Source organism: Meriones unguiculatus, chromosome 17 (genome assembly GCF_030254825.1).
Source record: "Meriones unguiculatus strain TT.TT164.6M chromosome 17, Bangor_MerUng_6.1, whole genome shotgun sequence".
NCBI lineage: Eukaryota > Metazoa > Chordata > Mammalia > Rodentia > Muridae > Meriones > Meriones unguiculatus.
This window is the reverse complement of record NC_083364.1, coordinates 31312827-31457005: the sequence shown is the minus strand read 5'-3', so window position 1 is coordinate 31457005 and position 144179 is coordinate 31312827. Positions and strand designations below refer to the sequence as shown.

The window sequence follows — 144179 nt, the reverse complement described above, 5'->3', positions numbered from 1 at the left end:
TCTGACTTAGGTCCTCTGCATATATGCTATGATTGGGTAGCTTGGTGTTCTTGTGCAGCTCCTAACCGTGGGATCAAGGGCTGTCTCTGACTCTTGCCTGCTTTGGGGACCATTTTCCTCACACTGGGTCACATCATCCAGCCTTAATATAAGGGGAGGCACCTAGTCTTATTCCAACTTGATGTGCCATGTTTTTGATATTCCTGGGATGGATGCTCCCTTCTGAAGGCATGGGTGCGTGAGTCCACTTCTCTAAGCACTGGGGGGAGGGGGAGACCCATTCTGAGCCAGACTCATGCACTCATGCAGGTGCGGTATATGCTGCCTCAGTCGCTGTGAGTTCATACATGCTTTTATCCTGTTGTATTTAGAACTCCTTGCTTCCTTGCTGTTCTCCATCCCCTCTCGCTCTTGTATTCTTTCTACGTTGTCTTCTACTGCTAAGCCCTGAGGGCTGGGAAGACATTGCATTTAGAGCTAAGTGTGCCCATGTCTCACTCTCTACATATTGACTGGCTGTGAATCCCTGTATTTATTCCATTCTAAATAGGAAGAAGCTTCTCTGATGATGTGTGAGCAAAACACTGATCTATGATATCATTATAGATCACAGATATCATTAGCAGTCACTGTGTTACAATATTCCTTTGGTAGAAATGTAGTGTTTGGTTTCATCCTGAGTCTCGGTCAGGTTCTTGGTCACCCAGGCAGCATCAGGCATGGGTTCAGTCTGATGGAGTGGGCCCTGAGTGACATCAGATATTGGTTGATTACTCCCATAAGCTTTTCATTACCATATTTTGCAGGCAGGACACTACTGCAGATTGAAGGTCGGTGTTTATGTTTCTCCTTTCGTAGCATGCAGAGTACATTTCTGTACCCAAAACACTAGGCTGGAGGAGTGAGGGCTCTGTGTAGGCACCAACCAGACTAGTCAGTGTTTAATGAGTTGTATAGATTGAGTTGTCTTCACCAACAGAGCCTGGAAGTCAGTTTGTGGATAGCAGCCTAAAACAGCCTAAGCAACATTGGGTCGTTTGGGGGTTCCCATAGAACCCCTTTAGCCATCAACTCAATTACATGTAACCAATTCTTGATACTGCAAGCTTCATTTGGTGATGAGAGATGTACAACTAGGGCTCCATCTCTCCATCATTTGGCAATTCCATTTAGATTGCCTTTATGTATGCATGTATTTTAGGAAGTTTCCTCTGTATTAGGCTTCCAAACCCTTCCTCAGATCATCCTTAATTTTAGCTGTCTCTCCCGGTATTCCCTTATCCCTTCAGGATCTGCCCATTCCTGTACTGCACAGGCCTGTCCGGTGTACTCCATTTCCCCTTCCTAAGGAGATCTCTGTCTAATTCCTTACTTTAACCTAACCTCTGTGATTCTATGGATCGTAGCTTGCTTATCATTGACTTAACAGCTAATATCTACATATAAATGAATACATTTATTTATATTTCTGAGTCTGGGTTACCTCACTTAGAATGATGTTTTTAGTTCTATCCATTTACTTGTTGACACTGGCACTTTTTTTTTATATTCATAGCAGCTTTATTTGTTTTTTTTTTATTCTTTATTAATTACACTTTATTTACTTTGTATCCCCCTGTGGTTCCCTTCCTCCTCCCTTCCCAATTCCTCCCTTCCTCCACCCTCTGTATGCATGCCCCTCCCCAAGTCCACTGATAGGGGAGGACTTCTTTTCCTTCCTTCTGATCCTAGTCAATTAGGTCTCATCAGGACTGGCTGCCTTGTCTTCTTCTGTGGCATGGTAATGCTGCTTCCCCCTCGGGGGGGGGGGTGATTAAAGAACAGGCCAATCAGTTCATGTTAGAGACAGTCCCTGTTCCTATCACAATGGAACCCACTTGGATACTGAACTGCCATGGGCTACATCTGTGCAGGGGTCTTGGGTTATCTCCATGCATAGTCCTTGGTTGGAGTATCAGTCTCAGGAAAGACCCCTGTGCTCAGACTTTTTGGTTCTGTTGCTCTCCTTGTGGAATTCCTGTCCTCTCCAGATCTTACTGTTTCCCACTTCTTTCCTAAGATTCCCTGCACTCTGCCCAAAGGTTGCCCATAAGTCTCAACATCTGCATTAATAGTCTGCAGGGCAGAGCCTTTCAGAGGTCCTCTGTGTCAGGCTCCTGACTTGTTCCCTTTTTTCTCCTTCTTCCTATGTCCATCCTCTTTGCCTTTATAGACAGAGATTGAGCATTTTAGCAAGAGTCCTCCCTCTTGATTAGTTTCTTTAGGTGTACAGATTTTAGTAGGTTTATCCTATATTATATATCTATATGAGTGAGTATATACCGTGTCCATCTTTCTGCTTCTGGAATAGCTCACTCAGGATGATCTTTTCCAGATCCAACCATTTACCTGCAAATTTCATGATTTCCTTGTTTTTTATTGCTGAATAATATTCCATTGTGTAGATGTACCACAATTTGTGTATCCATTCCTCCACTGAGGGGCATCTGGGCTGTTTCCAGCTTCTGGCTATTACAAATAAAGCTGCTACAAACATGGTTGAGCAAATGTCCTTATTGTGTACTTGAACCTCTTTTGGGTATATGCCTAGGAGTGATATAGCTGGATCTTGAGGAAGTGCTATTCCTAGTTGTCTGAGGAAACACCAGATTGCTTTCCAGAATGGTTGTACAAGTTTACATTCCCACCAGCAGTGGAGGAGGGTTCCCCTTTCTCTACAACCTCTCCAGCATGTGTTGTCACTTGAGTTTTTGATCTTAGCCATTCTGATGGGTGTAAGGTGAAATCTTAGGGTCATTTTGATTTGCATTTCTCTCATGACTAAGGACGTTGAACATTTCTTTAAGTGTTTTTCTGCCATTCAATATTCCTCTGCAGAGAATTCTCTGTTTAGCTCTGTTCCCCATTTTTTAATTGGATTACTTGATTTGTTGCTGTTTAACTTCTTAAGTTATTTATATATACTGGATATTAATCCTCTGTTAGAGTTGGTGAAGATCCTTTCCCAATTTGTAGGTAGTCATTTTGTTCTGATGACAGTGTCTTTGCTTTACAGAAACTTTTCAGTTTCATGAGGTCCCATTTATTGATTGTTGCTCTTAGAGCCTGTGTTGTTGGTGTTCTGTTCAGGAAGTTGTCTCCTGTGCCATGAGTTCAAGGCTCTTCCCCACTTTTGACACTGACACTTTTGCTATTGTTTATAATTTTATCCACAATTGTAAACAACAAGAACAAAATCTGTGACAGATATAGAAAAAAACATTAGCTTTATGACCTCTTTCATAACTAATGTTTATTACTAATGTTTATCAGTCCTTCCTCATTCCATAGCATTTTTCTTCTTTGTTGTCCTTTCTACATGTTATACTGTACCTGTTTATTCATTTGTTTACATACGTACAAAGATTGGCTAGGTTCAATACAAGAGTGAACATACACAGAATCCTTTACAGATCATAAAAATTATACAAGTAACATATTTGTTAATTAGCCTGACAGAAATTTCATACAATAACGTATATCAAAACATTATGTTTATAAATGTATACTCATACATATGTAAAATATAGATGGATATTATTTTAATATTTATTTATTTATTTATTTGTTCACTTTACATCCAGATCACAGCCCTTTCCCTCCTCTCCTCCTGGTCCCAACCTCCCACCTTCTTTCTCCTTTCTTCTCCTCTCTCCCTCCTCAGAAAAAGGGAACATCTCCACCAACCCACCCTAGCACATCAAGTCCAAACAGGACTGAGCGCATCCTCTTCTACTGAGGCCAGACAAGGCAGCATAGCTAGAGGAAAATGATACAAAAGTGGGCAACAGAGACGGCCCCCACTCCACTTGCTAGGAGACCCAAATGAATACTAAGCTGCCCATCAGCTACATATGCGTAGGGGACTTAGGTCCAGTCCATGCATGCTCTTTGGTTGGTGCTTCAGTCTCTGTAAGGCCGCATGGACCTAGGTTATTGACTCTGTTGGTCTTCTTGTGGGGTTCTTTTTTCCTTCTGGTGTCCCTATTCTCCTCCCATATTCTTTCATAAGACTCCCCAACCTCCACCTAATGTTTGGCTGTGGGTCTCAGCATCTGTTTCAATCCTTTATTGGATGGAGCCTCTCAGAGGAAAGGTATGCAAGACTCCTGTCTGCAAGCACAGCAGAGCATCATTAATAGTGTCAAGGTTTGGCTGTCTTCCATGGGTGGATCTCCATTTGGGCTAGTCCTTGGTTGGCCATCCTGAGTAAAGTAAGCCAGACCCAGAAAGACACACATGGTATGTATTCACTTAGAAGTGGATATTAGCCATACAGTACAGAATAACCATACTAAAATCCATATACCCAAAGAAATTAAGTAACAAGGAGAGGCCAAGGATGGATGTTTGAATCTCAGAAGAGGAATTAGAATTGACATTTGAAGTGGATGAAGAAAGGGAACTGGGTGGGAGAGCATTTTGGGAGCAGAATGAGGGTGAGGATCAGATGTGGGGAGAGTTGGAGTAGGAGGTAAGAGGCCTAGGAGAGGGAAGGGAAACCAATGTGGGAGAGGCATCTCTTTGACAAGCTGGAGACCTGCGTTAGGGTAGGCTCCTGGGAGGATAAGGGGATGACTCTAGTGGACATTCCTGGCAGTGGAGACAGGAAGACTGAAGTGGCATCCTCATAGCCAGCAGGACTTCCAGGGGAAGGAAGAGAACACCAACCCACCCAAAAAACTTTTGACCCAAGATTTACCCTGCCTACAAGATGTGCAGGAAATAAGATGGAGCAGAGACTGAGGGAATGAATATTGTTTTTAGATAAAAATAAAGTTGTAAAAATATTCCTTCTTCAGATGCTACAAACCATAACCTAACTGGGTATGATAGGATGCCTAACCAATGGATCATCATCATACCCCTGTTATATTATCCTGTTATATTATACCCCTGTTATATTATATTATAAACATAGGTTTACTTATACTATAAATAGACTCAAAATGAATTAGTCTTTATTTCCACTCAACTAGCATGTTATTAAGTAAATGAACAAACTCTTTGAACAGTCCTTTTTCTTCTGTTTCTGTTCTGCACAGAACTGAAAATAAATCATTTTTTTTTCAATCCAAGAAAGAACATTTCTAGATTATTCCTCTCAGAGACACTGGGGCACCGAGTTCTGCAATCCAAATTTAAACGATTATTGATGAGACTCAGTTTCTGGGTGAAGAAAAGCTCAAATGTCTGTCACAGTAACATAAAATAATAATTAAAATCCTCATATGGATGCCATTTAAATTTAAGAGACCCTCAAACATCAGTGTGCTAATAAAACATCAGAAAATTTCAGAAATACCTGCATTGCCTCGGGCTGTTTCTTTCACAAAGGGAACGTCTCTGGGTCATCACTCGGTTGCCTGATTGTTCCCCACCACTGTGTGTCAATCAAGAGCTGCATCTCTGGCTCTTATCATCGCTCTCCAGTCTCATCGAAGGCTTATCTGCTATCACGTATGAGCATAATCCTTCAAACTGTGCCCCAAATCTTACTCCCCTCAGCAACATTACAGCATCCTTTCTGTCAGTGGCTGTAACAGCCTCTGCTGATTTAGTTTTGTTCACACACACACACTCTCTCTCTCCTCTTATTTTTCAAAACTAGAACGTTCACAATCTCTGGAGTTCGATTTTTTTATAAAAAGTCCATATGTTTTCCTTCCCGCTCCGCCATCACCTGAATGCCATGATATAGATTTTTATACTTTCTCTCTCCATGGCAATTTTTCTTACTAAGCATTTTCTTTATTATTTCTGATAAAATGAACACGTCAGCCTTATCATTTCTTTCTGGGATGTGTGGAAGTTTAGGCAAACTTTTGGTGAAATCATCTCCTAGAAGGCACTCAAAATACAATTTTGGTCCATTTTTCTAATTGTTTGTGGATAGTTCACAACTCTGCACGGTAATATCTTTCAGGAAGCCTTTTAAAAGGGTGTTCTCAGAGCCCTGCCTTTGTCACTCTGTTCTGCTCATTGGTTTGGTCTCATTTGGAAATCAAACTGATAATCTGACCACTTAGTCAGATTATTTCAGTTAAAGTGATGCCAATAAGGCACAGATATACTTTAGACTCTAAACAGCTCTGGTGGTACCTTCCTCACAGAAGGACATTGGGAATTTTCATTCTGGAGCAGCCTTTGTCTTAGATAGTCCTTAGTGATTTTTCCATCAGTAAATCCAAAACCATGTCTCCTTCCTTTTCTGCAATTTATCCAACTTTATCATGCTGAACACAGGACTATATCTAAGTCTTTCTTCCCCTTACTCTTCACGGTTTCACCAAGTGCTAGGACATCAGTCCACAAAAGTCCCTTTGTTCCGTTGAATTGCTCTCACCTGTGCACTTCTGACTTTGGAACCTTCCTGTTTACTTTAAATACTCAGTTCTGTTCCTTGCCCCTGGCTTTCCCATCATTAAGACATCCCCTGACACATTATCAATGTCCACTTTTTGAAACGCATTTCTATCTCCCCAGCTTCAAAATAACTAATTGGCTTCTTACAGTCTCCAAAATCAAAGAGCTCTGAGCACAACCCACCAGTGCAGCACCACGAGTCTTGGCAGTCTCCTGTCTCATTACACTTGCCCTGCAGTGTGGGCTTTACTCAGACTGAAACACACCAGACAAATGCTGACATTTCATCCCTACTGAAATGAAGGCTCTGAGTCTCTGAGAACTCATGCTCTTCTAAACTTTGGTATCTCTGCACATCCTTCTCACTTGATTCAGGAAGAGCAGCACCCTGTGCAAAGACTAAGCACGCCCACCTGATGTTCATCCTCAATGCTCATAAAGCCAACCTTAGATACTGGAGCCTGTTTTCTTGTGATTGTTACTTTGTTTACTTGTGTGTCTTCTAGTAGCAGGAGGCAGCTAGTCATATTTCATTTGAAAGCACGAAGTATGGATCAAGGTTGGTGTTCAGTATTCTTTGTCCTTTGCATTCAGTCCTGTGCTCCAACCCATGGAACCATACCCTGTACATTTAGGGTAGGTCTTCCAAACCCAATTAACTCATTCTAGAAACTCATCACAGACTTGCCCAGAGGTCCCTTAGGCGACTGTATATCCTGTCAAGTTGACAATTCAAATTAACCATTTCAATACCAGCATAACCTAAAAATAAATCAGGAGTTTTCCCTTGTTACAAACACTAACATTTTGTTCATAATTTTACAGGCTCACTTTATAATTTTGCATACTCAAATTCATATGCAAAAGTTTCTCATTGTGTAAAAAAACACAAAACACTGTCTTGGTAAATATCAATTTTGAATTTCTAAAAATGTTTTTGTGAGTATGAAAGATTGATATAATTAGGCATATATAACAGATATTATATTTAAAAAGTATTCTAGTTATATTTTTCCTTTTAATTAATTTATTTTTATTTATTACAATTTATTCACTTTGTATCCTAGCTGTAGCCCTCTCCCTCATGCCCTCCCAGTCCCACCTCCTCTCCCTCTTCTCCTCCCAGACCCCTCCCTAAGTCCACTGATAGGAGAGGTCCTCTTCCCCTTCTATCTGACTCTAGCCTGTAAGGTCTCATCAAGACTGACTGCATTTTTTTTAAAGATTTATTTATTCATTATGTATACAATGTTCTGTCTGTATGTATATCTGCACGACAGAATAGGCCCCCATATCTCATTATATGGTTGTGAGCCACTATATGGTTCCTGGGAATTGAACTCATGACCTCTGGAAGAGCCAACTCACCAGCCCCTACTGGCTGCATTGTCTAACTCTATGGCTTAGTAAGGCTGTCCCCCATTTCCTGCCTCAGAGGAAGGTGATCAAAGAGACAGCCACTGATTTCATGTCAAAGACAGCCCCTGTTCCATTTACTAGGGAACCCACTTGGTCATTGAGCTGCCATGGGCTACATCAGTGCAGGGGTTCTAGGTTATCTCCATGCATGGTCCTTGGTTGGAGTCTCAGTCTCAGAAAAGACCCCTTTGCCCAGGTTTTTTGGTCTGATGCTCTCCTTGTGGAGCTCCTGTTCTTTCAAGGACTGACTGTCTCCCCCTTGTTTCATAAGATTCCCTACACTCTGTCCAAAGTTTGGCTATGGGTCTCAGCATCTGCTTCAATATACTGCTTCACAGAGTCTTTTTCTTTGTGTGGTAGGCTCGTGTCCTGTTCCCTGTTCATTTGAGGAATTACATTTCTTTGGTAAATACTGTTCTTTGGGGACAAGGATTACGGCACCCAAGTAGAATGTATAATTAACCTGTACAGGGCACTTAGTTCAATACTCAGGCCAAACTGAATAAAAAGACAGACAAATGATTACATAGATACATACATAGATAATGAATGAAGTTATTTAAAACAAAAACAATCATGTATGAATGTCATTAAAACAGTATTTTTGATAAATCAAATGCATCTTAGAGATCGAAGTATATTTAAAATGCATAGCTCAAACTTTTCATATTATGAAGGAAGAAACTGAGCCTCCCAGTTAAATTATGTATCTTGTAATCCAGGAGCAATGCCTCACACCTGTAATCCCAGCACTTGGAGAGGAAGAGACAGGCAGGTCTCTGTGAGCTTTGAGGCCAGCCTGCTCTAAGAAGCGAGTCCAGGATAGCCAAAGGCTACACGGAAAAATGGTGTCTCAAAAACCAAAACAAACAAACAAAAAACCCAAAATTATGTCTTATTACTGGAAACCTCAAAAGGTTTGGAATTTTAAAAATTAAATAGGTTTCATTCCTTTATTGTAAATGAAGGGTTTAATTTTCAACTTTGTGGCCTCTGGGGTCTTTCATGGGATTAAAAAAAAATTTAGATTTCAAAGATAACAATCAAGAGTAGCCAATCCCTGTGGTACCACTTGCTCATGATTAGACTCTCTTGGGAAAATGCAAGGGGCACTTCAAGGGCAGTCCTGGAAACCCCTGCTCTCAAATTAGTCTCCTGACACCAGAGACACCTGGAATCTAACCTAGGTAGGGAAGCAACGTAGAGTGAGTTACTGCAAGCTAGCTTTAAGTATCTGGAGGCATCCTACAGCAGTGGGTCACAAAAAAAGGTACTCAGAGTAACAAAGTTTTGTAGACTTAGCAGTCATAAGCTCTTTGGCCCCAGGATCATACTCATGACATTTAACATACAGAATCTAGTCTGAAAGTTGTTAAGAATCCAACCAAGCTGTGTCTACCATAGAGTATTTAAACTTCCTCTTTACTGCTGATCTATGAACCGTATTAATTCAGTTTCCCAAGGCAGATGAATTTCGTATTTTGCTTTGAATTATTTTGAGGGAATTGGTTTTTGGTTTTGTTTTGTTGTTTTGTGGTCTTTCAATACAGGGTTTCTCTGTTTAACAAGAGCCCAAGCTGTCCTAGAACTCACACTGTAGACCAGGCTGACCTCAAAACTCACAGGGATCTGCCTGCCTCTGCCTCCTGAGAGCTGGGACTAAATGTATGTACCGCCATGCCCAGCTGCTTTTGAAATTTTTAATAAGAAAATACACAATGATCAACAAATAAGAAATGTTGTATAGATTTTCCTGGGCCAGGTCTTCAAACACTTTTCTTCTTTCCTTCCCTGAAATACTAGATATCCTAGGACATTTTGAGATTCATATTTAAATATGGTCTTAAGTTATAAGGACTTCTATTCATTAAGAATATATCAATAACTTTTACAAGTTAACTAATGCTAAGTTAACAAAATATATGCATATAGATGTTGTATGATATCTACAATCAAACCAGTACTTGTATTGTGGTAGGTGGTGGTAGGTTAAGAGATATTAATTTGCATTATATATATATTCACATATATATCAGGTGCAAAACCTTAAATTAACCCTGTGTCTTTGAGCACCAATGATGTGGGTTATTAATATTTATTATTAATTTATCTTTTAGTTGAGCAGCGGTTATTTCTAAACCAGCTGTTTACCCAAATCACCACACAGAGACTAGGATGTATTTAGTTAACCTAGAGCACAATGCTGGGCAATGGTTACTCCATCTTAAACCTCCAAGCCCGCATAGTTTCCTACCATTCAGATTTCACCCATTATACTTGCTTTTAGCCATTTCTTAGGTCCAGTGCTTCTCTCCTCCTTATGATTCCAAGTCTCTCCCTGTGGATCTCTCTTTCTCCTACTCCTCCTACTCACTCCCTTCTCCTCCCCTCTGGACCAGGATGGTCCACCCTATTCTCTCCATTGCACAACATTGGCTGGTCTTTTAATGAAAAATACGTAGAACAAAAGGTGTCATGTTTACACAAACTTGAGACATGTGATCACAGTGCAATGTCTAGACTGAAACCAGATTGTGGGGTAGAGAAATCAGCATTTGAATGAACAAGGGTAAATTGTATACATCCCATAAGAACATTATTTCCACTGCTTAATTTTACAATGATGTTAAACAAGTGAAGAGATAATTCAGTTTTGCTTCAACTAAGTTACTCAGAGTAAGTAAATTGATAACAATGTATAATGTCAATTGTCTTCATCTATCAAGATATGTACTTATTTCAAGAAAATAATGTCCATATTTAGGTGTTTAAAAACAAACTACCTGGGAAAAGGAAAAATAAGCTTAAAGCTAAAAAATGAAAAAAAAAAAAAAGAGAAGAGGAGGGTGGGAAGGAAAAGGATAGAGGAAAAAGAAGGGAAAAAAATTAAAAATGTAGATCTATGAAAACCTCAGGCTCAATTTCAGGGTATTCTAATGTAAAATTCTCCGAATGTAGTATGTATGGTTTTCAGAGATTCATGTAAGACTGTCACCCACAGTACTACACAACAGTATCTTTGAAGGAACTTACCTCTGAAGTAAAGGATTATAGATATAGGAAGCATAGATAAAGGAAAAAGACAGAAAATAATGAAAAATAATGAAAAATTCTAGGAGTAACAGAATCTGGGAAGAGGTTGTGAACCTTCAGAAACTTGAACTGTCTTGAAAGAGACTCAGATTTCACCAGGAGGAGAAAGGAAGCAAAGGTGTTTCATGCTGAGAGGAAATGGGTGGCAATGACCCAGCAAGAAGAGGAAGAGCACATCTTTCACCACTGAGTCAGGGACTTGTGAGGTGAGTAGAAATGGAAAATGAGGGCTGGTTAGGACCCCACCCAATCATGGGACAGTAAAGCAAAACCTCTAAACTACAGAGTGTTGTTTGGGACCTGTAGGTTTTGTTTGTTGTTTGTTTGTTTGTTTGTTTGTTAATTACAGATTATTTGTATCATAGATGTAGCCCCCTCCTTCATCCACTCCCAATCTCATCCTTCCTCCTTCATTTCTTCATATGCCCCTACCTCAGTCCACTGAGAGGGGAGTTTCTGCTCCCCTTCTTTCTGATTCCAGTCTATCAGGTCTCATCAGGATTGGCTGCATTGTCTTCATCTGCAGCCAGATAGGGCTGCTCCCCCCTCAGGGGGAGGTGATCAAAGAGCAGGCCACTAAGTTCATGTCAGAGACAGTCCCTGTTCCCCTTACTAGAGAACCCACTTGGACACTGAGCTGCCATGGACTACATCTGTACAGGGGTTCTAGGTTATCTCCATGCATGGTCCTTGGTTGGAGTATCAGTCTCAGAAAAGACTCCTATGCCAGATTTTTCTGGTTCTGTTGCTCTCCTTGTGGAGCTCCTTTCCCCTCCAGGGCTTTCTATCTCTCACTTCTTTCATAACATACTCTGAACTCCTCCCAAAGAGAAGAAACTTGATCATACTGCTAGCTTCAACTTTCTTCCTCCTGGCTCTTTCCTGGAGAAGACAGACTACAGTCATACTTTCTCACCTAATGTTACTTAACAGTATATGAATCTGTGTGTACTTCTGGCCTCACTGCCATAAACTATTTGATAATTCCTCTGTTGAAGAATAGGAACAGGGACTGTCACTGACATGAACTGATTGGCCTGCTCTTTAATTACCTCCCCCTGAGGGGGAAGCAGCGTTACCAGGCCACAGAAGAAGACAATGCAGCCACTCCTGATGAGACCTAATTGACTAGGATCAGAAGGAAGGAAAAGAAGTCCTCCCCTATCAGTGGACTTGGGGAGGGGCATGCATGCAGTGGGTGGAGGAAGGGAGGGATTGGGACTGGAGGAGGGAGGGAACCACAGGGGGGACACAAAGTGAATAAAGTGTAATTAACAAAGAAAAAATAAGAATTAAAACATTTTCCTCCAAGTACAAAGGAGACACCTCAAATATAATTATGCAGACATGCAGACAAAATTAATACTAGTTTTTAATCTAGTTCATATTATAATTATAACTTTTAAAATATTTTTGAGATTCTATTCATTTTTATTTAATGTGTATGGTGTTATGCCTGCAAATATGACTGTTTACCACATACATGCAGTGCCAGGAGGCTAGGGGAAAGCATTAGATCCTTGGAAGTGGAGTTACAGATGGTGACCTTCCACATGGATCATGGGAATCAAACCCAGGTCTTCTGGAAGAGTACTAAGTGCTCCTAATTGCTTGACCCATCTCTCTAGCTCCCAGTAATAATTATGGTGGCGTTCCACTTCAGCCCACTGTTTTCCTTGTTGGGGACCTTTTACTCATTCTTATCCTTCTAACAGGACAGGGAAACTGGGTTCAAAGTCATGTGTGTAACTAGCAAACCTCTCTTCATCATTTCCAATATTGTCTCAGGATAGTATTAAATTCTTTAAGGAAAGAATTGACTAGAGGAAGAAAATGACTAAAACCTTAAGGTACATCCACTAGATAAGCTGTAAGATCCTCTGCAGATCTTTATAGTATACAGCGAAGACTCCCTTAACAAGGAGGAAATAATTTGTCATATATTTTTATTTTTGAATTGATTATATTTTACGTTTTCTCTATTATTAAATCAAGTATAGTTACACCTTATATAAAGAATCAGTTCTAAGGGGAGGGGCAAGATGGCGGCACCGGGAGGACTCTCATTCTGAGGAGCAGCAGCAGGATCAGCACAGTGACCAGTAATCAGAACTCGCGGCCATAAAACACAGTCAGTGTGTTTCCCAGGTGAGAGGATACCCCACGGTGGGGGATTCAATCAGCTTTTAACTCACCCGCTAAACTGCGGAAGAGATCCCGGTTCCACCAGACGCTTGGCTGCTGGCCACCAGCCCCAGCCCCAGCCCCAGCCCAGAGCCACAAGCCAGTGTCTCTAGTCACGGTCCCAGACTGAACCTTGCGCACCACACTATCAGAGACTGGAATTTTCAGTCGAGAGATAACCCCAGGGTACAGGAAACGATTGGGACCGGCCTTAGGTCACCCAGACATCCCCTGGAAAAGACTTGGGATCCACAGGCACCCCAGGAGCCAGCCCGAAGCCAGAGCCGGGGACCCAGGCTCCAGCACCACAGCGCTCTGCCTGCCTGCGCGCCTGATTCGCCGCCTGAGATAGAACTGTGGGCACCGGGGCACCAGCAAATGAGTTTCACTGTCCGGTGCAAACACACAGGGAGGGAAACGGCTGTTCTGATCTCAGAGCACTCAGCCGACACCCCCAGCCTGAAAAGGTCCCCGGAAAATTACCCAGCTTAGGGAGGCACCCAGGCTCCCAAAGGACGCAAAGGCAGACACAGGTAGTTTCTGCGCACCAGACAGCTGGCGGAGACTGAGCCGCCATCACTCAGCTGTGCTCCAGGCACAGGCAGTTTCTGCGGCCAGCCAGCTGGCGGACACTGAGCAGTGTGCACCAGGGCAAAAAAAGACACTGGGAGTTCGTGTCTCCAGAGAATCCACAGGGAAGAAAGGAAACTGTACTGACTTAAATCACCCAATCCTCCCCTAGAAAAAGTCTAGCAGACCAGTGGGGCCGAGGCGCGATCACTCAGCTTTGCTCCAGACAAGGGCACAAACAGTTGCTGCGTGCCTGATGTCCAACTGGGTCACAGCAGCTGATCATTAAATTTACAACAAGAAACCCAGAAACAGGGCAGCTGCCCTCAGGACTTCCCTGGGTGAGAGGAGAACCCTCTCGACTAACAAAGACCACAATTACAACTCAGGTCTATATCCCTGAGGTGAGCAACTCCTGAAAAAACACCAGCCACCCAGGGACTATACCCAAAAAGATGAGAAGACATCCTTCAGGAAAAAACAGGTTTCTGCAAATGGGATTCTCTCCACCACAGGATCCCCAGGAACCACCAGAAAATAACCCCAAACACCTAAGATAGCACAATGGGTAGAGGCCAGCGTAAAAGCTCAAGCAACAAAAGACAGAGCAATATGGCATCTCCAGAACCCAGTTACCCAGGGGCAAGTAGCCCTGCACACCCCAGCATAACTGAAATCCAAGAAGATGACCTAACAATTATGCTCATGAAGATGATAACAGAGGAAACAAATAAGATACAAAAAGACTTAGAGGAAGATAAACTCAAACAGAATATTGCCATCCGTAAAGAAATGAAGGAAGCTGCAGCCAAACAGTTTATGGCCTTTAGAAAGGAAATGCTTAAAGCACTGAATGAAATTAAAGAAACTGAGTTGTAGGAACTAAAAGAAAAACAGGAAAGTACAATCAGACAGGTGAAGGAAGTAAACAAAACAACTCAAGACCTGAAGATAGAATTGGAAAAATTAAAAAAAACACAAATGGAAGAAATAATGGAAAGGAAAGAAAACAGGAACTACAGAGGTAAGCATAACCAACAGACTACAAGAGATGGAAGAAAGAATCTCAGGTGTAGAAGATACAATGGAAGAAATCGATGTATCTGTCAAAGAAAATGTTAAATCCAAAAAATTCATGACACAGACCGTCCAAGAAATCCAAGACAATATGAAAAGACAAAACCTAAGCATAATAGGTATAGAGGAAAAAGAAGACTCCCTTCTCCAAGGCCCAGAAAAATATTTTCAACAAAATCATTGAAGAAAATTTCCCCAAGCTAAAGGAGAGGCCAATTAGAATACATGAGGCCTACTGAACACCCAACAAATTTGACCAGAAAATAAAACCCTCCCACCACATAATAATCAAAACTGTAAGTATACAGGACAAAAGAAAAATACTAAAAGCTGCAAGGGAAAAAGGCCAAGTAACATATAATGGCAAACCCATTAGAATCACACCTGACTTTTCAACAGAGACTATGAAAGCCAGAAGGGCCTGGACGGATATCATGCAGACCCTAAGAGAACACAGATGTCAGCCCAGGCTACTATACCCCGCAAAACTCTCAGTCCTCATAGATGGAGAAAACAAGATATTCAATGACAAAAACAAATTTCAACAATACCTACAAACAAATCCAGCATTACAGAAGACACTAGAAGGGAAAATACAACCCAGGAAAACTAGCCACATTCAAGAAAACACAGGAAAAAAATAACCTCACTTCAGTAAAACAAAAAGCAACCAAGCACACAACCTGATGACCACAGCCAACATCAAAATCAAGGGATCTAACAGCCACTGGTCATTAATCTCTCTCAACATCAATGGACTCAACTCTCCAATAAAAAGACACAGATTAACAGAATGGGTACATAAACTAAACCCAGCAATCTGTTGCATACAAGAAACACACCTAAGACACAAAGATAGACATTACCTGAGGGTAAAGGGATGGAAGACGACTTTCCAAGCAAACAGACCCAAGAAACAAGCAGGAGTAGCCATTCTAATATCTGATAAAATAGACTTTCAACCAAAATTAATCAAAAGAGATGGGGAAGGACACTTCATACTCATCAAGGGAAAATTCCACCAGGAAGACATCACAATCCTGAACATCTATGCCCCAAATACAAGGGCACCCACATTTGTGAAAGAAACATTGATAAAATGTAAAGCACATATAGATCCACACACATTAATAGTGGGAGACTTCAACACCCCACTCTCAACAAAGGTCAACAAAACAGAAATTAAACAAAGAAACAATGTCTCTGACAGAGGTCATGAATCAAATGGACCTAACAGACATTTACAGAACTTCACACCCAAACACAAAAGAATTTACCTTCTTCTCAGCACCTCATGGAACCTTCTCCAAAATAGACCATATAGTGGGTCACAAACCAAGCCTCAACAGATACAAGAAGATTGAAATAATCCCTTGTATCCTGTCTGATCACCATGGAATAAAGCTGGACCTCAACAATAACAGAAATAGCAAAAAGCCTACACACACATGGAAACTGAACAACTTGTTACTAAATGACAGCTGGGTCAGGGAAGAAAGAAAGAAAGAAATTAAAGTCTTTCTAGAAATCAATGAAAATGAAGACACAACATACCCAAATTTGTGAGACACAATGAAAGCAGTGCTAAGAGGAATGTTCATAGCACTAAGTGCCTTCAAGAAGAAATTCGAGACAGCTCATTCAAGCACCTTAATGGCTCACTTAAAAATCCTAGAAAAACAAGAAGCAGACACACCAAGAAGGAGTAGATGGCTGGAAATAATCAAACTCAGGGCTGAAATCAATCAATTGGAAACAAATAAAACAATTCAAAGAATCAATGAAACCAAGAGCTGGTTCTTTGAGAAAATCAACAAGATAGACAAACACTTAGCCAAGCTAACTAAAAGGCAGAGAGACACCACCCAAATCAACAAAATCAGAAATGAAAAGGGGGACATAACTACAGACACTGAGAAAATCCAAACAATCATTAAGACTTACTTCAGAAGTTTATATGCCACAAAATTTGAAAATCTAACTGAAATGGACAATTTTCTTGATCGATTTAACTTACCAAAGGTGAATCAGGACCAGGTAAATCAACTAAATAGACCTATATCGACAAAGAAAGAAGCGGTCATCAAAAGTCTCCCATCCAAAAAAAAAAACCCAGGACCAGATGGCTTCAGCACAGAATTCTACCAGACCTTCAAAGAAGAGCTAACACCAATTCTCTTCAAACTATTCCACTAAATAGAAACAGAAGGAACATTACCAAACTCATTCTATGAAGCCACAGTCACCTTGGTACCCAAACCTCACAAAGACTCAAGAAAGAAAGAGAATTTCAGGCCAATCTCCCTTATGAACATTGATGCAAAAATACTTAATAAAATACTTGCAAACCGAATCCAAGAACACATCAAAGATATTATCCACTATGACCAAGTAGGCTTCATCCCAGGTATGCATGGGTGGTTCAATATACGGAAATCCATCAATGTGATCCACCATATTAACAAACTGATAGAAAAAAAAAACACATGATAATCTCCCTAGATGCTGAAAAAGCCTTTGACAAAATCCAACATCCATTCATGTTTAAAGTATTGGAGAGATCAGGGATACAAGGCACATATCTAAACATAGTAAAGGCGATATACAGCAAACCTATAGCCAACATCAAAATAAACGGAGAGAAACTTAAAGCAATCCCACTAAAATCAGGGACAAGACAAGGCTGCCCACTCTCTCCATATCTCTTCAACATAGTGCTGGAAGTCCTTGCTAGAGCAATAAGACAGTTGAAGGAGATCAAGGGGATACAATTTGGAAAGGAAGAAGTCAAATTATCACTATTTGCAGATGATATGATAGTATACGTGAGTGACCCCAAAAACTCTACCAGGGAACTCCTACAGCTGATAAACACCTTCAGCAAAGTGGCCGGATACAAAATTAACTCAAAAAAATCAGTAGCCCTCCTGTATACAAAAGACAAAAGGGCTGAGAAAGAAATTAGGGAAACAACACCCTTCACAATAGCCACAAATGACATAAGGTACCTCGGAGTAACCCTAACCAAGGAAGTCAAAGACTTGTATGAAAAAAATTTCAAATCTCTGAAGAAAGAATTAGAAGAAGATATGAGAAGATGGAAAGATCTCCCATGCTCATGGCTTGGCAAGATTAACGTAGTAAAAATGGCCATCTTACCAAAAGCAATCTACAGATTCAATGCAATGCCCATCAAATTACCAACACAATTCTTTACAGACCTGGAAAGAAAAATTCTCAACTTCATATGGAATAACAAGAAACCCAGAATTGCTAAAACAATCCTCTACAATAAAAGATCTTCTGGAGGTATCTCCATCCCTGATCTTAAGCTGTACTATAGAGCAACAGTTTTAAAAACTGCATGGCACTGGCATAGAAACAGAATGGTGGATCAATGGAACTGAACAGAGGATCCAGAAATAAACCGACACACTTATGGACACCTGATCTTTGACAAAGACGCCAAAACCATTCAATGGAAAAAAGATAACATCTTCAACAAATGGTGCTGGTCCAACTGGATGTCTACATGTAGAAAAATGAAAATAGATCCATACTTATCACCCTGCACGAAACTGAAGTCCAAGTGGATCAAAGACCTCAACATAAAACCAGACACATAAAATCGGCTGGAAAAAAAGTGGGAAATACCCTAGAACTCATTGGTACAGGAGAAAACTTCCTGAACAGAACACCAACAGCACAGGCTCTAAGAACAACAATCAATAAATGGGACCTCATGAAACTGAAGAGCTTCTGCAAAGCAAAGGACACTGTCATCAAAACAAAGCGACTGCCTACAGATTGGGAAAGAATCTTCACCAACCCTTTATCTGACAGAGGACTCATATCCATATATATAAAGAACTAAAGAAGCTGAAAAGCAGCAAACCAAGTAATCCACTTAAAAAATGGGGAACAGAGCTAAACAGAGAATTCTCTGTAGAGGAATACCGAATGGCAGAGAAGCACTTGAAGAAATGCTCAACCTCACTAGCCATTAGGGAAATGCAAATCAAAACAACCCTGAGATTTCACCTTACACCCATGAGAATGGCTAAGATCAAAAACTCAAGTGACAACACATGCTGGAGAGGTTGTGGAGAAAGGGGAACCCTTCTCCACTGCTGGTGGGAATGTAAACTTGTACAACCACTCTGGAAATCAATCTGGCGCTTTCTCAGACAACTAGGAATAGCGCTTCCTCAAGATCCAGCCATACCACTCCTGGGCATATATCCAAAAGAGGCTCAAGTACACAATAAGGACATTTGCTCAACCATGTTTGTAGCAGCTTTATTTGTAATAGCCAGAGGCTGGAAACAACCCAGATGCCCCTCAACTGAAGAATGGATGCAGAAATTGTGGTACATCTACACAATGGAATATTACTCAGCAATGAAAAATAAGGAAATCATGAAATTTGCAGGTAAATGGTGGCATCTGGAAAGGATCATCCTGAGTGAGTTGTCCCAGAAGCAAAAAGACACACATGGTATATACTCACTCATGTAGACATACAACATAGGACAAACCCACTAAAACCTGTGCATCTAAAGAAACTAAGCAAGAGAGAGGACCCTAATTAAAATGTCCAATCCCCATCCGGAAAGGCAAAGACGATGGACATCAGAAGAAGAAGAAAACAGGAAACAGCCTAGGAACCTCCCACAGAGGGCCTCTGAAAGCCTCTGCCCTACAGACTATCAATGCAGATGCTGAGCCTGATGGGCAACTGTTGGGCAGAGTGAAGGGAATTTTTTGTAAGAACTGGGAAATATTAAGAGCTGGAGAGGACAGGGTCTCCACAAGGAGATCAACAGAACCAGAAAATTTGAACACAGGGAACTTCCCAGAGACTCATACTCCAACCAAAGACTATTCATAGAAATAACCCAGAACCCCTGCACAGATGTAGCCCAGGGCAGTTCAGAGTCCAATTGGGTTACATAGTAATGGGAAGAGGGACTGCCTCTGACATAATCTGATTGGCCTGCTCTTAGATCACCTCCCACTGTGGGGGAGCAGCCTTACCAGGCCATAGTAGAGGACAATGCAGCCACTTTTGATGTGAACTGATAGACTAAGATCAGAAAGGAGAGGAGAACCTCCCCTATTAGTGGACTTGGGGAGTGGCATGCACGCAGAGGGAGGAGGGAGGGTGGGATTGGGAGGGGAGGAGGCAGGGGCTTATGGGGGGATGCAGAATGAATAAAGTGTAATTGATGAAAAATTAAAAAAAAAGAAAAAATCTTTGATTTAAAGAAATAATTTTGAGAATTATCAATATACTTATAAAGCAGTATTTTATGTGAATTAAATAACATTTTGGTTAAAAAAAAAGAATCAGTTCTAGATAACACAAGGAATTTTAAATATCCTCTACTTTTGAATGTTAACATAAAATATTTTGTAACCAAAACAGAAGAAACTAATGAATTACAGAGCATAGTGTCTCCATTAGTAATAATAATAATAGTAGTAGAAATAACAAGTTTGACAATTTTTTTTCTCTAAATTGGCCTTTTGTTTATTTTTTATTTTATTTATTTTTTCAAATTTAATTTTATTCATGTATTTATTTATTACAATTTATTCACTTTGTATCCCTGCTACAGCATAATTATTTACATAGAAAGCCTAGCAATGATGAAACCATATAAAATACAGTGAAATTTATCCTCTTTGTATTTGAACTATTATAACTACGTAGATCACTATTTTATCTGTCCTCTACATTTCTTTCACTCTGAGATGATAGGATTCATAGCAAACTACATTTCCTTATTTCTTTGTCAGGGAATAACTGATTGTTTTTTTTAACAGACAGAATTACAGGGAACTATGGGAAAGTAGTGAGAGAAGGAAAATGCTGTCTGTGTGCCTTGCCTTTTTCCCTTGAGCTACTTTATCAGCGATACTTCCTTCCGTGGTTCTCAAGCCAACCACAGAAGGTCCCTCGTTGTCACCCTTTACTCTTTCTCCCAGGCTAGGCGGTAACTATTATTCTAGTCCACTGGTGTTCCATTTCTTCTCTTTTTTATCTCACCAGCTTCTGTGTAACAACATCCCAAAGCAATACACTGTATTTTAAATAAGTGTGGTTTCCCTTTTCCCAAGTGGGTTCTGGCTGACACTGCATGATTTTCAAACGAATGGCAATCTGCCAGTCTTTGCCATCTCCTCTGATGAGGATAAATTGGGCATGATGGGAGGATTCAGAGAAAGCTAATGACAGTGCCGGGCCCTCTGGAGCCAGAAAGTGGTGCAGACACAAATATGTGCTGAACCCAGTGTGCTAAGGCTGTATTCCCTAAAGTCACCCAAGGCAAAGCCGACCTCACATCAGTCACTCAGGGGAGAGGAGACCAGTATGATAAAATAGCTTTCAACTCAAAACTAGGACAGAAGTGGGGGGGTGGGGTGTCAGAGAGGTAAGGAGTGATTTTTCTCTCCTTCACTTTGAAAGCTTCAACATTATGCCATGCTTTTCAACTTTGAAAATTGCCTTGTTCATGAAAGTTTTATGGGTAATTTAGGTATTTCTTTATAAAAAGAAAATACAGAATGCACCATGAATTTCTGAGATCAGAGCTTTTATACATCAACAATCAATTTCTGATTACTGAAAAAGTCACTTCAGAAATGCTGTTCTCTGTAGTTGTTCATACTATTATTAGTGAAGAAACACAGGAAAGCAGTACCTTCACACTGACCTTTGGGAATAAAGACAATGTTCTTTCCAATGTTCAATATTTTAGTCTCAGAAAAGAGAAAGGTGCTTGAAATTTATTTTAGAATGAGAAAATAAATAGAACTAATTGTTCACCCATTAAAGTCCATCTGAGACATAGTTTTACAGATTCAGGCAACTTGAGCAAGAGTTCAAGGATTTCAACTTCTGTTCTCTGAAAACTCTACTGAGTGCTGCCAAACCAAGAAGATGTATCAGCAAATGAAGCCAGCAACACCTGGACGCCGAAACACACAAAGACCACAGATGCAAGGGATATCCAGAGCCTTCCTAGTGATCTTCAAATATCTACACAGATGGAATAGTTGATTATATAACTATATCTAGAGACAGATTCCCTATGTACAATCATATTGCTCCTACTTGCCCCTATTTGACTTTTTCAAATAAACTAGTTTCATGGTTTCAGAAAATTGTTCATATAATTTTTCCATCTCATCTGCCATGATCAAGACAATACTCTGACTTAACAAATGAAAAAGTTAATACTTATCAGAAGTGGTACCTTAGGCATGATCATAGAGCACACAAATATTGTACAGGGGATGGACCAGGAGAGAATCAGCAGAAAGCTCTGAAAGGTGGTCCCCCATCTTCCCAAGAAGAAAAGGATAGTCAGGATACACACCAGTGGCATATTTTTCTTTAAAATAATTTTTACAGGAAGGTGAGATTTTTACTAAGAATTTATTCCAGAGATGTCAGAGGAAAAAATGTTTCAGTTAGATCCATGCAAAGTTTTGTCCTATATTCACAGGGAAATAAAACCAAATTATTGAGTTATATACCTCCCTAAAGACCTAAAGTTTTCTTTTCAGAGAACAAAGTACAGGACTAAAAACTTTATCTAGAACTACCCTGGGTTATTCAGATATTATATTGTATATAACAATATGCATAGTGTAGAAGATAGTCTAAATTAAAAGGCAATCTAACTATAAAAAAATTGCATTTTCCTGATTCCAGGAGAGTCTGTGGAGAATTCACCCCTCTGCATCAATAACACCAGTGTCTTGGTTCATAAGAGCATGTTGTGTGTTGGTCATACAAGTCAGAGGTTTGTTCCTCACACTTTGGAGGCTGAGAAGTCTAAAGTCAAGGTAGCTGATGGCAAACTGAATATCCAGTGAGCATTTTCTGTCTTGTTCTTAGATAACTTGCTACTAGGTACAACTATGGAAGGGTCTCTCTGGGGGTTTCTTAGATGAGCACTAAATCCCACTGATAAGGGCAAGGCCCTCATTACCTGATCTTCTAAACACTATCACATTATTTAGCATTAGGCATTAGAATTCAACATACGGATAAGGGGAGGAGGATTCCTCAACCATGAGGAATCACTTAGAAGCGTGTTGGAAAGGTGAGATTTTTATTACATTGAGTCACATACTCCAGGAATGGCATCCAGAATACCATATTTTACAAATCCCTTCAGGTAAGTCTGGCATGTGCCAATGTTTCAAAACCTCTGGGCTAATGAATGGCAGAATCCAGCATAAGCTCTGATATGGATGTTGTAAGTAGACTCAAACCGTTTACTGTGAAATCTTGAACAGGTCAGAAGGCAAACGTACTCAGAGAACTGAGTGCAGTCATATTCTCTCTGTATTACTCTCAAAGTTTTAATAAACAAAAGCCGCTACTTTGATGCAGAAACCTTAGCTCACATCTACCCTAGAGAAAGAAGAGCCTCAAACACCATTTCACACAAAACTTAAGTACTGAAATAAACTCCCACACACAACCAATTCAGCTTGAGAGATGCCTAGGCCATAAAGATTTAAAAAGCACAGAGCAGTCTAAAAGACTCCACATGGGGAAGACCATTCTGTAAGAATGTGAACCATGGTTCATACCCTGAGAGCAGCTTCATTCATATTGCATCACTCCCTTAGAGACAGAATGTACAAGATTCCAGGCAGTAAATAATTTACACGGACACCCGCGAATCCTCTAAGTACCGGGGCTGCCCTCTTAAATAAGCCAAGACCTGTGAAAATTTGCCAAAGATAGTCAGCCATGCCCACAAGCAAAAGCTGTTCTTTAGTGAATCCTAGGGCAGGCAAAAGGATTGCAGGGGATTCCAGAATGAATGTCATTTATGGGAAGTAGGGCTTTTCTTGGGCTTTTCTCATGAAGTGTGGAGTGGCCCCCAAATATCTCCTTGTGTCCTCCCCATGGTTCTATAACAGATAATATGTAGCCAGTAGAGAGCCAGTGTTCTGGAACTTTGTATACATGGTGACAACTGGTTGCTTGAGCCCATAGGCTGGGTTGAGTGTTTCCTTTTAGCAGAATGGAAGAGTATGACTCAGATTCTTGAAGGAGGGAGATCCAAGGCTTCTACCTCTTCTAAAATAGTTCTAGTAGAGAGGTGTATAGTTGTGTGTGTGTGTTTGCACATATATGTGTGTATTAACTGCTATTAATTTTTATAATAAATACAGTTTCTTAGGTTAACTTGTATGAGATTTAAGGGGAATCCTGGTCCTTCTATTTCAGTCTCAGTATCTTAGTGTTAGTGATTTATAATATAAAATAAAAATACAAACAGTTGACAATAAGTGTTCAAAGGCCACTGTGTTTGGTCTCCAGATAAGTTTCTACACAAATTGCACACAATAGATTATTTATGTGCCCTAACATTCATATGATGAAAAATGTGTGAGTATTGGCACACTATTGGAGTCATTAGGTCATGGAGGTTAACTAACATAAATGGGTCATAAATGAAATTAGTGCACCTACAATATGGATGCCAGAGAGCTCTCACCTTCTACGATGTGAGGTTAGTTAGCCATATGCAACACACAGAGCCCTCGCTGGGTCCAGGCCATGCCAGTACCTTGATCCTGTATGTTCAGCCTCCAAAACCATAATAAAAATACATTCTTGTTATTTGTAATCCTCCCAGTCTGCCACACTTTGCTATGGCATCCCACAGTGACCAAGACAACACAGGAAGTCCCTCAGCATAAAAGGTCTCTAGTAAGGTCCAAATGTTTTCTAGGGACCCAAGAATCCACTGAGCCACACACTCCTGTAGGCTATTGTGTTTGTGTCAAATTTTACATGACCAGAAGCCTGTCCTCTTGATAAATGCCTTCCAGACCCACTATTTTTATATGCTTTGATAAACCCAAAATATTATATGTTTACTAGAGCAAATCAAAAATACATTTATAAAATAAATCTGTTTCTTGTTTGTTACTCATTTTTATATTCATGTACATTATGCATATACATATATATTTATGTTTGTATGCAATATATTTATACACATGTACATTTCACTAACGCACAGTTGCATAATAATTTATGTAAATGATGTTATACAACGTAAACACTCATAGAAATTTCCATCTTGTTTTTTAAATCAGTGTTTAATAAGCATTTTAATATCATTTCAACTTTCTCTTTCTCCACTTGTACTTTTGGTTAATTGCTTTGTTTCTCTCTCATTAAAAAGTCAAATAATAATCAGAAAGACATTCTATAGCAACCCTCCGGCCCGCAGTTTTGTGGACATTCTCTCCTGCTCCTAGGACACCTTGGAGGACATTATCTGAAAGTGATTCCTTACTTTCAAGGAAGTCACTTATTCTCAAGGATACTTCTCATTCCTCCTCATGTCCTCATGTTGGACCTTAGATTTCATCTTTCTTTAGAGTCACCATCTAATGCTTATGTCCATCAAGGAACTACCCCCACACTGATATCTCGCAATGTCTGTCTCTAATCCAAAATATTTCCCAAATTTAAATTGGTAGATCTAGCTGTCTACACCATGTCTTCCCTTATAGGACTCTCAAACTCACCATGTCTGATGTCCAGCTGTCTTCATCACAGCAGCATTATAGTAATGTTTAGAATCCAGAATTCGGATGCTATGTCATTATTGAATAAAATTTTCGAGTTCTATTAAATAACGGGCATTGGGTTAATAGAATATAATCTACATCTTTCAGAATGCACTTGAAAATTAGATCAGTTGTTCTCAGTGTCTTCCAGGGCAGCTCATGAACATACATTCTAGATTTCAGTTTCTGCTTTGTATACCCACAGATTTTGCATAATTGATCTCAACCTCAGTTGTATTTTTAATAGAATACTACCACATTTCACACGGTAGGTAGATACTGCCTATCTGCCATGTGTAACCAGGAGGTGAGGTTAGGGTAGGAGCAGATCTCTTGTTTTCAGCCTGTCATTCACATAGAAATGTGAGTCATTAGTCTATTTAATGGGGGGAATGAACTAGATATTTTCTTTTACTGTATTTCTTAGGACACTCTCATACACATGCACTTCCTTTGGGAGACAATTAGGAAGACAGAATGCAAGCCTTTGCCCCAGACTTGACATTTTAGCCGGACCTCTGGTGATTTGTGAGACTCGTGAGGATGAGACACTGTTTCCATTGGCAGTGTAAATTCATAGCCCTGGACCTCCTGCAGACTGAGAGCCCTCATCACAATCCCAGTTCTCTTACCTCTTCTTAGCCTTGCTACTGAGTTATTTCTAGAAACACACTCTAGGTCTACAATTCCCCTATAGACTCAGCCACCTGGAGAGGACAATGGTGTGCACCTGTTTTGGTTTCTGTCTCTCCTGTGCATCTGCCCATTCTAAATACATTCTCCTCCATCAAAATCTACTCGGAGATACTCAGGCCCCATTGATTTCTTTTCATCTGAATCCTTGGATTCTCACTCATCTCTTTATTGTCTCTGATTACAAAAGTAATCCTATCAAAGCCATCCTTTGATAGGCAATCCCTATAAATATGTTATCAAATTCCTCATAGGAAAATAAAAACCTTAAATGCCTGATTAAATTCCTCAGTCCTCATATCAGATGTCTGTCACCCTAACCTGCCTTCAGCAAGAATCCTGTCAAATCATCTTAGTTTCTCACAATCCCTGTTAGCCTCAATCCCCCACCACCATCCCATGCTCTAGCTGTCAGTTTCCAGTTTGTGTTAGGTCCATGTTGGACCTGATTCTCTTCCTGCTACAAGCTGTGCTTTTAGCACTGTGTCACTAGCCTTCCTTATTGGTCTCCACGTACTCTTTTAGCCTTCTTTCTTTCTTCTTTCCTCACTTTTTGTGCAAATTTATCCTCAACACTTTATCACTTTTTCTTCTTCTGATCCTAAGGGTTTTCCCTCAACATCTGCGTATGCTTTATTCAATGTAGAGGGTTCTTTCTAAGACTCTGCTGAAACTGTACTCTAGTCTAAAAACATAGACAAAAAGAGAGGAACTCATCCATGTTGACTATTTGCATAATTTAGCATCTTATCAGTGGTTAATAATGGAAGACAAGCTATAGAAGAAGCATTCATAAAGGTTACTTAAAAGGTTACTTTTTCTACTAAACAGTAAAAGGCATCTTTTGTTTGTTTTGTTTTTTAATTTATGTTTTATTAATTACAGTTCAATCACTTTGTATCCCAGCAGTAGCCTTCGCTCTCAACCCCACCATACCTCTCTCATCTCTTCCCATGCCCCTCCCAAAGTCTACTGATAGGGGAGGTTCTCCTCCCCTTCCATCGGACCCTAGCCTATCAGGTTTCATCAGGACTGGCTGCATTGTTCTCCTCCTTAGCCTGTTAAGGCTGCTTCTCCATCAGGGGGAGGCAATCAAAGAGCCAGCCACTGAGTTCATGTCAGAGACAGTCCCTGTTCCCTTTACTAGGAAACCCACTTGGACACTGAACTGCCCTGGGCTACATCTGTGCAGGGGGTTTAGGTTATCTTTATGCATGGTCCTTGGTTGGAATATCAGTCTCAGAAAATACCCCTGTGACCAGATTTTTTTTTGTTGTTGTTGTTCTGTTGCTCTCCTTATGGAGCTCTAGTCCCCTCCAGGTCTTTCTTTCTCCCCCTTCTTTCATCTGATTCCCTGCACTCTGCCCAAAGTTTGGCTATGAGTCTCAGAATCTGCTTTGATACCTTTCTGAGTAGAGTCTTTCAAAGGTCCTCTGTGGTAGATTCCTGTCCTGTTCCCTATTCTCTCCATTTTACAATGTCCGAAATATATAAAGAAATCAAGAAGTTAAAAAACAACAAATCAAGTAATCCAATTAAAAAGTGGGAAACGGAGTTAAACAGAGAATTCTCAATAGAGGAATACCGAATGGCAGAGAAACACTTAAAGAAATGCTCAGGGTCCTTAATGATCAGGGAAATGCAAATCAAAATGACCCTGAGATTTCACCTTACACCTATCAAAATGGCTAGGATCAAAACCTCAAGTGATGATACATGCTGGAGAGGATGTGGAGAAAGGGGAACCCTCCTCCATTGCTGGTGGGAATGTCAACTTGTACAACCACCTTGGAAATCAAGCTGGCACCTTCTCAGAAAATTAGGAATATTGCTACCTGTAGATCCAGCTAGGTATATATCCAAAATAGGCTCATGTATACAACAAGGACATTTGCTCAACCATGTTTTTAGCAGCATTATTCATAATAGCCAGAATCTGGAAACAATCCAGATGTCCCTCAATTATTGATACAGAAATTATGGTACATTTACACAATGTAAAATTAAAACAAGCAATGAAAAACAAGAAAATCATGAAATTTGAAGGCAAATGGTGGAAACTAGAAAAGATCATCCTGAGTGAGGTATCCCAGAAGTAGAATGACACACATGATATATACTCACTTGTAAGTGGATATTAGACATATACTAAAATCTGCACACCTAAAGAAGCTAAGCAAGAAGGAGGACCCTGTGTAAGATGATCAGTCCTCACTCAGAAAAGCAAACGGACAGACATCGGAAGTAAAAGGTTTCTTACAAGATGATATTAAGCTCTCAAGTTGACAACTAAAAATAATAATATCCAGAGTTCTACGGGATATGTGTCTTTCAATACATATAGTGCTTACTCTATTTTATTTATCCAACTTAGTTTTTTATTTGTTTCTTTTGATTTGACGTTTTTGAGTTTTTAGTTATTTATATCTAAGTGTCTAAAACAAAGCAATTGTTGATTTGAGTGTCTGGAAACTGTGTTTGGGTACTTGTGGAGGCCAGAAAAAAAGGAACTAAATTTATAAGCAATTGAGAGCTTCCTGCTGTAAGTGCTCGGAGCCAAAATCAAGTCCTCTGAAAGAGAGGCAAGTGCTTGTAAGATGCTGAGCTATCTCTTTAGCCCTTTGTAAACCTGCATAATTGTTAGTGCTCATCTTTTTAGGGCTTTTTCCTAAGAAAAATATTTATGAATGCACACGGGTAGTTAGCTTTAGGGATAGTCACAAATGTATTTCCATTAGCAGAATAAAAAGAAGAGGTATCACGTAAATGTGAATTAGTATCCACTGCTTATAAAACTTTGCTTCACCAGTATGTTCAAGGCAAATGGATGGATAACTATTCAAACCATTTACTTTGCCTACTTTTATTAGTGACAAAGAAATTTTAAATGTCAAAGTAGATGAAAGTTATTAATTAAAGTTTAGAAATGAATGAAAAGATTTTTTGTCTTCTTTTTTTCTATGCAACAACAACTAAGCAAAGGCAAATATAAAAGAAACACTTGAATAACTGAAATCAGCAAGGTTAAGACATGTACTTATTTGTAAACTAACATGCAAAGTAAATCTATTAACTGTAATCTTAATTTCCAAGCATTTGATCCAAGCAGTGGAACAAGTGAAAAATTTGCAAGTATAATACATTTATTCTTTTCATTTAACAAATAATACAGTCACTTGAATAAATTAAAAGTAGATAAGCAATTTTAAAAAAAAGTAGATAAGCAAAAAGAAAAATACATTAAAATCACCCATGAAAGCCACTGACAAGGACTAACCCTTCTCACCATTCATTAGCTTACCATCTCTAATGGTTTTCTATTCCAGAGAGATATGTGCATAGAGTTTATATCACTTGAATAATGGTATGCCTATTACTTCAGATGCTGCATTTTGTTAAATGCATGTTTTCTCTTATATGTGGAAAAAAATCTACCTGAAAAGAGACTAAGAGGTATGAGAGGTAGAAGAGAGAGTAGAGGAAAGCAGTTGGATTTTAACATCACTTGAATAAGCAATGTGAGTTAATTAAAACAGTCATGCCGCATATAGTAGCATACATCTGTAGTTCCAGGAGGCTGAGAAAGGACTATTGCAATTAGAGGCCAACCTAGGCCTGATGGGGAGAACCTATTGCTAAAACAAAAGACGAAATTAGTCATGAATATATTTCACGGAGATTACTATATTTTAATGAAAATGAAGGGCTTAAGGGTGGTCGATGTAAAAATCTGATAAGATGTTAAGCTACTTTTCCTTTTCATTTGGAAAGTTAGACTCACAGAATAGCTGCATATAAATAACACAAGGAAATCCTAAACTTCTTCTACCCATGCTCAAGTGCCCACATTCTATGGTGTTCGTTCCCATCCATGCTTTCTTATCCATGTTCTGTCGTTAGTCCCTTTCGTGATGCTAACACCAGCATGCTTAAAACACCTGGGCAATTTTATGAAATGGGTCAGCCCTGAAAACATACTTGCAGTAACATTATAAGGTTGAGCAGGTTACATTTAGGAATATACGTACATACGTATACACATATGAATATATTCATCCTGTATAATGTTACTTGTATGTATCAAGTGGGCTGAACCACTTGATAGAATTGTCCATGTGTTTTATATGTAACATATATTACATTAGGAATAAATATGTACACACACTCACACATATCCATTTACTATGCAATTGAATGCTGTATTTAAGTCATTTCTACCATTTCCTTTCTCCCTCTTACTTCTCCTGTGTGACCATAAATACTCACTCACAAACTTATGACCTCTTCTTTAAGCACACACACAAAACCTAGTGTGTTCATTTAGCATTGCTCATAGGTACATGTGTTTAGGGATGAAAACTTGTCATTGAACAACCTATTGGGAGGTTTGTTCCCAGAGAAGACAAGTCCTCGCTCATACAGAAACCATTTGACTGCCTGTAGCTCTTCCTCTGGGGGTGAGACCTTGTGAAATTTCCTTCGTCCACACTGGCAAGTCAACTGGTATTGTCATCATGCAGGCTTTGTTTTGTAACCATATTATTGCGACCTCATGGGTAGAATCCCTGCCATGTCTAGCTGGCACAGTGTCACTGAAGTCATCTATGAATTGCCTTTGAAAATTGCATTCTTTCTATGTATAGTCACCTGAATACAGAAGGCTTGATAACTAACAATGGAAAGAAGTTTATTGGTTCATAATTGTAGAAACTGACATATTTACGATAGCACAGAGAACGCTGGTATATCACAGCATGGTGGAACAGCTGACAGTCAAGTGGGTTTCCATCATAGAGTGTTGGAAAAATAGAACACAGAATATACAAGACAGAACTGCAGGGTTGATTTATTACAAACTTTTCACAAGAACAAACCCACCCCTCCAAGAAAGATATGAAACCAGCTTAATTTTCTAATTGCTGTGTAATAGCACCACTTCTCTGCGTCATCTCTGTGGCAATCAAATTTAGAGTGATCAGAAGAGAGAAACCAGATTCTAACTCTAGCACCACTCAAAGGCCTAATTGCCCAATCACCCCTCAAGATCCCACCTGGCATATGGCAATCAAATTTCAATAAATATGGTAGAAAGTACAAACCTTCAAAGCACAGCATGACTTTTTATGCAATACTTTCATTGAGTCCCAGAAGCTCTACACATCTTAACTCTTTTTAACATCCACTTAACTCTTGGCATTGAATAAACCTTATGTTTCAAAACACAGCGGTGAGAACAAACATCTGCTAGGGTTTCCCATTACCTGTTCTCAGAACAGGCATCCTTACCTGTTCTCAGAACACACTTTGAATGACAAAAACTTTGAAGGGAATGAAAGGAGGAATGACGGGTCCCAAATATGTCTAAATCAACAATAACACCAAAGTATTTTAGACTGTCGGCCTTGAGAATCATCTTAGACTCCACATCCTCAAGTCCAGACATGTGAGGTTGAGGACTGGCTTCATCCTCAAGGCTTTGCTGATCAGAGTTTTCACTGCTGTCGTTTCCTGGAGTGAGATGCTTGTATTTCTCCTGATGGCAATATGCCATTTTGCCTCTGCATTTCTGAGGTCCCAAGAGCTGTAGTTCCTCCAGGGCTTCACTAACAGATGTTGTGTCTGGCGGCTGCACATCCGCAATAGTTATCTGCCTGACTCTGAGGATCTCTGTGGCATCCTTGAAATCCGGATGGATGAAGCCATGGGTCTACCATGCGCTGAACTAGGAGCCTGAGGAAACTGCATAAATTTACTGTTTGGGGTCTCCAATATGCCCCTATCCTTACATCCTACAGTGGGAACAACATAGTTCTTAAATTTGCATCATCAGACCTGCCCTTAATGCTGGGAAAACTGACAAAGCGGCATGGGAGGTGTTCCTGGCCATCTGCCTGTTTACAGAGGATGTTTTCAGACCAAGTTTATAATAAACTAGTTAGATTTCAGAGGAAGATATTCTATTTATTATTTCTTCATTTTACTTCCAAAAAAATTGTTTTAAAACTTTCACAACCTCTTATTAGTACACATCAAATTGAGACAGACCTTGGATAGGAGCCACAGAAGACTGGACTTTATTCACAGTCAGTGTGGTCATTTCAAGATCTGTGGCTATGTAAGGTCATCATCTACATAGAACAAACCTCTGCTCCCAAACATTTGTCCTGACAAAAGTCGGTGAAATGGAGAAATGTTTGATGTGCTAATTTACAATTTTCTAAGACCTGAAAAACACGACCTAATGAAATACCAGTCAATTAAACTTAAAAGCCTTACTTGAGAGCTTTGTGTGCCAAGTACTTCAGTGTGTACAAGTACATTCTGGTGACTGAGCAAAATTCAAAATCTACAGCCACAGGTTAAAGACAGGTGCTAAGATTCTGCCTGGGGCATCCTTACCTGTTCTCAGAACACACTTTGAATGACAAAAACTTTGAAGTCTTTTATTGATTATCACCAGATACTAGATTTTTTCACTGCTTCAAATTATATATCTTGTATTTTTTTTATATTTAATTACATTTTAGAAAAATATAAAATTTCTCAAGTTTTTAAGTGCATAACCAACAAAATTGCCAGCATTATTTTTAACATCTATCATTTTAACCTATTAATTTTTTTGTTATTTGATTTTATTTTCTTGCTGTTTGTTCTTTTGGTTTATTATTATTATTTATTACAATTTATTCACATTGTATTCCAGCTGTGGACCCTCCCTTGTCTCCTCCCAACCCCACATTCCGCCCTCTTCTCCCCTCTATGCCCCTCCCCTAGTCCCCTTCTATCCGACCCTAGCCTATCAGGTCTCATCAGAACTGGCTGCATTGTCTTCCTCTGTGGCCTGGCAAAGCTGCAACTCCCAGAGGTGATCAGAAAGCCTGCCACTGAGATAATGCCAGAGACAGCCCCTGTTCCCCTTATGAGGGAACCCATTTGGAGACTGAGCTGCCATGGGCTACATCTGAGCAGGGATTCTAGGTTATCTCCATGCATTATCAGTCTCTGCAGGCTGCAGGGCACCAGGGCCCAATTTTGTTTTTTGTTGTTGTTGTTTTTTTTTTTGTTTATTTGTTTGTTTTTTGTTTTTTTTTTGGTCTCTGTTCATCTCCTTTTGGAGCTCCTGTCCCATACATGTCTTTCTATCTCCCTCTTTTTTCATAAATCCTGCATTCTGCCTGAAGTTTGGCTATGAGTCTCAGCCTCTGCTTTGATACCTCAATCAGTAGAGTCTCTTCAAAGGCTGTCTGTGGTAGGCTCCTGTCCTGTTCCTTGTCTTCTCCTGCTTCCTATCTCTAATCCTTTTGCCCTTCTGCATGAGGATTGAGCATCTTCCCTAGGGTCTTCCTTGATGCTTAGCTTCTTTGGGAGTATATATTTCAGTATGTTTATACTATGTTGTATGTCTAATAACCACTTATGTACTTATACAAACACCTTGGAAATCAATCTATTGCCCTCTCAGAAAATTAGGAATAGTGCTACCTCAAGATCCAGCTATACCACTCCTAGGCATATATACAAATTATGTTCAACTATACAAGAACTTCTGCTCATCCAGGCTCATAGCAGCTCTATTTGTAATAGCCAGAATCTGGAAACACCCAAGATGTCCCTCAATTGAGGAATGGATACAGAAATTGTGGTACATTTACACAATAGAATACTACTTGACTGTTAAAAACAAGGAAATCATGAAATTTTCAGGCAAAAGGTGGGAACTAGAAAAGACCATCCTGAGTGAGGTAAACCAGAAGCAGATAATGGATTTTTATTTGAAAATGGAGATGTGGCAGCAGTTTTAAAAGAGGAGGACAGTGCAAGTCAAGGGGAAGGAATTCAAGGCCCCTCTTAGCTCTGAACGATGTGGGTGACCTGGCAGAGCCATGACATTAAGAAACACGGTCCTCAATGTGTCCTTTTCAATAAAACAATGAGTTGGTGTTCTAGGCAATCAAGTACTCTTTTAGTAAATACTGTTTTGAATGTGTTATTAATGAACAATCATTTTACAGTTGCTTTAATTACAGTAAGTGTATTTATTTTTAAAGGTTAACTTTCCTATTTGATTAGAAAGAAAATGGAAAATTAAATTATCTTCCTGAGAAAGTGACCTCTTCTCTTTACAGAGCCGCAGACCTAAAGAAACATCCAGTGCAGAATGTGACCAAAGAATGTGACCAACGAAGCAGAGGTAGGATGTGCCTTCTCCTACAAACAGTTTTTCATTTCATCTCAACATCTGGCTTTTAATTAACTGACAGGAAGCAAGGGAGTCTCTGGTGTGTTCAACAGAGTAATAGATTTTTCCCAAGAAATAACTGGGGTATAACTGGAAGAGACAAAATCCACAATTAACATAGTCTGCCTTGATAACCTATAAGTAGTATGTCATGAAGGATAAACTTTAAAAAGGAGAAAAAGAAAGGGGGAGCAAGAAGCAGCCCGCAGATGACATTTGTCTTTACAGAGCCTGCTGTGAGTGAGCTCACGCATTTTCTAGGTCTTTGGGATCAGCTCTATTTGGAAGCATCCAAGCATCCAAAGGTCACCTTTCCCCGGCTTCCTGAGCCCTGTTGTTTTTGATCACCTTCTCTGGCAGATGTGATGTGATTCTTTTTGCCAGCCTCCTCTTCCCACCCAGCTACTTGGTGCACAGGCTCTTACCTCAGAAGTCTCTCTGCCTCTAGGACTTCCTTCTGGCAGAGGGCAACCAACTCAGTAGGGCAGGGCCCTGTCATCTCCTGACGCCCCGGCTCCTACTTCAGATGCAGATATTCTCCTGGCCCTTCTGCCCTGGTGTCACATTAAGAAGCCTGGCCAGCCTACTTCTGCAGAAGCTGTCTCTTTATTGTGACAGATCCTAACTGCCGGGCATGCCAATTAAAACACAGCAAGAGAGTACAGAGGAAGAGAGAGAAAGATCTGCCTTTTACCGAGAAGCCTGTTTCTCATGCGTAGGTGGCTTTTAGTGCTCATCATGACACTCTCTGATTATTGGGTTGGTTTTTTCCCACCCACACCACCGTGAGTACACTGCCCTTTTTAAGTTGGTCTTATTTACCCTGATTGTCACTGACTTCTTTTCCTTTTCATAATTACTTTTCTTCTTTAGCAAGGGATTTGTCTACATTTGAAATTTGCTGGAAATACCTCATTATTTCCCTTCAGCTCCCACACGTGGATCAGAACATACAAACTCACTTCTTTTCTGGTTAATCTATTTTGTTGCTGTTATTGTTGTTGATATTATTGTTGTTTTGTTCCCCACTGCATTTCACCTACTAACAACTTAATTCTATAAAGCTGAAATAGAGATTCATGCAGCAAAGCCAAATGGATGAGTAAACTGAGCTAGAAGAGTCAAACTGGCTTACCCATGGCCACACAGAAGTACAGACAATGGCCCTGCTTCCTATTTGACTGACACACATGAATGCTAGTCATATTTTCAGTTTCCTGGTGTAATACATAGAAAACTCATAAAATAAATTTGTTAAAAGGTACATCCATTTTGCCACTTTGGCCTTGCCACTCCAAGGCTTCCTCTTTAAGCATGGCAACCTCAAAGAGCAATTGAGCAATTGTGAATTCAGATTATTAAGACTTGTTATACCTTGAGCTTATTTGGAGGTTCTAGCAGGGGAGCGCAGCTACTTGTATACCCTTGACCGAAGACCGGTCCTCCTCTATTCGGGGAAGGTCATCCTCTTCGACCTAGCACACACGGTGAGGGAGGAAGGGGACACCCGCCTAGCCAGCCAGATCAGCCGAATCAACCCTGGCGATCAATAGGGTGACAGATGCCGCAGCCAGATCGCCCTCACATCCAGCAGAAGAAGGAGAAAAGAGGGAACAAGTCAAGAGCCTGACACAGAAGACCTCTGAAAAGCTCTGCCCTGCAGACTATCAATGTAGATGCTGAGACTTACGGGCAACCTTTGGGCAGAGTGCAGAGAATCTTAGGAAAGAAGTATCAAACAGTAAGATCTGGAGAGGACAGGAACTCCATAAGGAGAGCAACAGAACCAAAAAATCTGAGCACAGGGGTCTTTTCTGAGACTGATATTCCAACCAAGGACTATGCATGGAGATAACCTAAGACCCCTGCACAGATGTAGCCCATGGCAGTTCAGTATCCAAGTGGGTTCCATTGTAATAGGAACAGGAACTGTCTCTGACATGAACTGATTGGCCTGCTCTTTTACCTCCCCCTGAAGGGGAAGCAGAATTACCAGGCCACAGAAGAAGATAATGCAGCCACTCCTGATGAGACCTAGTTGACTAGGATCAGAAGGAAGGAAAAGAAGTCCTCCCCTATCAGTGGACTTGGGGAGAGGCATGCATGCAGAGGGTGGAGGAAGGGAGGGATTGGAACAGGAGTGGGGAGGGAACTATGGGGGGGGGGAATACAAAGTGAATAAAGTGTAATTAATAAAGAAAAAACTAAAAAGAAAAAAAAAAAGACTTGTTATACTTTCAAGTCCTGACACACGATGTTAGGTTTAACTTTTGATTGCTTTGCAAGTACAAATTAGTAGTCATTAACAATAAAGCATTAATAGTTCAATCAAATTATGGTGCATCTACGAAACAAGTCGAAGACCAATGCTGTCAAACAATAGATTTTTAAAATACTTCTCTGTTTAGCAGATCAACAGATTGACATATTTTACCTTTCCAACTGAGAAAAACAAAAGTATCCCCCAGTCATTAGCATATATGCCTTTTAAACCAAAAAGGTTAATTTCAAAATATTATTTGAGAACAATTTGGTCAGGAAGTAATCGTTCCCATAAAAACAACCCATTAGTTCTGAAAAAAAAAATGCTCTCATGGTGCAGGCTCGGGACACACAATGGTGTTTGCAAACTGTTAGCTCTAGCTCCTCCCAAGCAATAAAGAAGTGAAACGCTGTATGAAGCCTCCTTCCTACTAGCTTGCAGCATGTGCAGAAAGATTCCAGGCTCTGGTGCTTTAAAAGACCAGAGTACTAAAAGTCCAGAGTACTAAATGAGGCGGCTGTTGGACACCCAAGCTTAAGCCAGTGTTCATTAAAGCAGCACAGAAGTCCAAGTTTTCAGAATCAAGTTCCACAAAAGAAATACATGAAAATTTCATCAAATGCAGACTGCAAACAAGTCTCAAAAAATTATCCTGAAAAAAGAGGAAGCTATGCCCCACATTGAGCCAAAACTCTTTAAGAGTAGTGTGGTGTGTGAGCAAGTTGAGTAAAAGCTTAGGGTACATCTAAGTTGTTACTTAATGTAGGCTGTCAGTCAGTGTAGGTTGTCAATGACGAGACTGGGAAAAATAGTCTTCCCCAGGGGAAAAAACACTGACCAGTTACGCAATACCAAATGGTCAGCCTTGAAAACACACATACAAGTGACATTATTAAGACTTAGTAGTTTACTAATGTTTAGGAATATACATGTATGTTCATACATACATCCATACGTACGTACATACACACATACGTGTGTGTGTGTGTATGTAACATCAAAATGAAAAAGAGTCCATGAATTTGAAAGAGAACAAGGATGGGTATATTGGAGAGATTGGAGGGAGAAAAGAAAAGTGACCAATGGTGTAATTATATTATAATCTCAAATATAAAATAAAATACTCATAAAAATAAGTATAATGAAAAAAAAGAAAAGAAAACAAATGACACTAAGCTTCCCCTCTAGAGAATTGGAAATTCATGAAAGTTATCTTCAAAATGCCTAAAGAGCTGTCACTGAAAAAAAAAAATAGAAAACAAATTTACTGCAATGAAAAAGACTCACGTCTTATAGGTGTGTCTGCCCTACTTTCTGCCCCCCACACACACACACAGAAAATAAAAAGCCAAGCAAAGAGCAGGACAGAGTAGTTTTCTTGAATAGTGATGAGCTTTCTATCTTGCAGTATGTTCAAAGAAAGTGAGATAAAGTTCCATTCATAAGTGTTAGTCATTCTTAAGGTGTGGGCAGGCCAAAGGGTTTAACAAGGACACAATAGATCCTCCAGGTTCTGGCTAGGTCCTATCATACAGCTTTGACCATCACTCAACCTATATTCTTCATCTCACTGCACTCAACTTAGGCTCCAGGGTGGGTATGCTCTAGTGCTGATCAACAAATACACGGGTGTTTTGTTGTTTTTTTTTTTTTTTATCTTTGTTTTGCTTATGGCAACTACCATTTGTTAAATAATTTCCTTGAAAATATCACTGTAGACTTCCGGAATAGGTCAGTCATACTTTTACCCCCATTTTACATATAAGGAAATGGTGTGATGGTAAATTGTTGTTATCAAATGGACTGAATTTGTAATTACCATGGAAATTACCTCTGAGTTTATCTATGAAGGTGTTTCCAAAAGAAGTTTAGCTGAGGAGGGAAGAACTGCCTTAAATATGAGCTGACCTGTCCTATGGGCTGAGGTCCTGGGCTTAATAGGAGAGAGAAAGGAGGATGAGAAGCAGGCAGGATAGACTTGACCAGGTGCCCTACACCCTGCCGTCATTCATCTATGAACCCTGTGGACTAAACCTTCAAACTGTAAACCATAGAAACCCCACTCTCCTTAGGTTGTGCTTTCTCACGGCAATAACAAAGGTAGCTAATCTATTACACTTAAGAGTTTACATGTAATTTGATGAACTCAGTTCTAACCTAAATCTGTTTATATTCCCATATCTCACAGTGCATGGCTCGATAGCAGCTAAAATTCATTAACCTGAAAGGATTCTCATTTTTCTTTAACGGTGTCTTTTCACTGCCAAGTAGCAGGCCTAGAAAGTTATACAAATTGCCTCAGGATTTAGCTGAAAGTTCATCATCAAGAAATCATTGCTTCCCCTAGATCTATTCTCCTATATTAATGCAAATTCCATGATGGTGCCTCCTTCCATGTTCCAGAGTTCAGTGCTTATAGAAATGGTACTTTTACCAGCAGCCTTGAGCTATGCAAACCCTGTTTGTGATTATTTTTCTTCTCTGTAGTTATCACTCCTTCACCTTCAAGCCTATTTCATATCCAAAATCCCTATTTTTGACCATAATATTTCATTCTTTAGACTAAGCCCTTTATTTCCTGGTACATGCATTCATCCATTGCTAGAGTTTTCTATCCTCTGACAATATTATTCGCTCTCCCTGCCCCATGGCACGTCTCCTTCATTTCTTTCCTCACATATGCCCCTGCACCTCTCTGATGCTCAGTTCTACCTCAACCTCGGTGATGGGTCACTTTCATCCATTTATTTCTACTTGTGCATACGGGATGCTGATGCAGCTGCTAGAACCAAGCAGCCATGAAGATTGATGCCACCATAAATGCATGGAATCTGATCACAGCTGCTCTCTAGATCCTCAGTACTCAGCAATTCATAGTCCAGGTCCTCCATCATTCCCTCAGCCATTTTTCTATCATGTCACCATTTTCCGCAAGCTCCTAAGTGCCACCAGCCTAGTTCAGACTATAACTTACTCTCTCAGGTTGAATTCCTCACTCTAACAAAATGTCTCCTTCATTCTCCGCACAGGAATGTTCTCCACCTTGCAGAAGCTTTAAGGGAAGACACACAGCACTTTCTTCCACCCCCATTTTTCATATGATTATCTTGCGGCTCATATACAGCTGATTCTTTCTTCATATACAGATTCATATATGCCATGTTATCCTAAGTATTTCTAGTTTTTGTTACCAGGAATTTTGTTCTATTGTTAACACATTTTTCAGGTTTTTCAAGTCTTTTTCTTTCTTGTTGATCATTCCCAATATTGATGAAACCTTCAATATTTCAATAACTTCAATAACTTACCTTCACTTCAAATCTCTCTTAGTGTAACTAAAACTATATGTAATTACTGAACAGAGCTTGGGACAAAACATAGTGACACGTTTAACTGCATTTCAGTGGGCCAGTAAATGATGCTTTAGTTAGTTTATTTTATATTGATTGATATTCTCAAGTTATTTTAATCATAAGCATTTGATGCTTTTGTAGGTTAACTAGCACTTTGTAAACATACGGATTTTTTTTTCTATTTTTTTTTCTCCAGCAAAATCAGTTCATTGCCTTCGAGTTAAAGATAAGGCTATCTTGCCATCTCTGAGCACCCTCTGCTGGCTCTATTAAAGAGTAGCACACAAACAGAACTTACAGCCCCAAACGTTGTCACCATAGGTAGGCCTGGTGATACACACCTAATCTCAGCACTTAGGAGGCACAGATAAGAGGAGCAGAAGAGTACATGGCAAGCCTCATCTACATAATTAGGTTAAGCCAGCCTGAGATGCGCACTGTTGGAGATAGCTTGGTAGTCTGGCTGGTTTTTTGTTGTAGCTCATAGGCTTTACAGCCGATTAAAACTATTGACTCTGGAAGCTTGCATCCTACCTTTGCATACCAAAAGAGCTAATCCTCAAGGAGGGAGTTTCCAATTCAGCCCCATATAAAATCCTTCGTGTATGAAGTACATGATGCTTTCGGCAATCAGTTTCTACTTTGAAGTTCAGGGAGGAAACCAAGGCAAAGCCAATACTGGCTTTGAAGTCTCTTGGACTCTGCTAACCAACAGCTTAAAGAGAGAACTTCCACACCTCGCACTGGAGCGTTTGTTTGATGGTCAGCGGCTCTTGGTATTCTCACCAGGGAGCCCGAGGTTGGGAGAAGGTGGGTTTGGAATGACTGCAGCGGAGTCTGCCTGATGTGCAGCCTGTACACGTAGCTTTGACTGGAAGAAACGTGCATTTTTCTCATTTTGACAAGGAGCTCCTGGTGGGATTAAGTTTTTACCTTCAGAGTCTGTTCCTCTATTTCTCTAATAATATATATTTTTGTATAATATATTATTATACATATATTGTGTTAGTATATATGAAACTTTCTAACATTTGACCTTAATTATTTCTGTACTGAATGTTTCAAGTAGTTCTTAAAAAGAATCAGCTGGATGGAGTTTAGCATCCAGGTAGTCTTGTCTCTTTCAGTAGAAATGTTGAGCCCCCAAACATTTTGAATAGCTCCTGGGTCTCCCTTTGGTCCACTTTTCTGTGTTACTGCTAGATGACTGTGGTCCTCTAAGGGTCCAGGATTACAGAAGAAGGATCAAGGACCTAAAGTTTCCTTTACTTTTCTATTATGACAAACACCTCACCCTATCAAGACAAATAAACAGCAACAACAAAACTCAGATTAGGGAAATGTGTACTACTTTAAAAGCCATGCAATAAGATTCACCAAAAGGCAAGCCTCCTCGTTTTAGGGGGAAGTTCTTAAGATAAATGTATAGGCCCATGGGAGAGCTTTACAGCCTGATTCATGAACTAAAATCACTTGCCTCACCCTGCAAAAAGACACCCAAGAAGAAAAACACAAACCAAACAAACAAACAAACAAACAAAACTTCTCCCCATTTCCTGTCTATCATACTGTTGTCCAACAATGCTAGCACCTGTTAGAATGCGACCTGCCCCTGACTCTGCATTCCCTCAGTCAGTGGGTTCTGAGAATCTAGGTCCTAAGAATGCCTTGTTCCAGTACTCAGAGCCCTTAAACAGGAACTCAAAGCCATGTACCTCCACTACCCCTTTATGTCATCCAGTCACAAGCTCTTGTACACCAATGAGCCAGCTCACAGCTTCCTCCCAGGAGGCACTCAAGAAGGCTGCACTCTCTAGGATCCCAGCAAGAAAATGAAGGAAATGCCACATAACCTCTTGGCTCCCCACCCTTCACCAATCAACCTTGTAATCTCCTTGATTTCATTATGGAGGTTTCAGAGGAAACCCCACTTAACTTTCAGGCTAATTCTGCCTGCACTCTTGCTGCCAACAAATTTCATGACTGCCACTCACCCAGAATTTCCAGTCCTTCCCAGTCAATATTCACCCCAGGGAGCTAAATTGCTCAACCTGTAGGTGCCCCTATCAAGCTACAGATTTAAAAGAGCTCAGGCAAGCAGCCAAGGACAGTGCCCACGCCCCTTGGACTACATCCCCCACACACCTCTTTAAACATGTCCAGGATTGCTGAGACATCTGACAGTCCTTTCTAGTAGGTTTGCTTTTTCTCTAGTTCAGGCCCCTCAATGGGACAGGTGCCTCCAGCAACCAAGGCAAAATCAAGGCCAAGACCATATAATATGGGGATATGCAGAACTTTTCGAATGAGCCCAGCAAGCAGCTCAGCCATCAGGTTATTATGACCAGGTGCACCTCTGTGCACTTCAGGCCTAGGGTAGAATCACCCCACTGTCTTCTGGATCATAACATCTTGCCTGATTCCTGCTCTTCATCCTCAAAAGCCAGAAGATACTTTCTCCGACTTTATCCTTAGAACTAAAATGAGCTTAGAAAGAAAAATTCCCAACCCTATAGCCAGCCACCTACTTCTTAAAAACATCATTTGGAAGCTATGAACTCTGAATACAAGCTCACCTTCCAAAAACTCAAAGATGGACACTATAGCAGATGGCTTGTGGTCACTCAGGATATCATCGGGACAAAATCACATCAGGCTGTTTTCATTGTGCAAGCCTTTGCAGCAACAATAAAAGCAGAAGGGGCTTGCATTAAGTGTGGCAAAAAGGGACACTGGGAAGGGGAATACTCTAAAATGGTTCTCTGCACTAAAAATGTTCTCAACCTCATGATGCTGCAAGGGCATCCACTGGAGAAAAGATGGTGTCTCCCACCATTATAAAGATAGCAAACATCCAGAGCCTTTAAACTCAAAATGGGGATGCCTTCAACCCTGACAGCAAGAGGGAAAATGGCTCCCTTAAGAGGCTTTATGGGTGTACAGCATCTCAGAAGGCTCACACCCCAAAATCAACATAAAAATAGATGGCAAGCCATTCAAATGCCTTATTGCTCCTTGGACAGACAAGGCAAATTTGAGATAACAAGAGATCTCACAGGACTGGCAGATAATTCCTGAGCCCAGCTTCTAGGCATAGGTAGCTGCTTTCATGAGCATTTATTACTAAACATGCCTACAGATGGGAAGACTTTGAAAGAGTTATTGGTCTAATGTGCAGTCTAATAGCCAACATCTCCATCAGTCTTCTGGGGAGACATATCTTAGAAACCCTAAAAGTGGTGGTTGCCAGCCAACCAGAAAGGAATTGCATTAGGGTAGATGATTATACCCATAAAGAGAACTAACTGTACCCCCAAAAAGGCTTTAACAACTCTCCTTTAAATCATATCCAATCCTAGGAGCCACTGTTAAGTTTGCTGCTTCCTGTCTTGACTGGCTTTCTATGGAGCCCGTCTGGATTGAGCAATGGCCTCTATCGAGGGAGAAAGTTAGAGCCATCACATATTTAGTAAAAGAGCAGCTTCTATTCCAGCGTAGTTGCTCTTCCCACAATGGAACACCCCTGTATTCGCTATAACAAAGAACTCAAGGGGATGGAGACTACACAAGATTTGGTGGCAACTAATAAAAACCATTCCTGTCCAGCGTTCTCTCTAAAGGGGGATGCCCCATGTCTCAGCCATCCCTGCCAACACTCCTCTATTATCAATAGAAACTGGTTTTTGTTTTGTTTTGTTTTGTTGTTTTTGTTTTTGTTTTTGTTTTTTTTTTCTATTTTCTATTCCTCTCCATTCTCAAGACTGTGAACTCTTTGCATTTTCAATATTCCCTCCCTCCCATTAACATCTCTGGCTCAGCCTCGGGATATATATGGACAGTTCTTCCTCAGGAAATGGATAACAGTCACACTACCTGCCCAGAGGCTGTGGCTGTCACATTAAAACCTTACTTGGACAAAAGACTCAATATTTACCATGACATGGATGACATCCTGGTATGGGGAAATCCTTCCCCTTCCCCTCCCAACTTCAGGTTCAATTAACACCTTCCCTATTATCCCTAAGATTCAAGTTAAGGTTACCCATAAAGCTCTGGAGGAAGGCTACAGTTAAGTTCTTCAGGAAGGAAAGGATAGGTTTAAGAGGCCGTATGGAGGTGAGAGAAATCTCCATTCCTAAGAATTCGATGTGTGGAGTAAGCTGTATTTTTGGAGAGCCTATTTGACTTCAGAGAGTTGCCCCATAACTCTCCTCAATATATGGAACTATATGTTATCTATTTAGCCCTCAAAGAAGTCAACAGGCCTTTTAATCTTTTTTTTTTTTTAAGACAGGGTATATGTTGTTAATTTGCTTCCCTGGTTATCAAGATCTTTTGTCAAGTTAGATGCCAACCCGCTTTCTTCTCTGCTGGTTTATGTTTCCACCCTCTGACAGGGAAGAGCCAATCCCCTCTACATCCAGCATGTCAGATCTCACTGTCCCCTGCCAGAGCTGCCAGGTGTAATATCAGAGGAAAATGCCCTGGCAGATCAGACTGCCTCTACAGGAGCATTCACAGCCTCCACAGGTGGAGCAAGCAGACTCGTTCCATTTCACACACACAAATATGAAAGAGCTTCACTCCCATTTCCCCCACATGCCTATTACTCCACTTCAGAATAATAAAAACACACTCCTCTTGTGCATCCTTTATTATCACTCCAGCTTTACCAACTATGGGCACTAACCCCTGAGGTTTCAAATGGCAAACTGATGTCACCCACATTCCCTGAATTTGGCAAAGAAAAAAAAAATATGTCTTTGTTACTGTTGACACAGACTCGCATTTTATATGGGCTACAGCCCAAACTAGAGAAAACTCAAAAAGGTTAATTCACCTTAGTCTCTCCACCTTTGTCATCATGGGCATTTCTCAACAAATAAAAGCTGATAATGTCCCTGCATTAACTGAATCCCAATTCAAAAGGGATTCTTCTGCTCACAACAGGAAATTGACCGCTACACAGGAATTCTTCACAACCCCCCTAGGGCCAATCGATAATAGAAAGAATACATCAAACCAAATTAAAAAAAAAGCTAAATGTTTATCCCCCAATATACAATTAATGACAGCTCTGAATACTCTAAATATATTTAATATTTACAAGAGTTCCAAACTTCCTCCCATCTCCCTCCATGGACTCTCAGGAGGGGTAACATCTCCCATCCTGGTAGCGTGGATGGTACAACCCCTTGGAAGGAATTTGGAAGGGAACAGACCCCCTCCTTACAGCAGGAGAAGGCTTGTTTGTGTCTTTCCACAGGGCCAGCCTAAGCATATTTGGGTCCCAGCCAGAAATGTCTGACACCACCCCACCAACAAAGAAGATGGTCTGCCTCCTACTGACTCTAGAGAACTAAGGATGTGAATGAAACACCACAACAAGATCTTCTGGAAGGACATCCTGACCTTTTGGGTTTTTGTTTTTTGCCTTGTGTTTTTTAATTTGGTTTGATGTATTCTTTCTATTATCTCTTGGCCCTAGGGCTTGCTGCCAGATCATGTGCCCTCCTCAAGCTTCCCCTTCCTCTATTCTTATGGCTGTTTTTGTTACTCTTCATTCTAACTCTCCTACTACCCAGTATTTTCCTATCCCTCCCAATACCCACCACTGGAGTTTTCTTTTCCCCCTACGGAGAACTACAATGGATATAACAAAATCATGGGGACCCAGGACTGTCCACTTGAAAAATGTTGGGCCAGGGTTGAGATTCCTCTACATCCCGATTTCTTTTCCACTATCCCCAGACCTTTCCTCTGCCCTCGTTACTACAATACAGGTGACTGCCTCCAGGAAGCCTCAATATATGGTCGTTGTAGACATTGGGAATGCCAAATTGAATCCACCAGTTGTGGTGGCACCATGCTTGCCAAACCTAATACTCATTCTCAAATTTCTATCAATGATCCCTGGGACAAACAATGGTGAATCGTAGTTGTGGGTAAGCTCCACTCTAGTGGCTATGCCAAATACCCCATATCTGACCTACACATCTCCCACCAACTTCTCCCTGCCTCCAAGTCTGTCTTTACCCAATTTAACATTCTACCGTAGGAGGAGCAAATTAAAATAAAAAAAAAAGGTGCAAGCCACCCTCTTCTGGCTATAATAACCACCCACCCTAACTCCCCTCAAAGCTTCTTCTGTGCTTCCCTTTCCCAGCCACTGCTGGCAAGCTATTCCCATTAACATCTTTCTTCATGAACCTACCCCGCAGGCCCTTACCCACATGAAAGTTACAACACGTTTCCCCCTTTAATATATCCTTCCATGCTTGCCTCCCAGAGCCCTCTTCAAAGTCCCATTCCACATGTTCCAGTACCATCACTAACACCAAGCCCGTAGGTGTCACATATGTCCCTTTCTGGTGCAATGACATTACCAGTTCCCATATTAATGCCCACTTGATTGTTCCTCAGGTTAGCCTGAAGAACTTGCTGTACAGCTGGGAGGGGCCTGAAGAAAAGGGAGGTTTTCATCTCTCTGATCATCAGACTGGCTCTCCCCAACTCACCAGGTGTCACAGGAGCCATTGGAGCAGCACTTGTCCAAACACACCGTCTGGCCAGAGACTTCCAGGACAAGTTTGACCAAGCCATGGCTTCCACCGTGGACTGTCTCAAGTCCCCTCAACTACAGATTACCTTTCTATCAGGAGTTGCCTTATAAAACAGGAGAACTCTGGATTTACTGACTGCTGAACTTGTGATGTGTTGGGAGAATCTTGCTCCTGTGTCAGTGAATCTGGACTGGTGGAACATGAAAATCAAAGGCTTGAAGATCTCCAGTGAGATCTCTGAGCACACTATCCACCCCACTGCCCTACCCTATGGCATTCAAACCCTCCGGTAGCTTGGTTTCTTCCTTTCCTTGGTCTTGTACAAGCTATTGGAGGCCTCCTTCTCCTGGCACCCTGTTTCATCCAATTTCTAAAGCAACAAGTAAGCAACATTGCCAATGTCACTACCAGTGAGGTTCTGGTTCAATACCAATTCATTCCCAATGTAGTCTATGATTATATTGCTCCTTTATAAAACAAAAGAGAGGGACTGTGATGGGCCACAATTATGGAGGAAAGTTGGGAGGACAGCTTCAACCCCAGATACCTCAGATGAGAATGGCCGGAGTTAGCTCACTTCCCACTCCCAACCTGGAACCCTAAAATCACCTGCTCTCCCATAAACTCCAGTAAGAATTTATTACCTTGGCAGTTATCAGGCGTCATTCCTTGTCCGACCTTATAAAGTTCCTCTCCCCTCCCCCAGCCGCTGAGTATGCAGATGAAGTATCTTCCAACACCCTGTTCTGGATAATTGTACGTGGCCACACAAACCTTGCCCCATAGACGCCGGCCAACTCCCCAGGGGCATAAATATCCTTCCGCCCCAGTAAATGAACCAGTTCTCTGAAGCTGTTCCTGGGCATGTGTTCTTTGCCTACATACTAACTGCGCCAACCAAGATGTGCCTGTATCCACCTGCCCTGGCCAAATTTCACTCCCTCCAGTCCAGCCCAGTGTGCAATGAGTCTGGATAGCCTGAGGGCAGAAGCAGAAATGGGGCAGCAAATGACAATCTACTGTCTTATTTCCCCCACTACTTACTTGCTGGGCAAGAGAATTGCTGACCCAACCCTTTCCCTTTCTATTGTGTACTTCTCATTAAAGATTGAAAACAGTTCTAACTCAGACCGGGATAGAAATGAATGAGTGGAAAATTCTGGGCTCTGTTATTGTCTTGTGCAAACAAGGCACTGCCGATACATTGGCTCAATGATCACATCTCTCTAGAGTGTAACCTCTGGGTAGGCTGACGTTCAGGGACTCTTGATGGCAGTGCTTGGGACATTTGCAGATGAAGCTTCCTCTATCCTGACAGCTTTCCTGAGCCTTGGAGCACCGGCTTGGAATAAACCTTTGGTTTCTGTTGTCCCTTTATGTCTATCTGAAAGATGTGGATCTGTTTCATATACAATGTGCCTGGAAGTGTGTTGTCTCAATAGAAGTTTGTAACCAGATTCTTGGATATTTTGTATTCTCTCCAGTTCTCTTTGTTGTTATAATTAATTATAATTATGCAAAACTATATATCGGAGCACAATAGTACTTTTGATTCTTTCAAGACACTAAAGAAACTTTCTCTTCCTCCTAAAAGTGTGTTCTCAGATAAGAAACATAAAAATATCCCTGGAAGCTTGTTAGCCCTACAAAATATGAGAACCAACTTCTGTTCTTCTAATACACATCTCCAATTTCACAAACTATTTAGTTACTTATGAAGGAAAAATGTTCAGAAATATTATTACCTTGGTACAATTTACCATCATTCTTTTATCATTTATGTACCTTTGTCATATACTTTAACTTGTATTTTATTCATCCACAAAGTGCCATTGTTTAAAAAGTCAGTATTCACTTGCCATTATCAACAAATATATAATTTTGAATTATATTTACTGAAAAAACTCTACCCTTTCATTCAAGAATTTTTTGTTGCCTGAACCACACATATGCACATTTATGTTAGAATGGTTTTTGCATTGCAGTTTTATCTTAAAAGTGTACTTCCATTTCACATTTAAAAACTTTATTGGAATCCTTTCAAATAAACTATATGAGAAAATAGACTGAAGAATCAGACTACCGCCCATCTTCAGAGGTTGGAATATTATTGCTATCTCCTATCCTTCAGTCACTTCCTATCCACTAGGATCTGTGCTCACACGGAAACATTTCGCTGCTTCTGAAATACAACTTTATACTTTTAAACTTTTTATTTATTTTTATTAAAAGTGTGCGGGTACTTTCCTTGAATGTACAAATGTGCGCGATGCACAGTGTTGCTAGCAACCAGAAGAGGGCATCGTAGCCCCAGGAATTAGAGTTACACACACCAGTCCTCTGGAAGAGCAATCTAACTACTCTGCAGTGTCTCCACGCCCTGGAACGTACCCTTAGGTTATGATCTAATCTTGACATCCTGATTTCAACTAAATTATTAACACTGGATTCTTAATAGCATTGACTATCCAAAGTGTTTATACTTCTCCAGTTATCATAGATTTTTCTTTTCAATTGGCTTGTAAGTAAAATACCATTGGTATTTCTCTCTTTTCTCCATTTATATGCAGTTTTGAAGCTTTTTTTTTTTGCCATTTGTTTTGTAAAGTTTTCTGGATTTTACAAAGTGCAAATTTATCTTGCTTTTAAAGTGTTTTTCAGGGAATGGAAAGTGATGCCTCAATGGGCAAAGCACATCCTGAAAGAATGTAAGTACCTAAGTTAGACCTCAGCAACCATGTGAAAAACTATGTTGGTACCATACCTGTAATCACAATGCTAGGGAGTTAGAAAGAGGAGGATGGCTGAGGCTTGCCAATCTAGCCTAATTGAGAAACAGAATGTCTAGTTCACCTTTATTTTATACAAACAATATTTCTGAAAGTTATCATATCACTTTCATTTAGGAATTAATTAATTAAAATAGTGCCATCAAGGGCAATTAACCTTTGTTTCCTGTTATTATATTGAGGTACAAATATTATTTTTCATAAACCAAGGTAACTATTCAATTATCTACATAGATTGCAAGTTTTCAAAGCAGTGAGTTGGTCTACAGCCCATGCTGTAGGGGATTGGTTACAGGGACACAACTTTTATGTGTGTCTGGGAGGGGAGTGAAATGTGGGTGGGCACATGACATGTGAGCATGTGGGGGCAAAGAATGAGCTCAGATGCTGGTCCACATCTTCTACCTTGTTTAGACGTGTTTATTTTTCATTTATATTGTTATTGAAAAATGTTTTTATACAATATCATTTGATCTCCCCCAGTTCCTCCAGGATCCTCTCTATCTTTCTAACCCACAATTTGCTCTTTTTATCTTTCTAAAAAACAACAAACAAAAAGAAACACTCCCCCCCCCCCCCCGGGTGTGGGCCTACCGTGATGTGTGTAGTGTGCCCAGAGAGAATTCAGGGACACTTTTCCTCTGCCAGTGGCTGTCAGCTGCACATAGCTTCTCAGTTAGGAGTGGGAGTCCATATCTGCTTTCCATTCTCAGTGTTGCAATCCATTCTGGATAGGCATAATGTGTTGCTACAGTCTGAGTTCATCTATACATCCGTTCTGCTGTGTATAAAGATACTGTTTCCTTGTACTCATCCATCCCTTCTTCACAGAACCCTGAGACTTGAGTGCAGAGGTTTGATAAAGATAGGCTATTGGGGAACAAGTGCTCCACAATCTCTCATTCTCTGCACATTGTCTAGTTGTGGGTCTCTGTGTTAGTTCCCATATATTGTAAAAAGCAACTTTGCTGAAGATGGCTGAGTGATACTGCTCTATGGGCATAGTAGGATATCATTAGAAGTCACTGTATTGCTCTATTCCTTTGGCAAAACAATAGTATTTGGTTTTCGCTCAGCCCATAGCCTATCTAGTCTTAGGATCTTGAACAGTTTAGCAGTGTTTAGCAGGAACAGTTTCCACCTTGTGAAGTCATACTAAAATTCAAACAGAGAGAGGTTGTTTACTGCCATAATGTTTGTGCAACTTTTGTACCATGTATCTTGCAGACAGGTCACTGTTGAAGGTCAATATGGTTTGGATTTGTAGCTGGATGCCTTTCTCTGGTAGCTTGCAGAGTGCCTTCTTGTAGCACAAATGCAAGTTAGTAGGGAGTGAAGCTCCTAATTAGGCACCGTTTTGATTTCTCCATGTTTGAAATCTTTGCATAAGACGGGCACTTCTCTATGGCCTACACCAAGACAGTTCACCTGAAGACTTCCAGCTATTTTCTTCACTTCCCTTTTTCAGGTAGGCAATACGGGATTGTAAAGACTTGACCTACTGCTTCCTACTCTCACATTGGTTCTTCAGATCAAAACTGAAGTTTTCAAGCTTGCAAGGCAAGTGCAGTAACTACTGAGAAATCTTCCCAATCTCCCTAGTTGTTTTTAAGATGTGTAATATTTCTTGGCTTTATCTTGTACATTTAATACCCTAAAGTGACTTGCTAATTTTTGGTGAAGAGTTGTTGCTTGTTTGTAGGGAGTATTATATAAAAATCACAATATTATCATCAGTGGTAGTTATTTATACTGAATCATTTATTGTTTCTTGGCATCATCAGTGAAGTGATATTGTTGAATATACTTTAAAATATCTGAGTTTATGGATGGAGAAAGAGAGAAATGGCAGCTATGAGAGATAATACAAAGAGAGGCAGAGAAATTGGGGGTCTATAAATTCATTGGTGTATAGAAACAGAAAAGGAGGATGTGGTTAAACAGGTACACAAATATTGGCAAAAAAGGGACAAAGAATCCTACAGTTACATGGACACAGAAATAAAAGTGGGGGGGGACATAGATACACAGATAAATATGAGAAGAGATACCTAACATGCAGATGCAGAGAAAGAGAGGGGTGTAATATACATAGGTACACAGATATAGGCAGAAATATAAGCGAGGCAATACAACATAGTTACAAAGATACTTGCAGAGAAATTTAGAGCCAATATATAGGCTCATAGATATGGACAGCTGGGACAGTTTACTGTACATTTGCTCAACCATGTTTGTAGCAGCCTTATTTGTAATAGCCAGAAGCTGGAAACAGCCCAGATGCCCCTCACCTGAAGAATGGATACAGAAACTGTGGTACATCTACACAATGGAATATTACTCAACATAAAAAACAAAGAAATCATGACATTTACAGGTAAATGGTAGGAACTGGAAAAGATCATCCTGAGTGAGCTATCCCAGAAGCAGAAAGACACATACAGTATATACTCACTCATATAGACATATAATATAGGATAAACCTACCAAAATCTGTACCCTAAAGAAACTGATCAAGAGGGAGGACTCTTGCTAAAATGCTCAACCCCCATCCTGAAAGACAAAGAGGATGGACATCAGAAGGAGAAAACAGGGAGCAAGTTAGGAGCCTGCCACAGAGGGCCTTTGAAAGGCTCTGCTGAGACTTATGGCCAACCTTTGGGCAGAGTGCATGGAATCTCATGAAAGAAGTGGGAAACAGTAAGATCTGGAGAGGACAGGAACTCCTCAAGGAGAGCAACAGAACCAGAAAATTTGAACAGAGAGGTCTTTCCAGAGACTCAAACTCCAACCAAGTACCATGCATGGAAATAACCTAGAACCCTTGCGCAGATGTAGCCCATGGCAGTTCAGTGTCCAAGTGGGTTCCATAGTAATGGGAAGAGGGACTGCCTCTGACATGAACTGATTGGCCTGCTCTTTGATCACCTCACCCTGATGGGGGAGCAGCCTTACCAGGCCACAGAGGAAGACAATACAGCCACTCCTGATGAAATCTGATAGACTAGGATCAGAAGGAAGGAAAGGAAGACATCCCTTATCAGTGGACTTCGGGAGGGGCATGCGTGGAGACGGGGGAGGGAAGGTGGGATTGGGAGGGGAGGAGAGAGGGGTTTATGGGGGGATACAAAGTGCATAAAGTATAATTAATAAAAATTAAAATAAAAATATTAAAAATAACTGAAGAAAAAAGTTGCATCAGTTATTTAGAACACCTAATTCTAACAGAATTTTCATAATCAAAACTATTTTGTGTGTAGCTACTATACCTCCTACACACAATTTATTCCTTCTCTACAGCTAACTTGAAATTTTCATTATCCACTTTTCTTACTTTAAGCAATGATATGTCTTTAGTAGCATCATCCTTCTATGCGGCTTTCAGATCCATGGTAACAAGTCCTTTTATTTTTCCAGTATGTCCTGCAGACCCAATCTGCTGCTAAGGTATTCCTCATTAGTTTTAATGGCTAAAGAGTATTTGACATATTATTTCCCTAGGGATTTTTTATGTAAAGAAAGAAAATCAATTTTCAGCCATGAATACATATTTATTTGAAAACAAATTAACAAGAATAGTGGCAGCATTAAGACAGCTGACTTCTGGTCCTCAAAGAGAGACAGAAAACCATGTGTCCATCAAAATTAGCAGCAGAACTCTAAAAACTACCAAATGAGATTGAGCCCGATCGGTTAAACGATATCAAATGGCCGACCCTAGAGTCAGATATGGAGCAACACTAAACAGATTGAGGGGTTGTACATTTCTGTAGTATACTGCTTTTGCTTGAATGTTAAAGCATTAGACCCAGAATCAATGTGGAGAGGAAATAACTACGGTGTCAGCCCATGAAGGCACAGTAATTTCAAAATCTAAATCCTTGTTTGAAAGTTCAGTTCTGCAAATGCCCCACATGTGGGTCAACACAATACATAAATAGAGTTGCTTTTATAACTTACATTTAGATGACTTATTTAAAGCTTCACTGCATGTAATATCTGTTTAACCAAAAAACATGGAAGCGATAAAATTCTACTAGTATTTTTTTCATTTTATTTTTAAAATTTTTATTAATTACACTTTTTTATTCACTTTGTATCTCCCCTGTAGCTCCCTCCTCCCCTCCCAATCCCTTCCTCCCCCTTCTCCTTGCATGCCCCTCCCCAAGTCCACTGATAGGGGAGGTCTTCCTCTCCTTCCTTCTGATCGTAGTCTGTTAGGTCTCATCAGGAGTGGCTGCACTGTCTTCCTCTGTGGCCTGGTAAGGTTGCTCACCCCCTCAGGGTGAGGGGATCAAAGAGCAGGCCAATCAGTTCCTGTCAGAGACAGTCCCTGTTCCCATTACTATGGAACCCACTTGGTATACTAGTATTTAAACAAACAAACTAAATCTATTGGTGCTGTTTTATCCAAAAGGAAAACAAATACTGCTGTGTTCTCAGTCATTTAGTAAAGAAAACATGAGGCCATCTCTGATTTGGATGACTTTAAAAAAAGACTGATTAGGAGAGTGCCTTCTTATTCAGCCCAAGAGCACCTGCTGATGGATGGCAATGCCCACTGGGCCCTCCCACAGCCACCATCAAACAAGAAAATGCCCCAGGGCCAGGCATGTCTGTAATCCCAGCACTCAGGGAGGCAGAGACAGCCATATCCCTGTCAATTAAGAACAGCCTGGTCTACAAATAGAGTCCAGGATAGCCAAGGCTACATAGAGAAACCCTGTCTTGAAAAAAGACAAAACAAGAAAAAGCCTCAGTCAGTGACCTACCTGCAAGATAATCTGATAGGGACATTTCCTCAACTGAAATCTCTCTTTTTAGCTGAGTGTAGTAGTTTGTATCAAGTTGACAAAAAGTTACCCAATAAAATTTCCTATTACATATATTGGAGAAGAAACTGAACTCTAGAGGATCTGCTTCATGGGCATATAGCAGTAAGCAGTAGTAACTGAAAATAGCATTATATTTTTAAGAGATTGATTTCTGCAGGATGTTTATACATCAGTTATTAGAACATAAGACCAAAGAACAATCCTTATAAAGATAAAATCAGTAGATGTTGATGAGCCCATTTGCACTTTCTCTGTCTAACAGACCATGAGTTGTACTAATACTGGTTTTGTCATGACGGCTAGTGTGTGAACTACAGTCTACATTTTTGTCCCACCCCCTCACAAAATGTATCAGTTCTATCAACAAACATCACACACAAAATGAGGGTTTTTTTTATGATTTACATTTTAGAGTATTTACTAAAAATTTCCCTGTACAGTTACTAAGTTCAACCAAAGAACATGAAGGTGGTAAAATTTTACTAGTATTTAAAAAAGACCTACGGGAGTGTTTTATAAAAGAGTAAGATATACATACATACATACATATATAATTGTGTATATGTATGTATGTATATGTTACTCTTTTATATATAATTGTGTGTATGTATGTATGTATGTATGTACTGTAACTTTCTCAGACTTCATACTGAGTATAGCAACAGAAACAGGAGGCAATCACTGACTTAATAAACAGATGACTTTATTAAGAGAAGACAAGATAGGTATTTACCTCAAACTATCCACAAAAACAGAGTACACAGACTTACTCATACAATACTTTGGTTTAAAAATTATTTATAACACCAATGTTAAACCTGATGGTCAGGTGTGAAATACAAACCACGAAAACACAAGCTTGCATAGATGAACTGATGTAGGTGTATGAGAGGTGTTGAGGGAAGGCTTGAGCACTGGACAGTGTCTTAATGATGTTAACCTGTCAGCCTCCCAAGACACATGAAAGTAACCAGCACCATATTTCTCATCTTCCTCAACAAGACCATGGACAGGAGCAACCTGGGCTGTAGGAGATGACCCGAAACACTGTTTCCGGCAGCTAACCGGGATGGGTGCATCCCTGCCCACCAGCACCATCACCAGTCACCTTAAGGCATTCACACAGTGGACCCTCACAGTTTTACTCAATCTCTAGATAGGCATGTGGTTTGAGGTGGTCTCTCCTCGGACAAGAGACAATATTCTATTGAGGTTCTGTTCAGCTCCATGAAATATGTATTTCACAGATCCCTTCCTGGGGTGCATGGGTGCATGTGTGTATGTGTGTGTGTGGGGGGGGGGGTGCTTGACAAATTGACCAGCACTTGGGATTCCATCTCATCTATTTTTATAAGCATAACTATATCACTGCACCTAAAGGGTTCTTATCAAATGAAGTGTGTGACTCCTGAATAGCTTAACTAAAGAAATTATCTTTCCAAATTATAAGACAAATGACAGTATCACCTCAAATCTCCTGAGAAACTTGATTTATGTAACAAACTCTTATATTTTCAAATCCAGCACTTTTCAAATGTTTCACAGGGATAGATTGTTCTCAGCAAACAACCAGGATTAGAGACTTGTCATTTTGGAATGTCACTTTTACATGCCATTTCCTGATTTTACTTTCTAATATTTCATGAAATAAACATCTAGATGTTCATTAAAAGACACATGAAAAATACAGCTATCTTTGAAAAAGGACACCTGACTTTCAGATTACAGCAAGGGCTATCACCTGTGGGAATTTAGAGAAAAGTCATTCATAAGAATAAAATTTCCAATACCCAAATCTCTTAACAAATGTTTAGCTGAGTCAATTTCAGCAATTACAATCTGAATTCAGTGTAGCAGAATATATTCAAAATATGTAACTCATGACTATATCCTCTCAATGCCTACTCCACTGTTTGCAATCTTTGCTGATTTGTTAACTCAACCCTTTTAATTTTTTTTCTCTTCTTCCTATTTGAACCTCACCAGTAATAAGCAGAGCTTGCTGATTTGTTAACTCAAAACACTTGATTTTTTTTCTCTTTTTCGTATTTAAAAAAAAAAAAGAGCAGAACAATAGTTACATAATTCTGCCCTGATCTAAAATGCTGACATCAGCATACCATGAAAAGCAAGTTAAAAAGAGAAAAACACTTTACATTTTACTTAAACACACAAAAGCACATTAAGTCTACGATGAACACGTTAGTAGCAGTGCTTGGACTCATATGGGGAAAAAAGCGGCTTACAGTGGCAAACACTTATATGAACCAGCGTGATTACCTGCATGACTGTGTTCATCTAAACACAGCCTGGAAAAGCTGTTCTTCTCTCTTCTCTACCATGCCCAAATGTTTCCTGCTTAATGCTCTTTTAAAAATAATAAACTACAGCACTCTTCCCATCACCATTTCAAGTAAATATCTCCACTTCTTTTCTTTTGGTTTTCTCCTATATTTGTTAATAGTAAATAATCATTTCTATACACAAAGGTAATTGTTAAAATTCTTAGAAATCATTTGAGTACTGTCACTGAATCCTAGAAGCCTTAGAATGTCTTCTGCAGCCACCATTAAATAAAAAGAGAACAGAACAGGAAGCTCTCGACTTCTGAAAGCTATCACTGTGTGTGAATATTCCAGCCAGGGAATTCTCCTCCTATCCATGAAACAGAGAAAACACAACTGTTAAAAGTACAAATCACTGGAGCACAGTGGGAGAAGTTCAAAGCTCCAGATGATGATGTCTGAGGTTCTTCTATGAATTTTATGCCAATGAAGAGTTGACAAGAGTTCATAATGGCCTTTGCTGCACTCAATTTAAGGCAAACTCATCTTCATAAACACTGCTGACATAAAGTGCAGGGCTTGTCAGAGAAGTGACTATTACTAAGGTTATCCTTGCTTATTCTTGCCTTCTTGGAGACTTTACAACTAAATTTGAACATTTCTGATGACTTACATAGCACAAGCAACAGCAGCTGTTGATTCTTCCCTTTAACTACCTTATATGTCATCATGATTAAAACCAACTAAATAAAAAAGCTCCCAGTATGTATTTGGATAATACTGCTCAATGTAGCATTAACAGGACACTCCATAGTAGGCCACTCTCTGCCTGTATTGCACTATCACAGGGAAGGAATAAATATGCATCCTGTCACCAGTCAGATACACAGATATGGCTCAAAAGCACACAGGCACCAACAGGGAGAGAGATGGGGTGACTCTCTAGCATCACTTCTGCCTGTGAGACAGGAAGAGAGAATGATGACCCCAGAGTCACTTCTCTGCTATAAGCAGCATATCACAGACACCGTGCATACTTGGAAAAACTTTTTTTTTTCTGAAAGATCAGATTTTGAAGTTTTTAGGGATTGTTTTTAAAAAGCCTGCCACAAGAACATGGCACATCATCCACAGTGAAATCACGGTGAACAATGTTTCCTTTCAGTGTCAGTGCTCCTTCCACAAACACTTCCCTTCCCAAGTGGAAGAAGCCATTTACTGTAAGCTCTATTCTATCCCAGTCCTTTGAGTTATTTGTACATGGGCTTCATCCCTTCATTAAGCTGATGATCTCGGCCAATCAGACATTATCTTTTAAAAGTACCAAAGAATAACATCTTCATAGCTCCCAAAGAGAGTTTTATACAAAGGCATTACTCATTAAAGATCAAGGCTGTAAAATGTTAACCACTTATGTGGTAAACAGAATGCACCATATTACAGTAGTTTTTGTGGTTTTTTCCCCCCAATTTGGCACAAACAGATTTAGAGAACTATGACAGTATTAAAGAGTTAAATGAAACACAAGCTACATATTTGAGAATGGTTACATAGGTCCATGTGACCAAGGCCAAGATGAAAGACTTTCCCTGTGTGCATATCTATGCATATCTCTCTTCTTAATTTAGATGTTTCGTAAAGACCAGAAATCTACAGTTTGATTGTTGTTGTTTTGGTTTTGAGCTCATTACTACATTGCAATTTTTCATAAAATAACTTGACCCATAGTATTTCAATGGCATGCAAAGTCACTTCCAAAACTTTTCAATATTCTTTGAGAACAAAGAAGCAATTTTTCCATTCTCCCAACAAATCAATTATGACTAATGGTAGCTTGAATACTGTTAATTAACTTTCTTTCAAGTTAGCATATTTAATCTGATGTATATCTAGCCTCTTTTCTAAGCAATAGTTAAAAAATTTTAGGACAGGAAGGGAGAAAACAACAGGTAGTCTCATTCAGTAATACTGCTGGTAACAGGTGATGGTGTGCAGAGAAAGCACATTTACATCCAAAGAGTTCTCAGGGCTACAAGAATCCAGCTGTATATTGACGGCAAAACATAATACATTATTATGTATGTAATAACTAAACTGTATGTTAATTATTACAGAAGGAACAAAACAATGCTTTCATTTTATAAAAAATGAATAATTAAAAAGCAGAAAACACAGTGAAGAGTGGCAGTTCATTAAGAGCTGTTAGGTGCTTCTATCATCTCAAAGATATACTATTTAAGAGATAGTAAAAATTTGAGCACATTAAGAGAGTATAATTATGAACATTTTCTATCTTCTTATTCATAAGTAAATAATTACTGATACTCTTAAAAACTTTCACTTTATAAAAAATAAAATAAAACAAACAAAATATTTTAAAATTCTACTTTAAAAAAACATAAAAAGTAAACCATTTTCCAATCCTGTTGTTGAGTTGGCTATCCAGTGGACAGCACCACCTTTGGCCATCTCCCACAACAGTTAAGACTCCAGCATTCTGGTTAAGTCGCTTGGTAGTTTTAAAACTAAAACATGTCTATTTTACAATAATAAATATGATTAAATGAAGTCCGTGAAAAGCAAAAGAAATGCAGTTTTTAAAGTAAAATCGATCATTTCATGAGATAGAAAAATAAATGTTTATAAAACAAAAATATGGCAAAAGATGCTGCCTGCTTTCCTAATTATCAAATAAAATGCACCTATATATATATATATATATATATATTTTTTTTTTTTAAAGTTACCATTTCAAAATACGTTTAAAAAACATGAAGCAAAATCACAGGGCAGATAAAGAAAAATACAGCAATACAGTAAGTCAATGAGACTAAGCTCCCACACTGAAACCATTCTGTAGAGTTAAGGCTAGGCTCTTCACCTTGTCTCCTTCTCTGAAGGAGGCCATCCCTTATGTATCTCATAGCAGACACCAGGCCTGTAATTCCCCTCTCCTCCACTTCCCCAACCGACCGTGCTGCTTCATTTGTGTCTTTCCAGATTACTGTTTGCCCACAGCTTCACTCTTAGACACGTATCACTTACATTTCTGTCATATGTAATACGTTAACATTATGAAACAAAAGATTATTCTCAAAATCAGAGATCAACATCTGTTGGGAACAGTTTCCAGAATCCCCCACCCACCACCACATGGTTAAGAGAGTTGGGAAAGACAAGGCAAATGGAAGGCAGGCAGTCTGTACCTTGTTTCTCTCTCAGCAACCTACTTTTCTTTCATAAGCAAACAGCACATTGAAATAACAGCAAAAAAAAAAAAATCAGAATCATACAGTGAAAAGTACAGTGAAGAGAACAGCAAGTCAAGCTGGGGAAATGTCACTAGATGAACCTTGGCTGCCACTTATAGTAAGTAAGTGGTATGGGCAAATACATATTTCCATAAATTAGCACCTAGATAAAAACTGAAGTTTTGAAGAGGAGTTTAAAGGTCTTGCAGAAAGGACTACAATGACCATCAAATGACTCACTTCATCAAATTCAACTTTTTGTTGAATTAGTTTAATTATTACAGGTGCACAAAACATCACTGTGAGGTTGCCAACAAAACCTGCTATATCCTGGGAACAAGAGGCTTGATCTACACTGCAAGTAACACTGATGGCATCAACTCTCAGGAAAATTATTCTATTTCCTTTTGTTCCATAATTAAATGACAAAATCCGGTTATGAAAGGCTATTTTTTTCTTTAATATTCAGCTAATTCTTCATGGACCTGAGTGAAGGTATCAGACAATTAAGGTTTTTCAAATAAATATTAGCACTTGCTGCATTGTCTAGGGCCTTCAGAAAAACTCAATGCTGAGGAAACAGCAGTACAGTGCTAAAGAATGAGGGTTATATAGCCATCCAGAGCCTCTACCAATACATATATTCAGAATAACAGACTTCCACTGTTCTTTGTATTTCTCCCTACATTTTATTGTTGTGATTTTACTTTTTCTGAAGAGGATAAAATGAAAGGCAGTATCCTTCAAAATATCATAGTAATAAACAGCAAAGTGGCTATTTCATATACTTTCCTATACTTCATTGCATCCAAATGTTATGCTATATTTGATAATGAATCTCTGTAGACTTCTAATTGCTAAATAAAGTCTAGTCCCTAGTTGCCAATATCCTATAATTAGCAAGTACTGTTTCACGGAGTTCTTATTATATCCCAGGAAATATATTCAGAGAAGAGGTGGCCAATATTCAGAAGCTAAATTTTCTTACACTGCCCAAGTGACCAAAATAACCAAAACATTTGAAATGAAGTGAAGTTTTTTATAGTTAAGAAAACACTTGAAAGTAACTCCCAGGAATGGCACACAGAAGGAGAACAGCCAACGCGGAATGCATTTTGTATCATTCAGTAATATGTGCTACAACAAGTCCATTTTCAAGGCAGATTCCTCTTCTCGTTTGTTTTTGTTTTACTGCTTATTATGGAAACCTGGGGAAAGGAGAAAAAAGAAAAACAATTAAAATACAGGTAATGGGAACTTGAGTCAGAAAAGAGAATATAAAGCTAACTGTCTTTGCAGTTTTAATTTTTGTCACAGATTTTTCTTCCTTTCTTTCGATGGTGCAAAAATGAGAAATAAATACTTGACAGTCAAAACGTAAACTCCAATATGGAGCTGTACATCTTTTGAATGGCTTTCTAACTCTATACTATTTCACTCAGATGTATATACCTTGGATCTGGTTAATTTTGCTGTGTAATGGTTTTTCATTTGCAAGTTCTTTATACTAAAATTTTAATGAATTAAAAAAAGATGAAAATTTTTAAATTCACTGTCTCCTGCTCAAGATTTATCTTCATTTCTATGCACTCCAAGTGGTTCCTCCTTGTATCTTTAAAAACCTCTTGCTTATAAAATACTCATGTACAAAATCAACTTGTCATTTTAGTATGTTGCAGAAAATGTACGTTGAAGACTGACAACCTTGTCCTCAAATGATACACACTCAGCTTGAGAAGAAGCAAACCCATAAGCAACTTCTAGCTACATCAGAGATGTTAAAAATCAGTAAAAGAAAAGGAATGCTAAAAATATTACCTAAGAAATCTTCCAAGATGTTCAACCCAATATTAAGATGCAACGTTTGCAACTTGTTCTGCAGTCATGCTTCATTTACTCCCCGCACCTCTCATCTGTGAGGTGCTATGGGGTATGTACGTGTACACACTGTAAATCTAATTCCTAGCTTCTGGGATGGCTGTACACCGTGCGACATGCTTGAAGCAAAACTTCTCTAGGATTGGAAACTTTTCTTTGAAACATATGCATAGAGAATTAGAAACTAATTCTCACTCCTAATCACTATGAATGACAGAATCGCAGCCGAGGTACCCATATTCTGCAAAGTCTACATCTGAAATGCTCCCCAAAAAATCTGAAACCGAGGAAAGTGTTGGTCCTGAAAAACTTGAGCCTCCAGATTTCAGCAGTTTAAACTGTACAGATAAAGCAGTCCAATCTAAGCAGGGGCTGCAATTCCCTCCTAAAATGTGATGAAAGAGCAATAGCTTCTCTTTGGAGAAAAGTGCAAATATGTAGAAAACCTAGCATTAAGTTTAAAGTCACTTACTTTTGGCTTTCCTGTGTTTTTATAACTGCATGGGAAGGACAGCTTATTTTTCACACTCCCATAATGAGAAGACAGTATTTCATTTCCTGTTATAACACAAGGCTTATAAGGAAGATCTCAGCTTGCTCATACTCCTTACCTTTGTGTGAGGACTCTGACTTTGAGAAATGGCGTGTGGCACTATGCTGGTTTGTAAAGTGGATGGGATCCAGATCCTCAGGGTCCATCACTGTCGGTGGCGGTGGCCTGCAGGGAGACAGAATTTCAAGAATCGAAAATGTTTACTGCAGTTCTAGCTCTTGCTGAGAAACACTGCAACAGCTTTTTTGTAGAATGAGTGCCACAGTGCTTCAGAATTCTCAGTTTAGTTCCTGACCATCTACATGTCCTTGAATAAGTTCTTTTATCTTACTGTTCTTGATGCCTATAACTCTCCAAACATTTTCCCCAATAGCCAATATGTGTAGGCACTGTGTTATAGCCTGTCATGACTTTACTTCATCTTGCCAGAATTTAACCAAGAAAAAAAAAAGAAATGAATAAATTAATAAAGCTAAATAAAAAAGAAAACAAGAAGTCAGAGAGGGCAGAGGCCACCAAGAATGGAAGAACTTTCATGAACAATGGCTAAGTAGCCTCTTTATCCACTAGGTGGCAGAGTCCATCATAAAACATGAGCAGAGTGCAGGGAATCTTAGGAAAGAAATGGGAAACAGTAAGATCTGGGGAGGACAGGAACTCCACAAGCAGAGCAACAGAACCAAAAAATCTGAGCACAGGGGTCTTTCCTGAGACTGCTATTCCAACCAAGAACTATGCATGGAGATAACCTAAGACCCCTGCACAGATGTAGCCCATGGCAGTTCAGTATCCAAGTGGGTTCCATTGTAATAGGAACAGGGACTGTCTCTGACATGAACTGATTGGCCTGCTCTTTAATTTCCTCCCCCTGAGAGGGAAACAGCATTACCAGGCCACAGAAGAAGACAATATTATATATTTAATATATAATAGCCTTATCTGGCTCCACATTGTAATATGAAGTGTTTATCAGCAGGAAGAATAGTGCCTGGACATGTGACATGTGTGTCTTAAGATTTTCAAATGAAAGCAGTGAAGTCAGAAGCTGTGCTCTGAGCAGTAGTCCCAAACCAAACACAACACAGTATGAGAACTAGGGGCCTGCTAGAATGATTGTTTACCCTTGTAGCTCCACATTCAAATGTCATTCGGAAATACACTTTCAATTTTATGTTTTCATATTTTTTCATGCTACACACATAAAAACACTTTAAGCACAACAAGTATGGCAATACTTTTACCCCAGATTACATGCCTACAAATATTAACTCTTTGCTTGTTTTCTCAATGTTGACTGACATTCTAACACTTCAGAGAGTTAACATAAGACTTGCTAGGAAGAGGGTGGGAGGATATGGACCTAAACCTGGAGAAGAGGAAAAGAGCGGCTGCAATTACGATGCAAAGTAAATAAATAAGTAAATAAGTAAATAAATAAATAAATAAATAAATAAATAAATTTAATGAAAAAATACAAAGAAGGAAAAAAAAGAGACTTGTTAGGAAAAACTGATACAAAACAAGTGACTTTAGAAATTAGTTTCATAAGGTGGCTAAAGATGAGAGGCAAGTCCAAGACAAGGATATGTTTATTGTTGTAGCCAAGAGTTCTCTTTACCTTCTCATAAATCTTACCAGGGACCCAAATCTGAAGACAAAAGTATTGGACATCCATGCAGGGACAAGAAATTCACTCTAAGATACACTCAGTTCTCCCACTATGTCGCTCTGTTCAGTTGTTTTCAAATATTATATATTTTATTTTTAATTGAAAAAGAATTGTATCACCTTTACCTTCTCTTTCATTCCTTCAGCCCCTGGCATGGCCCTCCCTACTCTCAAGTTGATAGTCATTTTTCTTTGATTATGTTTATTACATACATATGTAACATGTTTGTGCATGCACAAATACACATACACACACACATAAACTACAACATGCTGAGTTCTTTGTGTTTTGTTTATATATGGTTTCAAGTGAGTACTCTGCATTGGACAACCAACAATGAGGCTCATTCTTGGCCTAGGCTAATTCTTCTTTTACCAGCAGTCAATAGTTGCCTACAGTTCTTTGTTTATGGGTGGAACCTAGTAAAATTTCCCCCTTCCACATTAACATAGCCATTGATGTTGCCATTGGTCAGATCCTGTTTATGCAGCCACTTTCAGAAGAGACAGCTTCACAGCTGATTTCCTTGGACTGTATGGAAACACAGCTAGACTTACTGCTTCCTACACAATTATGTCGCAATGGAGATCACTGTTTCAAATGTAGGGATATCTATGGTTAAGGATGGGAAAACTTACTAATCAACAGTTTATTCTGTAGTTTTGTATTACAACTACCTGCTTCCTACTCTTCTCACAAATTATATATATATTTATTTTTTTCTTCTTTATGTTTATAGTTCATTCACTTTGCCTACCACCTGTAGCCCTTTCCCTAATTCCCTCCCTATCCCACCTTTCATCCCTCATCTCCTCCCATACCAGTCTCCAAGTCCACTGACAGGGTAGGTCCTCCTCCCCTTCCATCTGACTCTAGCCTATCAGGTCTCATCAGGACTGTCTGCATTGTCTTCCTCTGTGGGCTGGTATTGCTGCTTCCGCCTTCAGGGGGAAGTGATCAAAGAGCAAGCCACTGAGTTCATATCAGAGACAGTCCCTGTTACCCTTTCTAGGGTACCCACTAGGAGACTGAGCTGCTATGGGCTACATGTGAGCAGGGGTTCTAGGTTATATCCATGAATAGTACATGGTTGGAGTATCAGTCTCAGAAAAGACCCCTGGACCCAGATATTTCGGTTCTATTGCTCTCCTTGTGGAGCTCCTGTCCTCTCCAGGTCTTACTATCTCTCCCTTCCTTCATAAGATTACCTGTACTCTGCCCAAAGTTTGGTTATGAGCCTCAGCATCTGCTTTGATACTCCGCTGGGTAGAGTCTTTCATAGGCCCTCCTTGGTAGGCTCCTTTGTCCTGTTCCCATTTTCTCCCTCTTCTGATTTCCATCCTGTTTGCCTTTCTGAGTGAGAATTGTTCATATTACCCAAGGTCCTCCTTCTTAATTAGCTTCTTTTCCTGTAGAGATTTTAGTATGTTTATCCTATATTCTATGGCTAATATCCACTTATAAGTGAGTATATATCATGTGTGTCTTTCTGCTTCTGGGATACCTCACTGAGGATGATCTTTTCTAGATCCTACCATTTGCCTACAAATGTCATGATTTCTGTGTTTATAATTGCTGAGTAGTATTCCACTGTGTAAATGTACCACAATTTCTGTATCCATTCCTCAGTTGTGGAAGATCTGGGGTTTTTTCCAGGTTCTTACTATTACAACTATTTTTAATTAGTAAGATTGCTAAATGTTCTTGAGAGTTCACTTCAAAAATCACCTGGTTGCCTGCACCTCTGCCAGGCTAAGCAGCACCTTAAAGCTCCTCATTCCGAGTGTTTTCACCCATGCTCACTTAACAAAAACATCACAGTGATCTGGATAATTGCATAGTAGACTATCAACTTCTTAACAGGGAAGAAGTATTTGTTCTTAGAAATGATGCTTATCCCTCTTTTCTCCTTCTTCTGACATCCAGACTCTTTGCCTTTCTGGATAGGAATTGAGCATTTTAGCAAGAGTCCTCCCTCTTGATTAGCTTCTTTAGGTGTACAGATTTTAGTAGGTTTATCCTATATTATATGTTACATGAGTGAGTATACACCGTGTGCATCTTTTTGCTTCTGGGATAGCTCACTCAGGATCTTTTCCAGATCCCACCATTTACCTGCAAATTTCATGATTTCCTTGTTTTTTATTGCTGAGTAATATTCCATTGTGTAGATATACCACAATTTGTGCATCCATTCCTCCACTGAGGGGCATCTGGGCAGTTTCCAGCTTCTGGCTATTACAAATAAGGCTGCTACAAACATGGTTGAGCAAATGTCCTTATTTTGTACTTGAGCTTCTTTTGGATATATGCCTAGGAGTGGTATAGCTGGATCTTGAGGAAGCACTATTCCTAGCTGTCTGAGAAAGCACCAGATTGCTTTTCAGAGTAGTTGTAAAAGTTTACATTCCCACCAGCAGTGGAGGAGGGTTCCCCTTTCTCCACAACCTCTCCAGCATGTGTTGTCACTTGAGTTTTTGATCTTAGCCATTCTGATGGGTGTAAGGTAAAATCTCAGGGTCGTTTTGATTTGCATTTCCCTGATGGCTAATGAGGTTGAGCATTTCTTTAAGTGTTTCTCTGGAACAAGTCAGGAGCCTGATAAAGAGGACCTCTGAAAAGCTCTGCCCTGCAGACTATCAATGTAGATGCTGAGACTTATGGGCAACCTTTGGGCAGAGTGCAGGGAATCTTAGGCACAAAGTGGGAAAGAGTAAGATCTGGAGAGGACAGGAACACCACAAGGAGAGCAACAGAACCAAAAAATCTGAGCACAGGGGTCTTTCCTGGGATTGATACTTCAACGAAGGACTATGCATGGAGATAACCTAAGACCCCTGCACAGATGTAGCCCATGGCAGTTCAGTCTCCAAGTGGGTTCCATTGTAATAGGAACAGGGACTGTCTCTGACATGAACTGATTGGCCTGCTCTTTAATTACCTCCCCGAGGGGGGAAGCAGCATTACCAGGCCACAGAAGAGGACAATGCAGCCACTCCTGATGAGACCTAATTGACTAGGATCAAAAGGAAGGAAAAGAAGTCCTCCCCTATCAGTGGACTTGGGGAGAGGCATGCATGCAGAGGGTGGAGAAAGGTAGGGATTGGGATGGGAGGAGGGAGAGAACCACAGGGGGGAATACAAAGTGAATAAAGTGTAATTAATAAAGAAAAAAAATAAAACAAAATGATGCTTATCTTAGCTCTAATTATTAGGATGATCAAGTGAAGATAAATGAAATTGCTATTCATATGAACATGACAGAAAGTGAAAGAAACTTGTCAAAGTTTTAGACTTTTCTAAAATACAAACTAAAATAGCAACTGACATTTACAGTATAAGACCATGGAGTTGAAACTGTTTTGTTTTGATTTCCTAGACAAGTTTTCTTCCCCAGAGGCTTGGAACACAGCTCCCCCAGCCTCAGCCTCACTGGGCTGTAAGTGCACACAGGCATGGTCCCTTTGAAGTTTCTGACTTAACAATTAATCCACACTACTGGATGATTTTTATAGCTCATAAGCAAGATAAAAATAAACTTGGAATAAAATAAGTCATTGGAACTTTGACAGTGAATATTCTAAGCTCTACATGAGTTGGGTTTGGGTTTTTTTGTTTATTTGTTTTATTGTCTTCTTTATTTGTGATGGTGCCACTGCTAAGGTGAAGTATTTCACAGAATGACTGTGGAAACTCATGTTCTGCCATCCTTTATGCTAACTCTATGCAAATAGTTACCCAACCTTTGCATCATGATTCAATGTGAAAGAGGAAACAGACTTTAGGCAACAAGTACACATGCACAAATCTGTTAAGTATGGAAGGGTTTAAACTATCAAATAGTGTTTTATAACATCCTTCTTCTCATAGACACAACTGTTCGCAGATAATACTTAGACCAAATGACCCTTTGAGCATAAAGATGACACACCGTTCTGTCTGAGCCACACTCCTAACAGGCTCTTTAAAAGAACACTGGACTGTTCCCTTTCAATCTGACCAGATTCAGAGGACCTGCCGATAGTCTGCCCCCCCAGAGTGCTCTTTTCTCTTCTGTCAAATATACTAGTATTCAAGAGAGCCAGAGGACTTGAGGCTGAAGAAAAACACCCTACAAATGATCTGAACTCATCTGACTAAATAAAAACCAGGTCTTTACCTTCCAGGAACCGGCTGTCTCTTCCTTTGCTAGGGTACTATAGGAATGTGCATAATTATATATGCTTAGCAAAAGCTAAAGAGCAACAGATTTAATACACATTATGCTACTACTGTCCTCAAACCAATACAAACCCAGTATTGAAAGGTACTTATCTTTTGAAATCATGTAAGCTTAAACTTATATTTTAAAATTATCTATCTATCTATCTATCTATCTATCTATCTATCTATCTATCTATCTGTTGTTCATACATGTATTCAGACTTGTACTGGTGCATGTGTGCTTGATGGTAATGTGGGATGTCTTCCTCAATAGCTTTCTGCTTTCTTTATTGAGACAGTGTCTCACTGAACCCAGGGCCTGTCACTGTTAGCTGGTCTAGCTAAGCAGCTTGCACTGAGGATGCCATCCTTGCCTCCCAAGTGCGAGGATTACAAGTATCAAGCAAGCATGTCCAATTTTGCATTACGTTGGGGATCAGAGCTCTAGCTCATGCCTGTGAGGCAGGCCATCTCCAAAGACCGCAATTTTAATATCAGTTACAGTTTAAAACCATGGCTTACTAATTTAGAGCTTTTGAAATATTACATTTAGTGTATTTTCTTTCTTTCCTCTTTGGTCTTTCCTTTCGACCTGGCTTCTTGTATCCTGGCCTGTACAGCCAAGTGGACGTGGCTTTCTGATCTTCTCACACTCACCTACTGCTGGAATCAACACACATGCAGCACCATGCCCAGTGTACAGAGTGCTGGGATCAAACCCAGAGCTTCTCTCATGCCAGGTAACACTTCTACAAACTGAGCTATCCCTCCAGCCCCTATTTGTTCACTTAAACTAATTTTAAGGGACATATAAAAACGTAAAAGTACAACACATTTACAAGGTTCAAAGACTCAAATCTGATTAAACATGCCTACCTTCTCCCTCTTTTATCATTTCTTTTTATTGTATTTTAATTTTGTGTACATGAGTGTTTTGTCTCATGTACGTCTGTGAAAAACATGTGCAGTACCTCTGGAGGCCAACAGGGCCCCTGAGACTGGAGTTACACATGGTTAAGCTGCCATGTGGGTGCTGGGGAATCAAACCTCAGTGCTCTGAGCTGCCAATGTTCTTTACTGCTGAGTCACTGTTTCAGCCCCATCATTTCTTTTTTAAAAGGTGTATTTCTTTTTATCTATGTGTATGAGTATTTGCCTACAAGTGTGTATGTAGTGATTATTGTATATTTTTTTTTGTTTCTTAAAAAAACACAGAAATGTTTAAAAATATGGTGTTGTTTTAGTCCCAGGTGTTGCTTCACAATAGGTGACTATGATTTGTCTCGTGCTCTTGCAGGGGTGTTATTTTGCCAGCTGCAGATAGTTTCTGTGAGTGTGTGACCGTTGGAATTCTGGAAACTTTTCAGAAGGTATATATATGCTAAGGGTCCAAAAGGAGGTGTGGCTATTGTTGGCTGGTTGGTGGTTAGATGCTGTTGGTTGCAGTTCATCAAGTAGTCGTGCACAAAGAAATGAGAAGAAGAAACTAGATATCCTGATGGCGAAGATCAAACTTGCCCCAAGGAACTGGATGACCCTAATCAGTAGGAAGTAGTCTAAAGATTAACTTTACCCCCTTTCCCTTCTATAATTTTTATCTCCAATCTAGTGTTAGGGAGTTAATGAGGGTAGAAAAGGGTGGAAGAGGAAAAAGGAAGCCACAGTGTAGCAAAATGCTGGCCACAATGTATGTGCTCCACTTCCATACTAGATGCCCATAGAGGACAGAAAAGGGCATCAGGTCCCCTGGACATGATAGGTGGTAGTGAGACACCGTGTAGGTGATGGGGAACTGAAGTCAGATCATCTGTGAGCCATCTCTCTAGCCCCTGTCCATTCTTTATAGTGAAAGCTTTCAATATACTTTCATCTAGGAGGGTGATGACTATTATTTATAGTCTTCCTTCTGCTAAATACCAAAGCTTCCTGCTCCTGTTTAACTATAAGTTTCCATGGATTGAACGTCCTCTGTTCTTCTCCCTATTTTCTCCACACTATGCTTCTGTATCTAAAGTTTCTCCTCATATCTTAATCAAACATTTAAAAAGTCAGTATAAACTAATAAAGAAAAATGAACTGCTTCTCCAGACTTAACTGTTGACTAGTAAAGGTTAAAAAAAAAAAAAAAAAGGCAGTTTCTCAGCGTTGGGACTGTGTGAGTTAGGAAGAACATTGAGCACAGTCAACTGAGCACAGTGATACTGAAGCTTCAACAAGGCAATTAACTGCACAACCACACAGACATTCACACACAATAGACACAAAACATTTTACATAGGAAGCTATGTTCTCAGCCCCAACAAAAGTTTAAAATCTGAGAGTTTAATTAAAAATTGGTTACTCTCATGTCTCTCTACCTGGAAAAACAAACTCCTTAGGCCAAAAAGCACTCATAACAACAACAAAAGAGTCTCTCTATATGAGTGAGTATATACCGTGTGCATCCCTCTGCTTCTGGGATAGCTCACTCAGGATGATCTTTTCCAGATCCCACCATTTACCTGCAAATTTCATCATTTCCTTGTTTTTTATTGCTGAGTAATATTCCATTGTGTAGATATACCACAATTTGTGCACTCCTCCACTGAGGGGCATCTGGGTTGTTTCTAGCTTCTGGCTATTAAAAATAAGGCTGCTACAAACATGGTTGAGCAAATGTCCTTATACTCACTCATATAGACATATAATATAGGATAAACCTAATAAAATCTGTACACCTAAAGAAACTAATCAAGAGGGAGGACTCTTGCTAAAATGCTCAATTCCTATCCAGAAAGGCAAAGAGGCTAGACATCAGAAGAAGGAGAAAAGAGGGAACAAGTCAGGAGCCTGACACAGAGGACCTCTGAAAAGCTCTGCCCTGCAGACTATCAATGTAGATGCTGAGACTTATGGGCAACCTTTGGGCAGAGTGCAGGGAATCTTAGGCACAAAGTGGGAAAGAGTAAGATCTGGAGAGGACAGGAACACCACAAGGAGAGCAACAGAACCAAAAAATCTGAGCACAGGGGTCTTTCCTGGGATTGATACTTCAACGAAGGACTATGCATGGAGATAACCTAAGACCCCTGCACAGATGTAGCCCATGGCAGTTCAGTATCCAAGTGGGTTCCATTGTAATAGGAACAGGGACTGTCTCTGACATGAACTGATTAGCCTGCTCTTTAATTACTCTCCCTGAGGGGGAAGCAGTATTACCAGGCCACAGAAGAGGACAAGGCAGCCACTCCTGATGAGACCTAATTGACTAGGATCAGAAGGAAGGAAAAGAAGTCCTCCCCTATCAGTGGACTTGGGGAGGGGCATGCATGCAGAGGGTGGAGAAAGGTAGGGATTGGGATGGGAGGAGGGAGGGAACCACGGGGGGGTACAAAGTGAGTAAAGTGTAATTAATAAAGAAAAAAAAAGAAAAAAAGAAAAAAAAACAATATTTGAAAGCAATAAACATAAAAAGAGTCTCTCCATTGTATTATCCCAGTACCTATTATAAACGCTCCTTACAGGAGTTACACAATCCAACGTAGGATTTGGAATAAGGTTTGAGAATAACCGTGCGACACTCAAAACAACTTCACAATTTGCAGATTTTTGAAGGACAGTCTTCTCAGACAACTGAATTATCCTTCTAAACCCAAAGCTAACTTCCTCATTCCCCTTTTCAAGTGTCATCTTACCGTGATGGCCTGTCAATCTTGGAACGCTGTGTGTCATCACTCTCTTTAGACTTTGAATGTGCTGACCGTGCTTTTGACTGTGGATAGAAAAACAAAACACCAAACAAAAGGAAAGATGGTTAGAAAAAATCTATACCTCAACAAGATTTCCTTTAGAAATCTCTGGCTACATTTAGCCGAATAACAGAAAGTATTTATATAGCTGTTCAAGTCAAAACTTGATAGATACAATGGACTTGTGCAATCTGCCTGGGTAATCACATGAGTGGGCACACATGGCATATGTATGTACTGGCATGCACATATACACACAACTGCACAGACACACACAAACCTACTCCCACACAAACAGCCCTGCACACAGACACATACAAATACACACAGAGACATGCATGCACACATGCATGTACACATATCCTCAGGAAGTCACAAATGTATGCACCCAAATGTGAATGAACACAGACACGCACGCACATGGGCACGCCTGGGCGCACACACACACACCCTGTGATCCTCACAGACATGAGCAGCCACAGTCAGTATCAAAGGAGCTGCACTGCTGATCTGATCTAGCAGACACTCTGGATATGAGCTCTTATGCTCGTTGTGTATCTGACTTAGTGTAAAGGTTTTCAGACATCTGAAGCACATTTCAAGTCAATTTTTCTAAGAAAGTATCTATAAAAGTAGCAGTTACAGAATGTAACTGCAAAATGTAAGATACTTGCCTGCAAGGTGGCAATTGTGCTAACTTAAAATTCATAAAAAGTAAAATTGTTTTTTTCTTTGTTAAAGAATCTGAGCTTCCCTGCTTCTTTTATGTAACAGAAACATTTGGGGATGCTTTACTAAAATGAAATACCTTAGGACATGTACTGAACTTCTAAAGATGGGTGGGCTAAAGAGACATACTAACATGCAAATAATACTTCCCTTTATTTTAAGACTGAATCTTAGTAACTAAGAAAAGAGAAAGGATTAAGCGACATTATCAGTACAGTTTCAAGATATTTTGCTGCACAATAATTACTGAAACTATGAAGCAGGACCAGAGATGAAGAAGAGGAATATGGAGAGAACAGTGCAGAGATTAGGTGTACCATGAGCACATATTCTAGGCTGCAAGGTCCCAAGCTAGTACAAACTCTGCTTCCCAAAGCCTTACTTCATGGATTCTCCTTTTTCTGTGTGCTGTTCTCCACTACTTGGCTTTGTATCTGTTATCTGTCTGTCATCTTTCTTTCTAGTGACCCTCCTGCCTCTGCCTCTTCAGCACATCAGACACCAACACAACTGGCAATCCCTGTCAAGTAAAGATTTCTTGGTGTTTACACACTGGTATAAATGGACCCTTGCACACAAATATTGATAGTCAAATTTAACTTGAAACCAGTGTACACAACAATTAGATTAATTCATAATAGAATGATGACATGCAACTGCTTCTGATTAATGGGGGAAAGATAACAGTTCCAGGTCCTGCTAACATGTTCTTGTAATGAGACATAAGCAATAGGTGCTAGGGATACGCATTTACTTGTCAGTCCTCTATGAACTATGAAAAACCAAAAGAAAGCTGTGTGTATGGGAAGAAGGACTACGCAGGGAAAGCACACTGGGAAAACAGAGGAAATGCAGGTAACTAGGACAGGTTTGAAAGCAGGTGAAAATACTGCATTGTTTTGCAATGTGAGTATATAAAAATAGACCCTTGAATCTGAGTTTCAGCCTGAAAATGACCAAAATGGGCTTTGCAATATTAGCAGGATAAAATCAGTGATGTTTTTCATTGTGAAACAACCATGATACAATGCAGGTATTTTACATATTCAAAATGGATTTTCAGAGCATTTTAAAAGCAGCATGTTGCTTTCATCTCTCATTTTATTGCTTATCTAAAAACAAAGCAAAACAAAAGACACCCCAACTACCTTGCATTCAGAGTCATGTTTCCTTTTGTCCAAAGATGACTTTTCCCGCTCCCTGGCTTTCTTGTAAGCTTTTTTTTCTTCAGCCATCAGAAGTCGAGCAATTTCCTAAGTAAGGCATGAGCAATATCATTAATTACAGACTTGAGGTTGTTTCTCACAATCTAGGGAAATCTCTTGAACATGGACTGACCTCATCCTGGGCAACCTGAGCTGCTCTCATGTCCACTTGAGTAGCCTATGAATCGGAAACACAACAAGTAACTGGAATCTGTGCTGTCCATTTAAAATATCTTACATAAAATAAACTGAAAATTGAAACTAGTTCTCACTGAATACATGAAGTTGGCAGCCAGTAGGTATACTTTTACCAGACAGAAAGGAAGGACTTTCAAACCCACTCAACACAATATTTTAGAGAATCACCAAACTTATTGCTGCAGAAATCAGGATATGAAATTCTGTTGCTAATGCTTATCAATCCACAGAGCTAGATATAAAAGGTCTACTTATCCAATAAGATACATTCCTATAACCTAACTGAATGTCTAAAACTGCTGAACCCTACGAAGATTATTTTTCCAATGCATACAAACTCAAAATGGTTTAATTTACAAATCAGCCACAGGAAAAGATTAATAACCCCAATAATGGAAGGCACCACTTTTAATAATAATGCACTCAAAGTGTTTACTTTTAATCACAAACAACCAAAACTACAGAAAGTAAACCATGAGTAAGTGGGAATATATTCTAATCTATGTCCACTGTCTTGATTTTCCCCACCCCTATAAAAGGCACCAGTTTTTTAACTGATGGAATCATAATGCCAACAATGGAACTTTATGTTTAATTACATAACTGAATTATGATTCAGCTTGCACATACAGCCCTACTACTTTGCTTGAATTTATACCTTAAACGTACTCACCAAAAGTTCTTCCTCTTGCAATTTTCGGGCAATTTCAGCATCATACCATTCCTGATCCCTGTGGCTCACTTGTGCTGAAGTAGAAACAGTTTCTTTTATTCCTCTTGGTTTCATTCCTAGAAAAAATTCAATTCAATGAGGGAACTAGGGCTGTTTTCTGAAAAGATGAAAATATTAGGAAAAAGACATTCTCCCTTAATATTTAACACTAACAATACTGCCTCCTTCAGGGATTGCATTGTGGTGCACATGTGAAATGACATCACATCAAATAGTAACACAATTTAAACATTTGAACAAAGTTATTTTCCCAAATACACCTTGTAGAAACATTTCTTACATAGTTTCCTCAACAGCAGAAAGTCATGTGGGAAACTACAACAACAACAACAAAAAAGCAGGTCTTCAAAAGAGGAACAGAGAAGAGAAAAAACAAAGCCACTGAAAGTGAAAAGAATTCACAGAAAATGTTCCACATTCAAGTTTTAATATGGCTCAGACAAGAAAGCAAAAACGTCCCTTCAGTTCCAGTAGCCTGTGCATCTTCCTGCAGAGCAACAGGGTCATCTACAAGTGAGGTGAAATGTGTCAAAAATGGCCAGTCTACCCTCTGATACACAAAACCATTCATCTTTCCTAAAGCTTTGACCTATCTCTTAATGACACTACAAAATTTTAGGAAAAACATAACATAGAGGAAATATCAGAGAATGCAGTAACATTACAATTATGTTCCTCTAGAGAAAAAGCAATGAAGAGAACCGGCTGACGATTAGCTTTGTTGCTTTGCAATGTTATAGACGCACATACCCTGCTACAAATTTCAAAATAAGGCAAAAATTAATGTCATTTCAAAGTTGTGAGTACTTCCCTTTGCATATATTTGTAGATTACAGTTAGCCACCAGGATGAACATACTGCCCTCAGAAATATGGAATCCACAAATTAGGTACCTAGTATAACTATCAGTAAACACGAAATGGAGACCCAATTTATTCTGATGAACTCTCTCTCTGTGCATTACTGGTCAGAGCTAGCCTCACCTACAAGAATCACTACTGAGTGCTTGACCTAACACCATCTATTCTAACTTGGGTATGTGGGGTGAGCTCTTGCCTTATGCATCTATGTTAAGCCTTCCCAATGGGTTCTCATCTTCAAGAAACAAAGAACTGTCAACATAAACATATATTAAAATAACAGCTAGCAAAATACCTCAATACATTTGATTCAAAAGTTAACACATAAAATAAACCTAAATTTGAAGATTTTTGATTTATCTTACAAAATCTATTTTTGTAGACGCTCTAACACTGTGGTAAATTTAAAATGTAGACTCACATATGTGCATCTTATCATAAAAAAATGATGAAAAAAGCTTGTCTTTCATATCTCACACTTCCCAGGACCTGACAGCACAGAGCACCACAAATTACCTCTAGTGATACTAAATCCTTATGCTGGTCTGACCTGGTATACAACAGATTTCTGACTGGTTTGGGATAGTCTCAAGACTCTACCTAGCAGTGTTTCAAAACAGATAATAAGACTCATAACCAAATCTTCGGCAGAAGAGGAGTTAGTATGACGTGGAAAGGATAGGAGCTCCACAAGGACCAAATATATCTGGGCACAGGGGTCTTTTCTGAGACTGACACTCCACCAAGGACCATGTAAGGATAAAACCTAGAACCTTTGCTCAGATGAAGCCCGTGGTAGCAGTAACCAATTGGTTTTCCATAGTAAGGGGAACAGGGACTATTTCTGACAGGAACTCAATGGCAGGCTGTTTGACCTTCCCACCCCCCAAGGGAGGAGCAGTCCTGCTGGGCCACAGAGGAGGACTTTGCAGCCAGTCCTGAAGACACCTGATAAAACAGGGTCAGATGAAAGGGGAGAAGGTCCTCCACAATCAGTGGACTTGGAAATGGGCAGGGAGGAGATGAGGGAGGGTGGGATTGGGAGAGAATAAGGGAGCGGGATACAGCTGGGATAGAGAGTTCATTAAATTCAACTAATAATAAAAATTAAATTAAATTAAAAGAATGGAGCGTATGCAGTTGAGTAAATAAACTTGTCTGAATTATAACTTGCATGACCATATTTAGAAAGGCAGATTTTAGAGAAAACAACTGAAGTAGGGAATTTGACACTCAGTAAAGTGAGTGAACAGGTAATTGTACCACAGGCCAATCTACAGAAAAGAGACAAGTGCAGTGAACAACCTAATCTCTTGCTGGGGTAATAGACTGTGCCTCTGAGTTTTTACCTAGGGAAATGTTACGGGTAGATAACACTCACCTTTCAAAACATGCAACATTTCAGCTAATGGGTTTTTCTATATTAATTATGGGAATATTTCACTTTAAATTCTAACAAAGATATAGTCAAATGAATAGTCTTATTAAGCTGACAAGGATAAGATTATAGCTACTATCTGTTTAAATGAAGTACAAATTCATTAATAGAATTCAGAATTTAAGGTAGTAGCTCTCTCAGGCTCAACTACACAGATGATAACAAAGGATTCACTCAGCTCCTTGCACATCACTGAAATTTTCTATTTTCACTCCGTAGAAATTTTCACAGCATAAGACAATGCATTTCTGGACAGGCAGGACTGGCCTCACCCCAACTATGGTGCCCTCCAAACATGAAGTGATGAGAAATTTTGTAAGTATATAGTGTGCAGGAAAGCTGTCACTATAAAAACAGAGATAACTATACATCTTGGGACTCTAAATAGAATCTGGAAACTGCTTTTAAATAGATGAGCTATATCTCTGCTGTTCCTTTCTCTTTCTCTTTCTCCATCTCCCTCATTCTTTTTGTGTGGTACTACAAATGACAATGCTAGGCAAATGCTCTACCCTGAGCAAAACCTCCAGTTCCTATAGTTAACCTGTTTCTTGTCTTTTCTGGTTAACACCCTGAAGTCAGGGAAGACAATGACTTCCCAAAGAAACACCAATATATTATTCTCTTTAAATAAAATTTGATACAGTAAGATAAATGGGAGTGGGGAGCTCACTAGACCATGTCTTGCTATGTAGCCATGGCTGTCCTAAAACTCACTATGTAGACCAGCATGGCCTTCCAATCACAACATTCCTCCTTTTTCTATTTCCCAAGTACTGAAAATAGAGGTGGGCGTTGCTGCCTGCAATCAAAGAAAAACTAAACGACTAGCATTGAAGATAAATTTACACAAACTATGAATTGAAAAAAAAATATCTGATGGGTTTTTTGGTATCTTTTATGTATGCATATTTTATAAGAAGCCATTTGACATTCAGGGCCTATCATGGTGTATCTGAGCCAGCATTTACAGTAGTAAGTAGAATATTTAAGGTCCTAGAAGGTGAAACGTTAGTTTGTGTAACCAATAAGCTAGCACAGATGTACAGCACAATGAGTTCCAGTTAGACCTAGTTTAACTACTCTATGGAAAGTCAACCAATTCTCACTTTAATTTAGCAATTTCATTTTCAGCTGATTTCTTGTACCACTGTTTTTGCAAAAGCACTTGGACTCAAGTTTATCATCATGCTAGTTTATTCATTGTTAACTAAACTAGAATCTGGCATACACCACATGTTTAAGAATTGTAACTGCTTTCATCATCAAGAGCTGACCCCGTGTCCAATTATTATGTCTTAATGTAATCTCTTGACCATGCCAAGAAGTTCAAAACCAAACACCAATGAGATCTGGGAATGCTAAAGGTCTGAAGCAGACTGAGCTTTTATAAAACAGTAAGAAGTATTCATTTCACACAGCAATCATTTTAGTAGCCGTAGCCACACCGTGTTCTAAACCCTTGTGTTACCAGGGTAAACTGTTACTTACAGCTGCAGTGCCAGAGAGTCTCAATTGGTGCTTAGTTTCAGGTCCGCAAAATTGTTAAAAACCCTGGTGCATAACTAAATGTCCTAAAGGTTAAGTTGCTCTTTAAAAACATTCATAGTAGGTTCACAGAATCCTTATGTAGAGGTCAATGGAATCACCAACCCTCCTCCAACCCATGGAACTCTAACATGTTTAATGTAGCTATAGTGTAGCTTCCTCATAAGCCTACCTAATGAACTCCATCACCCTCTTCTCTATTCTCTCAGCTATTTGTTCACATCTTCCTAACATGGTACATCAAATATGAAAGTGTTTATTTACCCATTTTTAAATATATCCATCACTCTCTGAAGCTTAGACCCTGGCATAAGGCTCAAAGCAGCAGGAGCTATGGTATTCATTATAGCTTGCTAAACTAAAATTTAATTTTCCTTATAACAAGTCTGTAATGTGAGATACAATAAACTAAAATTTAATTTTTCTTTTAGCCAAGCCTTATTTTTAATGATGAAAAGCCAACAGGGGCAGAATGAATCTGCAACCTAGAAACTAGTTGAAACTAGTTTTGCAGTCACAATCAAACTTTCATTGACCACAACAGGTCTTCCTTGAAACTTGTTATTGAAACGAGTTTCCATCTCTGTAAAACTTAGTAAACACTGACTGAAACCAGAATGATGGATATTATGTCTGCTAAAATTACACATGTCATGGTGTCATGACTGTGTTATAGCCACAAGGAAAGCTCTCCTTCAGTATGTCCCAGACAAGAAAAAGTGCCTCTAACAGTGTCCATGTTGAACTACAGGGCTAAGTGGCAGGAGTGCCCAAACTTAAAAGTTATTTCCTACATACAACCAATTTCTTTTATTTTAAATTACACATACACACACACAGTATAAAAGTATGCATGCTCATGAGTGTGTGCTGTGTTAATCTATGTATGTTTGACCACTGCAGTACAGTTATCTGGTGGTTTGTTTGTTTGTTTGTATTTTACTCCCTTTCAATTTTATACATTGAAGCTAGGTCTCTTGCAGAGTGCAGAACTAACCTTTTTCTGGCTAGAGTAGCTATCCAGATTGTTCCAGGGATCCTCTGTTTTTGTCTTCTGAGTGCAGGCACTACAGACAGCTGCTAAAGCTACTTGACTTTTTTATGGGTTCTAGAGACTGCTTTCATACCCATGTAGTAAGGGATTCATCCACTGAGTCTTCCTCCTACCCCTTACCCTCCTTGTTTCTTTACAAGAGAATTTATATATTGTGGCACTTAGAACAACAACTGCAGAATTTAGAGTTGCATATTCAAACATAAAAGTAGTGGTTGAGGCAAACAATGACTAGTATCTGGGATGGACCGTGCTCTTACAACTTGGTCCCGGAGAACCCTTCAAGAACATACCCTTCAAGAACACAGTATACTATTACAGGAGAATAGTACAGATATTTCCTTCTTCCTACAGACCTAAGATCAATGAGATACTTCACATAGTATCTGACTCCAAGATTCATTTGAAGGACAAGAAGAGTTCAAACTGAAGAGAGACAGAGGTTGCTTGAGAAGCATATTAAACTGACTGGCTTTACATACAGTACTTCCGACAGGGCATTACCTGCATCATGGTGGTAGTCAAGTTCTTCATCCTCTGAGAAGGGAGGAATCTTGGGCCTATGTCTCCTTTCTCTCTGATCACCTTGCCCAAGGTCCCTCCCATACACAATTTCCTTACAGGGAAGCCCTGTTTTCTGTGAAGACTTGGGTGAATGTCTGCCATGGTGTCCGGACTGTTTTTCCCAACTCCTAGTTCGAGGGCTAGTGTTGGCCTCCCAGTGGCCAAAAGATTCAGTGCTCAGAAATACCTCCCCGCTGATCTTTGGGAGTGGAGATTTCCAGAGCCTCTCTTGACCAGTCTGTTTTCTTTCATGCTGCTCACTGGCGATCTGTGCATCTTCCCTCCGTCTACCCCAGCTAGAAGGCAGGGATCTGTCTGAAGCACAGTGTTCTTCCAGCTCTTCCAAGTTCTCTCGCAGATGCCTTGGTTTTTCCTTCTTTTGTTTTATCATCTTCCCATCATTTTGGAGACTACAAAACCGTGAGTGTCCAGAACCCAATTCCCTGGCCCTCCTTGACCTTGGCTGGTCTGAGTGGAGGTAGAGGGTATAAAATTAAAAATAGATGACTTAATGAGTGTATAAATTGACTACACACGGACCCAATACTAACATAATTTTAGTAAAATTATAAAATTTTACTTAAAATTGCTTTGAAACTTCACAAATTGAGATGTAGAGATGAATACTGACCAGAATGGTCCATGCATACATAGCCAAAAGGTAAAAAGCAAAACATAAGGGAAATCATTTGAATCTGAAAGAATGTGACCATAATTAGGAAGAGCTTAGCATGTTCATATTTGCCAATAACAAAATGACTGACAACAATCATCAGATGCTTTATAAAGGTAATCTGCCTCTGGAATAGGTGCTAACAATTAAAGGCTCTTAAGTTTTGTAATACAGTGATGTTTTTTAAGAGGATGAGGTTTCAGTTGTAGATCTCAAGGCATTCTCACTGAAACAATAGTGAAGATGTAGCACAATTTTCCTGACTTCTGCCTAGTTCAAAATTATTCACAGATCTCCCCACATGTGTCCAAAACAAACATACCCAGATACTTCTGGGAAAGCCCAGGTTCTAGCTCAATGTGGAAGGAGGAGAATGTTAGTTCAGTGGAGGAGACTGTTAAGGAACAAATGACTTGTTATACTGGTGTAATTCTGTTCCTTATTTTAGTTGGACCTTGGCAAGGAAAAAGCTAAAAAAAAAATGGAACGTCATATGGAATATATTAACAGGGGTCATCTTCCAAATATATTTCAAAAACATCCAGAGTCTTCTATACAAAAAAAGTAAAGAATAAACTATAAAAGTTCCTTAGCTTAAAAAAAAAAAACCCACCACATATATAGGTGCTTTTATAGAATCTTATCAAGTCCAAGCATATTCTAAAAACAAAGCAAATTAATAAGCACTTCACAAGGCCATAGTAATTGTAGTATTTCTAAAAGCATTTTTCTATTCTTCAGAAATAGTAAGAAGAAATTCTTAATCCATGAAGAAAAATGCTCAGAAAACTAAGCTGTTCCTTGCTTTAATCAATCATTTGCTGAACTCTGAAACCGCTTCCATAATTACACAGACTTAAGGAGTTTTGGTTGTGTCCAGGAATTTGACTATAAAGAAAAGTATGTAAAAGTATTGTATGCATGTAAAGAAGAAAAGTATGCGCTAAAGTCAACACTGATAAAATTGCTTCTACTCAACAACCTCAGTTTCTTTTTACATTTCCTAAAGAAAAGGAAATTTCCTTCAGAATTGGTCTAGAGTAAAATATGTTCTCTTCAACAGATATTTTTAAAAAGATTTTCTCCATAGTTCACAGTCAAATTTGCACTTGACATAAAAATAAAAGTTAAATGTAGTGGTTTTTATAATAAAACCACCTGCTCTTTTAACTACCATTAACTGTCTTCACAATAGGTAACTGTCTACTGAAAAGAATTAATGTAATACTGATGAGCTATTAAACGATGACCACATTCAGAGAGGTGGTCTACAGTGTCTACAGCAGTGTGTTCATGGAGCTGTATGAGTGGAGTCCATCAGTAAGCTCAAAACAAACACAAAGTTTTTTGTTTAAACATGCATTTATTGATGCCGTGAGTTTTTAAAACTGTCCTCCTAAATATTGATGAATTAATGACAGTTTTGTTTTCTATAGTTTACTTGTGACGGCATCTTTAAATCTAGAGTAAGAGAGACTAGAGTGAGGGATTCTACTTGAACCCTTCCCAACCCCTTCCAGTTACAGAAAGAAACGTGGATGTTCTGGAGAACCAGTTATTTAGCAAATATAATTAATGCCTTCAGCGGCAATCTATGTGTGGTATGTATGGCACACACATATATACAAATTTATCTACATTTTAAATGTGTGTCTCCATGTTTGTCATTCAAAGTAATATTTTTAAAAATAAAATGCATATATATATATATATATATATAAAACTTTAAATAAACTTTAAAGTTCACAAGTCATTCACCAAAATCACATTATTTGATATTTTCAAAATCTATGTGAGAATACATTTTTAGGGAAGTCAGAGTAAATAATTTCGTCAAGTAACAAATTGTCCTAAGAAGCTGAAATAATAGTCTTTAAAGGGTATTCATAGATTAAGAAACAATCAGAAATATGAACGTGATGCATGGCAAGTAGTTTTGAAGAAAAACATGGATTCACAAATGAATAATGTATGCTAATTTTCTACAAACATTTCACAAAGATTTTGGATAATTTCAATTGTATAATCTAAGCCATAATTGATCATTTTTGAGATTAATTAAAGCTGAAAGCAAAAGCTGAAAGGACAAGCATACTGATACACTGTGATTTTTACATAATTAAGACAAAAAAATCAAACTAAAAAAGATAAAGAAGCAGAATTCAAGAATTGCTCATGAGTGTTGGGAAAGAATCCTTACACAGAGCATAAGAAATGCTTTGTAAGACAAACTGAGTATCATACTCCCTATGGACTCCAATCTTGTCTACCTCAGAGGCATATAAATGAGAACTGAATAGTCAACAACATATATTATAGCCAAGGCAAAAGAAATACCAGTGTCTATACTAGCTCAGAGTAGCCAACATTTCCTATTCCTTAATATTATCTCAATACCTTGAAACAAGCATTTATTCCACTTTCTACAAGTTTTATAAAAGTAACTGAAATAAGTATAATTTTAGGTGTTTAAAAAAAAAAAGCACCACAAAATGTTTAAATAGTCTCCTACCATTAAGCTTCCTCAGGATACCAGTACTGTGAGCCAAACACACAGGCTTCAGTACCTGCTTAAGTTAGCATTAGCATTTTAATACAGGTAGCTAAAATGGGAATTTTAGTTGACCATTCTGCTATCCTAATGTTTTGCAGACTTAAAACTTTAAAACAAAGGGGCTGGAGAGATGGCTCAAGTGGTGAAGAGCACTGGTTGCCCCTCCAGAGGACTGGAGTTGATTCCCAGCACCCACATGGCAGCTCACAGGCATCTGCAACTCTAGTTCCAGGAGCTCCAGTACCCTCTTCTGGCCTCCACAGGCACATGTAGTGCACAGGCATGCATGAAAGCAAACACTAACACACATTAAACAATTTAAGCTATTTATGCTTCAAGAGCAGATTTTAAAAGTACATAAACAAAACCCACCATCACCCCAAATTCTGCATTTCTAATATTTATTTGACACTAAAGAACAATAAATAACTATACTTTCTGGTTCCCACTATAAAATGCATTGGCAAGAATTTTTCTTTATTTGTATAAGATGTAATATATAATTTCAGAAGAAAGATGAGCATAAAGAATATCTCTATTAAGAAGAGTAGAGTTTATGGAGAAAAAAGTCAAGCTACTTCGCAAACAGGCCACAGAGCTGACTGCTAACCAATTTTAATCATGTTGGTAGGGGTGGGGGAAGGGAGTAAGTAATATTATGCTCAAAGTACAATAATCTAGCCATATATATACATATATATGATATATAAGGTTTTTGTGCATTCTCTCTGCTCATGAAAGGCAAAGGCACACTGACTTTTATGTGACAGAATTTTTTTAAAGAAGCTGATAACTAGTTTTCAAGGCCCTCTAGGATCATTTTGTGAATTTTTACTAAGTTGTCTTTAGTTTTGTTCACTGGTATCCCTAGAAACATAGTCTTGAAATCAAACCTCAAAAATCAGTAGCGCATGAAACTAGAAGAAATTTCCATTGTTTGACAAATTTCTGAAAGAGCTGAACTAAGTTTTATGTTTGGAAATGTTCTGTTCCCAACACACGTTTGAGACAGTCCACACTACCACCATCACCGCCACCAAACTGAAAAGCAGGCACTAGACACATGGGACCCATGGCACTCTCCCTCACAAACTAATTTTTGTGGTAATCAAGCAGCAGAGTAATCATCGAGACCAAGAACAACAGAGAATTTCAGTTTGGTACTGCAGGTCATCGGAAAGGAAGGAGAGGAGAAGAAAGCTCTTTTACCTATGACTGATGCACAACGCTGCTCAGCCATCTCTGAGGAAAATGGTAAGTTCAGAGCCACACCCACCATTTCCCACACCACATATTTTGTACTTATAAAATAGTACAGCACACAATGGCTTCAACACGTAAGAGTGCATAGGTGTTGGAAAGCCATAGTCAAGTTCCAAGTCAAAAGATGACTGTCATGTAAATACAAAATACAGTCATTAAAATAAAATAGAATATAAATTTAAAAATCAAATAGAATACTGCTACAAATCTAAATGCGCCCAGGGCCTGAGATACAAGACATGACTTGGAATCCTCAGCTGATTTTAGGGACCAAGTGAAAAGGGAGTTTTGTGGCTGAGGCTAAGGACAGGACAGGATTCCGGCATTGGCTGTTACCTCCATCTTCATAATAGTAGCTATCTCCAAAAGCGCTGCCCCCAGCAGAGTCTGTAATGTGTTTCTTCCTCTTTTTCTCTTCTTTTAGCTCCTTTTCTTGCAAAAGACGTGCTATGTCCTACAAAAACAAAAAGGAGGACAAAACAATATCACTATAGAATAAACAAGGCTGACACATGGAATTAGACTTTCTCCTGTCAGCTCTTCTCTGCTGTCTAAGGCTCTTCAACCTGCCATTTATCAAATGTCATTCAAATGCCAACATGACTGCTCCACAAGAAGGACACATAATCCATAAATGCAAGCTAGGCTTTATTTTTTTCTTAATTAAAACGTAAAGCAAGGTAAATTTATGAAAAGAATCAAAGCAGGGGGCAGTCCAAGATGGTAGCAACCAGCGCAAACCATATCTGAGGGGCACAGGACCCAAAACTCTGAAACTGGTGAGTGGAAGGGCAGCTGAAGCCATAACATAGACATTGAGGCTTCCTAGGCGAGAGGGAACAACCCCTGAGCTGGGACAGTACCCAGATCACCCGTGGATGTCTCCAGGGACTGAAAGTAGCAAATATTCAACTCCTGTGTATTTCCCCTAGCCCCAAGCACAGGTCTCCCTGCTCAGCACTGCCCAAAACACAAGCATCCTTGCTCAGTGACTGAGATGGCAGAGGCGGGCCTCCCAGGACTGTAGCTTCAGTGGGACTGGCATACCAGTTCTGCAGCTGGGGAGGGCAGCAGCTAGCCCAAGCAGGAACCTCCATGCTGCAGCAGGACTGGGACACCAGGTCTGCAGCTGTGGCAGGCGACAGCTAGCCCTAGCACAAACCTCCATGCTCAGTGATGAAAATGGCAGAGGTAGCTGCTCCAAGTATGGGTCTCCCTGCCCATGGGCAAACAATGGACAACACTGAACTAACGCCTCTCCTACACTCTCATTTGCTCCTGTAGGTGCAAAGCTGAGAGTAGAGAACAGGGGGAACCCCTGTGCTTTATGATTAGGCCTGCGAGAGAGTTAGGGTACCTTCTGGTGAGTGTGTGCAGAGCCCCAGATCCAGGGCCCCTCTACACTGGCAGCCAGACATCTGATCCCTCCCACCCATACCCCCACTGTGGTAACATAGGAATCCTTGTGACAGCATTCTAAACATTTAAGTCCCTGTTCTGTGGGTCTACCATTGGAATCCAGGCAAACAATTCCTGGAGCCCAGACAGACCTGAATACTAGGATAGTACAACAGGCCTGTAGGACACTGAGGTATTCAGGGCACCTGCACATACGCACTGCGCCCACAAACAGTGCCAGCACAGCCTTCTGCGCTTAAGCTCTACCCTTCCCAGCATCTACATATTCTAGCACCCTATCCTTCAAGGCACACTTCCACGTACACAGCCATACTTGCACACATGCGCTTGCGACCTTCCTTCCTTAGCTACTGCTGAAACACCAGTAGCCACTCTCCAACTGGTGGACCTCTCTAATCTTCCTAGAGAACATTCTAGACTCCAGAAACAGATGGACCCACTCTGAAATACAGACTCCAGGAACAAACAGCGAAGGTTACAGATAAGCAGATGGCTAGAGGTCAGCATAAGAACACATCCAACAAAAACCAGGATATCATGGCTTCACCAGCAACGCCCAAAATCAATGGATATTTTAATTCATCAGAAACACAGGAAAAAGAATTTAAACCTCTGCTTATTAAATTATTAGAGGCACGTAAAAAGGAAACCAACAAAAATCTCAAAGAAAGAGCGACACAAAAAGAGGCACTTAAAGAGGAAACAAATAAAAAATAGAGGCCATGATGGAAAGACAGAAATCCACATTCAAACAGATGAAAGACATGAAAGCAGAATTAGAATCAATAAAGAAAACACAAAGAGAAAAGCCTGGAGCTTAGAGAAAAGACCAGGATCCACAAAGGTAAGCATCATCAACAAAATACAAGAGATGGAAGAGAAAATCTCAAGTGCTGAAGATACAATTGCAGAAATTGAGACACCTATCAAAGAAAAAGTAAAATCAGAACACAAAACATCCAAAAATTCAAGGACACCCTGAAAAGATAAAATCTAAGAATGAGAGGAATAGACAAAAAAGAATATTCTAGACTCCAAGGTCCAGAAAATATTCTCAAGAAAATCATAGAAAAAAATTTTCCCAACTTAAAGAAAGAGATGTCCATTAACATACAAGAGGACTACAGAACACCAAATAAACTACACCAGAAAAGAAACTGCTCACATCACATAATAATCAAAACATTAAATCTACAAAGAAAAAAATATTCAAAGCAGCGAGGTAAAAAGACCAAGTAACAAAGGGAGACCTATCAGAATCACAGCAGACTTCTCAACAGAAACTATGACAGCCAGAAGGGCCTGGGCAGATGTCATGCAGACTCTAAGAGACCACAGATGCCAACCCAGACTATTATACCCAGCAAAGCTTTCAATCAACATAGACGGAGGAAACAAATATTCCATGACAAAAGTAAACTTAAACAATATCTACACACAACCCAGCCCTACAGAAGATACTAAAAGGAAAACTGCAATCCCACAAAATCAACTATATCCAAGAAAAGACAGGATATAGATAACTTGACAACAAAAAAATTAAAACAAGCATAGAAACACAGTAACACCAAATCCACAATAAAAGGAACTAACATTCATTGGTCACTATTATCAACATCAGTGGACTCAATGATTCAATAAAAAGACACAGAATAACAGAACGGTTGCTGAAACAGGATCCAACATTCTGCTGCATCCAAGAAACATAACTCTGCAACAAAGATAAACACTACCTCAGAATAAAGAGCTGGAAAATGTTTTTCAAGCAAAGGCACTCAAAAAACAAGTTGCGATAGCTATCCTAATTTCTAATAAAATAGATTTTCAACCAAGATTAATCAAAAAAGATGTGGAGGAACACATCATTCTCATCAAAGGAAAAATCCACCAGGAAGATATCACAATCCTGAACATCTATGCCCCAACTACAAGAGCACCTGCATTTGTAAAGGAAACATTATAACATTTAAATCACACATCAATCCCAATACCTCAATAGTGGGAGACTTCAACACTTCACTCTCACCAAGGGACAGACAGATCATCTAGACAGAACTTAAATAGAGAAATAAAGGCACTTACAGAGGCCCTAAATCAAATGGCCCTAATAGATGTCTACAGAACTTTTTATCAAAACTCAAAAGAGTACACCTTCTTTTCAGAACCTCATGTAACCTTCTAAAAAATTGACCATATATGCCGGCACTAAGCGAGCCTGAACAGATACAAGAAGATTGATATAATCCCTTGTATACTATCAGACCACCATGGCTTAAAACTAGACCTCAACAACACAGAAATAACAAAAAGCCTACATACACATAAAAACTAAACAATTCTCTACTCAATAACAGCTTGGTAAGGAAGAAATACAAAAAGAAATTAGAGACTTCCTAAAATTCAATGAAAATGAAGGCACAACTTAACCAAACTTATGGGACAAATGAAAGTAGTGATAAGAGGAAAATTCATAGCACTAAATACCCCCAGAAAGAAATTTGGGACATCTCATACAAGCAACTTAATGGCACATGTAAAAGCCCTAGGAAAAAAAAAAAAAAGAAGCAGACACAGCCAAGAGTAGTACAAGATTGGAAATAATCAAACTCGGAGCGAAATCAATGAATTCCTATAGAAACAAAGAAAACAATTCAGAGAATCAATGACAACAAGAGCTGGTTCTTGGTCTTGGTTTTGTTGAGAAAATCAACAAAATAGACAAACCCTTACCCAAACTAACTAAAAGGAAGAGAGAAACTATCCAAGTCAGCAAAATTAGAAATAAAAGGGGGAACATAATGACAGACAATGATGAAATCCAAACAATCATTAGGTCTTACCTATATGCCACAAAATTTGAAAATTTAAATTTAAATGAAATGGACAATTTTCGTGATAGATTCCATTTACCAAAATTAAATCAAGATCAGGAAAATAAGTTGAATACTCCTATATTGCCCAAAGAAATAGAAGCAGTCTTCAAAAGTATCCCTTCCAAAAAAAGCCCAGACTTACATGATTTCAGTGCAGAATTCTACTGTACTTACAAAGGAGCTATCTCCAATTCTCTTCAAACTATTCCATAAACAAAACAACAACAACAAAAACAGAAGGAACATTATCAAACTCATTTTATGAAGCAACAGTCAACTTGATACCTAAACTACACAAAGACCCAACAAAAAAAAGAGAGAGCTTCAGACCTATCTCTCCTATGAATATTGATGCAAAAATACTCAATAAAATACTTACAAACCAAATCCAAAAACACCTAAAAGATATCATTCACCATGACATGTAGGCTTCATTCTAGGTATGCAGGGGGTGGTTCAATATACAGAAATTCATCAATGTAATCAATCATATAAACTAACTGAAGGAGAAAAACTCCCATGATAATCTCCTTAGATGCCAAAAAAAAAAAAAAAAAAGCATTTGAAAAAAAAATCCAACACTCATTCATGTTTAAAGTCTTGGAGAAATCAGGGATACAAGGCACATATCTAAACATAGTAAAGACAATATACAGCAAGCCTATAGCCAACATCAAACTAAATGCAGAGAAACTTAAATCATTCCTACTGAAATCAGGGACAAGGCAAGGCTGCCCATTCTCTCCTTATCTCTTTAACATAGTACTTGAAGGCCTAGCCAGAGAAATAAGACAACTAAAGGAAATTAAGGGGATAAAAATTGGAAATGAAGAACTCAAAGTATCACTATTTGCAGATGATATGACAGTATTCATGAGTGACCCCAAAAATTCAACCAGAGAATTCCTTCAGCTAAAAAACACCTTCAGCAAAGTAGCTGGATACAAAATTAACTCAAAAAAAAAAAAATCAGTAGCTCTCCTGTATATGAAAGATAAAAGGGCTGAGAAAGAAATTAGAGAAACAACATCCTTCCCTAATAACATAAAATACCTTGGTGTGACTCTAACCAAGCTAGTGAAAGACATGTTTGAAAAAAAGCTTCAAGTCTCTGAAGAAGTTGAAGAAGATAACAGAAGATAGAAAGATCTCCCATGCTAATGGATCGGTAGGATTAACATAGTGAAAATGGCCATTTTGCCAAAAGCAATCTACAGATTCAACACAATGCCCATCAAAATACCAACGTAAGTCTTTACAGACTTTGAAAGAAAAATTTTCAACCTCACCTGGAAAAACAAAAAAACCCAGAATAGCTAAAACAATCCTGTACAACAACAGATCTTCTGTAGCTCTCTCCATCTCTGAACTGAAGCTATAATGCAGAGCAATAGTAATAAAAACTGCATGGTACTGGCATAGAAACACCACTGATCCATAGTGGATCAATGGAATCAACTAGAAGACCAAGAAATAAACCCACACACCTATGGATACTTGATTTTTTGACAAAGAAATCAAAATCATACAATGGAAAAAAGGCAGCATCTTTAACAATTGGTGCTGGTCTAACTGGATGTCTATATGCAGAAAAATGCAAATAGATCCATATTCATCACCCTGCATAAAACTAAAGTCCAAGTGGATCAAAGACCTCAACATAAAACCAGGCACACTAAATCTGTTAGGAGAAAAAGTAGAGAAGAGCCTTGAACTTGTTGGTTCAGGAGACTACTTCCTGAAGAGAACACCAACAGCATAGGCTCTAAGAGCAACAACCAATAAATGGGATCTCATGAAACTGAAAAGCTTATGTAAAGCAAAAGACACTGTCATCAGAACAAAATGACAGCCTATAGACAGGGAAAGGATCTTCACCAACCCTATATCTGACAGAGGGCTAGTATCCAGACTATATAAAGAACTCAAGAAGTTAAAAAGGAACAAATCAAGCAATCTAATTTTAAAAATGGGGTATAGAGCTAAACAGAGACTTCTTTTAGTAGAGGAATATCAATGGCAGAGAAACACTTAAAGAAATGCTCAACATCCTTAGTCATCAGGAAACTGCAAATCAAAATGACGCTGAGATTTCACTGTATACCCATCAGAATGATTAAGACCAAAACCCCAAGTGACAGTATATTCTGGAAAGGATGTGGAAAAAGGGGAACCCTCCTCCATTGCTGGAGGGAAGTGTTATCTTGTACAACCACTTTGGAAATCAATCTGGCGCTTTCTCAGACAATTAGGAATAGTGCTACCTCAAGATCCAGCTATACCACTCCTAGGCGCATATCCAAATCATGCACAAGTATAAGAGGACATTTGTTCAACCATTTGCATAGCAGCTTTATTCGTAATAGCCAGAATCTGGAAACCGCCTGGACAACCCTCAACGAAGGAATGGATGCAGAAATTTTGGTACACTTACACAATGGAATACTACTCAGCAATTAAAAACAAAAAAATATCATGAAATTTGCAGGCAAATGGTAGGAACTAGAAAAGATAATCCTGAGTGAGGCATCCAGAAGCAGAAAGACACACACAGTATATACTTACTTATAAGTTGATATTAGACATATAATATAGGATAAACATACTAAAATTTGTACACTTTAAGAAGATAAACAAGAAGGAGAACCCTGGGTAAGATATTCAATCCTCACTCAGAAGGGCCAAATAGACAGATATCAGAAGAGGGAGAAAACAGGGAAGAGGGGACCTCTGAAAGACTCTACCCAGCAGGGTATCAAAGCAGATGCTGAGACTCATAGCCAAACTTGGGGCAGAGTGCAGGGAATCTAATGAAAGAAGAAAGAGATAAAAAGACCTGGAGGGTACAACAGTTATACAGGAGAGAAACAGAACCAAAATATCTGGGCAAAGTAGGTCTTTTCTGAGGCTGGTACTCCAAACAAGGACCACGTATGGAGATAACCTAGAGCCCCTGCACAGATGTAGCCCATGGCAGTTCAGTGTCCAAGTGGGTTCCCTAGTATGGGGAACAGGGACTGTTTCTGACATGAACTCAGTGGCTGGTTCTTTAATCACCTCTCCCTGATGGTGGAGCAAACTTACCAGGCCACGGAAGAAAAACAATGCAGCCAGTCTTGATGAGACCTGTTAGGCTAGGTTCAGATAGTAGGACCGCCCCTATCAGTGGACTTAGGGAGGGGCATTGGAGGAGATGAGGGAGGTATTGTGGTATTGGGAGGGGATGTGGGAAGGGGATACAGCCAGGATACATAGTGAATAAACTGTAACTAATAAAAATATATCAATTAATTAAAAAAGGACTAAGGCAGATGGCATTGGATGGAGGCTGTGAAATGAATGGTGAGGTTATTGAGCCAGTGTAAGTGAAATATTTGCCGGCCCAAGGTAAATAAGGCAATTATAAATCTGACAGGTGTCATGTCTCATTATTTGTGATGGTAGGTTAAGTAATACCACTGTGATAATCTTAGGGCTAATAATAACATTATATAGTTCTCCACTCACTTTTTTTTACTTACTGCAACAGTGGGTGGTTCACAGGCACTCCTGAAAATCTTTAGGGTCTATAGTCTGTACTACAGAAAGAGCTGAAAGGTTATTAACGGTTCTGACCTTCAAGGCAGAGTATTCTGAATGTTAATACTCTGCCCAATAGAAGCCCCCTAAGAGAGCATGAAGACTTCCATGCATACGGTGCACTTTTCTGGAGAAGCTCCGTACCCCCATCAGGTTCTTAAAGGTTCAGACAACAAAGGCAAGGAAACTCATCATACAACTGATGGTGAAAACATGAGTGATTTGAGATAGTTCTTTATAATACGGGAAAAACAAAGTGCTCGGATCTTAACAGTGCACATGTAAAGCAAAAAAGTACCGTTTTTTTCTTACTGAAATTTTCTGATTATGTCTAAAAGACTATAAGTAGTCTTTTACTAAAACTTTGAAATAACTCATTCAAAGGAATAAGAACCGTTTCATATACATTTAAAAACAGTCAGATGCAAATATCAGAAAATAAAATTATAAATGACTGTAACAGATATTTTTTATTATTCATAATTACAGTTTTGTAAATATGACGATATAGATGTCAATGTCCAGTTTCAGATATTAAATATATTATTAAGACATGGTTTTCAACCAACTTATATACGTAAAATACACACAGGCACACACGTGCGCGCGCACACACACACACACAAAGATCCTGTACTGAGTAGAGAAGCAGAAAGAAACATGAATGGCTCCTGAGTTCTACCTGCTGTGCTTTACAGTAAGCATAAATATTGCTTCTAAAAATTAAAAAGAATATTAAAAAAAAATCAGGACCAACTGCCAGGAAACTACACTCTTGAAACTTTTCATTACTTTCCTGGTATTGAGTTCAGCCGTTATGATAATGTAGCCACAGTCCACTCCTTGAGACACAGGAGAAGAAAAATAATCATGACCTCTTTTACAATTGCATTGGCTGGCCAATCCAGTGAGAAATGAGAATATATGTCAAGTACTTAACCCCGAAATATTTTGTACTTGTAAGCTCTCAGGAGAAATAGTTTTCTAGAGTTGAAAAAGAGAAGGACACGGACTCAATAGTGGCTGCCAACTGCACCACAGGTCATAAGCCAGAAGGGAGTCCTGTTTTCCAACTCTACTGAACCTGAGTCACCCAGTGCTGACTGAAGACAAAGTGCTTTGCTCTCAAACAAGATAAATGCATCTCGTATTAGTCACTGAGCTGGATGCAGCCAATCAACTAGTCACCTTTGAGATGAACAGTCGTTTTGATCCTGTTAACACATAATCCAGAACAGAGCACACTGTCTCAACAGTTCCTCCAAGCAAGCCTAAATAAAGCACTCACTCCTAACATGCCCTGTAGTTAACTTGCTAAAATGTGAGAGTTTAGCTCTGCAGAATATTATCCCAAGCAGTACACCCAAGGCTCTGAGTTCAGTCACCAGAATTGCTCCCAATAAACAAAGAAATGCATCTCAGCCTTTGTTTGTTGTTATTGTTGTTGCTGTTTTTGAGACAGGGTTTCTCTGTGTAGCCCTGGTCGTCCTGGACTCACTTTGTAGACCAGGGTGGTCTTGAACTCACAGAATGCTCATGCCCTGCATCCCTTAGCACTGGGATTAAGGGTGTGAGTCACCATGCCCTGCTGCATCTTAACATTTTTAAAGCTGAATAAAATAATTCTGTTAAGATTCTGCAACCTAGGACTCTTCAGTTTTGTTTTATGACAACCGTTTTATTAAATTAAAAAATATGGGGTTGGAGATTTAGCTCAGTGGTAGAGCGCTTGCCTAGCAAGCGCAAGGTCCTGGATTCAGTTCTCAGCTCTGGAAAAAAAAAAAAAAAAGACAAAATAAATTAAAAAATATAAACCTTGTGGAATTTGTTTTATGAAACAAAATAGGCACACACATCCTCAAGAAATATTAACCATTTTTAAACTCAAGCCCAATTAGTTCTAATTTAATTTACTTTGGGAAAATCTGCAGAAACAATCCATTTACAGAAGACCACAAGATAAGCATATTAGTTAGAATGTGCATTTGCTATTATAGCTCATCTCTCCCTTTTGTAGTGCCATTCATATGAAAGACATGGCTTAACATCTCTAGAATGAATGTCTCTCCCAGTAGTCTTAACCTCCATCCTCTCCCTACCTGGGAGTGGGGATTGAGGGGTCTCTGGGACAAGCTAGAAACCTACTACAATGGAAAATCCCAGGAATCTAGTACAGTGACCCCAGCTAAGACTTGTGGCAGTGGGGAATACAGAGCCTGAGCTGTCTATCTCCCATAACCACGCATCACTTCCAGCCACAAACTGCAGCCACTTGCAATTTGTCCTCCCTAAAAGATATGCTGGGGTAAAGATGGTGCAGAAATTGAGTGAGTGATCAACCAATGATTGGTCCAGCTTGAGATCCATGCCCAAGAAGGAGCCCAAACCGGATATTGCCTACAGGGTAGTAATCTCTGAACAGACCAGAGACCTAGGGTAGAAAATGATTCCTAATGGTATCCTGCTATTCTCATAGACTGGTGCCTAGCCCAATTTTCATCAGGGAAACTACCCAGTAACTGCTGGAAACAGACGCACAGACCCACAGTCTAACATTGGGCAATTTGGGAATTCTGGGGAAGAGGTTGAGGAAGGACTGTAGGAGCCAGAGAGGTCAAGGACACCACAAGAAAACCTACAGACTCAACTAGCCTGGGCTCAAGGAAGCTCAGAGAAACTGAACCAACAAGCAAGGAGCCTGCAAAGGACTGCTGCACGTTACAGTTGTGTGTGCAGCTTGAGCTTCTCATGGAACTCCTGACAGTGAGAGCAGGGGCTGTCTCTGACTCTGTTCCCTGCTTTCCGGACACTTTCCTCCCACTGGGTGTCCTCGTCTAGCCTCAATATGAGAGGAAGTACCTAGTCTTACTGCAAGTTGATATGCTATATTTGGTTGGAATCCATGGAAGGACTGCCCTTTTCTGAATAGAAATGGAGAAGGAGTGGAGAGAGAGAGAAAGAAAGAGAGAGAGAGAGAGAGACACCATGGGGAATAGAAGGAGAGGAGAAAGAGGAAACCAGTCGGAAATAAGAGAGAGAATAAACATACGTACAGACACACACACACACACACACACACACACACACACACACCCTAACCCTGATCCAACAAGTGACAAAACACAGGAGAATAATACAGGGCATGCAGCTCAGTGCTCTATGACAGCCACTAATGCAGCCCCAGGCAACCCTCCACTCTTTCCCAGAGGGAACACTCTAGTGAATCTCAAGACAGCACTTTAGGAGTACATTTACACTGCACAGGATTGTGTCAGAATTAGTTCTCCCTTCAGGTTTTCACCTCTGTCCTCCAATCATCATGAGTTTTCAAGGAAAGAAAATTTTAATTTAAGAATGAAGATACCTAAAAATATAAGCTTTAGATAACTGCCAGAATGAGGGAAAATGGGGGCATCAAAACCACTCAATTAGATTGCTATTCTACTTTATTAGTTAGTGTTTAATATGTGAATACCTAACTTAGGAGGGGCCTCAAAACACGTATAATATCAAGGGTTACCCTATAAAAACAGGAAAACTAGAAAAGGATAGAAGCATAAATGTAGCAACATCACTAGGATAAGATGATTTTCTTAACTACAAGCCTCCCTCCCTCTGCTTTTCTGCTACACATGTATATAAGTAGTTTGCAGTTCAAAACGCAGCAAAAACTGCACGAATGAAATTTATTCCTATTTGAACTGGTCTCATAATAACAAACATATAAATATATTTTTGTGTAGTCTCAATACTGTGAGAGTGCTATGAATAAGCACAATTCACACTGGATTCATTTTGATTATAAATTGGTTACTAAGTATATCTCTGAGCCGTTTATAGTACAAATGGCTTCAAGCTGTTAGACCAGAACCATAATCTTGCATGACAGAGTTGGCTACACTAATATTTACATAGGACAAAAAACAAAAATACTTTCCTAAAATAACTGCATATCATAGGTATCTGGACCAAGTTTTAAATGTACAACATATATTATGCCTGTGCATGCACACAGAAAGCAAGATATAAAACCATGTCATACATACACACAGAGTTATAAGAATTGTGGTTAAGTCAGCTAAATATGTATTCTTTGGGCTTATTTAACAAACAGTAACAACTGTTTATGACTAAAGAGATACACATCAAAATAGAATGCACCTACAAGTCCTCATCTCAAGTTCTACTAGTATAGTACAACCTATGGCTACAAACTTCTCCAACGGGGCACCTAGGGAAAATTTTAACTAGTATTCAACACACTAAATAAAAGTGTTGTTTGTTTTTAAACAGAAAAGAAATAGGAGGACTGTGTGTGGTGACATGAAGATCAGGGAGAAGAGAAGGAGAAAGGGGAAGAGAAGGTACAGTGAGAAAGAAGAAGGAGGTGGGGGAAATGGAGACTAGAAGAGGTTCCTAATGCTAACCACACAACCTCCCTGACCCTTTTTTCTCCTTCTCCCTGAACTTTCCTAACATCTGCTCTCTGTTAACACATACAATAGTAACTATAATAAACACTGTAACAGCTGAAAATGTTCACTCCCCGACACAAAGCTGTATACTCTATGCTGTTTCACAAACAACACTGTTTAGAAAAATATCTCTGACCCAAGAGGAAAGAGGCTTTGTTCTTTTGGGGGAAAGCATAGGGGTGGGATGAACTACTCAGGGAAGGCAATACAGAAACTCCAAAGATTTAGGTGAAAATTCAAAAGGAAATTTTCTGCAGCTACACACTACTGACAATTAGCTAAGCAGAGTCATGGAGGCCACAGGGAGAGCAGAGGAAGGCGGTGGATGGGGTAAAGCAGGAAGACTCACTAGTGACCAGGAAGGCTTTGCTGAATCAGGCCAGAGACCTGTGGCCCCAGTTCTGCTTCTGAGGAATGCTGCTGTAGCAGTGATAATGTAACATCCGCCATCTGAGGCAGGTAACAGAGCAGCCACTAAAGTCCCACTTTCCCATGAACAAAGAGCACCTTGCACAGGAGCCATTCTGATCTAAGGCATGAGTCTGAGCAGACAAAAAATAAAATAAAATAAAAATCTGTAGAAAATCTCTATGGGCCAATCATAAAAGTTTAGTTGCTAAAATCTCTCTCTGTTTCTCAGTTCATTATTCAGTTCCACTACGAAAACGGGACAGACAGGTCAAAACATAGTGGGAGGCAGACAAGTAGAAGGTCTGAAAAGAGACCTTTAAACCACACCACACTGGAACACACTTAAGTTATTTAACAGTCCCCTAACTTTACATAAATACTCCAGAAAATAAAGCCATACTGTCATAAGGAACAGAAGTGGGAAAAAACAAACAAACAAACAAACAACAAACAACCAGACAAAGCAAACAGGAAAGCAATTATCAACTTCATAGGTACTGGAGGTCTCTCACAGGCCATCTCACTGGAACTCTGCCACAGCCTCTCAGTTGCAGAGGTATATGCAACTGACATGTCAGGTCATTTTAGAACCTAAAACAAACTTACCTGAAAAGGTGACAGTCAAACAGCTAAAAGCTAAAAAGCTAAAATTTAGGCCTGTTCATCCCAACTCTAAAATACACACATATATTGTGTTGTAATACATACATGTCAGAACTAAATAGTACAAACATTTCTCTGGTATCTTACTTTAACTTGGAACAAGTCACTATTTTAGGCTTATTTTCTTATTCTACAAAATAGAATTAATTACTACTTGCTTACTTGAACCCACAAACCTAAAATCAAGTGTTAGATTTCTCCTTCTCTCCTGTGTTTTCCTGAACTGTGGTATGGCTAGAGAATACAAGTAGCATTTATAAGTGACCATCCATCTGTTAATTTACAAACAGAAGCTTCCTGTCTATTGGGTACAATTACTTCTTTCAGCCGGCTTCATCCCAAAGGAAAGCATTTTCTATAAAGAGGCAAGACATCCTGAAGTAAGAAAAGGTCTCTTGTGACACTAAACAAGGGAGCTCAGAAGCCAACCTTAATTCTTAATTGCAGCTATAATTACCAGATAATCATAATTTGTTTCTTTAACAAACAGCTAAATACACTCATGTCTCACACTCACTGATCACTGAACAGCTGAGGAGCAGAGGTGGCTTTCTACAGAGAGAGAGTAAACTTCCTAATGACCCTGGCTTATCTAAGAGTGACACACATGCCAAAGAGTGCACAACAGTCCCTTCTTATATGATCATTAGCATCAGTCCCTGTAGCTAGGAAAGGTGTTTCTAGATAAATAACCAACAGACTGTCAGCCTACCATTAAAACTGACCAATCATTTTCTTCATTCTATAAATCAATACAATAAATATCAACAGCATAAGATGTGAAAGAAGGTATTGCAAATACACAATACAACAGAAGAGCAAACATCTGCAAATTCATGTCCTCACAATTCAAATACTTGAAAAACAAACTTTAAAAAGGATGGAAGAATCAAATACACTGGGCCAGCATGAAAGAACAGTGAGACTAATGCCAGCTCCTGAGTCTTCACAAGAACTAATTCCTTCCTCTAGTCTGAGTTCCACTACAGGCTTGCTCTCAAAAGCTGCGACCCAGATGCAGAGATCTTTTGTAAGCCGAAGAATGTTCCTAGCAATTCACTTACTCAGAGCCTCAAAATGTGGCCTCACGTGAGGCCTTTGTGGATATAATTATTTAAGGTCACATAGGCTAAGACAGGCTTCTTGAACCAGTAATGACTTTCTCCCATATGACAATAAATATGGAGGCTGACATGGAATGCTGGGACACAGCTTCCCAGAAAAACTGGCAACTCCTGACTTTAGACTTCCTCTGAGAATACACTCCTGAGAATGTATCCTGAGAATATAGCAACACCAGAGATAATATTTTTCTGTAGTTTTAGAGAACTAACTCACCTTTCATGTCAAGACTTCCCCAGGATACAATGTAGTAAGAATTTTGGAGTTTTGGTTTCTTTATATTCTTTATAAGAATATGTATATGCTTCTGTTTCTATCCAAGGTGTGGGATATGGGGCTGCTTCAGATAGTCCACAAAAGCTATCTATTATTTGCCTCAGGCTCTAGTGAAGGAGTAGTTTTTGCCAGCATCATATAGTTTCTGCAATTGTTTAACACCTGGAATTCTGGTGACTTTTCAGAGGATATATAAGTGCTAGGGGCCCAATGGGAACAGACGGGGTAAGGTTGCTGTTGTTGGTTGCAGTTTGTTAAGTAGTTGTGCCCAAAGAAGAAATAAGTTAGATATTCTGAGGCAAAGATCAAACTTGCCCAAAGAAGCTCAATGTCCCTAGTCAGGAAGTAGTCTAACGATAATGACACCCCTTTCCAACCCTAACTTTATTCAGGGATCTCTTTCTTCCCCATCTTTTTTTTTTTTCCTCTCATGTCTAGTAGAGGGAGTTAAAAGGGTAGAAAATAGGATGGAGAAAGGTAGAAGAAAGAAGAACTCACAAATTGGCAAAAGTCTAGTTCCAGTACAAGCCATCACAGGGAGTAAACAGTGGCCCACAGAAAATAGCAGGCTCAACTGCACTCCAGATGAGGAGGACTGCCACCATCCAGAAAGGCTGAGCTGAGCTACACCTCTTCCACGAACATGGGCCCTTCACAAAGTCATACCTCATCCTTCTTTTCCTGAATACGTCGTCTCTCAGCCTCAATTGTCAGCTTCTCCTGAATTTCCTGAGCAATTTCACAATCGTATTGTTCACTATAAAACAAAGGTAAAGGTGATACAAACAAAGAACATAAGGGAACATTCTTCCTAAACAGAACAGGTTGTTGAATACTCACTGTAAGCTGTTACACATTTTAACTCCATCTGCATGACAGTGATAAAAAGGATCAATGTCCAACTAAATAAAGGAGAAATATTGGGTCACAAAGTGACTGTGTAGAAAACTGGCATCTCCTTCAGCCATTGTAATGAAAGGTATTTCACCTCACCTAACTGGTGCCACTCTACAAGAAGACATCGGGGTCTATCAGAACTCTGCAGAAGCTGCAAAGGCCAGGAGATCAATACCCAATAATAACCAAATACACGGCACACAGAAAAAGAATGTAAGCAAGTTCATGAAAACATCAATAATTTTGTGATCAGAGATAGTAGTATGGTTTTTAAAATGTCATATAAACAAAACATGATCTGTATTATTTTTAAATTTAGAACTGAACACTAAAAGATATATAAAATAGAAAAGGTCAAAAGGAGCTTGCATTCCTTAACTGTAGCTCCCAATGGAGACCTCTTTGGAAAATGCCAGTTTTCTCCATGCTTTACACATTTAAAACATTACTGCTAACACAGTTGCTTGTTTTTAGTTTGCTGCTTATTTGTTTGATTTGGTATTAATGCATAACAGAAATTTAATCAGCACTTTCTATAGACCCAACATGATGCTAAACACAAAGGAAACAAAAATAATAATAATAAAAAAAAGGAAGTCTTTCGTGCATTCTGATGGAAGAAATCAGGGCAATCATTTTGACTGGTAAGAGAAAAAGAACCTTTAAAATAGCACCTTTAAGATGTACTGTTTATTTTATGTGTATGTATAAGTACCTACAGGTACCACATACATGTCTGGTACCAAAGGAGACCAGAAGATGACATCAGATTCCTGGAAATTTGAGTCTCAGATATGGTTGTATATTCCATGTTACGTTAGATAGTATTGTCAGGAGAACCCTAACTTCTTTGGAGCAACTAAAACCCAAATATTCTATTCTAACAAACTGGAGGAGATAAAAATAATTTTCATTTGTATCAGAAAATGGTGATTGAAATTCTTGGAAATCGGTAGGTGTATCTAAAAATAGATGTGTGTCTATACATACCAACATGTATACACATACAAGGTAGTAAAAACAAGAGAATGAAGGAGCTCACATCAGATTTTGTTCTAAGACATAGTAAGAATGAAACAAATCCCTAAATGAAGTCTACAGACCTGATTTTGGTCAATCATGAGCTATGACTTCTCATGTCACTGAATAAGTTATATATGATTATTTAGGCTTACTAACTTCACATTACAAGTTAAGTAAGTTAGGATATTATAATTAAAACAGAGAAATAAACTTAAAGAAGGTAATAATAAACAAAAAGAAAGCAGAAGCACAATGTGGAAAGCACATCGATATTTCAAAGGTCACAAGTGACAAAGATGATGTGAAAGTGCACCTTAAGCTGGGCTTCACTGACTTCAAAGCCTGCTTCCAGGTAGGGCTAGTTCTAGCTCAGTCAGCTAAATATACAGAATCATGAGGAAGGAGGACTACCTGAGCAAAGAGCAGTCAACACTGATCAGCCTGGCTCCATAGCAGTTTAAGGTCCCAATATGAGTGAAAGGTCCCATTAATTACAATTCCTGCTGTACCAGCTATCCAGACTGCCAGGGAGCAAAGACTGAAAGCCATTTCTAGCTTCCTAGGAGCCCTCAAAATTGGCATCTTATGAGGAAATGCCATATTCAACACTTATAACCTATCACTATACACCTCAGTGCTCTCTAGGACATTGTGCTTCTTGAAAAGCAAGAAAATCAAAAGACAGAGCAGCAAACATGGTTAAGAAAAACTAAGGAACTCCTTATAGCATAAAGAATTGGTGTCTTGCTATTCCAATGCTTTCCCCAAACAAACTTACAGTCAGAAGACAAGAGACTATTTTCTTCATGACATGGGTGAAAAGACTAAATTGAAAGAGACATAGCAATCAGTTCAGTCACAGCTAACAACGTGCCTACCATGACTAACATTTCCCAATGCATATGTAAATAACAAAGACATTTAAAAAAATTACTGGACAACCACATACAGTTTATAATCCCAGACAGAAAAGGAGCTGAGATAGGAGGGCCCCTCCCCATCCTAGCTACTAGCCCCACAGGCATGCCACATGTCAGTGCCATTTCCCAGATCTCACAGGTCTTTGTGGTGCTTCTGGAGCTGAGCTTGAGCTTTGAGGTCTTCCTCTTGGAGCTGCTTAGCCACCTGCAGATCATGCTGGACCAGACGGTTGCGCTGAATATTTGATGCCAAGTGATACTCAACTGGACAGAACCATTAAAAGAGGAGTTACAATGTGCTGACTGGCTAACACAAACCACACAGTTAATTTAAGAAGAGCCTCACCATTAAAAAGATCTACACATCCAATACTCCATTTTAAGCTCTTAAAAGCACTGCAGCAATTATTCCACTGAATAGAACATATACCAAAAGGAGAAAGTCACTTGCTTCTAGTCACATGACATGAAAAGAGCAGTGCCGGGATGTCTATACAGATATTCTAAACTGGGCACTGTTCTTTCTACTAACTTCTACTTTCATTCCAACAACTCACAAATCAGGAACTCATAAACTGCTATCTAACTGGGTTTTACTTTCCACTAAAGCATTAAATGAGTACTCAGAAAAATGAACAATGTGGGGTTGGAATTATACCTTAGTTAACTAGCAAAGTGCATGCCTACCATGCAGGCAACCCTGGTTCTACCCTCAGCACAGCATCAACTGAGTGGGGTGTTGCATCCCTGAAATGCTAGCACTTGGAACATAGTGGCAGGAGGATTAGACATCTAAGATTATCCTAGACTACTCAGGGGTTTCAGATCAGCCTGGCCTACATGAAACCCTATTTTAAACAACAAACAAAATCTTCAATATGACTTAATGTAGACACTACTAATAATTGTGAAAAATGTCCCTGTGCCTATTCCACCCGAAAGCCTCTGTCATAGTATAGACAGACTTATAACCACTGTCTCCCTCCTAAGGAAGGGAGGGGAAAATTCTGTCCATTTGCCCAGACAGTGAGCCCTCTTCTTATCCTTGACTCTCACCTCAAAACATGCAGAATTCATTACTTACCCTTGTCGTACTTAGATCTATCCTTCTGGTAGACATAAGATATACTTAGTGACTTTCCTTTTACCTCCCAGGAAGAAACCAGACTCAAGCTGCCACTAAAGAGTAAGCTGCAGGCTCATGAAATAGAGCTGCTACTTACTCTCTTGTTCCTGCAGGTTATGAGCCAGGGTGTGGTCCTCCAAGACAGCGAAATCTCGACACACTGTACGGAAGAAAGAACACAATAGAAAGCTTATTACTATTACTGCACTTTAGCATAAAAAATAAAAGAAGTTTGTGAACATTAGAACAATTTCAACTTTTTTAGTTTATTAGCTTAAATAATTTGCAATGCAGAAAATGTTCAGTAAAGTATGAATTCATCATTCACAAAACTTCCTAATGTTGGAGATGGAGAAATGGTTCAGTGGTTAAATACAATCAGTGCCCTTGCAAAGGACTTTGGTTTGGATCCCAGCAACTCACATAGCAACTTACAACGTGAATCCAGCACACTTTTCTGGCTTCCACAATCACCAGGCACCCATGTGTTATATATACATAAATACAGACAAACATCCATGCACATAAAACAAAATTAAACCACAAAATAAAAACCCATAGTGCCTCCTGAATGTCAAGTAAGTGTGCCACAAAACAATGATGAGCTCTACTCCCTTGCCTGAGCTAAAAATATTGAGCACAGCTTTAGAACTGTCTACAAATTCCCATCCACCTCTAAGGTGTTGTCAAAGTAACTAGTGGTTTGCACACTACTACGGCAAAGCTGGTTTCTGTCAGGGTTTGAAGAGCTACTGCATCTTACTGCACCCGAATCTACATAGTTCCGGGATAGTCTTCTGGAGAGTGAGACCTATTTCACCATGGGGCAGAGGAAATCTTAGTTCCTAGGGTAGAAGCAGATCTCTACTCTGAGGATAGTCACCTTCCTTAATGGCTGTATACATACGTTAGAACTGAGTCTCTAGTTCCTTGTAAACCAAGAGCTGGCTCCCCATTAATCTGTAATCCAAAGACAAAGGAAATCCTTGAGACCAGGGATTAGCCTCTAATTTAGCAGCCATGAATCTTGTGAACACATGTAGCAAGGTCTTGGAGATATTAAGATAATTTTAAAATGGTTTTATGGCACAGGAATCATTCATTCCTGCCCAGTAAATATTTCAAACTTGAATAATCCATTTTCAAATATAAAACCAGTAAACCCGATGTAAAACCCAAATGGTAGACAGAATGACCACATTCTGACCATATGTGGTCACTGGTGGCAAGGCTGGGATTAAAGTCAATGTTAATCAGTATGAACTCATTCTTTCCCAGACAAGTAGATAAGCCTTCTTAATTCCAATAAACTGTAGAAGACCATAGAAAAAATTCTATGTTAATCAACATGGAGTTTCTAACATATGTCAACTAATATAGAATTTTTAATGGCTAATCCATGTGTGCTTTCAATTTATAGGAAACAAGTATTCACAATGTATTACGGATGATGAATAAAACCAAATGCACTGCCTAATTAACTGAAGCACCTTTACTACAGCATTAATGAAAATGTTTACACTCACATAATAAGTCAAGTTTCTACATTATTCCTATGAGTAATAATATATCTGAGGAAAGCATTTGGAAAAGAAAAGAGTAGGTATAGGCAGAATGGCATGATTATAATCCCAGCAGTCAAGGGGCTATTGAGAAAAGATTGAAAAGTTCAGGCCAGCATGGCTACACAGTGAGATTCCATATAAAAGCAGTAATAATAATTAATAGAAAGTAACAGTCTATAATACATAGTACATGGGATTATGCTTTAAAGAAACTATTTTTCAATAATACAGATACAAATATAAATAAAATATATGTGTCTAAATTATATGTACCAGATTCTTGGTTTCTGTATTTCTTAAACTTTTTGTAATACATTTCTTATACTTTCCATATTTAATTTCAGATTCTGTAAATATATATTTTTAAATCCACTTATTTCATCAATAGTATATACTGCTAACCTTCACAAATAAAGATATACTTAGGAATGTAACAGTTCTAAGGATTACCAATCACCTGAATACTGCTTCCTTTTATTTTATTTTATTTTTTTAAATATCACCATGGCTGGACTAAAGCATATTCAATTATTGAGTTACTGCAGAAGCTGACTTAGTACTACATGGTATGATTAGAGCCTTGGCTAGGAAAGAAGATCTAGGAGGCATGCCTGTGCATACATAGAGGTATGCTGTCAAACACACTGATGTGGAACTCCAAAGTTTACTGAGTTCCCTCTAACTGCTTCCAAATATATAATCTCGTTTAGACAGAAATATTATTATTCTGAGGCACAATTCTCATGTAACTACCACATTTTATCCAAGGCCTTCTTTTGAGTTTACTGCATCATTACTCCAATGCAAGCTGAAGCAGTTACAAATCCAGACATCTTTGTAAATCAGTAACCAGAAGGCACTGCAGAAAATATTTTACAGCCAGGCCAAGTTCAGAAGATGGATGAAACCTCTGATCCTTCTCTAGCCTACTCTGTAACAATATGAACAATCTAGCTCATTTTAAGGCACGTTTATGAAAAAGCATTAGAAACTGAACTTTTAACTACCACTGCTCAAATTTTTCTGCACTGTCATTTTCACTTTCACTCACCAGGCATTTTCATAAGTTGCAAAATCTTGATGGCAAGAACTCTGAGGGGGTCATTTCCATACATTTTCTACACAATATATGCACAAAGAAAGATTGAAGGATGCTGATCAAATGGAACATGTTGACAGTTCTGGAAAAGATAGCTGGCTGGGAAGCACTCCACATGATCCAGCGAATAAAAATCAGTATTCCAAAGACGGAAGAGGAAGAGCTTCTAGCATACACACAGGCAGTGAGTGCTACAGCAGCTGAAATACTGGGGAAGAAGAAAAGTAACACAGCAAAAGAAAGCCAAACCAAACAGCACCGGCAGCATAACTCCCTAGCAGAGCAGGGAAATAAGAGCCTCATTCAAAGCATAAGCCATGAAGAACTGGTGCAGACCAGACTCAGAACCGGCAGCCCATAGCAGACACAACCCTCCAGTCCTATTGAAGCAGTGTTTCTTATGGTGTGATAGATCAGCAGAGGAGAGAAATCCTATTTTGTCACACTGTGAGACTTCAAGATCCATGATTACTTCCAGAAGTCAGATGCCTGAGTATAAACTGTCACCCTATGTGGGCAGTTGTGACAAAGTGAAAAGAGCAAACGACAGAAAGCACTTAAGAACATAACCCTGTCTCCAAAATAAATAAATAAATAAATAAATAAATAAATAAATAAGCAAGCTCCTGCCAGGTCTACCTCAGGCAAGGGCTTAAAGTCCAGAATATGGAAGAGGGGCAAGGAATAAATACCAAAAGCACTAGGAGCATAATCCAGCGGCAGAGTGCTTCCCTGGCATCCACAAGGCCCTGGGCTCTATCCACTGCACAAGAAATAGAGGGAGGACAATCAGAAAGTTCAACATTATCCTGAGCTTAAAGAAAGCCAGAGCTATATGAGACCATGTCTAAACAAACAAGCAAACACAAAAAAGTCAACCAGTCAATAAATGAGCCAGTGAACTAGTGAACTGAACAGATACCCTTAAAAAGAATGATCAACCATAAAAAATTGTAGATCATTCTTAACCATGAAGTGTGTAAAGCAAAAGTTTTCTTAGATTCCATCTTACCTCTACCAGAATGGCTATCATTAAGAGAACCAATGACAACAAATGCTGGTGTTGATGAAGATGGGTGTCAAGAAATAATCTTATATCACTGTGACAATAAGAAAATAAACTTTCTCATCTATATTCAATGTTCCACTATTCATAAAAGCCAGAAACTGGAAACAGATTAGATGTCCAACAATTGATGAGTAGATAATCAAAATGGGTTATGTTTACACAATGGAATATTAGTGAACAGTTTTTAAAAAACAAACACAAGTATGAAATTTTCTGGTAAACAAATAAAGCTAGAAAATCCCATTCTAAGTGAGGTAATGTAAATACAAAAAGACAAACATTGTATGTTTTTTCTTATATGTGAGCATTAGCTTTTAAGCCTTAGATAAATGTGCACAATGGTTAACTATCAAGCAAAGGACTAGGAGGACCTGCCAAAGAAAGAAAAATAGCATACTAGAGAGATGAAGTGAGGGGTGGATTAAATGGTGCGGATTAAATGGAGAGAGGAATGGATGAGAGGGGTGGAGAGTGAATATGAAGTGAAATAAGTGAATATGAAAAGGAATAAGTAACACGAGGGGTCATTAGTGGGGTCATGTGGAAATCTATTACTGTAGAAGCTTTCTACATGAAAGAAATAAGAATGGAGTTCCCAAATAATGAGAAAAACAATGCCCAACTAGATCACCACTAAGTGAAACTTCCATGAGTCATTGGCCAATGGTTGCATATACATGAGTCATTGGCCAATGGGAAGGGACTGTGATTACAACAGTATATGAAAACTTGATTCATTAAGAAAAAGAATGGAGGGCCTGGCGTGGTGGCATTCATCTTTAATCCCAGTGCTCAGGAGGCAGAGACAGGCAGATCCCTGTGAGTTCGAGGCCAGGCTAGTCTACAAAGTGAGTCCAAGATAGTAACAACAAAACAAAAATGAAACCTAAAACAAAAAACAGAAAAGAAAGGAAAGAAATAAAGAAAAAGAATATAAATGTATGTGGTCAATATGAATATCAGCGGAGATTCCTCAGAAAACTAAAAACGGAATTGTCATATAACACATAGATACTACTTCTGTATATAAAACCAACAAACTCTAAGTTAACATGCAAAGATGGATTTCAAAAGAAAGTTAAAACCAATTAGGAAAAACAAATGCAAAACACAAAATTTCTTAGGTTTTCAAGTTCAGTGTACTGGAATTAGAAGCCCAGAATCCCAGCAAGTGATGGTGAGCTGGCAAGGCCCTGTGTGTACTAGGCACATGGACTAGCAAACCTCACAGAAATCCTAGCTCAGTTTTAAGTGAGACACATCAAGAAACTCTGATCTTTACAACAGGGTCCACACAAGCCAATCAAAAACTACCCTTTATGGTTTTATTTCTTTTCCTCTTCTACCACTAACATTTATTCTTTATGTTTTCTCCTAATTAGTCCTTATAAACTTCAGCTCTGAGCCTGCCTCCCAATTCTCCCCACAGTAACTGTGGAGCATCCCACACAGACATAATTACAGAACTACTTCTTATTTAAACAGCACTCCATCCATCCTCGTCTTGACAATCAGTCCAGAAGGAGAAACTGTATTTCTTAATTATCAACAACTTAAAAGAAAAGTTGACTATCAATGATTAGAATTTTAGCCCAGAGAAAACAAATGTAAGATTTTAAATAGTATTTAAATGTTTTTAGTCATTAATAGGAACAGATTATAACTCCCTCAGTTGTCTACCAATAAAGAAAGAAGTTAGTTTGTATTTTACATAAAATGTTTTAAACTGTTCGTCTAGAAAGCACAAAGCATGTTTCTGAGCCAAGTCTTCTCTTTAAGCCTGTCCTAAGGATGCATTGATGATGATGATGATGATGATTTTGAAAAAAACTCAGAAATGACAAAGCATAAGTCATTGGATTCTCCTGTCTTTTGTAGTAGGCAAACTGATTTGTCCCCTTACATCTCTTCTATAAGCATGGACAGACATACAAGCATATCAAAGTGCAAGTAGAAATCCTGTTTACTTTTCTAGTGAATGAACGCATCCTCAAACTTTAGCCAAACATCAAGCATTTAGCATCCATTTTTTTGACACTGGTACACTGTTAAGAAAAGGCTTACTCAAGTATTCTGTTAAGGTAATTCTCAGGAAAGTATTCTGTTAAATTAATTCTGCTCAAAAGTTTAATCAAGCTATATTCTTTCAGCAAGAATTCTTCCTTTGACTCCAACATAGGTACAGAGTGAATACATGCACAGTTCTTATATTGGTGTGTGTATGTGTTTGTGTCTAATCAACCTATCCAATACAAGCCAGAAATAACTGCCATAGAAAAATGCCTAGATTACTAGTGCATTCACTAGAAAGTATTTCTTTCAGCTCACTTCATGAAATGGTAGAATTTTATGTACTGTCTTTTTTCATGTAAATACTATTAATGCAGACGTAATAGTCACTGATTCCTCTGAGATACATGCCTGCTTTCATTCAATGAGGACATTCAAAACAGTCTGTATGGAGAATGTCTGTCTGACAGGCAGCCTCAAGTTGACATTTATAAGACTTGCTTGTTTATTTCTCGTAATTATCTAAAAGAAGGGTTTATCGACATGCTCTTTTAATTTATGAAGAAACTGAAACAAAAGGGCAGGTTTGAGCAAGATCACCCAGCAAACAAACACCTAGTTTACCTAGTCTGAACTCACATAGGTGTGCTAAAATTTGAACTAAGATAAATAATATGCATTTCAGAATGTCAGAAAAGAGTGGCAGTATAAATTGTTAGTTAAAATAATACAAATGTAGGTGTGGTTTTTGGAATGAAGAATGAAATTATCAGGAAAGATGGTATATGTATTCATAGAGTGGTTTCTAAATTCCCCCAAAAAGAACAAATGGGAAGATTTACTCTCCCACAGTCTTTCCTTGGAGTAGGCCTCTACCACCAATGACGCGCAGTCTCAGTTCACTCTGGAAAAGCAGAAGCAGTTAAGGTTAAATCATCTGCAGTGCTTGTTAGGAGACCTATGACAAAAGCACTGTAGTCATTTTACACTGGAGCAGAAAAAAAATAATAAATCAAGGAAATTTTCTATCAGGGGACTTTCCAACCCAGCCCTGCTCTGACTCTCTACTCAACATCAACCGATTTCTCTCAGGGAAGAGATAGTACTAAAAATTTTTGACTAATATATCTAAGACAGTGGCTCCCAACCTGTCACAACCCCTTTAGGAGTTGAACAGCCCTTTCAAAGAGATCACTAAGACCATCAGAAAAAAAAAAAAAAAGTATTAATGTATGATTCACAACAGTAGCAATTTTTCAATTATAAAGTAGCAATGAAAATAATTTTATGGTTGGGGGTCAACACAACATGAGGAACTGAATTAAAGGGTTGCAGCATTAGGAAGGTTGAGAAGCACATACACACACAGACCCACCAAGATAACCCTAACAAAACTAACACCAACATCAAAACCAACCATCACAACCTGTACAACCACTGACTAAAATAGAAGACAGTAAGAGATTGTAAGTAGCTGCTCTCCTCAAAAATCTGAACAATTATTTACTTCAGAATAGCAAGTAAAACTCTGAATAACTGGCTTCTCTGACAAGTGACATTTTTCCATTTTCAAGGGAAAGCTGAAAACAAAGAAGTATCTAAGAGATGTGTGAGCAACTATGATGCTGTCTATGGAGGATGATAGAAGCCACTGACTAGCCTAAGAATTCCTGCACATGATATTAACCAATTCAAACTATAATATGATAAACAAGGGGAACAAGTAATATTTGCATGTACTTGTAAAATTAATTTTTATTCACGTTTCAGTTGTCATCCTGGAGGCTTAGTGTCTCTGTCTTCTAACATAGGCCAAGTCCTTGAAGCCTCAAGACTATGTAAAAACTAACCTAGGCCTAGAATGTTTTCAGCCTCTGCGACTTACTGCTTCATAGCCTCACCCTTACTTGTTCTTACTGAGCTCTGGGCTAGCTGGTTCAACTAAGCTGTTCTGCCTCAAACTCCTCTCCCATCTGACTTACTCAATCTGGTTTTTCTCTTGGCCTCTCAGTTGCTCTGCTTGGCCTCAAACTAACTCCTAATCTTCTGGCTCCTTCTCATTCTCTGGCTCATTCTGTCTTCACTTGTGTTCTTTCTCTGCAACCTGTCTCTATTACTGTCCTGGGAAAACTGCCTCTTCTCTCTGTATTGCTCCCTAAGTAGCTTCCCTTTTTCTCTTTCTTCTAGTGAGAGTAGGGTGTATCCTATTTGGTCAACTCTTTTTCTGATTCATCATCTTTTCTGTCACTCAATTAAACATCACTTTCAAACCTCAGTACTTCCTTCTACAAACTAATTTTACCTTCATTGTTTGGGATTAGGGATGTGTACCACCATGACTGGACCTAAGCCTTTCTTTACCTGAAACTTGCTCTCTACCAGGCTGGCCTTGAACTCAAATCTGCTTCCCTCTGTCTCCTGGATTAAAGGCATTTTGTATTCCAGCTGGATCACACAAACTTAGAAGATCTTTGGATGTGATCTCTTGCCAGACAGCCACGTTCTTAATGAAATGTGCAAGTGTTCTATCTTACAGTATTTGTCCCAGGTCAAAAGAGTCAATGTCAGGGATACTATTTTCTACAAATCCCATATATCACATATATGAATATATCTATATAATATATTTATATAATATATAAATCCCATAATATATATTATATATTAATACTCCTGTAATATGAACAACAGACAGAACACTACTTATTAAAAAGTTCTACAGCAGTGTAACTCAGCATCTTCTCCATGTCCTTCCAAATGTGTAGCTGAAAAAGTCACTACCTCAGCTACAGCACCAGCACATCAAGCATCAGAAACCTGTCATACTAAAGAAATGGCAAGAGCAATGGTATTTTATTTGATGACAGACTTTATTGCAGTATTTTCAAATTTAGTCACTGTTCCCAGAAAAGGTAGATAACTTATCACCTCATCCAAATTTTAATTAACAGTGATAATCACAAAGGGTTTCAGTAGTTGAAAAATCCAAGTAATGATTTATATCCTCTTAAATTCTCCAGTAGCATGAAGCCTTCTTCCTCTCAAATCAACCCATTAAGTAACTAAGTAGAATAGTCTTTGGAAAGACACAACAGGTGGCCTACATTGGGAATGCTGAATGTGGGGTACAGGCACCCTCATTCCCTAAAGCATACAAGTGAACCACTGGCACTATGCAGCCTAATGTTTCACACACCATGCTGGTGTCCATCTGGGTAGGCTATCTCATGGGCTGATGCACAGGCAGAGCATTCTCTGTGGCCCAAGTAGAGCCCAACAGTAATGTCGGGGAACCTTATAGCATTCTCTAACTACAGCAGGAATATCTGACTTTTCAACTTGAGTTGAATATTTAGAATATTCCAGAAAGAATTAGCACAAAACTCCTAAAAGTAAATATACTGTAGGATTACAATGTAACTGAAATTCCTTTACTTTTGGAACAATTCTACTTACCACCAATTATATTCCATAAAGGGGATACTAATAATCCCATCAAAGCATTTTGTAATAAAAAGATATGCTTTTACTGCAGTTTAAAGATCCAAATAATAAGGCAACAAATATTCATTAAGATAAGGACCAGTTTCATCAGGTTTTATTGATTCAATTTATACTGTCCCATTACAGCTTTTATAGAAAAAAAATACAAACACAAATAAAATCTACATAAATTTGTCTGGGTTTCCTCAAGCAGCAAAGGTAAAACACTAACAGTATTTCCATTCTTATCAGAAAAGAAAATTAAGGCTAGTTCTTTGCTTGGAAAAAATTTTATTAACATAAAATATGCCAGTAAATTCATGTTAGAACTTAAAAGCACAAATTTTTGGAATGGAAAGATAAAATGCATGTGCTTCAACAAGTGCACAGATGCACATGAGCACTTGCACACACACCACACCCCCCACATATGCACACATACACACTGCACAAACACACACTTACACATCTCACAAACACTGGACACTACACCACACACTCCCTCACACACTCCCACAGACAAACCTCACAAACATTCGCACTCAGAAGACCACACCCTGAACATACCACACACACATTCTTGCATACATACATACACAACATATACACACACAAGACACACACACACACCATCTCTCTTCTTTTTTTTTTCTCTCATACAAACAAAACACAAGACTAATCACAGGAGACATCTTAAAAAGTAAAACAATCTATCTCATCCTAACATTTTTATTCTTCTGCAATTTTATCAAAGTAATTTTTTGAGTCATTGGGTTTTTTCTGGTTTTTCTGTAATCCCACAAATTCAAAGCTAAGTGTAAAACCAGTAACTTAAACCACTAAGTTGGCAAGCAGGATTGTAGCTAACCACAGACACAGCAGATTACAGGCCAGCAGTTCTGAAAATGCTGAGATGATACAAGTCACCAGATCAGACGTACTACTTTAATATCAAGAGCCATCACTTCATTATCAAGACCACAGAGTAAGATACTCAAAGAGAAAAGGCTGAATCAGGAATTTCCATCTGACAAGAAAAATGACTGGGCTCAGAGCAGCAGCGCAAACTCTAGGGAAGCAGCAGTAGGTAAAACTGCTACTCCGAGTGGCAACACTTTTTCAAAAGATACCATTCCTCAGTAACTCATGTGGCCCTATGAGTTTAGAAAACACAATTCCCTAAGCTTCATTTGTTACAAATGAACTTTCTGGATTGGCTGTGAAACACAAATTTTTTGGCAGCAGTAACAAACCAAAATCTACCATAAGCAAGTTACATCTCAGATCCTGTCAATTTTCAGAAATGCAGATGCACATATTCATAGAAATACAGACTCCAGTAAAAACAGCATCTGCTCTCTCCTCAAGGAACACATAGTCTGAGATGAGTTCAATCAAAAGATTACTGAACTGATGGTTGAGTTCTGCCTTCTCATACTTCATCCAGTAGTCACAAGGGCTCCTTCAACACTGCAAGTGATGTATACTCTCCAACGCCCAACACTGCGCACACATACTAGGTAAGAGCTCATTTGAAGACCAAAAGCTAAAAGCTCTATTGAAGAATCCTTTACCTATAGCATGGGTAAATTTCTCACAGTAGTTTCTCATACTATCCTAGTCACATGGACCTGTTTCAGCCTGAGTTAATTATGATCTAGTTTTAAAAACTGAGGCCTCTGTTCCATGAACCATGTTCCCACTGTTACATGGGACTGGTGGGTACTATTTTGTAGGATATAGAAAATTTTATTATCAAAGATGTTTTATTGGGTAACAGTGTTCTAGATAATAATTAGGTCTCAATGGATGGATAAATGGATCACTCAGGAATTCAGGAATGAATTCTATTCCACAACATTAAATGCCTAAAACCAATACCACATGTGAATGAATATACATGAGCACACAAGTATGCAGGTATGTGTGCATATGTGTCTCCAGGCACATGTATAAGCAAACCTCTTTTAATCAACAGTTATAAATCACTTTGCAATTGCAAACCATTGAGGGTCCAAAGCACATTATTGCCCCTATGTTATTCACCAATTTAGCTTCAGATGCTTGGATCCTAAGATCTCTCCTGTTTCTTGTCCCTTAACTCTACAACTGACGGTAGTTTCGGGAACTTCAAAGGATAAAAAGGAAAAGAGTCACTCTGCATTTATAAGGGACACTGCATATAGAAGCGCAAAGCTAAAGTAAACAGAGAGTAAACAGACAGGGAACACACATTCATCATGGCTCATGGGTTCACTCTACAAGACTCTCACTGTACTCCAAACATACCCAAGGACCTTGAAATCAGATTAGCAGTGCATATATTCATGCATTTCAAACTGAAATTGAAATTCAAACTTAAAAATCAAACTGATCACAATGAAAAAAGCATCATCCTAAATGTTGTCTTCCCTGCATTCCTTCGAGATAACTGCACCTTATGTGGCTGATCTAGTTTATAACAATCCAGAAATACTTGAACTTAAAAATAACTAAATTATGCTACCATAAAAATTATTAAAATAGAAGCACCTCTGCTTTAAGATGTTGAAGTTATTTTCAAATAAACATAAAATTTCCTATTTATCTTTATTAAAAGATGAAGCTCTTATATCTGTCTGTAGTATACTGCAGGACCCTGGTTCTGAGAGATACTCAATGAATACATACCGCATAAGAAAGCACAAAGGGTTAACCATAACTGTCTCTACAGTTCTCTAACTGAATATTCTGATAGAGCATAAATGTAAACATTAAATTTACTCATCTGTAATATAGGAGTAACCATCAGTAAGTTCTTAAGCATGGCAAATCATTATTTTAAAGCTGCTAATCTTATTCTGATAGATGGTCACAGGGTATAGAAAACAAGAGACTATTGTTAGCCACAGGGTAATTATAATTACACTGTATAATTATATATTATAATTATATAATGCTGTACTCTTTTGAGAGAAGCACAGCATTATATAAAGAGCAACATACAGAAGTTTTTCAAAACATTTTTTTCTCTGAAATTACTCAGATAACAAGAATCAATTTATCCTACTTTGAGTTCATGTATCCCAAAAGAAACTCTACCCATCTGTTTCACTCTCTGAATAGCACTTTCCCTAGCACTTTTATGGCTTTATATGGTTTGGCAGCTAGTTCTCTGTTTCCCTAGAAAGAAAAGCCACTCATCTACTTAAACCTCTGTAGAATAAATCCAGTGGTGCTAATGACAACCCAAAAGAGCACATCCAACCCAACATACTTGGGGTCCGGAGACCCTATGGAGTTGTTGGCTTTATCTAAGAGAGTTCCCTGCAATACTAGTTCTGCAAGGTTTGTTACTCCTCAATCAGATGGTATCCTTTCACTCATCTTCTGGAAGTACATACTTGGTTGTCATGTTTTTCCCTATTATCAGTAATTTATTTCTTTAAAAATAAATAAGCAACATTGAAACTTCCAACTTTATTATAGATATATATCATAAGAAAACTAGACAAAGGGAAATATCTCTTAAAAATTTCCCCCAAACTGTAAAACTCACAGTTTCATTCTGATAACTCTGTCAGAATCTACACAAGTTTCCAGTAACCTTGGAATATGTAAAAATACAATATCTAAGAAATAAATGATCAAGTCTTGAGATTACTACAAGTTTAATCTGACATATCATCATATCTCAGAAGCTGGTCATTATCATGGATAGGAATTATAAGTAGACTCTGCCCCAAGATCATGGGCACATTCCAAAAATCCACACAGTCTCATGATTTAGGGGTCCACACAGATCAGACCTACTTTCCTACTGCCAGAAAAGAGGACTAAAATCAGATAACTATACTCTAGAAATAAAGTCTATATACAGACCCTGCAGTAATTACAAAGAAGAAATCAGTCTGTTTTTCCCAGGACATAAGATTACAATACAAAAAATGAGAGAATGCACAAAGTTCTTTAAGGGGATAACATAATCTGAGTGAAGTATTTTTCCTTATTTTTGTTCTTTTTGTTGTTGCTGTTGTTTTGGGGCTTTTTAAAACTTTATTCAGCTTATTATATTCAAATAATATATGAATATTTAAGTTTTATTTATTTATTTATGTATATGGATCCATTGCCTGAATGCAGTCTGTATACAGCATATGTGTGTTGTGTCTGCATAGGCAAATGATGGCTTTGCATCTCCTGGGACTGAAGATACAGACAACTGTGAATTCCCATGTGGGTGCAAAGCGTACCTAGTGTTCTTACCTGCTAAGCCATCTCTCCAGCCATACATGTGGATGCTCGATAGCTCTCTATTCGCAACAAACCTGAAATCTCAGCTATTATTATAGAAGACAGAAGCAAAAATCACAGAGATGTCCAAATAAATATTTGGACTGGAATTTACTATGGTTTAAACATGTCATGCATCCATGTTTCAAAATGCCAGGATTTTAGTATGTACAACTATTTATCTTTATATCCACAAAATATAATTTTATTTTAAAAATGGAGGCAAATGTTTTATTAAAAATAAAAAGAAATCACAGTAAAATCAAAGGTAAACAGCACAATAATATGTTGTGAATTTTATTTAGTATTTATTTCACAGCACTATTTGCAAGAAAGACAAAACATCAGCTTTGGAACTATATGGCTCGGGATTCATATATTGCTTATCTGTCAGCTAAAAACCCTAAGCAAATTCTTTAATGTCTTTGTTTCTCATCTGAGGACTCTCAACCTCATATTTCTCATCTGCGGAATGTAGTTCTAGGGAACTAAGGTCTGGGGACCAAGAATAAGAGGTTCTGGTACATTATGGAATAGTAGAACTCCATATAAAATGGCAATAAGATAAATATTGCCATAGACTAAAAGGATTTTGATAAGTATTTAGACAGGTGTTTACTCTGGTTTAAACATTATGTCATGTATCCATGTATCAAAATACCAGGATTTAACTCTGAACAAATATTTATTTTTATAGCCAGAAAATAAAATTTTATTTTAAAAAATCGGGGCAAGTGTTTTACTAAAATAAAATAAATTATGTCATAGGAAGGGCAAAGAAAGTGCTTGCCATTTAATAAATGATTCATTAAAGCCTATCATTAGTGTTGGCATCAACAACATTAATAACTTCTTGTAATTAAAAAAAAAAGTTACTTTCTCTTAAGTAGCTCTTCCAGACAGGTCTTATTATGTCACTAGTGACTTAGATCTAATCTTCTACCCAGGGAGTTGAAGTCATTATGGGCATTTATTAACCTGTGTAAGTTGAGCTTACACAGGTTAATAAGAGAGCTGAGCCACCTCTCCTGCTCCACACAAGAACATTAGATAGTTACTTACTTTCAATGAAGGCTGGACATCAGCTATTACTATGAGGAGAGAGGAATAGAAATCAGAGGCAATGAAGAGCTAAGCAAATTTCTATACCTCTCTGTAACTACCATCCAACAGAAAGACAACACATTTCCAAAAGGAAATAAGTAGAAGTTAAGGGGAAACCAGAACATCTAGAACATTTGATTAGTTTCACAATTCCAATTTTTCAGCTGAATACTTAAGATTAACAAGACAATGCAACATTCTCTATGAAAATTACATAGTTATAGTTTGTGAAAGAGAATAATCAAAGCATCACAACTGAAATGCCTATAATGAGCAATACAGCTGTGCAAAATCCAAGTAACACATTAAAAACTATAGGAAAACAATTTTATACGACTAATGCTTGGTGAATTTTCCTAAGTTGTGTACTTTGAATAACTTTACAGCAGAAATTTTGTATCAAATCTATATACAATTTTGGTATCTTTACTGTAGGAATGATGGTATTGTTTAACCAATATGCAAAAATGCAATGCCCTTACTGTTGGTACATCTGCTTCTAGAAAACATTCAAAATTTTAGTCTAAGCTCTGTGAGCTAATAACAATGAATTCTGACAGGTTCCTTCTCACTTAAGAGCCTTATATTCTGCACTGTAGAGGTAAGTCAAGACAGAGATGCATGAAACAGAATCTACTTGATATAATTACACCAATCTGTTCCACTGCAGCCTACATGAAGGCTATCCACATATTTCTAACTTAAATGGGAAAGGGCACTGAAGAGAGGGCTTATCAGTTAAAAGATTTTGCCAAGTACCCGAGTTCGTTTCCCAGCACCCATATGCCAGGAGGCCCATAACCACCTATGTGGTTCCATTTTCCCAGAGGCCTGGATGCTACCCCACCAGAAGTTCAAGCTTCTCCATCAGTATGATCTGAGCTCCAGTTAGCTTTTGGGAAGCAAAAGATGAAGCATGGGACCAAAGGTTCCCTCTGTTTGAGGAACACTGGTCTTCAGGCAGAGAACAATGGAACATGGAACTGAGATCTGTGCCAGAACAACTCCAGTTCAGCCCCAGACTGGGGTGGAGGTGGGAGAGAAGATTTCTCCACAAGTGTTACTGCTCTATTACCTAGGCTGCCAGTACTAGGCCAGGTGGCAGCAGGGAACACAGGGCTCCAAAACATGACCCAGATGACAAGGGCCCTGCCTGACTTGGGTAAGTTGATGGCTGCTTTAAGAAAAGGAAGTAATGGAAGCTTGGAGCTCTGAAACGGAGAGGCAGTGGTGGGAGGCTTGTTTGGTTTGGGAGGACAGATGGCTGCTTCAACAATAGCCAGCCACTTCTCTCTGCAGATGGGCACTGCAATGGGCAGAGCAGCACAAGACAGATGGCAGCAGCAATCTGAGCTGGTTAATGGCGGAAGCTCTAGGCCAGCAGCACATGGCTGTCTGACCTACAGTCAAGGCAAGGCCAGAGATCAAGTGGTGAATTCTTCTGGGAGAAGGGGAGCCTTTCTTTCCCCAGAATAAATGATGAGTCTCAGACGATGATGGTGGAGGAATGAAGTGAGAGAGAGTTTATTTCATGAATCAGAGACATTATAAACCTTGGACAGTGGGAGGGGTTTCAAGGGTGAATGTGTGTGATTGGCTGGGGCTAGGAGTGGCAGAGATACTTTACATGCAGGAGCACAATCCTACCATGCAAAGGGGAATACTGTATTTATTTATCCTGTGGACAGCAGGAGCTGAGGAAAGAACTCCAGGCATGGTTACAGGTATGAAAAAGGTCATTGGCTGAAAGCTAAGGTACCAAGAAATCTCCTTAGCATCGGGAGGGTAGTTCCAGGAATCCCCAGGTGCACACTGAACAAGTTTTTTATTGGGAAAGGGTTGGCCTGTAAGCTCCCTGAGGGCTATGTGACACTCCTTAGAGGATTTCCCCGGAGAGGAGGGAACCCTGCAGAGGAAGGGAGTTCATCATTTGTCAGCAAGGTCCGGGGCTTTCTCGTATTAATGCCAGACTTTGACCTTAACAGCAGGGTCCAACACATGTATAGCTTCAGCTCTAGAAAATCTGAGACCTCTAACCTCCGTGGATCCTGCATTCATGTGCACATACCCACACACAGGCGCATATATATATATACACAGAATCAAAAATAATGAAAAGTTATTTTAAAGGAAGCAGGTTTAAAAAGGAGGAATGTATGAAGTTGAGAGAGGTGTTATGAGGAAAAGTCTGAAAAGAGCTGGAATGGGAGAAAGTGAATACAATCAAAATATAGACATATAACATAGGATAAACCAACTAAAATCCATTCATCTAAAGAAACTAATCAAGAGAAAGGACCTGACTAAAATGCTCAATCCCCATCCCGAAAGGCAAAGAGAATGAACATTTGAAGAAGAAGAAAACAGGAAACAAGCTAGGAACCTGCCACATAGGGCCTCTGAAAGGCTCTGCCCTGCAGACTATCAAAGCAGATGCTGAGACTTATGGCCAACGGTATGGAATTTTATGTAAGAAGTGGGAAATAGTAAGATCTGGAGAGGAGAGGAACCCCATAAGGAGAGCAACAGAACGAGAAAATTTGAACACATGGGTCTTCCCAGAGACTCATTCTCCAACCAAGTACCAGGCATGGAGATAACCTAGAACCCCTGCACAGATGTAGCCCTGGGCAGTTTAGTGTCCAAGAGGGTTATATGGGAATGGGAAGAGGGACTGCCTCTGACATAATCTGATTGGCCTGCTCTTTGATCACCTCCCCCTGAGTGGGGAGCAGCCTTACCAAGCCACAGAAGATGACAATGCAGCCACTCCTGATGTGATCTGATAAACTAAGATCAGAAGGAAGGAGTAGAGGACCTCCGTTATCAGTGGACTTGGGGAGGGGCATGCGTGAAGAAGGGGGAGGGGAGGGTGGGACCGGGAGGGAAGGTGGGAGGGGCTTATGTGGGGATACAAAGTGAATAAAGTGTAATTAATAAAATAAAATTTAATTTAAAAAAAGAAAAAAAATATAATGTATTCATGAGAAATTCTCAAAGATATATTTGTGATATTAGTGTTTTTAAAGGACTGTTTCTTTTGCCACTTAAACTAAATGAGATCATTCTAAAGTACAAATTAAATGTAACTAAACCAAAAAAAAAAAAACTCAGAGCTATTTGGATTATTTTTTCTCCCTCTTTTCATAATACATGATTACAAGATTACAACTTGTACATAATTTTTGTTTCCTATTCAAAACTTTCATAATTCTTTGCTGCTTTCTCCCTTTATTTCCAAAGATACTTAGTTGATCTGTTTAGCTTAAATGTTTTTTTTAATGCCCTTTATCTAAAAATAAACCTAAAGCAGAAAACAGTACACAAAAGAATTCCAACTTCAATGCGACACCATCTAAAAACCTATATTTTACGGTATCAACAATGATATTGCACATTATTACTGGGTAATATGCATATTTTACCAGAATCTCAGAAAACTAAAATTAATATTTAAACAGATGAGACTATTCCCTTATAAACCCAAACAACAAACTTCTTTAGATAGTTGAAAGATGAGACCATTTATATAAGAAAAAGTAAACATGATTTAATCCCTGTTACCCTAGTGAATTCATGAAAAGGACCCTAGTTCTTACTAGTTACCAGTTCATCCGACCAGGGAAAGACAGGTTTTTCTGGAATACTATCTATTACACAAAAGCATAAAAATTGGTGAGAGCAATCAGCCTGTGACCTATTCAACAGAGCATTCAGAAAATGAGGCAGGCTACTCAGGAATAAATACTTCCAAAGGTACTGGTGAGACACATGGGAAAGAAGTAATTCTCTCAAAATTACAGAGACTCACTTTTTGAGCTAGCTAAGTAAGCCAAAGGTTACAAAAGGCCATATTTACATAGTGAAGACATAAACTCCAGGCAGAGGGCTAAGATTAGGTCTCACTGAATCAATGCTGTCATGATTACAAAGCAACCTGGACAGCAGTACCACCTTACGGGATGTCCAACAAAATATCTAGTTCTCGGATAACTCTCACAGCAAGCTTGTGTATTTGGCCCAGTAAACATTATCTCTGATGAAAAGATAAATGGGAATCAAAAGATTGGACTAGTTTCTCTGGGTTGGTTTTCAACCTTCCTAATGCTGCAGCACTTTAATACAGTTTCTGATGTTGTGGAGATCTTCAACAAAAAAAAATTATTTTTGTTGATACTTCATAACTGTATAATTTTGCTACTCTTCTAAATCATAATGTAAATATTTGTCTGACGGTTTAGGCAACCCCTGTGAAAGGGTGGTGATTCAAACCCAAAAAAAGTTGTGACCCACAGTTGAGAACCAGTATGGTAAAGAAGAGACAAAGCAGGTATTACAGATTGAGGCACAAAGTATTTTTTTTTTACAAAGAAGCTTCTCAACTGAATTGAAATTTTACCTTGCAAACAGATATCAAATTCAATGTATGTTAAACTGAAACACATACTGCAAAGTAATTCTAGGGGTGGCTCAGTTACTGGAAAAGTATATGGCAGAAATGGGTACAGCTAAAGAGTAGCCTGCTTTACTTGGTCTTAAAATTAAAATAGAAATGATGGTTATATTACACACTGCTAACGAGGAATTGGAAATGCACACATTTCTTAGCACTCCTGCCCTGCAAAAATCAGTTCAACATCTGTTTCCCACATTTTTTTAGAAAATACACAGGGAAACCCATGAATAAATAGCAAGCAGAAGGCTAACTAAGACAAGGAGAGTCTTTGTGAAATTAGTACTGAATGCATGAAGCTTCAATCATTTCTACTGCATTTTTTAGTGTATACTTTATGTTTTGCTTAATAATCAGGAATTTAAAAACAAATTACGACCCTCAAGACAGTCTGTGAGACAGAAATCTCCAGGTTTTACCAGCCAATGAACTGTACCATGTACACAACCAGAAAGTATCTAACAAGGACCCCACTTAGTCATCACATCCCTGGTCTTTCAGGAACGCCCCCTTTCTGTTAATTAACTTTCAAATATCAATTCTACAGACCTTTAATGGAGAAACAGAAAGGAAGAGGCACCCTGTTGACCATGGCCCACCATTCTAACCAGTAGGGGTGACAACCTTGGAAAGGAATGCCTGACATGTAATGCAAGGAGGAAGGAGGTCATCAAAAGCCATCCAAAAAGCACGGGAGCAGATAGCATGAGCAAGCCCAGCCTTAGCTACTGGAGCCCAAGAGCAAAGGATGGGTGACAAAATATCCCATCAGCCTTAGAGGAAACAGCAACCAAAAAACCCTTAATGTCACTAATCAAAAATACTATCTTTGGTACAGGAAGGTACTCTGCAGGCTTCCAAAAGAGAAACAAAAACACCAACCCAGCCACAAAACCTTTGACCTATATAATCTGTTTTGCCTGCAAAATATACTAGGGCAATGTTGTCATCAAACTTGTGGGAGTATCCAAACAATGTCTGTTGGACTCATACCTGTCACACCTAGAGTAATAAACAAGAACCAGAGCCTACATAGCTTAAAAAACCTAAGGTAAAACCACATACTACTGGTCTTAAAAAAAAACAAACAAAATAACCAAAAAAAAAAAAAAAAAACTATCAATAAAATGACTCCTATTAATATTCTGCTATACTGACAAATCAGTTCCTTATTCCTTCATCATCAGAGAAACTTCCTCTAGCAGCAGACATGAACAGATGCAGAGATCCACAACCAGACATTATACAGAGAGAGTGAGAAAAAGAAAGACAGAAAGACCTTGAAACACGTAACTCTAAATGGGATGGCTCCATCAAATCCCTCACCTCAGAGCTCACAGAACACCCTTGGAAGAGGAGGCAAACAGAATGTAAGAACAAGAAGGGAACGGAAGATACCAGGAGAATAAGGCCCTCCAAATCAACTAGGCAAGGGACACAGAACACAAGAGACTGAAGCAGCAAGCAAAAGGTCTACACCATGGGTCTGGACCAGGATGTCTGCATATATAATATAGCTTTTAACTTACTATTTTTATAAGACTCCAGAATTTGAGAATGAGATGGTGTATAATTCTTGTGCCTGCTCTTGGGACTCTTTTCCTCTTGTTGGGTTGCCATATCCAACTTTGATATGATGGCCTTTGCTTTATCATATTACATTTTATTTTCTTATGTTTGCTGGTTATCTCTTAGAAGCCTGTTCTTTTCTAATAAGAGACAGAAAGGGAGTGTTTCTGGTAGGGAAGAGAGGTTGGTGTAAACTGGGAAGAATAGAATAAAGAGAAACTACAATCGGGATATAATGCATGAGAAAAGAATCTATTTCTAATAAAAGGGGAAAATGAGTTGTATATACAATAAAATCCAGCTTAAAATAACAAAGCCAGAAAATAGACATCTGGGAAAACAATAGAAACAGATCTCTACTTAGAATCCACCTATCACTGACTAAACAAGGAATGTTTTGTAGTCTAAGCCAGAATATGATCTATAAATGAAGACACTGGTGTTTTCTAAAAGAGCTGCTAGCCCAGATGTTGGAACAAATGAACACTACAGATGAGAATTAACAGAATGTTACTTGAGTCTTTTCTGCATCTTTCTCTGCTTCCAGTTTCCCAATGTCCTCAAAATTGGAGAATGTTGCAAGTTCCTCTACAGTCAGGAAACAAACTAATCACGCTCTTAGTACAGAGACAGAGAAGACTGAAGCACAGATTTCTTTCACACTTTTGCTATAGTAAAGTGAAGAAAAAAAATTAACTAGGGTAAACTGAGTAAACTAGCAAAAATTGAAGGAAATTAACCCCATCTTGAAGACTCATTACAAAAGACAAAGTAAAACTGTCTGTCATTGAGGCGCTACCTCAGGATAGCAACCGTCCCTCAGACACAAAGCTTTCCAGGTTTGGTGGCAAACTGGCCTAAGTACACGTCAAACACAGAGTCTCTGAAGTGGTGCTTCATCCATGCAGATGCACAGTTTGGGGGTTTTTTGTTTTTGTTTTTGTTTTTTAAGACAGCCAAATATTTAAGCAATAAACTAAAAGAAATGCAGGAAGGAAGGAAATGAGGGATCAATGTTATTTTAAAAGTTGGGTTTCTTGGGACTAGGTCTGTAGTTCAATGGTAGAATGATTGCCTGGCATGTGTTAAGCCGGGGTTTGAGGTCACAGGAAAGTTATAGTTGTGCTCACACTGCCGCCTGAGGTACCAAAAGAGATATTTTAGGCAAATTCCACTGAACTACGTTGAAAAGATTTGTTATCCTAAAGCACCAGACAGCGGCACTGCACTGTGGCAGCCACCATCTCCTCCACAACTGTTCCTACAGAACACTACTTGCTGAAATTCTAGGTTCCCTGCTTCTATAAATCACATTCTCTTTTGAAACATTAAAATCTCAAGAAGTGACCTCAGTTCACCCACCAAGAAAGCATATATATGGTCATTTTGAAAACTTTCAAAACTCAAGCATCTTAGGCTGAGGCTGCCACAATATTCTCCATCTGTATTTTGCAAATGCTCAATGCACACAAGTCTGTGTATAAGGAGAACCTCCTGGAACAAGACCTCTAGCTGACATAAAAAGTGGTTACATACTTAATAAAGGTGTACAGAATGATGAGACAGTAAACAGAGATTTAAAACTGACATCATTTGTAAATTATATATCTCAAAGATGTACATTCAGAATGCACAGAGAATTGTCCAAGCTCAGTAAGAAGTCTAATTATAAAAGCAGGCAAACATTTTAAACAGACTTTATAACTATTTACAACCATACACCTGAAAAGAACATTTTACTGTATATAAATCATAACTCAATGAATTCTACTGAAAAATGAAGCAAAAGAAAAAGAAGGCACAGTAAAACGTAAAGTACTAGGTGAACTCTAATGTCATGACACTCTCCTGTGCTCACTCCCATCTGTGTGTGTGTGTGTATGTGTTTACGGGAAATGGTCTCGGTTTCAAGTGACAGTACCCAAGCAATCCTTTACACTAGTTCCTTATTTCAAACATCAAAATAATCTCTCAAGTCCTCTTGAATATAAAATGGATTATCTTTTGTAGGTCTTATCCAAGATATAGGCGTCCTAATTGTCTGTTCATGAAGTAAGGACATCTTTAAGTGTGTCACCAGTTAAAATTCTTCACCCAATGCACTCTCAAAGAACTTTTGGTCACTGAAGTAAAATTCATTTATCTGGAAAATGCTTACAGGAAGTAAGGAAAGACCAGAAACTATGATTTCCCTTGAGTTCACATCTTTAAAAAGTTAGTTTTTAATCCGTAAATACTGACCCTTTCATGAAGGCTGAGTATACAATTGTGTGTGTGTGTTTTCAAGCGAAAAAAAAAAAAAAGACCAAGCTAGGAAGGTGACTTTCAATAATTCAATTTATTTCCTCAAACATGAGAGCTAAAAAGAAAAATGTTACTTTAAAAAAGAAGTCTATAAGGCGACACAGGAAACATCTCCAAAATAACTCCTCAGAAAAATCTATGAAACAGTCTTGTCATTCCTAATTTTCATTCCAGTGTTTTAAACATGATGGCACTAATGAAGACCTTCAGAAGTTATATTTACCTATCTACACAACAATTCAAAAGAAAACAGAAGAAAGAAAGGGTGAGAAAAGGGTAGGAAAGGAGGGAAGACTAAACATGCAGCAAATCCCAATAACAACTTCACCTGTTTAGTACAAATACTCATTTCCCCTCTCTGATCCCCAAATTTTCATAATCTGATGGATTCCATTGCTAGCATAAGTAGGTTTTAGTGCTTTCTACTCTATCTTTTTCAAAAATGACAATGAGTTTTTATGTTTTCTAAATGGAAATTGTATTCTCTGTATCTGCAGGATTGTTGGGGGGGGGGTTGTACACTTTGTTTGCTTGTGCTGTTGTTTTCTATTTTACAAACAGCATACCCACTGGGGGGGGAAATACACTTACTCATTCAAGAAACTATTACATGTCTGCAGACTGCAATAAAGTGACAGGCTTTTGCCTCCTTAGGCAAGAGGTATTTTTAGAACACATATGAATGTAAACGTGTATAAGGTGTTTTGTTTCTAGAAATTGTCTCACTATGTAGCTCAAGAACGCCCCAAATTTATAACCCTCCCGCTTGTTGAGACTGCAGGCCCAGGCAACTAAATCTGGAGGGTTCTTTACAACTCAGCACATTATAAATCGCAAGCAAGATCACAGCCATGTAGCCCAGGGCATGATTATTATGGAGTTACCTTATATGGCAAGGAGCAGATTGTTTCTTTAAAATCTGTATCTGGAGGCACAGAGATGGGTCAGAGGGTAAGGGCACTGAGTGCTCTTCCAGAATCCCTCTCTGTAATCCCAGAACCCACGTGGCAGCATATAACCATCTGTAAACCCACTTCTGGGGGTCCCAACACCCTTTTCTGTGCTCCCCAAGGACAAGCACCCACGTGATGGGTGCAGGTATACATGCAAACTAATCACTAAAACACATAAAATTTTAAAACATACATATATTTAAAAAAAAAAAAAAAGCTGTCCATACAGATCCCAAATTGTAACACTGCTTTCTACGTAAGAAAATAACATTTTTGGTATAATCTTATTCTAGTATCATTTTCAAAGCCAGAATGTAAAGATAAAGCAAGAAATTTCTTCTGTATGTTTTATATGTTTATATTAGATGAATTCTACTAATATATAGTTACATAAATATATATGTATGTGTATATGTAGAAGAGGTGTGTGTGTCTGTAAATTCAGTGGAGACATTATTGGTACATGGTATACATAATTAAAAGAAATTATGTCTTTAAAAGCCTATAGCCTGAGAATGAATCTAAAAGTTATGTTATAAACAGAATTTCTCAAACAGAAAGGGAGCATCTAAAATATGTGTTCTCATTCAGTTATTCATTCATTCACATATTTAAAGATTTCCTGAATAATTGCTGGCTGGCACTATAAAAGCCATGAATCTACATGAGGAGAATAAAGCGAGAAAAATATTTCAAAGAGGTCTAATCATGGTCTCATTAAAAACAGCACAACCTGCTGGTTTTTTTTGTTTTTTGTTTTTTGTTTTTTTTTTTTGCTGTGGAACTTGGAGGAAAAAAAAGAAAAGGCAAAGTCGTCCCTGGAATCAGACAAATGCTGATACCACATCAGCTGCCCAGGGGAAGGCATAAGTGTGGGATCTCTGGAACTACTGAATAAGCATCATACCAGGAATTATTTTGTCTTCCTCTTGAAGTTCTGAAGTTACACCAATAATTTAATTTACACCACTATACCACCTGGGAGTCTGAGACTGAAAACAACCAGTGGTTTCCAGGTGTGACTTTTTTGTATAGCTATTTCTAAAACTGTATTAAATTTTATCCTTTATTATATAAAATAACTTCAAAAACAAGGCCTATACTCTAAAAATAACTAGCTCCCAGGTGCACTAGTTTTAGATGTTAAGCATGTTGCTACACACATGCACACGAAGAGTGGGGGGGAGGCAGATTATTAAGGATGTGACGAATGATGAGCCTTGCCATCCTGAACAATAAGAACACAAACAAAACAAAATAAGATATGGAGAACTACTGAATAGAAAAAGAGAAGACTGACAGAGAAGATACATTTGCCTTTAAAGAGAAAATGGATGTTCCAAACATATTTTGATTAGGAAATAGGTGTGTACTGACATTTAACTGACTTAGCCCTTTCACTTGTATAAACTCAGATTTCTTTGTCTCCTAGTTTGTTATTTTTAAAAGTACACACACTTCCCAACTGAGTATGTTATAAGGGGTGTTCCAATGAAGCTCTGACTGCCATAAAACCAAACAGGCAAGCATTAAATGTTAATCTAGGGAAGAAGATTTTTAAATAGTCCAGTACCCTGACATTTGTTTTTGATACAGCAAATATCAAAGTGCCCTACCTTCGCTTAAAGAAAGCAAAATGGGAAGAAACGCATGCCCACATTCTTCTTGGTCTTAGAATTCACTCCACAATGTCAAATGTAACTGTACGTAAAGTGTACATAAAGGTTTAAATTCAAAAGAAAAGTGAAAAGCACAAGAGATAATGGCTTTTTACAAAAGATTCAAATATCTGATCCAAAATATTAAGCAAAGCGCTACTAAGTGACTTGAGTTAAGCTGTGAGTTTCAGGGCCACTCAATGCAGGACATGCTCTACTTCATGGGCACCTTGGAGTTCTCTTTAATTAGGGAAAAGATACTGTTAGATGGTAACTGGGCCATAATTAAGGATCACATGAAAGATACAAGTCATTAGACCTGAATACAGCCCAGATCAAAACCTCACCACTGTGGGAGCACTCCTAGTAAACCCATCCTGCTCCTTAATGGTCTTAAAGCCAGGTGCTAGGTGTTAAGGACAATGATCCCAACAGCTTTTGATCTCCTTCAAAGTGAGCGAGTATCAAATTCTAATTTAACAAAGACACATGAAAGAGCCATACTAAATGTCCATGTCACTTCATCAGAGTAGATAAATAGGGTTGCCAAGCATATGTTATCCAGAATGAAAACTAATTTGTTTAGGAATGGAAAAAAAAAAAATTGCAGGTTTAGATGGAAAGTGTGGAACTCCTTAAGAAATAAAATACTAGCACAAATTAGACATGTCTTGGTAAAAAATCAGAAGACCTCAGGGTTTCAAAGCTTACATAGACACAGGTTCTTTCCAGGTCACTGATACAAGATGGAAGGCTGGGGGAGGGCACTGAAGCTATGCCCCTGAGGTTTTGTTTGAGCTCCATTCTCTGGGATACCCACCAACAAGGAGAGTACTAGCGAATTTACTCCAACATAAGACCAACATACTTGCACACAAAACCCTTATCCAAAAGCAAAAGACAAACAAGCTCTAGAACAGGTCCCACGGTGAAGAACCAACCAATCTGTCTTCCTGATGGCTCAGGTCCTTAGTCTCAGAGAATGAAAAACTGTAAAAACCAAAGTCAAGCTAGGAACAAGAACTGATGGAAAAACACTAACACCAAAAGCTCAGCCTGGGGCCATTATTACTCTTTAGCAACAAAGTAGTAGATCCAAGCCTACTGCAAGCTGAACATAAAATCACTGGCCCCCAAGCCACTTGTGCTCCTTTGAAATTCTAGGGCAGAGGCAGACAAGCAAACGCTGTCTTGGGATTTCTACGTTGGCCTGAGAGCAAGACCATCTGAGTCACATTAAGTTAGCAATGAAACCAAGTCCCAAGAAAGCAAAACTCGGTATTTTTACTTCCATCCCCCCCCCCCCGCGCCCCCAAACAGTGTTGGCCACAGATCCCAGGTGGAACAAATGAGACCCACAACAAAGGCCCTGCAGAACTTCTGGCTTTACGACAGCACTCTTGAACATTTTAAGTTTAGCAATACTTAAGTCTGGAACTTCAGGGCTTCCTGATAGGGGAGGGCCAAACAGTGACAATGAGATGAGCCAGCAACTAAAATTAAAAAAAAATAAAAAAATAAAAAATAAAAATGCTGGCCCAGGGGCATGTGATGAAGGCTGTTTGGAGTAAGCTAGGCCTGGACAGTACTAGTCATTCTCATGTTCCTGGACTTCAATAAAGGGAGCCATGGAAAACAAAACAAAACAGGGTCCAAGGTCGCAAGCTTCCCCCTCACCCCAAGTCTGGTCTTCATTAAAAAAGGAAGAGGTGCGTGCGTGCGTGTGCGTGTGCGTGTGTGTGTGTGTGTGTACAAGCACGCGGACTGGGGTGGGGTAGAGAGGACTTACAGCTGCTTGGGAACCATCCACTTAAAACAATGCCAAGCCTACAATTTTAAACCTTTTGGAAGGTGAGGGAAGAGCCAACTAGACAGTAGGCTAGGAGAAGGGAGAGGAGGGACAGAAGGAAAGAGGGAGAAAGTAGAGGATAAAGAAAAAAGGAGGGAGCAGAGAGGAGCAGGAGGAACAGAGGAGGGAGAGAGAGGGTCATGTTTCAAAACAAAGGCTCCACTCTGAACGCCAATCCCTGTCCCTGGGCATCCAGGCTGGGCTGTGATTTCTACACTAAGCGTCCACTGCGCAGGACAAGGCCGCACGGGCCGCGGGCCTTCCGCAGACCGTGGCAGGCCAGGCCAGCTCGCCGCGCCTCGCGCCCCGCGCCCCACGCCCCGCTCCGCCCCGCGCCCCGGAACCCGCCGGCCCTGGCCTACCTTCCTTCACGCCCGGCAGCTTGGACTGATCGACGCTCACGTCGGCCATGGCTGCGGCTCGGCCTCGGGCGCACGGAAACCTCGGCCCACGCCCACTCCGCGGGCCGGCCGCAGCCACCCGCGCGCCCCGACCCGCTCGACCGCCGAATTCCCCCGGGCCGGAAATGCACCGGAGTCTAGTACGGAGGGAGAGAAGAGACAGAAAGGCGGCGGCGGCCGCGGCGGTGGGGGCGCGCGCGAGCCAGACCTCCTCCTCCTCTTCCTCCTCCTCCTCGCTTTTGTGCCCGCCGCGCCCAGCCCCGGCTGCAGCTGTGTCCTGAAGGCCCGGACCAAAGGCTGCACCTGCCAGTCAGGCGCCGGGATAAGTCCTGTCTGAGCTGCGCTCTGTGATTAAGACTTGTGTAAAATGCTTACCGAGTGCCAAGCAGGCGCTCCTCTATCTAGTGTTAGTAGGTTTTGAGTATATAGATATAGACAGATGTAGATATAGAGGTATATTTGAGTATATTTATATATACATATATTTATATTCATATTTGAGTATATTTATATTCATATGTATATGTTTTTCCTATTCCTCTTTTTAAAAGGAACCAGAATACAAGACATTGAATTAAATTCTGGGCCTTTCTGGAAAAAAGAATCTTCGCGAGCATCAAGGAGAACTGGGTCATTCATTCATTCAGCAAAAACCTGTACATGTCTACCATATCTGACGTTAAGTATGGGGGTGGGGAGATTGTGACAGACTTGTACCAGACTCCCCACTGTTCCAACATGCCATAGCACATTGGTCTGTAATTCTTACATTTGTGTTTCCCTGAAATACCGACCTCTCCTGTTTCATCCCAAGGATACAGCATTCACTCTCCTTTAGGAACTGCCTCTCCCTCCTAAGGAGAACATTCCTGTCCTCAACTTGTCCCTGGTCTTATCTTTCAGTCCATTAGTCCACAAGTCGAGCATATTTATCAATGAGTGGGTGTGAGATCAAATCGGGTGGAGCAGAATCCTTTCCTGGGCTTGCTACATAAAGGGCAGGGTAGCAAATTAGTATTCTGTTTCCCGAGTGGGAGGGCATTCTCACTAGCAGACAATGAAACTAAACTGAAGATAAGCCCAAATCGGAGGAAGCCTAGAAGAGGGCACTTTCTGATGGAAACACAGTAGCAAAACTGTGCCGCTTGCTTTATTCGCAGGAGGGGGGAAATCTCAGCCCAGCATCTTGTCAAAGTTCGCTGCGTGGCTACAGCCACCGCCTTAAGCTGGCTTTCTGTCTCAGTTCAGCATCCTAGTGTGAGAGCTCAAGAGGAAGTCATATGGTTTTAACTTGACACTAAAATTGGTTAGCAAAAAAATTAAAGTGGAAATTAGAGCAAATATTAGATCAGAGTTTGGCAAGCTGCTGTCCGCAGGCCAATCCCAGCCCACTGAATTTGAGTGACCACTTTATAACTGTCCAAATACTACATTTTAAAGGACTTTTAAAAATCTGATTGCTTTTCAATTTTGTTCTTTAAGCTCATGGTCTAAAGTACTATCAAAGCCTTTACAAGAAAAGTCTGTACAATCCTGTAATAGAGCACTCCATAAATTGTGAAGAAGGAAGCTATGTAGCAAAGTACATTTGGGGGTATTTTTAATTGTCCTGCCATATATGGATTTTTTTTAATTTTTTGCAATTTGAGAGAACATGTATAATGACAGTATCTCTTCTTTTCTTTCCTTATCCCTAAATTATTTCCACTTCTCTACCAAGACCTATCCTGGGAGACTGATATCCATAGACTTATCATTTGGGGCTCCTTGTTTTTGCTTCCTGTTAAGTCAAACCAGGAGAAAAAAAATCAGAAAGAAGAGAAAAATGACAGACTCTATATTATGTTCTTTTTCCCTTATGCTAAACCTAACCATGATGGACTGGAGGACAACTTGGAAGGGGCCACTCTTTCCTCCCACTGGTTTCCAGGGACCAAAGGCACACACCTTCGCTCTTTGAGCCAACTCACAGGCCCACGGACATTTATTCAAAATTCACCAGTCAGGATCACAAAGTTGCTTTAGTTTTTAAGAGTAGCTGTTGCTCTTGCAGAGGGTCTAGGTTACGTTTGCAGGACCCACATGATGGCTCACCATTGTCTGTAATTCTATTTCCAGGGCATGTGATGCCCTCTCTGGCTTCAGCAAACATTACACACACATGTGGTACACATACACACACTAAAAATAAATCTTTTAAAAAATCACCAACTAAGGCTCCATTTTATTCCTTGCTTTTGAAAAATCGCTAGTGTTTTTTAATGGTGTTTTGGAGATTTTGTTGTACTTGTTCAAAGTTTTTGACTTTCAAAACAAAGGTGTTTGTTTGCTTGCTTATTCTGATGTAGACAGGCTTTGCTGTAAGCAGTTACAAGTAAATCTAGGACCTGATATTTGTGAAATATGACTGCTTTAAGTAAATTTAATTGATTCTGAATTATTGTAAGTTCTTTCTTTTGTTTGTTTGTGTTGTTGGTTAGTTGGTTGGTTTGGCTTGGTTTAGGTTTTATTGAGACAGTGATTTGCTATGTAGCCCTGTTTGTCCTAGAACTCCCACTATAGACCAGGCTTGCTTTGACTTCAAAGTTCAGCCTGCCTCTGCTTTGCTTAAAGACAAGCAATACCAGTACCTGGCTTAAAATTCTTGGCTATTTTAGTTATTTGCCTTGTGAAGTCTAGGGAGTACTAAGCATTCATAAGACCTTACCACTCCTGTAGCTATGGCTAAGATGAGGCCAAGAGAAACTAATAATACTACAGCTTTTGGTCTTTTAGTTCGGGCTCAGTTTGTAGTTGTAGAAATATGTACTCTGACTCAGTGTGATTTGGGGAGGATAGATGGTAATATTTATCTTCCAGTCCATTGGCTGAACAGCAGAGATACTCCTGGACCACACCAAACAAACAAACAAACAAAAACATATAAGGTCCTCAGTGTTGAGGCAGGGGTAAGAAAAAGACTGAGTTGTTTTTAATTAGAAAAGTAAAGGTCATAGCTGCCCCCATATGATAAGGTATGCTATAAAAAGGGGAGAGGAAAGAGGGATTTGAACACAGCTAAGCAGATTTTGAGTAGGTCAAAACCTAGATTAATATTGAAAGTATTTATAACCATTTGAAATCTGTTTAATTCAGGAAAAAGTAAGCCCACTTAGCCATTGAAAGATATAGAGACCAAAAATTTAAAGCAAAATGAGGACTCTCATTAGGTAGGTAAGAAAGGCAGCAGCATGGATACCTCAGTCTAAATAATGATTATAAAACCCAGCAGCCAAAAGAAACCCAGCAGGCCTGGCACTGAAATGGTTTTACCCATTAGGCAAAAGGGCAGAAAGGCACAGCCTGTTGTGCAATGGGGGAAAAAAAGGGGGAAAGGAAGATTGTTTCTTCAGTTTGGAGGGAGGTTGTTTTGTTTGGATTTGTTTTTGGAAACTCCCCATGGAGCAGAAGGGACTCAAGCTATGTTAGGACTTATCCAATTACTGTGTACCAGTTCCCTGGTGAAATGGGAGATGGTGAAATGGGAAATGGGGGCTGTATCCTCTGTGGTCTGAGATTCATAAAAGGATTTAAGGAATGGCCTTGTAAGTTGAGCCTGAGGGTGAGGGTGACAGATGTAATCAGCACAGAGCCGGACAAGCTTCCTTTTTTATGGCTTCAAACTGGCCTGGGTCTCTAATGGTCACATTTCCTTCCAATGCCCCTGCAGCACTTGGGTGGAATGGCTTCTCTCTGCTGCTAGTTGCCTCAATCCTGCCAACATCCCTGCGAATAGTCTTTTAGTTGTGTTCCTTTCAGTTAAATTGCGTTGATCGTAACATGTTTCCTGCCTAGAAGATGACTAATTCGGTGAGATATTCAAAAGGCCATGGTTTGCTTCCATTAAAACCATCCACATTTCTGGCCAGAAGAACAATGGAAACAAACAAATTAAAAAGTTAAAGTTGTGCCTATTCTTTAAAGAATCAGCTGCCTTTAATAGATAAAGTAATAAAAAGGAACAAGGTTCCCTATCCAATTTTTTTTTAGCATAGAATATTTGAAAACCCTGTGCATGGTTGGCCTTGCCATCAGTGACTCACACAGACCCTCTATCTGCTCTAAATCTGAACAATTCAAATTCAGGGTTAGAGGACCTTTAGCAGGGAACCGAAAGCAACATGGGGGCTAGCTCATTTTTTAAAGACTTTAATAAGGAATGATTGTGTAATTAATTCCCATAACCACATATTTTAGTGTTCTAAAATGCCAGCTTTGCATTTTAAATAACAGTCTTGTGAGAAGAACTGTAAATCCCTAGGTTGGGTCAGAAACCAAAAAAAATTCCTCCAGGGCCAAGTCATGACTTGAATGCCATGCTAATACATAAGAACTTTTATTTAGGGAACAATATTGATACCACTAATTACTTTTTTAAAAAGAGATGATAGGTTTCAAACTAGAAGAAGCAGGTGTGGTGACATATGCCTGAAATATCAGATACAGGAGGTAGAGGCAGTAGGTTGTACATTTAAAATCAGCCCTGGCTAACAGTACCCATCTCTCTCTCTCTGTCTCTGTCTCTGTCTCTCTCTCTCTCATACACACACACACACACACACACACACACACACACATACCACACAAAGACAGGCAAGAGTAAGTTTATGTTAATAAAAAAAAACCTGTTGGAATATGTAAGAAATAGTCACAAGAGACCTACCTGGAAAACATAAAGTTCCACAAATTGGAGCAACTGTAAAGCACCTTCTGTGACAGTAGAAATTTTTATCTGTTGTGTTAACTATCCTCCCTAACAGACTAGTGCTTGGTACATAGTAAGCATTCTGTGATTATTTGTTAGATATAAACAAAGTTGTCTAATTGCATTATTAGTAGACACCAAATAAAAAAGGACAAATGGGAAACAATATGGACAAGTGAATTCACGACTCAGGACCTTGGCAACACAGGAAGGGCTGCACATGACATTGTACAGAGTGGAAAAGACTCTTTCCCTTTTTGACAACGAAGTTCTTCCTGTCTCATCAACAGGATCTACCCATGAGGACTTCTCCAAAATGAGCTGTAAATAGAATCACAGTCCTATCTACATTGAAGAGGTTGTGTTTGTTTTCCAGGGACACCGTATCAGAGTGTTCCAAAATAGATGGGTTACGTGACAGACATATTTTTCAAGTTTAGACACGAGAACTGAAGTATGGGGAGGTATAAAAGACCTAGTTTCTTCTGAAGCTGCTCTTTGTCTTTCAGCCTTGTTCATGGATTCTCATGTGGTCTTTATTCGATGTGCATGCAAGCAATGTCTGCTCTGTTCCTTCCTTGCTGGTTCATTTTCATAAATACCACTCACATTAGGAGCAAGCCAACCTTAATGTTCTTACTTTGACCTAATTTCCTGTGAAGGTCCCTGTTTCCAAATATAGTCACATTCAGAAGTACTTGGAGTTAGACATTCAGCATATCTTTTATGGAGGACTCTCACTCACGTCTTAACAGACACCACTAAGTTATCAAGTGCCCGTGCTGCTCATGTTTGTTCAGGCCTCAAAGAATTTTCACATGGATCTTCACACTGAAGGAGGGTAGAAAGATGGTGATGACACAGATAACACAGAAGGAAGAGGTGGAGTGATACCGCATCTATCTTAGAATGTGATCTGCTTTTCCTGCTAAGGACAGGTTTTCTGCAGATGCCACCAGAAGTCACTTTGTTAATCACGATAAAAAGACCATGTTTACTCATGGGTCAAAGTGATGCATAACCTTGTGTTTTTAGAATTCTCCCCTTTCCTACATCATCCTGCCCACCTCATAGCTTTGTTTACAGAAGACAATTCTTTAACATGGAACCTTGTTGTAAACTACATTTCAGAACAACATTTTAAAAATAAAATAATATCTTATGGGGATGGAAAGGTTGCTCAGTGGTTAAATGTGACCTTTATTGTAGCGTCAAAATGCTCATATATTTTAGACTGAAGTTTGTCAAATATAAGTGAGACTTAGAATCTGAGCATCATCTTTGTAGATTGCACATAGAAACTGAAGACAATTTGAAGTAAGTAGAGAATTGTTCTTTATTCCCCTGTTGAAAACTGAATATTTTTGAGAAGCTAGTTTTCTCAAAGTTGGTCTATAAATACAGTGCAATTCCACTAAAAATTAGGTTTTCAGGTAGAAGTTGACAATATACAAATGCAGACACTAAAGCTACCAAAAAATAGGGACAAATAACAAATTTAGGGGATGTAAACAGCATGAGCCTTCATGTCTTATTTGAAATGTTTCCTATAATCTTATTAGAAATGTTATTAGAAGTGTTCAAGGCTGCAATAGTGAAATAGGTCAGTGGATGAAAGAGACAGTCTAGGTACACATTCAAATGGTTTGTTTTATAAAGATGCCCTGGTAATTCAATGAGAAGATTTGTCCTGGTAACAACTGAAGATACTGATTTTTGCATCCTCTGACAGTTCCTACTACCAAATATACTGGCCCTACATGGTCTTATATTTCTGTAAACATATGAACAGAAAAGAAAAATGAAAACTACCTTCCAAGTGTTTTCTCTCTTTTCTGCCCTATCTTCCTGTTATCTTTACTCCTAATAACCTCAAAGTCCCCAGTAGAGTGTTAGAGTACAGCAAGCTGTGTAAGTTTTGATTTCTCATGGCTTCAGGAAAACAGTTAACAGAAGAGGTAACTCAACACTAATCAGAAGGTGAACTGAGGCTACAGTACCCATTTTGGATTTTGGGACTCATTCCACTAATGCTGTTCAGCGGAGCGGCACAGCTGACTGGCTCTCATCACAGCCACAATTTTTAAGCTTCCACTTTTGGTAGAGTGGAATGAACTGCAGATGGACAGTCACTCAGAGGTGAGTGGTTGTTACAGTTGATTGGCTTAAGCCAGGCATGGTTAACATTTAGGGAGGTATGGCAGTAGCCCGCTGAGAGCTCAAGGACAGCTTTAGAAGCAAAATGAGTTTGAAGCAGCCTGAGCTAAACACTGAGACCTAACACACAAAACAAGCCAACAACTGAGTGTTATGACAACAACTTTAATTATCACATTGGTACAACTCAATGAAAGAAAGAAAGAAAGAAAGAAAGAAAGAAAGAAAGAAAGAAAGAAAGAAAGAAGTAAAGGGCCTCTTGTGCCAAAGAAAATGATTTCCTGTCAGAGGAACTGTCTAGTCACTTGTCAGAAGAAAACAATGTAAATTAAAGACCATGCATTGTATTAACTTCAAGTTCTGTTGTCAAATGGCCATGTCCTTTGGGAAAGTTAGAGGAAATAATTGTATATACTTATATGTGTCAACCTATCTTTTAATAAGTCAGATCTACATTTATAAAGGGACGTATTCTTAGAAAGAATTGATATCAAATACTTTTACTGGACAGTTACATATATGTCCCTCACCATCGGAAGATGCTATAATAGAAACAGGTCATGAAATGAATATGTGGGAGAATGAGATTCTATTGAAAGCTGGATGTATTAAAATAGAGATGTAAATGTGTCTCTAAGTAGGCTTCACGTGGTTTGTATAATAACATTATGATTCATGACAAAGTGGAACAGATATATAACCTACATAATCCAACTGAAGAAATTGTGACTTTGATTCTCTGACCTTTGGGATAAAAAAAAAATGGTAACAACCTTAAACATCATTAACTGTTCCCACACACAAAGGATAACAATTAAGGCAAAATGTCATATTCCAGAGAAATGTAAGAGATCTGAGTTACCATAAGAGACAAAATATTTGAGGTCACTGTTAACCAGAAATTTCCCAATTTAGTCCTGTGTGTTCTTTGTCATAAGCAATGGGACACATAGATGTGGGAAGACTTCTACAACTTCAACCAAATTGTAACTTTCACAATTCCTTGTGTGTCAAGTGTAGAGGACTGTGAGGGATCTGAGATATGTCTCCAGTTGCTAGTCAGTAAGTTGTTCTGCTACATTTCATGAATGTTGACAGAAAATAAAAATTCCTGAGTTTGAAACAAAATAGTATATTTTGTTTGTTTGTTTGCTCGTTCGTTTTCACAGAAAGAACAACAGTGGCGTCTTAAAGGAAAATGGCTCCCATAGGCTCTTAGAAAGTGGCACTATTAGAATGTGTGGCCTTGGGGTAGGCATGGTTTTGTTGGAGGAAGTGTGTCACTGGGGAAGGGCTTTGAGATCTCACATGCTCAGTCAGGACCAGCCTGAGTGTCTATTCCACTGCTGCCAGTGGATCCAGATGTAGAACTCTCAGCATCTTCTCTAGCACCATGTCTGCCCGCATGCTGCCATGCTACCTGCCATGATGGTAATGGACTAAGCCTCTGAAACAGTAAGTCAGCCTCGGTTAAATGTTTTCCTTTGTAAGAGTTGCTGTGCTCACGGTGTCTCTTCACAGTGATGAAAACCCTGACAAAGACAATCGCATTTATTGATATCCCAGCCTTCATTTACAAGGGTAACAGGATGACAGAAAGGCAATATCCAGCTGATGGATACCTGTTTGGTGGGATGTATTATAAAAGAGGAGCCACAAGCTTAGGTACCCTGAAACTTTCTAACGGGCAGTACTTCCTTTTGCTTAGTGAGGCATATTATTTCTCTTATTCTAAGCTTGAAATAAAACTTATTTCTCTGAGGAAGAAGTCACCTCTGCCCTTCAAGGTTGACAACTGTTTAAGCATCCTTAAATATATAGTTTGGAACAAAGGAGGGCCCCACACCTCTGCTCACAAAGTGTGGGGAGGGGGCCTTGGCCACTGAAAGGTGATTCCAATAGTGGACACAGTATTATTTTGAAACCAGAAGAGCTCGCCACTGGTACTTTCGTGTGCTATTATCAAATTAGTAATCTCATTAGGAATGAATACATTTGGCCTTTACGTTGACTCTATTCCCTCTCCCACTCTCTTCGGTAACCTTCTTTTTGTAAGGTGTCTTGACCATGTTGATTTTTTTGCATGTTCTGTGAAATACACAATAAGCTGGTGTATAGACAAGCATTCTGATTGACCTTATGTCAGTTTTGTGTTGAGACAACACGGTAAAGGACACACCGGGCTCTGGTGGAAGCAGTAGAATGATAGAAAGCTCCCAGTGCCCCTCCCCACTGTGAACAATTCTGAGATGAATCGTTCCAGGAATCTAGATTTATTCTTCAGGTTCCATCAGCTGACTGTGCTTTCTCATGAAACACTGTCACATGTGGTTGCCTTTTCCCACCTGTTCCTCACCTTTCTTCCTTGTCTTATGTTCTTTTGTATCCTTCAATAAAGAATTTTGCCTCAGGTTTTCCATCCCAAAGGCTCAGACTTATACGGAATGACCCAGAATGTGGAAGCCGTATTAAAATGCAGTTGGTGAGGAATTTGTATGGCTGCATTAAACCCAGATCTTGGAGAAACTTCAATGTAGACCTAAGGATTAGGAACACGCTTTGTTCCAAAGATGAGCAGTTCTGAATTTACACTAAGGACCACACCAATAAAAACAAAATTTAGCATTTATTTGCTAATTAAATTGAGGAGCTGATATTGCTGGTTCCCTCTCTTCTCACACACAGTCCTTACAAGCCTTTCATTTAACTACATCATTCCTGCAGGTAACTCCTCTATGCTATCAGGGGGGATAGATAAAGGTCAGTGGTGAGCCAAAAGTCCTCACTCTTCCACAGAGGACTGTCTGCTGTTCAAGTAGCATTATGACTCCAACTCTAACCCTTAGTACATTGTTACTAATGAGGATAGCGTATTAGGCCGCTTTTGAAACTAATATGGAATCTAGTTAGTACTTCATGCCTTTTTGTGGTTTAATACTAGAAGAGATATAAATAGATAATAATTTCCCCCTCTATCACCTCAGGATGCTAGTGGCTATATTTTCAGGGTTGAACAGGTGCTTAAGAATTACTAGATTTCTCTTTTCTTTTTTGGGTAATGTATTCTTAGATATTACTGCCCTCATTCCTATGTTTATTCTCCTGCTCACAGGGAAAATCTGTTCTTGGGCTGTAAGGGATGCATGATAGAGGTGGAAGTGCCTCATGGTAATGCTGCTGCAAATCTGGGAAACATGCTTATAGATACAATGGTCAGGGGGGTGGGGGAGAGACAGAGAGAGAGAGACAGAGAGAGAGATACAAGACACAGAGAAACAGAGAAAAAGACAAAGAGACACAGAGAAGAAAGAGTTACATTTTTAGTAGCTAAGACAAAATACCTGACAACACCATTTAAGGGAAGTCATATATATATATATATATATATATATATATATATATATATAGTGTCAGGGGGTATACTCAGCTATGGCATGGCAGGTCAGACATGGCTGCAGTGGTTCTACTTGCAGTGGTAGGACTGAAGTAGCTGTCTCATTGCATCTTGACAGAAGCAGAAGCAGAATGGAGAACCAGCAATGGAGCACGTTATGACCCTCATAGGCCTAAGCACAGTAACTCACTTACACCACCAGGCCTCACCTGCTGTTGGTTTTACAACCTCCCAAAGCATCAGCACCAGCTGAGGACCAGGCATTTGACCACAGGCACTCGTGAGAGGGCATTTCCCATTCAAGCAGGAAAGGAAATTATTTTGCTTCCCCAAACTGGGACACCTAAGTAGGTTAGAAAAGTCTTTAACCATATTGACTATAGCACCAGTATCATACAGGGGAAGGACAAAGATGTGGATATATGGGGATAGGAGTTGGGGGGAAGCAAGAGCTATGCACAGCAAACAGCCAGGTGGGAGTCTGACCACTCTTGCACTGATGTACTCTAGAAGACCCTAAGCACTGCCTCTCTTTCCTCACCTAGGACCAATAAGCTTAAAGGTGAACTGACAATACTTTGTTTAGTTAGTCAAAAACATAATATTGCTTTGTACGGTTAGTAAAAATTGTGTTACCGCCCTCCCCGTGACTTCTGCATTCGCTTCTTTTTATAACACCCTGCTGTGAGACCTAGCTGATGTCACTGTTAGACTCCCAAGTTCCTTTCTGTGTCCCTGGTCTGACCAGTTTTGGGTGACTGAGTTTAATAAACCACTCATAGCTAAGTGAAACTGCGGTCTGAATGGTTGCTATGGCTATTCTTGGACTAGAGCAGTAACTTGCTGTGTGGATGAGGCTGGGCTGGAACTAACTCAAAGGTGTCCTCCTGCCTGTGTCTCCTGAATGCTGGTAGTAAAGGTGATCACCACCATACCTGATCATATTTTATATTTTTGATGTTCAACTTTAAATCTTTCTTTTTGGATTATGTCGAGGATAACAAATTATGGTCATGATTATTATAGTAAATACCTTTGTCTCTGTGTCTTTGTACTGAAGCTGCGAGAGCTTGTCTCTCTGCCTTCTAACTACATTATGAGCTACATACTTTCACTCCTAGTTTACTTTCATTGTCATGAATGCCCTGTACGGTTTCTTGTAAAGTGTATTTGACGATCATGAACCTACTTGGGCTTCCTGCTTCTGGAAAAGTGTATTGTTCTCTATTTATAAAATGGAGCTTGAGACATATTTTTCTTTACTCTGTCAATTCCTTGTGAATATGACAGGAGAAAAATACTTGTGACAAATTTATGTGATAAACAGCTGAAGAAAATCCATCTGTTTAGAAGTGACTCATCACAGTCAAAATTAGTTTGCAACTTTCAAGACCATACTCACAGGCTCTGGTGTGGCTGGCTAGTTAGTTAGCCCTGGGTTTTATCACCACCCAAACGCACACACATACACACACACTCACACACACACACACACTCACACATGTATACGTGTGTGAACACATGTGCACACAGCACATACACATGTACATAAACACTCATACATATATATACACACATAGACATACACAGAGGCAACAACAACAACAAAGGAGAATAACAAAAATCATCATGAGAATTAGGATTCCCCAGAAATTTTACATTACAGTTTAGAATAGCTTTTTATGCTTAAATGTAAATATAAAGTAAATGTAAATGTCACTTACATTCATATTTCAAACCTACCTATGATTGGCTGATGTGTCACATACGTCTGTAATGCCGCCACAGGGGCAGGTGACTCTCTGAGCTCAAGGCCAGGGTGGCCTATAGCACAAGTCCCAGGCCAGCTGGAGCAACATAGAGAGATCTACTTAGAAAAAGCTGTTTCCTTTTGCTTTGTTTCATTCGGTTTTCAGAAAAAAATTACATACATGTACATTTTGAAGTTTTCTTTTAAATTTAAGAGTCGTGAGTTGAATATATCTTTAAAACCACTTTACATTTAACTTCATGATTTCATTGTGAAAATCACTCAGAAATCTTAATTTTCAATTATTAGTTTAATTTTATGAGTTTTTAATCTGTTATTTACTTTTCTTCTTAGTATGTGTGTTGGAATTATACTGTTTGAAAGTCATATCTGTATATCTGCATATCAACACTAAGTGATACTGATTACTATTTTTCATCTTTATATGATTTTTTAAAATACTTTTAAAAGGGTTCTAATAGCCTGCAAGTAAATTATGACAGATGTGAGGTTTATTCAAATGATTATTTTGAAACATTGTGGTATGATAAGGTCATAGCATAAAACTATAAAAAAGGAAATTGGTCATTCTTAACCTTTGAGGCTTAACAATAAACAAAGAAGAACAAGAATCATTCTTTTAACTCTTTTATCTTATTTCCGGCCACAAATTTGGGGTTATTATTCCTTTTTTTTTTTCTTTTCAACTACCCGGAAATGCAATCGTTTGTTCCCACAACAAGCATGATGTTCTCCCTTGTTTTCTCTTTAATGCATTGAAAACTTTCATCCAAGGACAAAAATGGCTAGAATGTCTCTGGAAATCTTTCCAGTTTACAAGTAGAGACAGACCTACAATACATAAAAGGGGAAGAGACTATGAGACACAGTCCAAAGGGTGAAAGAAATGTCACAACTCAGACCCAGATGAACGAACAAAGACATCAAAACCTTGGAGTGGGTGGCATATCAGTCTTTTGAAAAGAGCAGGGAAAGTAGGCAGAGAACAAAGGACACCAGCCAGCCAGAAGGGTGTCCAGATTAGAACTGGAACATGAACCAGTGGAAGAACAAG

At 39.2% G+C, this 144179-nt stretch overlaps 1 protein-coding gene and 1 long non-coding RNA gene across 3 annotated transcripts; one reads left to right on the top strand and one right to left on the bottom strand.

Moving 5' to 3' along the window:
- Positions 1-54782: 54782 nt before the first annotated feature.
- Positions 54783-131282, bottom strand: Ccdc50 (coiled-coil domain containing 50). Of its 2 annotated transcripts, XM_060370160.1 has the most exons (12): positions 131021-131282; positions 103368-103430; positions 102282-102408; positions 99971-100061; positions 84823-84940; positions 79937-80464; positions 74473-74588; positions 73735-73779; positions 73545-73649; positions 71614-71690; positions 62126-62232; positions 54783-60844 (listed from the first exon to the last, which is right to left on the bottom strand). In XM_060370160.1, the coding sequence occupies exons 1-12, from the start codon at positions 131067-131069 to the stop codon at positions 60825-60827; spliced, it is 1446 nt and encodes a 481-aa protein (XP_060226143.1). In that variant the 5' UTR covers positions 131070-131282; the 3' UTR covers positions 54783-60824. The 2 variants fall into 2 exon arrangements, with proteins under 2 accessions (XP_060226143.1, XP_060226144.1); XM_060370161.1 differs by lacking the exon at positions 79937-80464.
- On the top strand, positions 131271-133270 carry LOC132648522 (uncharacterized). The gene is made up of 2 exons (XR_009586931.1): positions 131271-131465; positions 131611-133270. It is a non-coding gene; the product is annotated as an uncharacterized LOC132648522 (long non-coding RNA).
- Positions 133271-144179: the final 10909 nt, after the last annotated feature.

Coding starts and splice junctions, on each gene's coding strand:
- Ccdc50 (XM_060370160.1), bottom strand. CDS start 131,069: ATGGCCGACGTGAGCGTCGATCAGTCCAAGCTGCCGGGCGTGAAGGAA. Junction 102,409..103,367: donor TAACCTGCAGGAACAAGAGA/GTAAGTAGCAGC, acceptor GGTTCTGTCCAG/TTGAGTATCACTTGGCATCA. Junction 60,845..62,125: donor GTCAGAGTCCTCACACAAAG/GTAAGGAGTATG, acceptor TCCTTTCCCCAG/GTTTCCATAATAAGCAGTAA.